The 143031-nt window shown below is 43.8% G+C and overlaps 6 protein-coding genes across 6 annotated transcripts; all 6 read right to left on the minus strand.

Annotated features, from left to right (window-relative positions):
• Nucleotides 1–4552: 4552 nt before the first annotated feature.
• LOC100562249 (four-domain proteases inhibitor) lies at nt 4553–16353 on the minus strand. The gene is made up of 6 exons (XM_062979794.1): nt 15394–16353; nt 13860–14023; nt 11456–11591; nt 7775–8106; nt 6325–6486; nt 4553–4664 (listed from the first exon to the last, which is right to left on the minus strand). Exons 2-6 carry the CDS (start codon nt 13933–13935, stop codon nt 4654–4656), a joined length of 717 nt encoding a protein of 238 aa, XP_062835864.1. The 5' UTR covers nt 13936–14023; nt 15394–16353; the 3' UTR covers nt 4553–4653.
• A 6193-nt stretch (nt 16354–22546) lies between these two features.
• Nucleotides 22547–28524, minus strand: LOC134298575 (omwaprin-a-like). The gene is made up of 3 exons (XM_062979218.1): nt 26634–28524; nt 25846–25996; nt 22547–22753 (listed from the first exon to the last, which is right to left on the minus strand). Exons 1-3 carry the CDS (start codon nt 26710–26712, stop codon nt 22720–22722), a joined length of 264 nt encoding a protein of 87 aa, XP_062835288.1. The 5' UTR covers nt 26713–28524; the 3' UTR covers nt 22547–22719.
• Nucleotides 28525–33886: 5362 nt separating this feature from the next.
• LOC134298572 (protein-glutamine gamma-glutamyltransferase 2-like) lies at nt 33887–38171 on the minus strand. The gene is made up of 3 exons (XM_062979214.1): nt 37810–38171; nt 36154–36290; nt 33887–34840 (listed from the first exon to the last, which is right to left on the minus strand). Exons 1-3 carry the CDS (start codon nt 37906–37908, stop codon nt 34672–34674), a joined length of 405 nt encoding a protein of 134 aa, XP_062835284.1. The 5' UTR covers nt 37909–38171; the 3' UTR covers nt 33887–34671.
• Nucleotides 38172–51271: 13100 nt separating this feature from the next.
• LOC134298574 (omwaprin-a-like) lies at nt 51272–57249 on the minus strand. Its single transcript, XM_062979217.1, has 3 exons — nt 55359–57249; nt 54571–54721; nt 51272–51478 (listed from the first exon to the last, which is right to left on the minus strand). The coding sequence occupies exons 1-3, from the start codon at nt 55435–55437 to the stop codon at nt 51445–51447; spliced, it is 264 nt and encodes an 87-aa protein (XP_062835287.1). The 5' UTR covers nt 55438–57249; the 3' UTR covers nt 51272–51444.
• Nucleotides 57250–62603: 5354 nt separating this feature from the next.
• LOC100562844 (protein-glutamine gamma-glutamyltransferase 2) lies at nt 62604–112702 on the minus strand. Its single transcript, XM_062979205.1, has 13 exons — nt 112584–112702; nt 108005–108184; nt 106328–106570; nt 102525–102643; nt 82656–82784; nt 81321–81498; nt 77783–77918; nt 72649–72752; nt 71553–71792; nt 70675–70944; nt 68140–68300; nt 66484–66620; nt 62604–63549 (listed from the first exon to the last, which is right to left on the minus strand). Exons 1-13 carry the CDS (start codon nt 112591–112593, stop codon nt 63381–63383), a joined length of 2076 nt encoding a protein of 691 aa, XP_062835275.1. The 5' UTR covers nt 112594–112702; the 3' UTR covers nt 62604–63380.
• A 16819-nt stretch (nt 112703–129521) lies between these two features.
• LOC103281860 (nawaprin) lies at nt 129522–134272 on the minus strand. The gene is made up of 3 exons (XM_008124152.3): nt 134160–134272; nt 132396–132542; nt 129522–129700 (listed from the first exon to the last, which is right to left on the minus strand). Exons 1-3 carry the CDS (start codon nt 134239–134241, stop codon nt 129696–129698), a joined length of 234 nt encoding a protein of 77 aa, XP_008122359.1. The 5' UTR covers nt 134242–134272; the 3' UTR covers nt 129522–129695.
• Between the last annotated feature and the right edge of the window lie 8759 nt (nt 134273–143031).

Below are 143031 nucleotides of genomic sequence, written 5' to 3' on the forward strand. Positions count from 1 at the left end.
ACCAACAGCAGCTACCATATTTACATCTGCCCATCAGGATTTTCCATATGCCTTTTCTGTATACTATCTATCTATTCCATCTATATATATAAAAGAGTGATGGCATCAGGGCAGCGGACAAAACAACAAAACTACAGGTCCCCCAACCTTGACATTTGACAACACAACCCATCATCCACGGCTCTAGGTTGATACAACAAAAAGAAAAGAAAAATAAAGTCCTAATTAGAGGAAGATGAATAATTGTTTTTATCCAATTGCTGCCAGTTAGAAGGCTAAGCTCCGCCCACTTGGTCTCCTAGCAACCGACTCAGGCCATGGGACAGGCAGAGTTAGGCTTCACTTAGGCCTCTTCCACAGATTATCTAATTTGCACTGGATTATATGGCAGTGTAGACTCTACTTCCCTCCAACAGACAAAAAAAAATCAGAAATACTGTATATTCACAAGCTTTACAAAATAATATCTCCTGAAGGTATACGGGAAGGTAACGGCGCTCCATGCAGTCATGCTGGCCACATGACCTTGGAGGAGTCTATGGACAACGCCGGCTCTTCGGCTTAGAAATGGAGATAAGCACCAACCCCCAGAGTCAGATACGACTGGACTTAATGTCAGGGGAAAACCTTTACCCTTGACCTTAACTACCACCAATTCCTCAATACTTTATTTCCCATACCACCATACTTCGCCACAGCAAAGCGTGGCCGGGCACAGCTAGTAGATTTATAAAATACTTTTTATTCTGCCTTATTCTTAAATGTAATACATAAACTATCTGAACTGCCAGAACTCAAGGCAAGGCCGACACTCAGGAATGTCTCTTAATGCCTCAGGCAAAGGTGTAACAAAAGACTATCAGTCTGTAGACAGTATTTCCCAACAGCTCAACTGCAGCCACCTCAATAGACATCCTGGACCCTTCCTTTGTTTACCTAACCCAAAGGACCCTTCCTTTGTTTACCTAACTACAGAGATCAGATCCATTGTTCTCAGAAGCCCAGGCTTCATAATCCCATCATCCCCACCCTGGACCCCTGCTGGCCTGGAATGCCCATGCTTCCTGAAGACTCTTCCTGCCTGTCTGGGAGGGGATCTCCAGCCACAACATCTGATCTCAGCCAATCGGGGACAGGGGAGGGAAAATTCATACTTGGACAATGTTATACAACTGGATGCACAACACCATATCTTTTATGCTTGTACCGTTTGGGCAGGAGCCCTACTTGCATCCGTTCATACTTATTTTTTTATTTATTTACAATATTTATATTTCGCCCTTCTCTCATAGAATCATAGAATCATAGAATAGTAGAGTTGGAAGAGACCTCATGGGCCATCCAGTCCAACCCCCTGCTAAGAAGCAGGAAATCACATTCAAAGCACCCCCGACAGATGGCCATCCAGCCTCTGTTTAAAAGCCTCCAAAGAAGGATCCTCCACCACAGTCCAGGGCAGAGAGTTCCACTGCCGAACAGCCCTTCTCACAGTGAGGAAGTTCTTCCTGATGTTCAGGTGGAATCTCCTTTCCTGTAGTTTGAAGCCATTGTTCCATGTCCTAGTCTGCAGGGCAGCAGAAAACAAGCTTGCTCCCTCCTCCCTATGACTTCCCTTCACATATTTGTACATGGCTCTCATCATGTCTCCTCTCAGCCTTCTCTTCTGCAGGCTAAACATGCCCAGCTCTTTAAGCCGCTCCTCATAGGGCTTGTTCTCCAGACCTTTGATCATTTTAGTTGCCCTCCTCTGGACGCTTTCCAGCTTGTCAACATCTCCCTTCAACTGTGGTGCCCAGAATTGGACACAGTGTGATTCCAGGTGTGGTCTGATCAAGGCAGAATAGAATAAGGGGGAGCAGGACTTCCCTGGATCTAGACGCTCTTCCCCTATTGATGCAGGCCAGAATCCCATTGGCTTTTTTAACTGCTGCATCACATTGTTGGCTCATGTTTAATTTGTTGTCCACGAGGACTCCAAGGTCTTTTTCGCACACACTGCTGTCAAGCCAGGCATCGTCCCCCATTCTGTATCTTTGATTTCCATTTTTTCTGCCGAAGTGAAGTATCTTGCATTTGTCCCTGTTGAACTTCATTTTGTTAGTTTCGGCCCATCTCTCTAGTCTGTCAAGATCGTTTTGAATTCTGCTCCTGTCTTCTGGAGTGTTAGCTATCCCTCCCAGTTTTGTGTCGTCTGCAAACTTGATGATCGTGCCTTCTAACCCTTCGTCTAAGTCGTTAATAAAGATGTTGAACAGAACCGGGCCCAGGACGGAGCCCTGCGGCACTCCACTTGTCACTTCTTTCCATGATGAGGACGACGCATTGGTGAGAATCACCCTTTGGGTTCGTTCGCTTAGCCAATTACAGATCCACCTAACCGTAGTTTTGTCTAGCCCACATTTTACTAGTTTGTTTGCCAGAAGGTCGTGGGGGACTTTGTCGAAGGCCTTACTGAAATCCACTGTCTCCCTGAAAGAGACTCAGGGTGGATCACAATGTACATATACATAGCAAACATTCAATGCCATTAGACATACAACATACAGAGACAAATGCACAGAGGCAATTTAACATTTTCCAGCTTCCAGCTTCATGAGGGTATACTAGATTCCGGTCACAGGGGGAAACTGTGACACTGTGACACTGAGTCTTTGATGGAGTACTTCCTCATTCTTCCACACTCACACTGCTGGAGTTTTTATGGTGACGTAAATTAGTTAAATAGCCTCCCTGCATAAAACGGTCCCTGAATTTTCCTACTTGACAGATGCAACTGTCTTTTGGGTTGCTTAGGTAAACAACGAGCTAGGCTATTTAATGGTCGGGCACTCAATCCGACCCGGGCTGGCTTCGAATTCATGACCTCTTGGTCAGTAGTGATTTATTGCAGCTGGCTACTAACCAGCTATGCCACAGCCCAGCCTTGGCCAGAATGCATTAAAGAAAGCCTCTATCCTTTGCCTTCATGTCTGATGAGTCTTTAATTTGGAACTTCGGTTATTAATTTTGGTTAGGAATGCTTGCCAGGCCAGGCCTTCATCTTATTGTGGTCTAAATTCCATATCACCCTAAGTACGGATTAGGCCCGACTGGTTGGCTCAGGCACTCCATTTCAAGCTGCATTTGGTTGGCTTCTTGGTCTGGTGGGGATTTTAATAAACTTTCATTGCTCGGTTTAAGTCTTGTGGATGTTTCTTGGTCCCCGTTTGGTGTGTGTAAAGAAGAAAGGAATGTGGGGGTAGAGTCTTGGGTAATGGATGCTAATAACTCCATTTCTATTCGCTTTGGGTAAGAAAGTGGTCTATGGCTGGCTAAACAATGGGTGGCAGAAGTTGTGGCATGGTGTGAAAATGGGTTCGCAGAAGGAAATCTGGCCAGGTGTTGGGTAATTTCCATGACATTTCAGATTGGATTTGTTGTTAAATACACAGAGCTACTGTGAAGGGATTATGAGATTTGTCCTGATGTTCGTGCATGGACTTTATGCAGATTGGTGGTTTCAGGCTGGAGATCACCAAAGAGTGGGTTTCTGGGGAAAAGGTCACACATGGGCTCCATGTCTCTTGGGGACATAGTTGTTGGGGTCCATTTTGGGATCCATTTTGGGATCCTGAGATTCTGAAAACAGCAATATCACCCAGCATCAACAAAAATCCTAAAGTTGGAAGAGACTACAGGAGCCATCCAGTCCAACTGCTTTCTTCCAGGCAGAAAAGGCACAATCAAAGCATCCCCATCAAAGCATCCCCATTCTGCTTAAAACACTCCAGAAAAGGAGCCTGCACTGAACTCCCAGGCAGCAGCATATTCCACTCTTACCATCAGGAATTTCTTCCTAATCTTTAGGTAGAATCTCTTTTCCTATATTTTGAAACCAGAGCTCCAGTGTGTCCCAAGACCAGCAGAAAACAACCTTGCCACTTCCTCAAATAGATATCTTTCCCAATATTTAGACATGGCTCCCACGTCCCCTCTTAACCTCCCTCTTCTCTAAGCTAAATATACCTTGCTTCCAAATTTTGATCATTGTGGTCGCCCTTCTCTGGACACCTTCCATCTTGTCCATCTCCTTCTTGAATTGTGGGGCCCAAAACTGTACACACAGGGTTATTCCAGGTGCGGTTTGGCTAAAGCAAAATAGAGTGGAATTAAACTTGCCCATGACAGATCAAAGCAGGCCCTTATACATCCCCATTGGCAGCATTTCTGTGCCCAGACCTGGTCTTCTCATTTCTCCTACAGTTATGGGGCAGAGAAAGTTCCCTTTAAAGTTCCCTCTAAAGACAGCACAGCTCTTGGCCTATCCCTATCCATCAAATGTGGTTTCCCATGCCTTATCAGGAAAGTCATTTAATAATTTCTTAGAGCAATGCATGTGTATATGGCTTTCCAAATCAATGGTGACGAGAACTTCCAAAAGAAAGAGACCTTGGAGACCATCAGGAAAAGAAGACACCCCACCCGCCCCCTGCTCCAAGCCAGAAAGTAGTTCCAACTCTTAGGGTATTATTGATGCATTTATTGTCAAGGATAGCATCTTAGCAAAGCAAAACTGGAACCCGCATCAACAGAGCAAGTGTAGATGGTGCAGAGTGGGATTTGGACTCTGGTCAGAGGTCTTGAGTGATTGCTGTCCATGGATCCCAGCCTCCTTTAAAGTGGTCCTGTGAAAACAAAATGGGGTCAGAAATTGGAGAAGGAAAGGTGAAGAGATACACAATGTTTGCTCTTTTTATCTCCCCCAAAATGATGGAAATCTGTAGTTTAGATGTCATAGACCTTTCCCCTAACCCAATCCAGCTCCTAACTCCACCCTCCGCTTCCTCCTTGGTCTTGATTGGTTCCTGTTTCCTTTTTCCTTGACTGAAACCCACAAAGAAAGAAAGATAGGGGGAAGCAATAGGTGTCTAAATAGCAAAGTGTAACTGAAAAGGGGTTCCTCCTCCAACCATTCTCCCTGCCAAACTAGTCCAAATGAGCCATAGGACCATCCCATTGCCTTCTGCCCCTCACTTTCACCTGAACCTCTTCTGGTCTTGGCTATGAACATATGAACAGGTCCAAGTGAGAAGCAACATCTGCATGAATGTCTATCTATAGTGGACTCAAAGTCTTCCTCCAACCCTGGTGAAGCCCTATCATCTTCTGAAGGTTCATGGCTTAAAGGTGTGGTGATTTCCCCCCATACTCTGCAGTTTAATCACATGGGGCACAAGGTTCATATTGATGTGGGAGCCCTCATTCTTGACTTTCAAAAGAGCAGGAGAAGATGTTCACCTAAGATACAATTCTTGGTTGGATCTGAAAAGGGCTCCTCTCTCCTGCCCTTCTCCTTGACAAACTAGTCCAAACAAGCTGTAGGACAACTCCATTGCCTCCTTCCTCTCAGTTCGACATGAACTTGTGTATCCTTTCAATGACCATTTGAATAAGAATCAAATGAGAAGCAACATCTGGATAAATGTCTACCTATGGATGCTTCTACATACACTGTAGAATTAATGCAGTTTGGCCCTACTTTGAGCCCTGTAGCTCAATGCTATGGGATCCTCTTGGGGAGAGAAGGTGGTCTATAAATAAAGTATTATTTATTTATTATCCTGGGAGCTGTAGTTTGATGAAATTGCAACACCCTTTGGCAGAAAAAGCTAAAGACCTTGTGAAACTACATCTCCCTGGATTCCACAGCATTGAGCCATGATAGTCAATGTGCTGGCAAACCACATTAATTCTAGAGCCTAGATGCACCCTATATTTGATTCAAACATTTCCTCCTGTGTCCAACAAATCCCATTCTCCACCCATCAAGCCCACACTGGACCATTATTATTTTTATTTACTTTATTTATTCCCTGGCCTTTCCGCCCGGGAGGACTCAAGACAGCTTACGGCCACACACTTCGGTCACCATTTAAAACAAAGTGAAGACAACAACAACAACAACAACAACAACAACAACAACAACATAGTACTATGTGGTTTAGGTTTAAAAAGGTTGAATTAGAATAAATACAATTAAAAATGCATCTTAAACACACACACCACAGTCTGGGAGCAGTTATCAAAAAGGCACTTTCTCTCTTGTTCTCACCAAATACACTTGAGCGGGACATTACGGGACAGAGAGAAGGCCCTTCCCAGTTGATCGTAGATGTCTACCAGGTTATTTATTCCTTTTATCTAGATTCAGTATGCAGAAGTAGAGCGGGAGATGTGTCCCAGGTTCATAGAAAGAGATATGGTCCTTCAAATAGCCTGGATCAGAACCAGATAGGGTTTTGTAGGTCAAGACCAGCACTTTGCCTTCTTCCCCTCACGACCTACCTGAGCAGGCCCGGAGACACTCCTTCTCGGTCTTGAAGTTGTTCTTATTTCCTCCACATCCACCATAAATGAATTTCTCACACTTCTTTGTGGTTGGATTAAAGAAGAACCGAGGAATGTACATTTTGCAGACTCCTGTTTCAGAGGGAAGGATGCAGAAATCTAGAAGGAAGGAAGGAGACAACATCTCTATAATTTTGCCACAGAACCTGTGCAGCCTGGATCAAATATGTTTGATCTGGAGACACAAATAAAAAGCCAAGTTTTAACTTGGTGCTGAAAATTTTCCGATGCCTTGCAATGATGAGGCAGACCTCTGTCACTTTTTTTGGACTAGAAGAGTGTTATTATTTGGGGAAAGAATGTAGCCATGGTTCTTTTTCATTTAATGGGTGTAGAAATTTGAGAGATGTAACCATCAGGCAACAACAACAACAACAACAACAACAACAACAACACTTTATTTATATACCTTTCTATCTCCCGTGTGGGACTCAAAGCGGTGTACACATAATGAAACATTCAGTATATATACATCATACAAGATACAGGCAGAGTATAAAACCCTTAGATTAGATAATGTAGACTGTATGTAGTTAATACTTTTTGATGTCTAGAATGTAGTAGTCATATGTTTTCTTTCATTCTAGAAAAAGTATTTTTTAACTTTGTTTTCGGTTTGTTTGTACATTTGTAAAAAGTTTTTGTATTAATTTGTCGAAAGAAAGAAAGAAAGAAAGAAGGAAGGAAGGAAGGAAGGAAGGAAGGAAGGAAGGAAGGAAGGAAGGAAGGAAGGAAGGAAGGAAGGAAATAAATAAATAAATAAATTATTCCAAGATGTCAAATAATACAAAAAGAGATGGTCCCTTTTGTTAGCTAGGGATCCAAAGAACAAGAGAGCCTTAAGGCAGATCTATAGCTCCAGAACACTTCCAGGCATCGGAAATTGTTTTCAGGACAGTCATTCCACACATGGGTCATGGAGAAATTCTAGCAGCTGTGAATGCTGGGCAATTGTTTAAAAACCACTTTCAACAATAAAATGGTCAATAAAAAGGAGAAGAGCTGCTCCAACCTCTGGTGGAGAGATTCCCAGAGCCTGGGAGCAGTGCTTAAAGGTAACACTTGGACCAGAGTCTCTCTTGGCTCCTGACAGAGAAGTCCTCAACCATCTCCTGGGTTAGATAAAAAAAAACTTCTTTTTTCTATTTCTCATCTCAGACTTTGGTTTCTCCCAAAGGAGAAGACTTTCATGCATTAACTGTCACAGCATGACATTCATCCTCAAAAGAAATGGTGAAGAGAAGCAGGCAAAAGCTAAGGGCAGAAGAAGAAGCAGAACAGCCTCTTGGTAGGATCCCATGCCCATGTCCATTTCTCCAGCCAAGTCCAGCTCACCAGATGGGTCCCTCCCTCCCTCCCTGGACCTTGGCCGAGTTCCCTGACTCACCTCTCTTCTCATTCTTGTTAGCATAAGACAAACCAGCCCAGAAGAAAAGAAGACACACAAGGACAAGTCTGGACCCCATGGTGCTCTTTTGGGAAGCAAGCATCGCCCTTGAGTCGGGCAGGGATCTTATAAACCCAGCAGAGAGAGAGGTTGGGCAGTGGTTGCTCAAGGTGGATTTCCCAATGGAAGATGCTTTCTCTTGACACAAGACTCTACGGTATCGGTTGGGCTCCAGGAAACTCAGTGCAAGCACCTTACCCAACTCTACTCCTGAAGTGCTCGGCTGGGGATTGTGCAGGTTAAGAAACATGTAAAGGAGGAAAACAAAGGAGCTACATCAGCAAGAGCATTCAAAAAGGTGTAGTATAAATACAGCTAAAATCCGGTGCAAGGATGGATGGAGTCTGCTAGAAGTTTATAAAAATACATCTAGGCACCTTGCCAGGGAAATTGGTCCTTCAAGATTTGCTCCTTTGTGGATTAAAGAGACGGCAAGAGAAATGGTTGTATTGGGAGCTCATCCTCTTTCTTCTCTATTATTTGAAGGGTTGGCATCCTTCAATTGCTCACTTGTCGAAATGGATGGGAAAGCATGTTCATACACATATTCAGCCACACTGACTGGAATCCAGTCCAGGGTAGCTCGACTGGGAATAGAAGGACAAGGTGTTCTCCCTCATCTTTCCCCAAACAATGAGGATGAGATTGTTGCTTCAGAGTGGAAGCTCCAGCTCTCAATGAGCCAAGAGCCGATCTTGCGTGTTGGAGGAGCCATTGCCAAACATGCTGCATAACTGCAAAGCAAGTGAGGAAACACCTGGAAACAGGGCTGCATTGGGTAATGCATGGAAGAAACAGCCCTCAAAAAGCATTTGGAATGGACCAGATGGGTGAGAATGAGGAATGGACGTTGAGGTTTCATCCAATAGATTCAACCTCAAATACGCATCACTTGCTGCTTCTCATTTTAATCAAAGTAGATATAAACCTGAAAACTGTCAAAATCGTTGGTATTATGTTTATAATGTGTTGTCGAAGGCTTTCATGGCCGGGATCACAGGGTTGTTGTATGTCTTTCCGTTTGTGTGGCCATGTTCCAGAAGTATTCTCTCCTGACGTTTCGCCCACATCTATGGCAGGCATCCTCAGAGGTTGTGGGGCATGGATAAACTAAGTAAGGAAAGGAAAGAATATATATCTGTGTAGAGTCCAGGGTGTGGCAAGAGTCCTTTGTCACTGGGAAGTCAGCATTATTGTTTCAGTTAATCACCCTAATTAGCATTGGAAAGGTTTTTGTCTCTTGCCTGGAGCATCCTTTGTTCAGTCTCTTGCCTGGGGGCATCCTTTGTTCAGGCTAATGCTAGCAGCAGGGATTTCTGGGACCTGAGGTCCAAAACAACTTCACAGCACAGGAGGACAATGGAGAGGAAGCCAAGCCTTTTTTTTTTCTTGTGAGGAGCAACTTGAGTTGCTTCTGGAGTGAGAGAATTGGCCATCTGCAAGGACGTTGCCCAGGGGACGCCTGGTGTTTTGATGTTTTACCATCCTTGTGGGAGGCTTCTCTCATGTCCCCGCATGGAGCTGGAGCTGATAGAGGGAGCTCATCCGCGCTCTCCCTGGGTGGGATTCGAACCTGGCAGCCTTCAGGTCACCAACCCAACCTTCAAGTCACAAAGCTTTTATCCCCTAGGCCACCGGAGGCCCCTGAGATTGGCTGAGGAAGAACATGCAATGCAGCATGTGTGGCTGCACTCAGCCCCATCGCCCCCATGGAGAGATTGCTTGCTTGAAAAAATGGCCAGGCTAAAATTATTATTATTATTATTATTATTATTATTATTATTATTATTATTATTATTATTGACACAACGACGTTGTATGACACAGCAAACAAGATAGATATGCTGGATTTCGTTTCACAAAACCACAAGTCGAACACTTCCCAAGTGTCTAGGACTGTGTGATGTATTTTCGGATGATGCGTGCAGATCCCAGAAGGGTGGCCTTTTGCAGTTGGCAGATCGTAATTTTGTCAATGTCTATTGTTTCCAAATGCCGGCTGAGGTCTCTTGGCACGGCACCCAGTGTGCCCATCACCACCGGGACCACCTGCACTGGTTTCTGCCAGAGTCTTTGAAGTTCAATCTTGAGGTCCTGATAGCGGCTGAGTTTTTCCTGTTATTATTATTATTATTAATATAAAAACATAGTTAGACATAGAAAACAAGATGTAAATGCTGGATTTCATATTACAAAATTACAAGTCGAACACTTCCCAAGCGTTTAGGACTCTGTGATGTATTTTTGGATGATGCGCGCAGATCCCAGTAAGGTGGCCTTTTGCAGTTGGCAGATCGTGATTTTGTCAATGTTTATTGTTTCCAAATGCCATCTGAGATCTTTTGGCACGGCAAGTTCCAATGAATCATTTGGGCCACATAGTTGTGCCTCTGTTTGTAGTCAGTCTGTGTGATTTTCTTACAGCAGCTGAGGATATGATCAATGGTTTCATCAGCTTCCTTGCACAGTCTGCATTTTGGGTTCTTATTGTATTATTATTATTATTATTATTATTATTATTATTATTATTATTATTATTATTATTATTACCTTTCTTCTTCTGATTGGCTAACAAGGGAAAAACCAGCATGCAGCTGCCCTTGTCAATCACGTCAACCTCCATGCGCCTCTCCTACCCCCTCTCACTCCTGGACGAGGGAGTATGTTACATTGGGGAAAAAAAAGTCTGATCAACAAATCTTTTCCGAAGTTCTCCAAAAGCTCCAGGCCTTATGTTTGTATTTGTTAATGCTTCGGAGGGGTCCTTCCTGTGTTTCATTTTGGCGCTTCCTATCTATAAATCACCGAATTTTTACAAATTCCAAAATTTCCCAAACCAGAGCCAAACCTGAAATCCCTACCATCTTTGTACCTATAAGGAAGCCATGTGAAGCCCCTCTCTAGCAGTGAGAAATGTATGAGCCAAATGGGAAAAGGCAGAGGGGAATTCAAGGAGGAAGCAGGGAATTCAGAGCAAAAAGAAGTCCAGGTTTGCTCCAATGAGCCACATTTAAAAGAGGACCACCAACCAAAAATGAGTGCGGACTCTTGAGGTGCAGGGGATTGGTGCTTTTATTGTCAAGGGATGGAGGGGTGCTAGGAAAGCAGAATTGTCAATGGGTCAAGTGGACTTTGAGCAGGATTTGGACTTTGATGGAGCACGAGAGATGGCCAGAAGAGACTTCTCTGGTGGGGTTGTTGTATGTCTTTCGGGCTGTGTGGCCATGTTCCAGAAGCATTCTCTCCTGACGTTTCACCCACATCTATGGCAGGCATCCTCAGAGGTACCTCACAACCTCTGAGGATGCCTGCCATAGATGTGGGCGAAACGTCAGGAGAGAATGCTTCTGGAACATGGCCACACAGACCGAAAGACATACAACAACCCTGTGATCCCGGCCATGAAAGCCTTCGACAACACATTGACTTCTCTGGTGGTTGCTATTCATGGATCCAGGCCTCCTTCAAGGTTAGACTGTGAAGAGAAAAAGGGATCAAAGGCAGGAGGAAGAAGGAAGGTGGAGAGACACACCATCTTTGCTATTTCTATCTTCCCAACCATGATGGAAACCATGTTGGCCATCCAGAGTCCCTGTCATAAGGGAAATGGACTCACCCTAGAGAAGCTTCACGCATTCCCTTATACATTTCCATCGGCAACACTTCTCAGTCTTGGGGCAGTCATCGTCTTTCGTGCACAAATCTATGTTTTCTTTACATTTGCCCGAAAGTGGAGTTGGGCATTGCCCAGGCTTTGCTGGAAGACATGACAAACACAAAAGTGATAGGATACCACACACACAAACACTCACATACGTACACAGCTGAAGCCCAGAAAGTCCAGCATTTCCAGTGTGGGCAGGAGCTTGCATTACCTCTTAGTGTTTGTCCCCTGCAAAGCATAACCCTTTGGCTTGGTCTCATTTCTCTTCCACACCCACTGGGACCCTGTCAAAATGGACTTTGGGTGTTCATCAGGCCAACGTTTAAAGTGGGCACACCGACTTTCTTGGTGTCTTCTGCCTCTTGCAAAATCCTGGGAAATGTAGTTTAGGGCAGGGCCTTTGCAATTCTCAGCTAGAGAAGTGCTCACCTTCCCAAACTACATTACCCATAATTCTGTAGGAAGATGCTAAGAAAGTGGGGGTGCCCACTTTAAAAGGCTTGGTCTCACAAGGCAGGCAAAGCATTGCTGCCCCAAAATGCTGAGTCCACCCCACTGCTGGTTGACCTCCTCCCCATCAATCGCTCCCCATCCACTATGTTTCCTTCATTTACCTAGATGCATTGGGCCCCTTCAGCTTCTGTGTCAGGATGCTGGCAGTAACATAACACCAGAGAACAGGATTGCTCTGGAAGAAAGCAGAGGGGCTACTACCCTTGCCCGGGAGATGGCCAGTGGGACTTCTTGACCTGGCCCTCTAAACACTCCTGGGTCAGCAATCTCCCACAATGACCTTTCGTTTCAACCATGCTCTGGTCTGATCTCTATACCTGAATGGATTTGACACTTTGGATTACAGAAGCCTGCTCAAGGCATACAACTACGAGGGTAGAATGAAAAGTAATGCCTCCACCTTCGTTACTTGGGTTTGGATGAGAGTATTTTAATAAATCAAATGCAGAAATAATCCTTAGAATGTGCTCTTTAACTACCACTATTCACTTTTCCACACAATCACCAGGCAATTGGATACATTTCTGCCAACAATGAACAAGTTTTCTGAAGCCGTCACGGAAGAGGTCGACACTCTGTTTCCACAACCAGCATCTCACAGGACCCATCGTGCACAGATCTTCCGATAGCCAAGCAAAGCAAGAATGTGACCCACATGTTCTTGTGAAATGCTGATTATGCTTGAATTTTCTCTCTGAGTGATACGACGATCATCCTGAATCAATCTGTCAACCTTTCGCTTGTGAAACTCGGTGGTTGCTGTCACAGGACGTCCAACTCTTTGTTTGTCACGCTAGTCAGATGTTTCCACCTCAGCACCTTTAAACTTACTCACCCAACGAAGCACAGGACTCACATCAACACAATCTCCATAAACAGCTTGCATTCTCTGAGGAATCTCCTTTGGGGTGACACCTTCTGCCGTCAAGAATTGAATGACTGCACGTTGCTTAAGTTGCATTTGTTGGGAATGGAAGAGCCGTTAAGCTCTAATCACCCTCTTTATGAGGTAAATTCTCATTAAAATAGCAGAGTAAAGAATTGCAGCAGCGTGAGACTTATACGAGTGTGAGTTTGGAAGGCCTCTGCATCATCAGGAAGGCAAAAGGGATGCAAAGTTAGCTTTAAAGTTTAAAAGCATTTATTGAGGTAAAAAGAAATCTATTGACTGATAGAAAAGGTTAGGACCTATCTAGCTAGTCTATCCTGATCTAATACACATAGACGGATTAAAATAACAAAGCTCTATAGATAACTACATCTTGACTAATAGAGGACAGAGGTGCGTCCTCTCTGGAACAAAGCAGGAAGCTGGAATGGCGGTCAGCTTCGTGGGTCACTTCTTCTCTAGGGTCATAAACATTCCAAAGGACCAAATTGGAGAAGTTATGTCAAAGCCCTAGGAAAGGTCACATTTCTAGGAACATCAAAGGGTGGGCTGACCTAGATAGGATGGGAAGCAGTAAACAATGGTGAATCCTATCTAAGCATGCTTTGGAAACAGGGAAAGGATTCCCTCAATCTAACTCTATCATCTATCTGACTACATTTAGACTTGAGTAGTCCAGGATGAATCCCAACAGCATTGACCGACCGTCTGCGCAGGGTTCCATACTTCGCACTTCAACAACACAACCGTTCAATGCTAAGGGTTCCCACCAAATGGAACTGTAGAGGAGAGTCTACTGAACAAGGCAATACCTGCCGCAGACCAGGACTGCCATCTGTTGAGGAGTTACGAAGGTGGAGGCATTACTTTTCATTCAGCCCTCGTATTTGAAAGAATGCCTTATCTGGAATGGAGTCAGATATGCTTCTGAGGGTCATCTCTGTCCAGGTACCACTCACCTTTCCTGGAAGCAGCAGGCATCAAGGCAGAGAGGGTCAGGAGAGCAAGAAGGACAAGGAGACCAGAAGACCTCATGGCGAGTCAGTTCCAAGTGAAGCTACAGCTCTGCCCACTTCTTTTATCTTCCCTTCTAGAGGAATTTGGGCAGCCCTAGCCCTGGACGCTGAGAAGAGAACAAAGCACAAAGACTGCCTTGTGTAATGACTTTCATGGCTGAGAAACACTGCTAAGACAACCAGTAGATGTCACCACTTATGGTGGGGCCTGTCCAGAGTAACAAATTCAGGGAAGGCTCCATGTTCCATGTTCTGAAAAGTTCTAGCGTTCAGCATTTGCAAAAAAGGGCCAAGGTCACCTCCTGTGTGTCAGGGCTTTTGGATTCCCTGTCAACTTATCAGCTTGAGGAAGGGGCTTCTGTTTGGACTGTCTGCTACCTGCTACTAACCAGGGCGAACTCTGCTTAGAACTTTCCCACAGTACTATTTTGTGATTTAACACATATCTCTGCATCGCTTGCCAGCCCATAAAGGCTTCTGCAGCAGTCAATGTCTATTAGGTCTGTATAATCAATGAAAAAAATATTTCAATACAGTAGAGTCTCACTTATCCAACATAAACGAGCCGGCAGAATGTTGGATAAGTGAAAATGTTGGATAATAAGGAGGAATTAAGGAAAAGCCTATTAAACGTCAAGTTACGTTGTGATTTTACAAATTAAGCACCAGAAACATCATGATTTACAACAAATAGAAAGAAAAAATAGTCCAAAAGACAGTAACGTTATGTTGTAATTACTGTATTTATGAATTTAGCACCAAAATATCGCAATGTATTGAAAACATTGTCTAAAAAAACATTGACTAACAAATTGACTACAAATAAAGATAGAATTGCATAAAATGAACTTACAGTAGCAACATTGTCAGAAATTAAATCCATAAAAAGTTCAATCCTTGCTGCCTAAAGAAACAGCTATGGATCAAGGCGGGGGGCAGGCTGCGTTGGATAATCCAGAATGTTGGGTAAGCGAATGTTGGATAAGTAAGACTCTACTGTATTCATTATGAAATTAGTGGATGGGGGGAAATCATTTCTAAAGTGTTTCTGAAATTGAACGGGGTCTATATCGTAACTCTAACGAGTTAACTACTTTTTTGTTACTTTTCATTAAGTAATTGTGCCAATGGGGAAGCCCCTTTCTCCTTCATAGTTAGAACTATTGGCATGAAATTTGCTACACTTATAGAACACATTTACCACTGTTAGCCCACCAAGTTTTAGAAAGTTTCACTTATCCACAGATTTTGGGGAATTTTCAAAGCATTTACAAATAACAAAGCTACAAGAGCTATCTCCTTGAATTTTCTATACAATGACACAAGATAACAGGGGAACATTCCCCCCAAGTTTCAGAAATATTCTACTGATTTGGGGGACTTTTTAAAAAAAATTGTCTCATTGAATGTCTTTAACCAACAGAACTTCAATTAAGGGATTTCTTCCCAGCACAGCACAGATTTACTTAATACTTACTAGTATTGAAGTATCAGTCAGTCCTCCTCTTTTCAGATTCAACAATGTATTGGAACTCTGGCTAGCTGCTGCTAGGAAAGAGGGACAAATCTCTTCCTTCTTCTGATTGGGGCTTTCTGATTCTGAGCAGAATTATGGGAAACGTAGTTTAGGACAGGGCCTTCTGAATTCTGTGCTCTCTCATGCTCTTTCCCAGCTCGCTCATCTCATCCCACCTGCTGCTTTCCTCTCCTCATGGTGAGATGAAACCTATCTCCTTAATTTAAAGAGGAATTGCAGCTTTTTGGCTTTGCCTTGCTTGTGCTGAAAACAAAACTAACTTCTGAGCATTACAGAATTCAAACAAAAAAGTATTGCGTAAGTTTTTATTCTTAAGTTTTTGTGTGGGCGCCCCCACCCCATGCCCCACACCTCTGTTTCTTAATATTTCTTCATATATACAAAACTTACAAATTAGATACGACTTACGATTTAAAAACGAAGATTTGCACACCCCTAATATCTATATCTATAACAAAAGTGAAAGTATGTATGTATGTATGTATGTATGTGACTGTTTGTTCTGTTTGAGTGGTTAACCTGGCATGAGTTATAGTCCACCCACATCTTTATGCATTTTCTTAATGAGGCCATTCATAAAATCTCAAAACAATGACTTTTTAACATAAATTGTGTTACAGATTACCAAATATTTAACTCAGGGATCACCAAGTACATAAACTAATAAGGATATAAAAACCAAACAAAATCATGCAAGCATAAAAAGGGAACGTTTCATTCCAGTTCATACCCATGCAAAAGTTCAGGCAGAAGGAAGAGATTTCCTCCTAGATTTCTCATGTACCAAATGCCCTGAAACACAGTGTTCCCTGATCATCCTTTGGCAGGTCATTCAAGACTGCATGCCATGAGTCAATGCCATGGAATCATTTGAGCTGATGGAAGTCCTGAGCCATTGTCCCCCCCCCCCCCCCCCCACACACACACACACACACACACAAATCCCAATATGAATTATATAAAATTCTAGTTATGCCCAGCCACACGTTGCTGTGGCTTATGGAAATCATTTGTTGACCAAGTGGAATAGCAGTGAATAGCCTTTCAGCCTCAAAGCCTGGCCATTTTCTTCTTATGCGAATCCTTGTTTGGTGAGCTAGAATACAATGGAATAGGCTTGCTGCTTGGAAGACTGGGCACTTGTGTTCTAGGGGAATAGTTTTTTGGCCAATTTGAATTGCACTGAATAGCGTCGCTGCTTCAAAGCCTGGACGCTTTCTATATAGGGGCATCCTTCCCTGGGCAGGTTGAATGGGACGGAGTAGCCTCGTGGCTTCAAAACCTGAGGGTTTTCTATCTAGGGGAAATCTTGGTTGGTCAGGTTGAACAGCACTGAATAGCCTTGCTGCTTGCAAGCCTGGACGCTTTCTATCTTGTGGAATCCTTGGTTGGCCAGGTTGAATGGCAATGAATAGTCTAAGCGCATCAAGTATGAATGCTGCAATTAGTCACCTTAATTAGCATGTAATGGCCTTGAGTTTCAAAGCCTGGCTGCTTCCTGCCTGGAGGATTCCTATGTTGGGAGCTGTTAGCTGGCCCTAATTGTTTGCTTTCTGGAATTTCCCTGTTTTCAGAGTGTTGCTCTTTATTTACTGTCCTGATTTTAGAGATTATATTGTTCTGTATTATTATACCACAGTAATTATTATATATTATATTTATAATCCGATATCATCTGCTTAGAACTGGATAATATGAGGCCCGTTCTACACAACTGTATAAGATCCACACTGAACTGGCAGTGTTGAATATGGCAGTGTTGAATCCAGATAATACAGTTCAAAGCAGATACTGTGGATTATGTGCCTTGGCATTCTGGGTTATATAGCTGTGTGGAAGGGCCTTGAGTCTACACTGCCCTATAATCCAGTTCAAATCAGATAATCTGTATTTTATAGGCAGTTTGGATGAGACCTAAGTGCATTCTGCCTGTGCCCTGGGTGCCATTTTGGCTGAGGGAGTTGCTAGGATATGAAGTGGCCGGGGCCTAAAGGGCCCTATCTTTCTGAGCCATTTACAATTTTACCATTTATATGTTTTAAATGCAATTTTTTATCCTGTATTTTTGTTTTAATTGATATATTGTATTACTGTTTTATCTTTTTATAGTGTGATTTGTATTATGTTGCCTATGTTTTGTCCTACATTGTTTGGGCCTCTGCCCCATGTAAGCTGCCCCGAGTCCCCGCAGGGAGATGGTGGCGGGGTATAAATAAAGTTATTATTATTATTATTATTATTATTATTATTATTATTATTATTGACACAACGACGTTGTATGACACAGCAAACAAGATAGACATGCCGGGTTTCGTCTCACAAAATCACAAGTCGAACACCTCCCAAGTGTCTAGGACTGTGTGATGTATTTTCGGATGATGCGTGCAGATCCCAGCAGGGTGGCCTTTTGCAGTTGGCCGATCGTAATTTTGTCAATGTCTATTGTTTCCAAATGCCGGCTGAGATCTTTCGGCACGGCACCCAGTGTGCCCATCACCACCGGGACCACCTGCACTGGTTTCTGCCAGAGTCTTTGAAGTTCAGTCTTGAGGTCCTGATAGCGGCTGAGTTTTTCCTGTTGTTTTTCGTCAATGCGACTGTCACCTGGGATGGCGACATCAATGATCCAAATCTTTTTCTTTTCCACAACTGTGATGTCTGGTGTGTTGTGTTCCAGAACTTTGTCAGTCTGGATTCGGAAGTCCCACAGTATCTTTGCGTGCTCATTTTCCAATACTTTTGCATGTTTGTGATCCCACCAGTTCTTTACTGTGGTACTTGAGGCATAAGTTCCAATGAATCATTTGGGCCACATAGTTGTGCCTCTGTTTGTAGTCTGTCTGTGCAATTTTCTTACAGCAGCTGAGGATATGATCAATGGTTTCATCGCTTTCCTTGCACAGTCTGCATTTTGGGTCATCAGCTGATTTTTTGATCTTGGCCTTAATTGCATTTGTCCTGATGGCTTGCTCCTGGGCTGCAAGGATCAGGTCTTCTGTCTCCTTCTTCAGGGTCCCATTTGTGAGACAGAGCCAGGTCTTCTCCTTATAAGCTTTTCCTTCAATTTTGTCAAGGAACTTTCCATGCAATGTTTTGTTGTGCCAGTTGTCAGCTCTAGTTTGTAGTGTGGTTTTCTTGTACTGGTTTTTTGTCTGCTGTGCTTTGAAGAGTTTCTGATTTTTGACTTCAATCAAAGCAGGTTCTTCACTTTGCTTTCCATATTCTGCCAGGGCATGTTCTTCTTCTTTGACTGCTTGCTTTACTTGTAAGAGTCCTCTGCCCGCTGATCTTCTAGGCAGATAGAGCCGGTCAACATCGCTGCGGGGGTGCAGGGAATGATGGATGGTCATGAGTTTTCTTGTTTTTCTGTCCAAATTGTCCAGTTCCATCTGTGTCCAGTTTATGATGCCAGAAGTATATCTTATGACAGTTATGGCCCAGGTGTTTATGGCCTTGATGGTGTTGCCTCCATTGAGCTTGCTTTTGAGAATTTTTCTGACCCTTTGTGTGTATTCTTTGCTGACCACAGTTTTCACATGTTCATGCTTGACGTTGTCCAGCTGTAATATGCCCAGATATTTATAGGCCTCTGGCTGGTGACACTTTATTGTTTGGCCATTAGGCATATTTATGCCCTCACTTTCAATTATTTTTCCCTTCTTCAATGCCACTGTCGAACATTTGTCCAAACCAAACTCCATGTTGATATCAGTGCTAAAAATTCAGACAGTGTTGGTCAGAGACTGAATTTCAGTTTCTGTTTTCCCATATAGCTTCAGGTCATCCATGTACATCAAATGTGAAATTTTGTGAGAATTCTAAGATGTTTGGTAGCCGAGATTTGTTTTTTGTATGATTGTTGACAGAGGGATCATGGCAATAATGAAAAGCAGAGGGGACAATGAATCTCCCTGGAAAATTCCTCTTCTGATGTTGACAAGTCCATAGCTTTCATTTCCAACAAACAGTTCAGTTTTCCAGTGCTCCATCATGTTTTCAATGAAGGTGCCAATGTTTTTACAAATCCCGATGGCGTCCAGGCACTTGATGATCCAGCTGTGTGGGAGTGAGTCAAAGGCCTTTTTGTAGTCAATCCACATCATGTGAAGATTAGCTTTTCGGCTCTTACAGTTCTCCAGAATCATTTTGTCAATCAATAACTGGTCTTTTGTGCCCCTGCTTTTCCGTTTGTTGCCTTTGTGTTCATCTGGCAAGATGTTTTTTTCTTCAAGATAGTCTTGAATTCTGTCAGCTATGATGCCAGTCAGTAGTTTAAACATAGTGGGCAGACACGTTATTGGCCTGTAGTTTCTTGGTGCTGCTCCTTTTGCTGGATCCTTTTGTGTCAGGTATGTTCTTCCAGTTGTTAGCCATTCACTGATACTTCCTTTCTGCAGCATCTCATTGAATTGTTGGGCCATTTTTCCATGTAAACTAATCAGATGTTTGAGCCAAAATCCATGAAGTTGATCACTACCAGGCGATGTCCAGTTCTTGACTTTTTGCACTCGTTTGCTGATCATTTCAGTTGTTATTTCCATCAGTTCCATTTTGTTCTGTGATAATTTTCCTTCAAACTCCTTTATCCACCCAGCGTTTTTGTTGTAGTTTTTATTGTTTTCCCAAAGTTCTTTCCAGAACTTCGTTGTTGCAGTTTTCTCTGGTTTTATGGTTACTGTGTCTGTTGTTTGGTTCAGACTCTGGTAGAACCGTCTTTGGTCTGATTGAAACAGTTGATTTTGTCTGTACTGGATGATTCTGGCTTCATACCTTTCAATTTTTCTGGCTGTTGCTGTAATTTGTTCTTTCACGATTTCCAAAACTTCTTCAATTTTTCTGGTGTTTAGCCAGTACTTTCGGATCAGGTATTGCTTGATTTTGTCATTCTTCAGTTTCTTCTCTTTCATATTTTTCAGGTTACTTGCATCTGATCTAAGTTTCTTGATTTTCAACTCTAGCCTGATCTTCCACTTTGGTTTTCCAGTCGATTTTCTTTGGGGCTGCCTTGGTTGTAGGAGCCCAAGCTCTTCTGTTACTATCACTGCTGCACTGTAGGCATACTGGTTTGTTTGTTCAATTGATGTTATCTGGACAGTGGAGAGTGCTGCATTCACATCTTTCATGAGAGGCGCCAGTTGTCTCTTGGGCACTGTTTTTAGAGTTGGGAGCCGCTTTCTTATCGCATTTGCTGCAGCATGAGCCACGATCTTATCCTTGAGCTCTTGTTGTCTTGCTGTCAAGGTTCCTGGTGGTTCAACGGGTGTTTCAAGTGCTGGTTCTTCAAATTCTTGCAAAAGCTCCACTCTTTCTTCTGGTTCAATCTGTTCCACCATTCCAAGTGTTGCTGGAGTCTCTGCTGCTGTCTGTGCTGTGGTCTGATAGTAATTTACTTTGCAAATTTTCTGGATTTCTTCGAGTTCAACTTCACTGAACACTTTGTTTCTGATTATGAATCTTCGTTGGTCAGCCAGTCGGGGTTCTGTTATCTGTGAGTCAGGGTACTCTTGTTTCCACAGTTGATGCATCCTTTTTTGGTAGCCACGCCTTTGAGGTTCAGATTTGTAGTAGCATTTCATAATTGTGCGGTTTTCTGGCATTGTGTATTTCTGCCGCTTCTGTGACTGTTCATTTGGGTTTTGATGATTCCGTAGCCCACTTGTCGATGGATGTCCAGAATCAGCAGCATCCACCGCGGTCCTTTTTATCCTGGGCGACGACCGAGCCAGTATAGACTTCATTTGGGTTTGATTCTCCATAATGCTAATGGGTTAGGTGCTCTTAGTTCTGCTCCTCAGCTGAGGCCTCTCTGGCTTGGTTGGACCTACCGGTAGTTACACTACCGCCAGCACAGCCCTCAGTCATTATTGGAGCAGGTAAGCCCCCCCACCACGTCAAGGTGGCATCTGTGGAGGGGATTATTATTATTATTATTATTATTATTATTATTATTATTATTATTATTATTATTTCTAAAGGGGGAAATGACTTCTTGTTCTCTAATTTGAGCTTTATTTTTCAAGGTTTTTTTGTTTGAAAGACAGACTGGATGTCTTTTGTGGCCAAATTTGGTGTGATTTGGTTCAGTGGTTTTGTTGTTTACTCCATAGTAAAACCACACATTACATTTATAGATAGATAGATAGATAGATAGATAGATAGATAGATAGATGATAAATGAGGCCCCGTTTCCCTCTCATTGAGATGAAGGTGGGACTGAGAGAAGACCCTCTCTTTTCATGGCAAAGTTAATTAAATTCTTCACCTGTTCTCCAATGCCTTTTTTTCAGGTTTCAATTATAAGATGGTATCTTCAGTCTTGCCAGGCCTTAACAGGTCCTTAGCCAGACCCCAATCAGTCAATCCATTCATCACAACAACACATTAGATAATGAAAACAATGACTATGGGGCAAAGTTTTTGGACCATGAAGAATGTTTTGCTATGTACATTTGTTTCATACGCACTCTTGGATGTATTCTCAAATTGTTTTCAACACCCCATGCATTTCATTTTACTCATGCACTTTATTCATCAGCTCCAAACTTTAGTGAACTGTGACAGTTACCTACTCATGCTTAGCTAGATTTTTTGATGTCTTTGCTGATGATTGATTAAGATTGTTTTATGTCTTATGGTTTTATAATTTTAAACTATTTTAAACCATAGTTGACTATTATGTTTTAATTATGATGTATATATGCTTTAAATGGTTTTTTATGATGTTCGATGGTTGGGCTTGTCCCTATGTGAGCCAGTCCGAGTCCACTCAGGGAGATGGAGGCGACATACAAAAATAAAGTTGTTATTATTATTATTATTATTATTATTATTATTATTATTATTATTAAAAATTACTCTTTCATCCCCTTCATGCCCTCCAAAGACAGCAATGCCAAGAGTGTGCTCATCCCTATTAGTCAAATGGGGCTTCCCATGCCATATCTGGAAAGAATTTCTCAGGGCACTGAACATGTGTGTGTGTCTCCAAGCCAATGTTGGGAAGACCTCTGCATGGTATTTCTTCCAAAAGAAGGAGACCTTGAAGACCATTAGGAAGAGAAGACAACCCACCCACCCCCCAACACGCACACTCTTGAGGGGAAGGGGATTGGTGCATTTATTGCCAAGGTAAGGAGGGATACTAACAGAGCAGAATTGGGACCATCATCAGTGGGGCAAGTAGGAATGGCGCAGAGCAGGATTTGGACTTTTATGGAACAGGAAGAGTTGAGCAGAGGAGCTCAGGTCCGATGTCTTAGCTGGTCGCTATCCATGGCTACAGGGCACTTTAGGCCATTCTCTGAAGAGGAAAGAGAATCAGAGGTAGGAGGTGCAAGTGGGAAGACGTACTGTACATCATGTTTGCTATGTCTATCTTTCTAAAATTGATAGAATACCATCAGTTTTAGGTGTCCTGGACCAGGGACTACGCAACATATGGCCCACTGACCAGATGTGGCCTGCAAAGAGCTTCCCTGCCTCCAGAGGCGGTTCAACCACTAGGCCAACTAGGCAGTTGCCTGTGGCACCAGCTTGTTGGGGGCGCCATCGAGGCAACTCCTGTCTCCTGGGGCCTGCCTCCGCAAGGTATTGAACTGCTTTTTCTGTTGATTTGTTGTAAAATATGATGTTTTAGTGCTTAATTTGAAAAACCTTAATGTAATTTGATGTTTAATAGACTTTTCCTTAATCCCTCCTTGTTATCAAACATTTTCGCTTATCCAACGCTTTTATTTTTCAGTGATTGGTTTGGGGAGGGGCACCAAAATTCTGTTCGCCTACACTTGAAAAATACCAAGGGCCGGCTCTGCCTGCATCCCTAGGAGGCTGTGGCAGGCATCCTAGGGCAGTTGCTTTAGAGAGCAGGAGTTTGGTTGAGCTTTGCTAGTTTATTTGTGGAGTATCAGCAGAGGAAGAGCTCCACCTGAAGACGGTGATGTCATCCTTACTCTACACAGCCCTTAACTCTACCCTGCCTGAATTTGCTGGTGGAGCAGGAGCCCTTTGCCACTCTCCCAATGCCAAGTAGTGGTGGTGGTGGTGGTGGTGGTGGTGGTGTGTTAAGAGAGCTGGGAGTTATAGCTCTGTCTCTAGGCTGTTATAGTGGCGTGTGTGTGTTCAGAGAGCTGGGAGTAATAGCTTCACTCCTAGGCTGCTACCCTGTTTTCCTGAAAATAAGACATCCCCTGAAAATAAGACCTAGTAGAGGTTTTGCTGAATTGCTAAATATAAGGCCTCCCCTGAAAATAAGACCTAGCAAAGATTTTGTTTGGAAGCAAGCCCACTGAACAAAACACCAGAGCATGCAGGATAAATAAATGAATGTACCATAGATTGTTGTACATGGAAATAATGGTAGTGACAATAAATTTTTGATAGGATCCACAGTTTGTCTGGTTATGCTGGTTTTTGATGACAACTACTGTACAGTATATAATAAATGTTCATTTTTTTTGTTCAACAATAAATCTGAACTCTTCTTCATGGAAAAATAAGACATCCCCTGAAAGTAAGTCCTAGCACATCTTTGGGAGCAAAAATTAATATAAGACACTGTCTTATTTTCGGGGAAACAGGGTATAATGAGGTGTATGTGTTAAAAGTGCTGGGAGTTATAGCTCTGTTTCTAGGCTGCTATAATGGTGTGTGTGTTAAGAGAGCTGGGAGTTACAGCTTTACTCCTAGGCTGCAATCATGAGATGTGTGTGTTAAATGTGCTGGGAGTTATAGCTTCACTCCTAGGCTGCTATAACAGTGTGTATATGTTAAGAGAGTTGGGAGTTATAGCTTCACTCCTAGGCTGCTATAATAAGGTGTGTGTGTTAAATGTGCTGGGAGTTATAGCTCTCCTTCTAGGTTGCTATTGTGGGGGACAGTGTTAAGAGAACTGGGAGGGCCCTGTAACCCTTACCAAATTCAACTCTTAACCATACCCTTCCCCAAAACCTGTGAAGCAATAAGAAAGGATTCTTACACTGTGCAGGGCACTTCACCCCATTCTACGACGGGACCAAGCCCCCTCATCCGGGAGACCATGGCCTTCAGGTCCCTGCTAATCATTAAAGGCATATTCTTTTGGAAGTTTGGTATACTTTGCAGCATAAAGGTGGGAAATGGCACCATATCCATGACAATCGCTCCCACTTCCCTCCACTTGCCCCCTGCATGACATCTCCAATGTAACCCCAAGGAGGGAGTTGCAATGAAATTCCAGCAGCCCAGAGGTCAAGAAGGATGTATTACGCCAAATTGCTATATGTGTGTGTGTGTAAAGAAATCCTTGCAAAGTTGCCTGCAAAGAGCTCAGCTCTTTACAGAGGCAGGCCACACCTCAAACAATGTATCGGTTTGCTGGCAGATGGCTGAGATTGTCAGTTGGAAATCTGGGCTTCCATAGAGAGCACAGATAAGGCAGGCTCTCTAGCTACGGTCAAGTAGCAGTTTGAATATGCTTTGCTGGATATATTGAATGCTGATTGATTAGTTATTGATCTTATGCAACTACATGGACATTGTACGATTGCTGAACTGTTTACTTAACTTCAACTCAACAAGTAAAGTTCCTTTGTTCTTTCAATTCCTCTGCCTGGTGTGGTTCTCTTTGCACATGGTGTTAACTGGACACTGCTGGTTCCGCTACATACTCTAACCTAACAGGACGCGCCATTGTTGGAGGGCAAGTGGTCTTGGAAGGGCAACAACACTTAGCACTATAGAGTCAAGGTTGCTTTTCAATGGACAGTAACTATAGGGTTACATAGTTGCAGTGACTCAAAAGTTTTCTCTCCTTGTTTCTACCTAAGCTGTCTCTGCTGTGACGGATACGGATTCCCAGTGGGATGTTTCTCTGCCTCTTCTGCTTCCCATCATTTTGCTTGGAATGGAGCTCATTAATTAACACGCTGAGCAAATTTCCTTGATATGGAGTTCCCATAATAAATAAAGTATATTGCTCCATGGCAGCCATTGTTGAGGGTTGTTGTATGTTTTCCGGGCTGTATGGCCATGTTCCAGAAGTATTCTCTCCTGACATTTCGCCCACATCTATGGCAGGCTTCCTCAGAGGTTGTGAGGATGCCTAACATAGATGTGGCACAACCTCTGAGGATGCCTGCCATAGATGTGGGTGAAACGTCAGGAGAGAATACTTCTGGAACATGGCCATACAGCCCGGAAAACATACAACAACCCTGTGATCCTGGCCATGAAAGCCTTCGACAACACACAGCCTTTGTTGACTTTGTTCCTCAATTCAAATCCCCAATGTCTGTGCAGTATGTAGTTTTGAGAATGTTTCTGAGAACAGGAGTGACACCAGGCCATCCAGCTCCTCCTCCTCTTCCACCCCTCGCTAACAATCCAGCGACCCCATCACAAGGGAAATAGACTCACTCTACTAGTCGGTAAGGTGTCATGCAGTCCTTTTTGCAATTCTGTTCACAACACTTCTCATAACCAGGGCAGTTATCATCAGTTTCGCACTTCACTATCACATTGTCACAGTCCATCACAGTCGATTGTTTTGGGCAAAACCCAACCTTTTCTGGAAGAGAGGACAAATGCAGAAGCTGTGAGACACCTCCCTGCCCCTCACACAGCTGCTGCCCAGAAAATCTAGCATTTCCAGAATGGTCAGGAGGTCACATCAACTCCTGGGGTTTGACCCCTGCAAGGTACAACCCTTTGACTTGATCTCATTTATCTTGCATACCCACCAAGACCCTGCCAAAAGGTCTTGCTATCCCACAATACTCTGAGCATCCCATTGCCAGTTGACCTCCTCATCCTCCTCAGTTGTTCCCCATCTATTATGTTCGCTTCACCTATTTTGGTGCAATGGGCTTCTTCCACCTCTGTCAGAATGCTGGCAGCAATCTAACATTAGAGAATAGGATTTCTTTGGTAGGCAGCAGAGGGGCTACTACTGATGCCAAGGAGACAACAGCAGGAAAGGCTTGTGGGGCCCTTTGACTGGGCCCTCTAAATATTCCTGGTTGGCCACCTCCCAGACCTCCACAATCCAGTCATTTCTACCATGTTGTGGTCTGATATCTACACCTGGATCTGAAGAGTTGGATGAAGGAGGCCACCTCAAGGCAGGCATAAGTTTGAAAGAATGCCTTATCTGGAATGGGGTCAGTAATTCTGTTGAGTGGCTTAGCCGTCCAGGTACCACTCACCTGTCCTGGAAGCAGCAGGCATCAAGGCACAGAGGGCCAGGAGAGCAAGAAGGGCAGGGAGACCACCAGAGGACTTCATGGTTTGTCAGGACCAAGTGAAGCTGCAGCTCTGCCCACTTCCTCCAGAAGACGTTGGGCAGTGCCCGTCCTGGAAACTGAGCAGAGGACAAAGCACAAAGACTGCCTTTGGGAATGACCTTTTTGGCAGAGAAACACTCATGAGATAACCAATCGTGCATATCTGAAGTGGTGAATTTCAGGAGTGCTCCATGTTCCATGAAGTTCTAGCCGTAAGCATTTGGGAGAAAGGGTCAGATCTTGGGTATTTGTGCCTTTTAAGTCCTGCTAAACGTTCTTAGGCAAGAAGTCCACAGAAACAATTTCACCAGTTGCTAATCAGGACAGAATCAAATCAGTCTTTTGACCAATACATGGAGTCGGTTTAGCTTTGAAAAGCGAACTGGTGAAGCATCTATCTGAAGCATCCATTTGTCTTAACAAACAACTCTCATCCCTCCAAATTAAGCTTGCCAAAACCATGAGGCAACTATCATAAGTGCCTACACACCAACTCTGATGAAGACATCAAGAAAAATTCTACTGTCAACTGGATAATTAATCATCCTATTTGAGATACCTAAGGAGGACCGGATTTCGACTTGTGATCAGGGACTATAGGGAAAGACGGTATTGAAAATAGTAACCTGAATAGCATTCTGTTTCTAATCAAATGCCCAGAATGCAACCTTGTCATCACCAACACACTCTTCTGCCAGAAAAATAAGTTTAGGACATAATGGAAGCTGCCCCGTAGAAGCATTGGGACCTCTTAAACAATATAATTATACATGCCAGAGGCTGCCTCAGTCTCCTTCTCTCAAGAGCTATGACAAGTGCTGATGACTGCTGTAGAGACCATCCATCATAGACTCCAAGGAAGATAAGAAAGATAAGGTTTAAAATGAACAGCCAAGTCCTTCAAGAGCCCTCCAAACAACAAGGATCATCAACTAATTGTACACCCTGAAAATGTTGAGGAACATTAGAATAAACTGACTCTTATCATAAGATCCTCTAAACAAACCATTGCATACCAAACAAATAAACATCAAGACTGGTTTGTTGGGAACAATATTGAGATCCAACATACAATTGATAATAAAATGAAAGCCTTCCAAAAAGGCAAAGAGACATCAACTAGGCTGCGAAGAAAAAGATCTATGCTAAGCCAAAGGTGAGGTCCTATGAAGGATGAGAGAACTTAAAAATATCTGGTGGAGAAAAGAGGTTCAAGAATCCCAACATTTTGCAGATGTCCGCAACGCACAGGGATTTTTTAAGACACAATGGTCATTTATGGCCCAGCAAATCATGGCGTACACCCTCTACGTTCAACAGATGGAACCTAACTTCTTAAGGACAAAAATCCATTGCACTATATTAGAAAGAGCATTATCCTGACCTTCTTAACCACAGCTCCAATGTGACTGAAGAGATTTGCTTGCAGATTTCTCAAAATAAATAAATAAATAAACAGGGATGAGCTAGTTCCTAGTTTGGAGGAAGCCAGCAAGGGCAACAACCAACTAAATTTAAAAAGCCAGTGGACCTGATGGGATCCCTGTTGAAATCTTTAAAGACATTGGGCCTGAGTGGACATAACAAGTCCACCAGCTCATTGAAAAAGTGTGGGTGACCTAGAAGATCCCAAGTGACTTCAAGTATGCCACCAACATCACCCTTTTCAAAAAGGGAGAAAGAAAGAATTGTGGAAACAATCAAGATTTCCCTCTTTTAACCCCTGCCAGAAAAATCTACACAAGATGGAAGAGTGAACATGATTTTCACTGCATGAAAGCACCAGGAATAATGCAGGAAACACAGTGAATTGTAATGCTTTCTGGACCATCCTCCTGAAAATCAGATGGATGCCCTGATAAATTTATGACCGTCCTGTGACTCCCCCATGAAGCCATCTTAAACACCTTTGCAGAAGCATATAAAGAGCTTGGTCTCTCACTGAACATTAAAAAAAAGCCCAAAATGCTTTACCAGCCAATACCAAACAATCTCTCCGCGAGGCCAGAAATAAAGCTTAATGGTGCAAAGCTAGAAAATGTTGACCATTTCTGTACCTAGACAGCCATCTCTCCACAAAAGCTGACCTTGACGCTGAAATAGAACACCATCTGAGCTCTGTGAGTGAAGCATTTTTTAAAAATGAAGCAGAGTGTTTGAGAATCGGGACACATGTAGTGATTAGACTTGTGCGTGGATTTCGTTTCCTCCATTTCCTTCGGTACCTTCGGTGCTTCAGGAGCTCGTAATGGTAAGAACGCTCCCAGTACAAAAACGCGCCTGAGACAAAAGCAAACAGGAGTGATCTCAGCTCCTTCTCCCCTATTCGGCATCACAGTTGAATCTTTTTTATTTTCCTTTATTTTCCTTATTCTTTTCATTTAGTGGGACTGGCTGGGAATTGGGGACCTGAGCATGTTTGGGGGCTTTCACCCTTTTAGCTTCTTTTTCTCCTTCCATTCCTTTCCTTCAGGAAATACTTCTAAAAGATTATTATTATTAATAATAGTAATCCCAGCAAGCAAAAAGGGAAGCCTACCTCTCATCTAGTGTAGAAAGTAGAAACAGCTTTATGGAAGCAAATCCCCAAGCAGAAAGTCTTGCAGGCTAATGAGGGGATTTTTAAGGTAGTCCAGGGAGGATAGCTCGATTGAGCTCCAGGTCATCATTCTTTCTTCCCTGCATCTCCTTAAAATGCCTAGGAAAGTTGCTGGTTCTGGGAGAGAAGAAAGTGCACACACCTGCCTCTCCTCTTGGGTAGAACAGCTTTAAGAAGCAGTAAACCCAATCTCATCCTCTACAAAAAGAAGGGAAAGGATCCAGAATCTTAAGAATAGTAACTCTAATGCTTTTAAAAATCCAGGTCTTAATGAAAGATATGGAAGGAGGATTTTATGCCCCAGGAGGATTTTATTTATTACGTATATATAAAAACAATATAGTACATTTCAAATCAATTAAAATTAAATTATGTTAGGCATTCATAAAAATACACATATAAATATACAATTGGCATGTTTCGAGTCCAAAAAACTGGGTCTGCTATTGAGTTCTAAAACACATAGTAGTAGTTGATGCTGCTATTATTGTTCGAAGGCCTGGTCCCACAACCAGGTTGTAACTCTTCTACAGAAAGATAAGAGGGAAGGAGCCTGCCTGACTTCACTGGGGAGGGTGTTCCACAGGCAGGGAGCCACTACTGAAAAGGCCCTGTCTCTCATCCCTGCCAGCCGCATCTGTGAGGCTGGCGGGACCGCTAGCAGGGCCTCACCTGAGGATCTTAAATTACGAGGTGGTTCGTAGCGGGAGACACATTTGGACAGGTAAGCTGGGCTGGAACCGTTTAGAGCAGGGGTCCCCAAACTTTTTAAACAGGGGGCCGGTTCATGATCCTTCGGACCGTTGGAGGGCCGGACTATAGTTGGCCACTGAGCAATAATAATAACAACAACAACAACAACAACAATAAAAAGAGGGTTGGAAGAGACCCTTTGGGCCATTGAGTCCAATCCCCTTCTGCCTTTGTGCACCGAAAGGACAAGCAAAGCACCCCTGACAGATGGCCACCCAGCCTCAATGTTTATTACTATTAATAATAATAATAATAATAATAATAATAATAATAATAATAATAATAAAGAGGGTTGGAAGAGACCCCTTGGGCCATTAAGTCCAACCCCCTTTTGCCTTTGTGCACCAAAAGCACAAGCAAAGTACCCCTGACAGATGGCCACCCAACCTCAATGTTAATAATAATAATAATAATAATAATAATAATAATAATAATAATAATAATAATAATAATGGTTGGAAGAGACCCTTTGGGCCATTGGGTCCAATCCCCTTCTGCCTTTGTGCATCAAAAGCACTAGCAAAGCACCCCTGACAGATGGCCACCCAGCCTCAATGTTAATAATAATAATAATAATAATAATAATAATAATAATAATAATAATAATGGTTGGAAGAGACCCTTTGGGCCATTGAGTTCAATCCCCTTCTGCCTTTGTGCATCAAAAGCACTAGCAAAGCACCCCTGACAGATAGCCACCCAGCCTCAATGTTAATAATAATAATAATAATAATAATAATAATAATAATAATAATAATGTGATTTTGTGATACGAAATCCAGCATATCTATCTTGTTTGCTGTGTCATACAATATAATAATAATAATAATAATAATAATAATAATAATAAGAAGAAGAAGAAGAAGAAGAAGAAGAAGAAGAAGAAGAAGGGTTGTGAGAGAAGAAGAGACCCCTTGGGTCATTTAGTCCAACCCCCTTCTGCCCTTGTGCCATGGGGGCTGGATAAGTAGCTTCGATGGGCCGCATCCGGGCCCCGGGCCTTAGTTTGGGGACCCCTGGTTTAGAGCTTTATAGGCTAAAGCCAGCACTTTGAATTGTGCTCGGTAGCTAATCGGCAGCCAATGGAGCTGGCATAGCAGAGGAGTAGTTGCCTTCCATAGATGTGGGTGAAACGTCAGGAGAGAATACTTCTAGAACATGGCCATACAGCCCAGAAAACATGCAACAACACTTGAAGACCTGTTAGTGTTTTCTTTCATCCACCTGACACCTGAGGATGCCCACACATCTATCAAAGCAACTGAATGTTTTTGAGGTCATGGCAAAAAAGAAAAAGCCAAATATTTGAAGACCAAGAAGGCAGCAGGTTGAGAACCATTGGAGCAGCTCCTGGTCTTTGTAGGGCCTGGACTCACTTCCTCCGGCTGCTCAGATCAGAAGTGGATGCTCAGAGGGGAAATTTCCACTAAACAATACATGACCCATAATAGAATAAAGCTAAAACCGGAGACTTTTCTACTTGGTCTGACTGATAAAAATAACCAGGATAGACTATGGCAATGTATGACCACAGCAGCCAGACTACTATATGAGCAGAAATGGAAGAGTGCAACAATATTAACAACAGAGGAATGGAAGATAAAAATGTCGGACTTGGCCAAAATGGAAAAATTAGCATGTCTACTAAAAGAAGGGACACTGAAAACTTTTTTAAAAGACTCGAAACCTTTTATTCACTTTTTGCACGAAGAAGAGAAGGGTTTGCTAATTCTGAGTTCTGAATAATAAATTAAAGATCTTTTTTTCATGTCAGGAGTGACTTGAGAAACTGCACGTTGCTTCTGGTGTGAGAGAATTGGCAGTCTGCAAGGACGTTGCCCAGGGGATGCCCAGATGTTTTTGATGGTTTTTTTTTTGTGGGAGGCTTCTCTCATGTCCCTGCATGGAACTGGAGCTGATAGAGGGAGCTCATCCGCACTCTCCCCGGATTGGATTCGAACCTGGCAGCCTTCAGGTCAGCAACCCAACCTTCAAGTCACAAGGCTTTGAACCCACTATGCCACCAGGGCTCCATTAAAGTTTTTTTTATTAATGTTGTAATATGAGAAAAGAGTTAATATAGAGAGGTCTAGAGGGTGAAGCATATGATATTAGCTTTATTTGGGATCAGATTGGGATAGACCGGAGGTCACCTATCTCACCCCTCCTTTTTCTTTCCCCCTATTTTTCTCCCCCCCCCCCCAAAAAAAAGGCAACCTAGGCTAGGATGTTTGCTTTCAGAGAATCATAAAATCAAGTTGAAAGAAATCACACAGAGCATCCAGTCCAACCCTTTGCCATGTGGGAAAAGCACAACCAAAGCACCAGCCTCTTTTTAAAAGTCCCCAAAGAAGGAACTTCTACCAGACTCTAAGGCAGAGAGTGCCACTGGATTTGTTTTGTCCTCCCATGAGTTCAGAAAAGGAGATTTCTGAAAATTAGGAAGAACTTCCTGACCATAAGATGAGTTGTTCAACAATGGAACTCTCTGCCTCAAAGTTTGGTGGAAGCTTTTAAACATAGACTGGATGCTCATCATTTGGGAGGACTGTGATTGTGCTTTTCCTGAATGGCAGTGGGTTGGACTAGATGGCCTCTGGGGTCTCTTCTAATTTTGTGATTCTATGATTCTATTATATTGTGCATTATGCTCCAACTGCTCAGAGCAAGAGAACTTGAAAAAGTACACAATTTCTGATACGACTTGAATTCCTTTATCCGAGACTGGTACGAACCGGCTTGAGATGATGCCAGGAGCTTAGAAAAAAGCAAAACTAGGTGAAAGACCCTCATTTTCATAGACATGTTCACACTTCATTTTATATGGATTTCTTGTTCTCCGGGAATTTATTTGATGGCTGGGGTTGTTCTATATGGTGTATTGCTGTTTTTAACCCAGCTTTTCCTTCCTTTTTGCCAAAAGTCAATTAAAAGCTGCACTTAGTTTCTTTTTTTAAAAGAATGTTTTTATTCAAAAATTCACAGCAACATAATCTGATTGGTAATCTGCTTTACAAAATGGGATTTTTGTTGAGGAAGAGATTAGAGAGATGGGCCGAAACTAACACAATGAGGTTCAACAGGGACAACAAATGCATGATACTCCACTTGGGCAGAAAAAAGGAAATGCAAAGATATAGGATGGGGGATGCCTGGCTCAACAGCAGGATGTGTGAAAAAGATCTTGGAGTCCTCATGGGAATGAAGGGTAACATGAGCCAACAGTGTGATGCGGCGGCTAAAAAAGCCAATGGGATTTTGGCCTGCATCAATAGGAATCTAGTGTCCAGATCCAGGGAAGTCATGCTACCCCTCTATTCTATTCCGCCTTAGTCAGACCATTCCTGGAATACTGTGTCCAATTCTGAGCACCGCAATTGAAGGAAAATGTTGACTCTAGGCTGGAAAATGACCAGAGTAGGGCCACTCAAAGGATCAAAGGTCTGGAGAACAAGCCCTATGAGGAGCGGCTTAAAGAGCTGGGTATGTTTAGCCTGCAGAAGAGAAGGCGGAGAGGAGACATAATGAGGGCCATGGAGCAAGATGTGAAGGGAAGTCATAGGGAGGAGGGAGGGAGCTTGTTTTCTGCTGCCCTGGAGACTAGGGCACAATGGAACAACGGCTTCAAACTACAGGAAAGGAGATTCCACCTGAACATCAGGAAGAACTTCCTCACTGTGAGAAGGGCTGTTCACAAGTGGAACTCTCTCCCCCGGACTGTGGTGGAGGCTCCTTCTTTGGAGGTTTTTAAACAGAGGCTGGATGGCCATCTGTCGGGGTGTTTGAGACTAGCCCGGAGGGGAAGTAAAGGAGAGAATTCCAGGAGAGCAATAAAACAAGCCTTTTATTGTTATCACAGCTGATGATAAGGCAAAACAGCCACTTTAGTGGGTCTGTACCATGCAAATGGCCGTCGCAACATGTGCGTAGCAAACAAAGATTATATACCTCTGGCTTATCTAAAATTGACCAATGGCTGAGGCTCTTCCTCACCTTCCACACCTACTTGGCACAAGTGATACCAATGACCTGACTTGTTTACTCTGAGCTTTCTTCTCTCTTTGGAACTTCCTGGAGAAAGACACCAGCTCACAGGAAGGGAAGGGCATATGCACAGGCAAAGCTACATAGGGAATAGTTTACTATTTTTTTGGCTTATGGTCCCTTCAAGGGGTGCTTTGAATGCAATATTCCTGCTTCTCGGCAGAATGGGGTTGGACTGGATGGCCTATGAGGTCTCTTCCAACTCTATAATTCTATGAGATGCTTGTGCGTCTTTGTTGACCTATTGTGTGTTTGGTGGCAAGAAGAGAGGGTTCCCCTCTCTAAAGTCAAGCAGGGCCTCCAGAAGCACTTTTTACGCTCAGACCACAATGGCAGCATCCATTCTAAGCTGTAGATGCATCTTATGAAAAACAAATTGAGCCAACAGTTTCCATATCTGGGTAATAAACATGGGGGAAAGAAGCATATTTGCAATGTTGGGTTGGATTTCAAGTGTCCACGTCTGGGTCTCCTTCGGTCCTGGGATTTTTGTCCCTCTTGCTAAACAGGAGACACATTGCAAAGGATCTTGGCAAGACAAACACAGAAGGCACCCTCTTCTTTTTATGGCCTGCTCCACTTGGGTGGTGGAGCGATGATGACGTCCTGGTAGCCCTTCACCCCTTTCAGCTTGTCGCTTTCGAAGTCCACCACCAATTTCCTCAAACCAGACCGTCGGGGAACAAAGTCCACCCTCACTTTGGCTTCTTCGCCCGGACCGATGGGAGACTCACTGGGGAAAGAAAGGAAAGTAAAGATCAATAAGCTAACTTCAACATATGGCAATGTTGAAAAAAGACTTTTCACCTGATGGTTTAATAATGTGCTTCTCTCTTTTTAGATCCAGACCATGGCCAAGTCATGCCAGACAAACCTTTGCTAGTATTTTCCCACCTGGTAGGAGTGGGTTGGACTGAAGGACCGAATAGTCCTTGGATTCTCTTCCAAAGTTACAATTCTACCGTGTTTCTTCGAAAATAAGACAGTGTCTTATATTATTTTTTGCGTCCAAAGTTGTGCTAGGTCTTATTTTCAGGAGCTGTCTTATTTTTCCATGAAGAAGAGCTCACATTTATTGTTGAACCAAAAAAATGAACATACAGTAGAGTCTCATTTATCCAACATAAACGGGCCAGCAGAACGTTGGATAAGCGAAAATGTTGGATAATAAGGAGGGATTAAGGAAAAGCCTATTAAATGTCAAATTATGTTATGATTTTACAAATTAAGCACCAAAAAATCATGTTTTACAACAAATCAAATAGCTCGATACATGGTAATGTTATATAGTAATTACTGTATTTACAAATTTACCACCAAAACATCACAATGTATTGACAAAATTGACTACAAAAACATTGACTACTAAAAGGCAGACTGCGTTGGATAATACAGAAAGTTGGATAAGCGAAGGTTGGATAAGCGAGACTCTACTGTATATCATATATTGTACAGTAGTTGTCATCACAAACCAGCATAACCAGACAAACTGTGAATCTTATCAAGAATTTCTTGTTATTACCATTATTTCCATGTACAAAAATCTATGGTATATACATTTACCAATCTTGCATGCTCTGGTGTTCTGTTCGGTGGGCATGCTTCCAAACAAAAACTTTGCTAGGTCTTACTTTCGGGGGAAGCCTTATATTTAGCAATTCAGCAAAACCTCTACTAGGTCTTATTTTCAGGGGATGTCTTATTTTTGGAGAAACAGGGTAGTAGAGTTCTATTTCTAACCCTCCCCATAATGACTTTGTCTTTCTTATTGACGTTGGGATGGCTTGAAATCGGAATAGAAATTTAGACAGAATGTGACCATTGACAACTGCAAGTCTTCCCAGTCATGATAACTGTAGTGTTGAACATTGTTTTAATTTTTGTTGAATATAGAACCATTTGACTCAAATCCGTGAATAATCAAATTCACAAAAGTCAAATTTGCAAATGTGGAGATCCAGCTGTAGCTTGGAAATCTGTGAATTCCACGATTGCGTGGCATGGAGCCCAACCTGAAAGTGGTGTTTAAGAAGAGAAGACACCTACATCTCCTGGACCTTCTGTCCATCCGTGAGTCCGGCCCCTTCCACGGTGAAGACGCAGCCGGTCAGAGGGGTGGGCAGTGGGTTGGTCAGCGTCAGTTCGGCCACCAGCTTCCGCTTCTGCATCGGCTCCCCCAGGACCTGCGTTTGCAAGGGAGAAGTTGCAATGGGGGCAAAACATGTGGGAGAACTTTGAGTGGGGAGGAAGTACAGTCATCCCTCCTTGTTCTCCGGGCTCAAAGGTTCATTCCCAAACGTTGGTCCTACAGAAATTCATGGGTCACCATAAGTTGACAGGTGACCTCAGAAAAACAAGAACCTTTCCCAAGCCCAGAAGGACTGCCATAGGTCTAAATGCCATGGGTTAGTGGTTCTCAACCTGGGATCCCCAGATATTTTTGGCCTACAACTCCCAGAAATCCCAGCCAGTTTACCAACTATTAGAATTTCTGGGAGTTGGAAGCCAAAAACATCTTGGGACCCCAGGTTGAGAACCACTGCCATAGATATTAATAATAGAATAGAATAACTTTACTGTCAATGTATATTGTACAATGAAATTAAATGCTTTCCCCAACATGCATCACAAAACAACACACTCATCCCTCATGCTCCCACCATCATCACACAGCCCCCAATGCCACATCAATGCAAAACCATGGAGTTCAATATAGTAACATTTCTCAGTCCTTATCTTTGTCAACCTGTACCATCTGCCAGGTGGTAATAATTCAAAAAAATATGCTGGGTAAGATTAATCCTTAAGTATGTTCTCAGCTTTCAGAGAAAGGAACTGTGCCTGTAATAGCAGCTGGCTACTAACTGGGCTGTGGCACAGCTGGTTAGTAGCCAGCTGCAATAAATCACTACTGACCGAGAGGTCATGAATTCGAAGCTCGGGTCGGATTAAGCCCCCAATCATTAAATAGCCCAGCTTGCTGTTTACCTAAGCAGCCCAAAAGACAGTTGCATCTGTCAACTAGGAAATTTAGGTATGCTTTATACGGGAGGCTAATTTAAAACACCATAAAACTGCCAGCAGCGCGTGGAAAGTAATGTTACTCGGTGTTACTCGTGGATGGTGAAGCAACAGCTCCCCCTGTGGCCGGAATCAAGCATACCCTAATGAAGCTGGAAATGTTAAATTGCCTCTGTGTGTGTCTATACTGTATGTTGTTTGTCTGATGGCATTGAATGTTTGCCATATATATGTTCATTGTAATCTGCCCTGAGTCCCCTTCGGGGTGAGAAAGAAGGGCGGAATATAAATACTGTAAATAAATAAATAAACTGTCAAAACCATCTCTGAGTCTTCCTGGCCTAAGAAAATCTTAAGAAATTCATGGGGTCCCCATAAGTCTACTTAAAGACCTTATGCAATAGTTCCCAAACTTTGGTCCTCCAGGTGTTTTTGGCCTACATCTGCTGGAATCCCTGACTTTTGGCCAAATCAGCTAAGGCTTCTAGGACCTAAAGTCCAAAGCTCCTGGAGAACCAAAGTTTAGGAATCATTGGCATTTTTCAATTCTTTCCAAGAATTGAACCAAGGTTGCCTTGTGCCACCTAAGTAGACAAATGTGCCATTCATCCTCCTGCTTTTCTTTCCACAGGTGGGACAAGATCACAACCTTCCATCCCAAAACTCTGCGGTGATCCTTACCCTGATTTTGATATCCGGGTTCTTGATGTAGATGCTCCGGATGCCGAGGACCACCTCCTGGGTGCCGAGGTCAGTGAGGAGAGCCGTCACCTTGATCATGTTGTCCTGAGTCAAGCAGTGTCCGTACTTCTCATAGAGGATGCGCAAAGGGACAGTCCGCTCTGGGAGGAAAGGGAAACCCAGTCAGGAGGGTGGATGGCAGCACCATCAAAGATGGCTTTGGCTTCCAAAGTCAGAGATACCAAACAGAATCACAGAACCCTAGAGATGGAAGAGGGCTCTACTAATGTTTTCTCCAGCTAAGGTCCTTAGTGATTAAATATTGCTTTGAACCCCTAATATTCTTGGAAAAGAGTGATAAAAGTGGCCTCCTGACCTTTAGTGGTTGAAGTTGATATTGTTTTAATACTTTTTATCTTGTTTTATGCATTTGTTAAAATTTGTGCCTGAATTCGTTTGTGTTTTATATTGCTTGTTACTTGTTTTTATTGTCTTGTTTTATATTTTATCTTGTTTACATTATGTCCTTTGAGAATTATTATTATTATTATATTATTATTATTATTATTATTATTGACACAACGACGTTGTATGACGCAGCAAACAAGATAGACATGCTGGATTTCGTTTCACAAAACCACAAGTCGAACACTTCCCAAGTGTCTAGGACTGTGTGATGTATTTTCGGATGATGCGTGCAGATCCCAGCAGGGTGGCCTTTTGCAGTTGGCAGATCGTAATTTTGTCAATGTCTATTGTTTCCAAATGCCGGCTGAGGTCTCTTGGCACGGCACCCAGTGTGCCCATCACCACCAGGACCACCTGCACTGGTTTCTGCCAGAGTCTTTGAAGTTCAATCTTGAGGTCCTGATAGCGGCTGAGTTTTTCCTGTTGTTATTATTATTATTAATATAAAAACATAGTTAGACATAGAAAACGAGATGTAAATGCTGGATTTCATATTACAAAATTACAAGTCGAACACTTCCCAAGCGTTTAGGACTCTGTGATGTATTTTCGGATGATGCGCGCAGATCCCAGTAAGGTGGCCTTTTGCAGTTGGCAGATTGTGATTTTGTCAATGTTTATTGTTTCCAAATGCCATCTGAGATCTTTTGGCACGGCAAGTTCCAATGAATCATTTGGGCCACATAGTTGTGCCTCTGTTTGTAGTCAGTCTGTGCGATTTTCTTACAGCAGCTGAGGATATGATCAATGGTTTCATCAGCTTCCTTGCACAGTCTGCATTTTGGGTTCTTATTGTATTATTATTATTATTATTATTATTATTATTATTATTATTATTATTATTATTACCTTTCTTCTTCTGATTGGCTAACAAGGGAAAAACCAGCATGCAGCTGCCCTTGTCAATCACGTCAACCTCCGTGCGCCTCTCCTACCCCCTCTCACTCCTGGACGAGGGAGTATGTTACATTGGGGAAAAAAAAGTCTGATCAACAAATCTTTTCCGAAGTTCTCCAAAAGCTCCAGGCCTTATGTTTGTATTTGTTAATGCTTCGGAGGGGTCCTTCCTGTGTTTCATTTTGGCGCTTCCTATCTATAAATCACCGAATTTTTACAAATTCCAAAATTTCCCAAACCAGAGCCAAACCTGAAATCCCTACCATCTTTGTACCTATAAGGAAGCCATGTGAAGCCCCTCTCTAGCAGTGAGAAATGTATGAGCCAAATGGGAAAAGGCAGAGGGGAATTCAAGGAGGAAGCAGGGAATTCAGAGCAAAAAGAAGTCCAGGTTTGCTCCAATGAGCCACATTTAAAAGAGGACCACCAGCCAAAAATGAGTCCGGACTCTTGAGGTGCAGGGGATTGGTGCTTTTATTGTCAAGGGATGGAGGGGTGCTAGGAAAGCAGAATTGTCAATGGGTCAAGTGGACTTTGAGCAGGATTTGGACTTTGATGGAGCACGAGAGATGGCCAGAAGAGACTTCTCTGGTGGGGTTGTTGTATGTCTTTCGGGCTGTGTGGCCATGTTCCAGAAGCATTCTCTCCTGACGTTTCGCCCACATCTATGGCAGGCATCCTCAGAGGTACCTCACAACCTCTGAGGATGCCTGCCATAGATGTGGGCGAAACGTCAGGAGAGAATGCTTCTGGAACATGGCCACACAGCCCGAAAGACATACAACAACCCTGTGATCCCGGCCATGAAAGCCTTCGACAACACATTGACTTCTCTGGTGGTTGCTATTCATGGATCCAGGCCTCCTTCAAGGTTAGACTATGAAGAGAAAAAGGGATCAAAGGCAGGAGGAAGAAGGAAGGTGGAGAGACACACCATCTTTGCTATTTCTATCTTCCCAACCATGATGGAAACCATGTTGGCCATCCAGAGTCCCTGTCATAAGGGAAATGGACTCACCCTAGAGAAGCTTCACGCATTCCCTTATACATTTCCATCGGCAACACTTCTCAGTCTTGGGGCAGTCATCGTCTTTCGTGCACAAATCTATGTTTTCTTTACATTTGCCCGAAAGTGGAGTTGGGCATTGCCCAGGCTTTGCTGGAAGACATGACAAACACAAAAGTGATAGGATACCACACACACAAACACTCACATACGTACACAGCTGAAGCCCAGAAAGTCCAGCATTTCCAGTGTGGGCAGGAGCTTGCATTACCTCTTAGTGTTTGTCCCCTGCAAAGCATAACCCTTTGGCTTGGTCTCATTTCTCTTCCACACCCACTGGGACCCTGTCAAAATGGACTTTGGGTGTTCATCAGGCCAACGTTTAAAGTGGGCACACCGACTTTCTTGGTGTCTTCTGCCTCTTGCAAAATCCTGGGAAATGTAGTTTAGGGCAGGGCCTTTGCAATTCTCAGCTAGAGAAGTGCTCACCTTCCCAAACTACATTACCCATAATTCTGTAGGAAGATGCTAAGAAAGTGGGGGTGCCCACTTTAAAAGGCTTGGTCTCACAAGGCAGGCAAAGCATTGCTGCCCCAAAATGCTGAGTCCACCCCACTGCTGGTTGACCTCCTCCCCATCAATCGCTCCCCATCCACTATGTTTCCTTCATTTACCTAGATGCATTGGGCCCCTTCAGCTTCTGTGTCAGGATGCTGGCAGTAACATAACACCAGAGAACAGGATTGCTCTGGAAGAAAGCAGAGGGGCTACTACCCTTGCCCGGGAGATGGCCAGTGGGACTTCTTGACCTGGCCCTCTAAACACTCCTGGGTCAGCAATCTCCCACAATGACCTTTCGTTTCAACCATGCTCTGGTCTGATCTCTATACCTGAATGGATTTGACACTTTGGATTACAGAAGCCTGCTCAAGGCATACAACTACGAGGGTAGAATGAAAAGTAATGCCTCCACCTTCGTTACTTGGGTTTGGATGAGAGTATTTTAATAAATCAAATGCAGAAATAATCCTTAGAATGTGCTCTTTAACTACCACTATTCACTTTTCCACACAATCACCAGGCAATTGGATACATTTCTGCCAACAATGAACAAGTTTTCTGAAGCCGTCACGGAAGAGGTCGACACTCTGTTTCCACAACCAGCATCTCACAGGACCCATCGTGCACAGATCTTCCGATAGCCAAGCAAAGCAAGAATGTGACCCACATGTTCTTGTGAAATGCTGATTATGCTTGAATTTTCTCTCTGAGTGATACGACGATCATCCTGAATCAATCTGTCAACCTTTCGCTTGTGAAACTCGGTGGTTGCTGTCACAGGACGTCCAACTCTTTGTTTGTCACGCTAGTCAGATGTTTCCACCTCAGCACCTTTAAACTTACTCACCCAACGAAGCACAGGACTCACATCAACACAATCTCCATAAACAGCTTGCATTCTCTGAGGAATCTCCTTTGGGGTGACACCTTCTGCCGTCAAGAATTGAATGACTGCACGTTGCTTAAGTTGCATTTGTTGGGAATGGAAGAGCCGTTAAGCTCTAATCACCCTCTTTATGAGGTAAATTCTCATTAAAATAGCAGAGTAAAGAATTGCAGCAGCGTGAGACTTATACGAGTGTGAGTTTGGAAGGCCTCTGCATCATCAGGAAGGCAAAAGGGATGCAAAGTTAGCTTTAAAGTTTAAAAGCATTTATTGAGGTAAAAAGAAATCTATTGACTGATAGAAAAGGTTAGGACCTATCTAGCTAGTCTATCCTGATCTAATACACATAGACGGATTAAAATAACAAAGCTCTATAGATAACTACATCTTGACTAATAGAGGACAGAGGTGCGTCCTCTCTGGAACAAAGCAGGAAGCTGGAATGGCGGTCAGCTTCGTGGGTCACTTCTTCTCTAGGGTCATAAACATTCCAAAGGACCAAATTGGAGAAGTTATGTCAAAGCCCTAGGAAAGGTCACATTTCTAGGAACATCAAAGGGTGGGCTGACCTAGATAGGATGGGAAGCAGTAAACAATGGTGAATCCTATCTAAGCATGCTTTGGAAACAGGGAAAGGATTCCCTCAATCTAACTCTATCATCTATCTGACTACATTTAGACTTGAGTAGTCCAGGATGAATCCCAACAGCATTGACCGACCGTCTGCGCAGGGTTCCATACTTCGCACTTCAACAACACAACCGTTCAATGCTAAGGGTTCCCACCAAATGGAACTGTAGAGGAGAGTCTACTGAACAAGGCAATACCTGCCGCAGACCAGGACTGCCATCTGTTGAGGAGTTACGAAGGTGGAGGCATTACTTTTCATTCAGCCCTCGTATTTGAAAGAATGCCTTATCTGGAATGGAGTCAGATATGCTTCTGAGGGTCATCTCTGTCCAGGTACCACTCACCTTTCCTGGAAGCAGCAGGCATCAAGGCAGAGAGGGTCAGGAGAGCAAGAAGGACAAGGAGACCAGAAGACCTCATGGCGAGTCAGTTCCAAGTGAAGCTACAGCTCTGCCCACTTCTTTTATCTTCCCTTCTAGAGGAATTTGGGCAGCCCTAGCCCTGGACGCTGAGAAGAGAACAAAGCACAAAGACTGCCTTGTGTAATGACTTTCATGGCTGAGAAACACTGCTAAGACAACCAGTAGATGTCACCACTTATGGTGGGGCCTGTCCAGAGTAACAAATTCAGGGAAGGCTCCATGTTCCATGTTCTGAAAAGTTCTAGCGTTCAGCATTTGCAAAAAAGGGCCAAGGTCACCTCCTGTGTGTCAGGGCTTTTGGATTCCCTGTCAACTTATCAGCTTGAGGAAGGGGCTTCTGTTTGGACTGTCTGCTACCTGCTACTAACCAGGGCGAACTCTGCTTAGAACTTTCCCACAGTACTATTTTATGATTTAACACATATCTCTGCATCGCTTGCCAGCCCATAAAGGCTTCTGCAGCAGTCAATGTCTATTAGGTCTGTATAATCAATGAAAAAAATATTTCAATACAGTAGAGTCTCACTTATCCAACATAAACGAGCCGGCAGAATGTTGGATAAGTGAAAATGTTGGATAATAAGGAGGAATTAAGGAAAAGCCTATTAAACGTCAAGTTACGTTGTGATTTTACAAATTAAGCACCAGAAACATCATGATTTACAACAAATAGAAAGAAAAAATAGTCCAAAAGACAGTAACGTTATGTTGTAATTACTGTATTTATGAATTTAGCACCAAAATATCGCAATGTATTGAAAACATTGTCTAAAAAAACATTGACTAACAAATTGACTACAAATAAAGATAGAATTGCATAAAATGAACTTACAGTAGCAACATTGTCAGAAATTAAATCCATAAAAAGTTCAATCCTTGCTGCCTAAAGAAACAGCTATGGATCAAGGCGGGGGGCAGGCTGCGTTGGATAATCCAGAATGTTGGGTAAGCGAATGTTGGATAAGTAAGACTCTACTGTATTCATTATGAAATTAGTGGATGGGGGGAAATCATTTCTAAAGTGTTTCTGAAATTGAACGGGGTCTATATCGTAACTCTAACGAGTTAACTACTTTTTTGTTACTTTTCATTAAGTAATTGTGCCAATGGGGAAGCCCCTTTCTCCTTCATAGTTAGAACTATTGGCATGAAATTTGCTACACTTATAGAACACATTTACCACTGTTAGCCCACCAAGTTTTAGAAAGTTTCACTTATCCACAGATTTTGGGGAATTTTCAAAGCATTTACAAATAACAAAGCTACAAGAGCTATCTCCTTGAATTTTCTATACAATGACACAAGATAACAGGGGAACATTCCCCCCAAGTTTCAGAAATATTCTACTGATTTGGGGGACTTTTTAAAAAAAATTGTCTCATTGAATGTCTTTAACCAACAGAACTTCAATTAAGGGATTTCTTCCCAGCACAGCACAGATTTACTTAATACTTACTAGTATTGAAGTATCAGTCAGTCCTCCTCTTTTCAGATTCAACAATGTATTGGAACTCTGGCTAGCTGCTGCTAGGAAAGAGGGACAAATCTCTTCCTTCTTCTGATTGGGGCTTTCTGATTCTGAGCAGAATTATGGGAAACGTAGTTTAGGACAGGGCCTTCTGAATTCTGTGCTCTCTCATGCTCTTTCCCAGCTCGCTCATCTCATCCCACCTGCTGCTTTCCTCTCCTCATGGTGAGATGAAACCTATCTCCTTAATTTAAAGAGGAATTGCAGCTTTTTGGCTTTGCCTTGCTTGTGCTGAAAACAAAACTAACTTCTGAGCATTACAGAATTCAAACAAAAAAGTATTGCGTAAGTTTTTATTCTTAAGTTTTTGTGTGGGCGCCCCCACCCCATGCCCCACACCTCTGTTTCTTAATATTTCTTCATATATACAAAACTTACAAATTAGATACGACTTACGATTTAAAAACGAAGATTTGCACACCCCTAATATCTATATCTATAACAAAAGTGAAAGTATGTATGTATGTATGTATGTATGTGACTGTTTGTTCTGTTTGAGTGGTTAACCTGGCATGAGTTATAGTCCACCCACATCTTTATGCATTTTCTTAATGAGGCCATTCATAAAATCTCAAAACAATGACTTTTTAACATAAATTGTGTTACAGATTACCAAATATTTAACTCAGGGATCACCAAGTACATAAACTAATAAGGATATAAAAACCAAACAAAATCATGCAAGCATAAAAAGGGAACGTTTCATTCCAGTTCATACCCATGCAAAAGTTCAGGCAGAAGGAAGAGATTTCCTCCTAGATTTCTCATGTACCAAATGCCCTGAAACACAGTGTTCCCTGATCATCCTTTGGCAGGTCATTCAAGACTGCATGCCATGAGTCAATGCCATGGAATCATTTGAGCTGATGGAAGTCCTGAGCCATTGTCCCCCCCCCCCCCACACACACACACACACACACAAATCCCAATATGAATTATATAAAATTCTAGTTATGCCCAGCCACACGTTGCTGTGGCTTATGGAAATCATTTGTTGACCAAGTGGAATAGCAGTGAATAGCCTTTCAGCCTCAAAGCCTGGCCATTTTCTTCTTATGCGAATCCTTGTTTGGTGAGCTAGAATACAATGGAATAGGCTTGCTGCTTGGAAGACTGGGCACTTGTGTTCTAGGGGAATAGTTTTTTGGCCAATTTGAATTGCACTGAATAGCGTCGCTGCTTCAAAGCCTGGACGCTTTCTATATAGGGGCATCCTTCCCTGGGCAGGTTGAATGGGACGGAGTAGCCTCGTGGCTTCAAAACCTGAGGGTTTTCTATCTAGGGGAAATCTTGGTTGGTCAGGTTGAACAGCACTGAATAGCCTTGCTGCTTGCAAGCCTGGACGCTTTCTATCTTGTGGAATCCTTGGTTGGCCAGGTTGAATGGCAATGAATAGTCTAAGCGCATCAAGTATGAATGCTGCAATTAGTCACCTTAATTAGCATGTAATGGCCTTGAGTTTCAAAGCCTGGCTGCTTCCTGCCTGGAGGATTCCTATGTTGGGAGCTGTTAGCTGGCCCTAATTGTTTGCTTTCTGGAATTTCCCTGTTTTCAGAGTGTTGCTCTTTATTTACTGTCCTGATTTTAGAGATTATATTGTTCTGTATTATTATACCACAGTAATTATTATATATTATATTTATAATCCGATATCATCTGCTTAGAACTGGATAATATGAGGCCCGTTCTACACAACTGTATAAGATCCACACTGAACTGGCAGTGTTGAATATGGCAGTGTTGAATCCAGATAATACAGTTCAAAGCAGATACTGTGGATTATGTGCCTTGGCATTCTGGGTTATATAGCTGTGTGGAAGGGCCTTGAGTCTACACTGCCCTATAATCCAGTTCAAATCAGATAATCTGTATTTTATAGGCAGTTTGGATGAGACCTAAGTGCATTCTGCCTGTGCCCTGGGTGCCATTTTGGCTGAGGGAGTTGCTAGGATATGAAGTGGCCGGGGCCTAAAGGGCCCTATCTTTCTGAGCCATTTACAATTTTACCATTTATATGTTTTAAATGCAATTTTTTATCCTGTATTTTTGTTTTAATTGATATATTGTATTACTGTTTTATCTTTTTATAGTGTGATTTGTATTATGTTGCCTATGTTTTGTCCTACATTGTTTGGGCCTCTGCCCCATGTAAGCTGCCCCGAGTCCCCGCAGGGAGATGGTGGCGGGGTATAAATAAAGTTATTATTATTATTATTATTATTATTATTATTATTATTATTGACACAACGACGTTGTATGACACAGCAAACAAGATAGACATGCCGGGTTTCGTCTCACAAAATCACAAGTCGAACACCTCCCAAGTGTCTAGGACTGTGTGATGTATTTTCGGATGATGCGTGCAGATCCCAGCAGGGTGGCCTTTTGCAGTTGGCCGATCGTAATTTTGTCAATGTCTATTGTTTCCAAATGCCGGCTGAGATCTTTCGGCACGGCACCCAGTGTGCCCATCACCACCGGGACCACCTGCACTGGTTTCTGCCAGAGTCTTTGAAGTTCAGTCTTGAGGTCCTGATAGCGGCTGAGTTTTTCCTGTTGTTTTTCGTCAATGCGACTGTCACCTGGGATGGCGACATCAATGATCCAAATCTTTTTCTTTTCCACAACTGTGATGTCTGGTGTGTTGTGTTCCAGAACTTTGTCAGTCTGGATTCGGAAGTCCCACAGTATCTTTGCGTGCTCATTTTCCAATACTTTTGCATGTTTGTGATCCCACCAGTTCTTTACTGTGGTACTTGAGGCATAAGTTCCAATGAATCATTTGGGCCACATAGTTGTGCCTCTGTTTGTAGTCTGTCTGTGCAATTTTCTTACAGCAGCTGAGGATATGATCAATGGTTTCATCGCTTTCCTTGCACAGTCTGCATTTTGGGTCATCAGCTGATTTTTTGATCTTGGCCTTAATTGCATTTGTCCTGATGGCTTGCTCCTGGGCTGCAAGGATCAGGTCTTCTGTCTCCTTCTTCAGGGTCCCATTTGTGAGACAGAGCCAGGTCTTCTCCTTATAAGCTTTTCCTTCAATTTTGTCAAGGAACTTTCCATGCAATGTTTTGTTGTGCCAGTTGTCAGCTCTAGTTTGTAGTGTGGTTTTCTTGTACTGGTTTTTTGTCTGCTGTGCTTTGAAGAGTTTCTGATTTTTGACTTCAATCAAAGCAGGTTCTTCACTTTGCTTTCCATATTCTGCCAGGGCATGTTCTTCTTCTTTGACTGCTTGCTTTACTTGTAAGAGTCCTCTGCCCGCTGATCTTCTAGGCAGATAGAGCCGGTCAACATCGCTGCGGGGGTGCAGGGAATGATGGATGGTCATGAGTTTTCTTGTTTTTCTGTCCAAATTGTCCAGTTCCATCTGTGTCCAGTTTATGATGCCAGAAGTATATCTTATGACAGTTATGGCCCAGGTGTTTATGGCCTTGATGGTGTTGCCTCCATTGAGCTTGCTTTTGAGAATTTTTCTGACCCTTTGTGTGTATTCTTTGCTGACCACAGTTTTCACATGTTCATGCTTGACGTTGTCCAGCTGTAATATGCCCAGATATTTATAGGCCTCTGGCTGGTGACACTTTATTGTTTGGCCATTAGGCATATTTATGCCCTCACTTTCAATTATTTTTCCCTTCTTCAATGCCACTGTCGAACATTTGTCCAAACCAAACTCCATGTTGATATCAGTGCTAAAAATTCAGACAGTGTTGGTCAGAGACTGAATTTCAGTTTCTGTTTTCCCATATAGCTTCAGGTCATCCATGTACATCAAATGTGAAATTTTGTGAGAATTCTAAGATGTTTGGTAGCCGAGATTTGTTTTTTGTATGATTGTTGACAGAGGGATCATGGCAATAATGAAAAGCAGAGGGGACAATGAATCTCCCTGGAAAATTCCTCTTCTGATGTTGACAAGTCCATAGCTTTCATTTCCAACAAACAGTTCAGTTTTCCAGTGCTCCATCATGTTTTCAATGAAGGTGCCAATGTTTTTACAAATCCCGATGGCGTCCAGGCACTTGATGATCCAGCTGTGTGGGAGTGAGTCAAAGGCCTTTTTGTAGTCAATCCACATCATGTGAAGATTAGCTTTTCGGCTCTTACAGTTCTCCAGAATCATTTTGTCAATCAATAACTGGTCTTTTGTGCCCCTGCTTTTCCGTTTGTTGCCTTTGTGTTCATCTGGCAAGATGTTTTTTTCTTCAAGATAGTCTTGAATTCTGTCAGCTATGATGCCAGTCAGTAGTTTAAACATAGTGGGCAGACACGTTATTGGCCTGTAGTTTCTTGGTGCTGCTCCTTTTGCTGGATCCTTTTGTGTCAGGTATGTTCTTCCAGTTGTTAGCCATTCACTGATACTTCCTTTCTGCAGCATCTCATTGAATTGTTGGGCCATTTTTCCATGTAAACTAATCAGATGTTTGAGCCAAAATCCATGAAGTTGATCACTACCAGGCGATGTCCAGTTCTTGACTTTTTGCACTCGTTTGCTGATCATTTCAGTTGTTATTTCCATCAGTTCCATTTTGTTCTGTGATAATTTTCCTTCAAACTCCTTTATCCACCCAGCGTTTTTGTTGTAGTTTTTATTGTTTTCCCAAAGTTCTTTCCAGAACTTCGTTGTTGCAGTTTTCTCTGGTTTTATGGTTACTGTGTCTGTTGTTTGGTTCAGACTCTGGTAGAACCGTCTTTGGTCTGATTGAAACAGTTGATTTTGTCTGTACTGGATGATTCTGGCTTCATACCTTTCAATTTTTCTGGCTGTTGCTGTAATTTGTTCTTTCACGATTTCCAAAGCTTCTTCAATTTTTCTGGTGTTCAGCCAGTACTTTCGGATCAGGTATTGCTTGATTTTGTCATTCTTCAGTTTCTTCTCTTTCATATTTTTCAGGTTACTTGCATCTGATCTAAGTTTCTTGATTTTCAACTCTAGCCTGATCTTCCACTTTGGTTTTCCAGTCGATTTTCTTTGGGGCTGCCTTGGTTGTAGGAGCCCAAGCTCTTCTGTTACTATCACTGCTGCACTGTAGGCATACTGGTTTGTTTGTTCAATTGATGTTATCTGGACAGTGGAGAGTGCTGCATTCACATCTTTCATGAGAGGCGCCAGTTGTCTCTTGGGCACTGTTTTTAGAGTTGGGAGCCGCTTTCTTATCGCATTTGCTGCAGCATGAGCCACGATCTTATCCTTGAGCTCTTGTTGTCTTGCTGTCAAGGTTCCTGGTGGTTCAACGGGTGTTTCAAGTGCTGGTTCTTCAAATTCTTGCAAAAGCTCCACTCTTTCTTCTGGTTCAATCTGTTCCACCATTCCAAGTGTTGCTGGAGTCTCTGCTGCTGTCTGTGCTGTGGTCTGATAGTAATTTACTTTGCAAATTTTCTGGATTTCTTCGAGTTCAACTTCACTGAACACTTTGTTTCTGATTATGAATCTTCGTTGGTCAGCCAGTCGGGGTTCTGTTATCTGTGAGTCAGGGTACTCTTGTTTCCACAGTTGATGCATCCTTTTTTGGTAGCCACGCCTTTGAGGTTCAGATTTGTAGTAGCATTTCATAATTGTGCGGTTTTCTGGCATTGTGTATTTCTGCCGCTTCTGTGACTGTTCATTTGGGTTTTGATGATTCCGTAGCCCACTTGTCGATGGATGTCCAGAATCAGCAGCATCCACCGCGGTCCTTTTTATCCTGGGCGACGACCGAGCCAGTATAGACTTCATTTGGGTTTGATTCTCCATAATGCTAATGGGTTAGGTGCTCTTAGTTCTGCTCCTCAGCTGAGGCCTCTCTGGCTTGGTTGGACCTACCGGTAGTTACACTACCGCCAGCACAGCCCTCAGTCATTATTGGAGCAGGTAAGCCCCCCCACCACGTCAAGGTGGCATCTGTGGAGGGGATTATTATTATTATTATTATTATTATTATTATTATTATTATTATTATTTCTAAAGGGGGAAATGACTTCTTGTTCTCTAATTTGAGCTTTATTTTTCAAGGTTTTTTTGTTTGAAAGACAGACTGGATGTCTTTTGTGGCCAAATTTGGTGTGATTTGGTTCAGTGGTTTTGTTGTTTACTCCATAGTAAAACCACACATTACATTTATAGATAGATAGATAGATAGATAGATAGATAGATAGATGATAAATGAGGCCCCGTTTCCCTCTCATTGAGATGAAGGTGGGACTGAGAGAAGACCCTCTCTTTTCATGGCAAAGTTAATTAAATTCTTCACCTGTTCTCCAATGCCTTTTTTTCAGGTTTCAATTATAAGATGGTATCTTCAGTCTTGCCAGGCCTTAACAGGTCCTTAGCCAGACCCCAATCAGTCAATCCATTCATCACAACAACACATTAGATAATGAAAACAATGACTATGGGGCAAAGTTTTTGGACCATGAAGAATGTTTTGCTATGTACATTTGTTTCATACGCACTCTTGGATGTATTCTCAAATTGTTTTCAACACCCCATGCATTTCATTTTACTCATGCACTTTATTCATCAGCTCCAAACTTTAGTGAACTGTGACAGTTACCTACTCATGCTTAGCTAGATTTTTTGATGTCTTTGCTGATGATTGATTAAGATTGTTTTATGTCTTATGGTTTTATAATTTTAAACTATTTTAAACCATAGTTGACTATTATGTTTTAATTATGATGTATATATGCTTTAAATGGTTTTTTATGATGTTCGATGGTTGGGCTTGTCCCTATGTGAGCCAGTCCGAGTCCACTCAGGGAGATGGAGGCGACATACAAAAATAAAGTTGTTATTATTATTATTATTATTATTATTATTATTATTATTATTATTATTAAAAATTACTCTTTCATCCCCTTCATGCCCTCCAAAGACAGCAATGCCAAGAGTGTGCTCATCCCTATTAGTCAAATGGGGCTTCCCATGCCATATCTGGAAAGAATTTCTCAGGGCACTGAACATGTGTGTGTGTCTCCAAGCCAATGTTGGGAAGACCTCTGCATGGTATTTCTTCCAAAAGAAGGAGACCTTGAAGACCATTAGGAAGAGAAGACAACCCACCCACCCCCCAACACGCACACTCTTGAGGGGAAGGGGATTGGTGCATTTATTGCCAAGGTAAGGAGGGATACTAACAGAGCAGAATTGGGACCATCATCAGTGGGGCAAGTAGGAATGGCGCAGAGCAGGATTTGGACTTTTATGGAACAGGAAGAGTTGAGCAGAGGAGCTCAGGTCCGATGTCTTAGCTGGTCGCTATCCATGGCTACAGGGCACTTTAGGCCATTCTCTGAAGAGGAAAGAGAATCAGAGGTAGGAGGTGCAAGTGGGAAGACGTACTGTACATCATGTTTGCTATGTCTATCTTTCTAAAATTGATAGAATACCATCAGTTTTAGGTGTCCTGGACCAGGGACTACGCAACATATGGCCCACTGACCAGATGTGGCCTGCAAAGAGCTTCCCTGCCTCCAGAGGCGGTTCAACCACTAGGCCAACTAGGCAGTTGCCTGTGGCACCAGCTTGTTGGGGGCGCCATCGAGGCAACTCCTGTCTCCTGGGGCCTGCCTCCGCAAGGTATTGAACTGCTTTTTCTGTTGATTTGTTGTAAAATATGATGTTTTAGTGCTTAATTTGAAAAACCTTAATGTAATTTGATGTTTAATAGACTTTTCCTTAATCCCTCCTTGTTATCAAACATTTTCGCTTATCCAACGCTTTTATTTTTCAGTGATTGGTTTGGGGAGGGGCACCAAAATTCTGTTCGCCTACACTTGAAAAATACCAAGGGCCGGCTCTGCCTGCATCCCTAGGAGGCTGTGGCAGGCATCCTAGGGCAGTTGCTTTAGAGAGCAGGAGTTTGGTTGAGCTTTGCTAGTTTATTTGTGGAGTATCAGCAGAGGAAGAGCTCCACCTGAAGACGGTGATGTCATCCTTACTCTACACAGCCCTTAACTCTACCCTGCCTGAATTTGCTGGTGGAGCAGGAGCCCTTTGCCACTCTCCCAATGCCAAGTAGTGGTGGTGGTGGTGGTGGTGGTGGTGGTGTGTTAAGAGAGCTGGGAGTTATAGCTCTGTCTCTAGGCTGTTATAGTGGCGTGTGTGTGTTCAGAGAGCTGGGAGTAATAGCTTCACTCCTAGGCTGCTACCCTGTTTTCCTGAAAATAAGACATCCCCTGAAAATAAGACCTAGTAGAGGTTTTGCTGAATTGCTAAATATAAGGCCTCCCCTGAAAATAAGACCTAGCAAAGATTTTGTTTGGAAGCAAGCCCACTGAACAAAACACCAGAGCATGCAGGATAAATAAATGAATGTACCATAGATTGTTGTACATGGAAATAATGGTAGTGACAATAAATTTTTGATAGGATCCACAGTTTGTCTGGTTATGCTGGTTTTTGATGACAACTACTGTACAGTATATAATAAATGTTCATTTTTTTTGTTCAACAATAAATCTGAACTCTTCTTCATGGAAAAATAAGACATCCCCTGAAAGTAAGTCCTAGCACATCTTTGGGAGCAAAAATTAATATAAGACACTGTCTTATTTTCGGGGAAACAGGGTATAATGAGGTGTATGTGTTAAAAGTGCTGGGAGTTATAGCTCTGTTTCTAGGCTGCTATAATGGTGTGTGTGTTAAGAGAGCTGGGAGTTACAGCTTTACTCCTAGGCTGCAATCATGAGATGTGTGTGTTAAATGTGCTGGGAGTTATAGCTTCACTCCTAGGCTGCTATAACAGTGTGTATATGTTAAGAGAGTTGGGAGTTATAGCTTCACTCCTAGGCTGCTATAATAAGGTGTGTGTGTTAAATGTGCTGGGAGTTATAGCTCTCCTTCTAGGTTGCTATTGTGGGGGACAGTGTTAAGAGAACTGGGAGGGCCCTGTAACCCTTACCAAATTCAACTCTTAACCATACCCTTCCCCAAAACCTGTGAAGCAATAAGAAAGGATTCTTACACTGTGCAGGGCACTTCACCCCATTCTACGACGGGACCAAGCCCCCTCATCCGGGAGACCATGGCCTTCAGGTCCCTGCTAATCATTAAAGGCATATTCTTTTGGAAGTTTGGTATACTTTGCAGCATAAAGGTGGGAAATGGCACCATATCCATGACAATCGCTCCCACTTCCCTCCACTTGCCCCCTGCATGACATCTCCAATGTAACCCCAAGGAGGGAGTTGCAATGAAATTCCAGCAGCCCAGAGGTCAAGAAGGATGTATTACGCCAAATTGCTATATGTGTGTGTGTGTAAAGAAATCCTTGCAAAGTTGCCTGCAAAGAGCTCAGCTCTTTACAGAGGCAGGCCACACCTCAAACAATGTATCGGTTTGCTGGCAGATGGCTGAGATTGTCAGTTGGAAATCTGGGCTTCCATAGAGAGCACAGATAAGGCAGGCTCTCTAGCTACGGTCAAGTAGCAGTTTGAATATGCTTTGCTGGATATATTGAATGCTGATTGATTAGTTATTGATCTTATGCAACTACATGGACATTGTACGATTGCTGAACTGTTTACTTAACTTCAACTCAACAAGTAAAGTTCCTTTGTTCTTTCAATTCCTCTGCCTGGTGTGGTTCTCTTTGCACATGGTGTTAACTGGACACTGCTGGTTCCGCTACATACTCTAACCTAACAGGACGCGCCATTGTTGGAGGGCAAGTGGTCTTGGAAGGGCAACAACACTTAGCACTATAGAGTCAAGGTTGCTTTTCAATGGACAGTAACTATAGGGTTACATAGTTGCAGTGACTCAAAAGTTTTCTCTCCTTGTTTCTACCTAAGCTGTCTCTGCTGTGACGGATACGGATTCCCAGTGGGATGTTTCTCTGCCTCTTCTGCTTCCCATCATTTTGCTTGGAATGGAGCTCATTAATTAACACGCTGAGCAAATTTCCTTGATATGGAGTTCCCATAATAAATAAAGTATATTGCTCCATGGCAGCCATTGTTGAGGGTTGTTGTATGTTTTCCGGGCTGTATGGCCATGTTCCAGAAGTATTCTCTCCTGACATTTCGCCCACATCTATGGCAGGCTTCCTCAGAGGTTGTGAGGATGCCTAACATAGATGTGGCACAACCTCTGAGGATGCCTGCCATAGATGTGGGTGAAACGTCAGGAGAGAATACTTCTGGAACATGGCCATACAGCCCGGAAAACATACAACAACCCTGTGATCCTGGCCATGAAAGCCTTCGACAACACACAGCCTTTGTTGACTTTGTTCCTCAATTCAAATCCCCAATGTCTGTGCAGTATGTAGTTTTGAGAATGTTTCTGAGAACAGGAGTGACACCAGGCCATCCAGCTCCTCCTCCTCTTCCACCCCTCGCTAACAATCCAGCGACCCCATCACAAGGGAAATAGACTCACTCTACTAGTCGGTAAGGTGTCATGCAGTCCTTTTTGCAATTCTGTTCACAACACTTCTCATAACCAGGGCAGTTATCATCAGTTTCGCACTTCACTATCACATTGTCACAGTCCATCACAGTCGATTGTTTTGGGCAAAACCCAACCTTTTCTGGAAGAGAGGACAAATGCAGAAGCTGTGAGACACCTCCCTGCCCCTCACACAGCTGCTGCCCAGAAAATCTAGCATTTCCAGAATGGTCAGGAGGTCACATCAACTCCTGGGGTTTGACCCCTGCAAGGTACAACCCTTTGACTTGATCTCATTTATCTTGCATACCCACCAAGACCCTGCCAAAAGGTCTTGCTATCCCACAATACTCTGAGCATCCCATTGCCAGTTGACCTCCTCATCCTCCTCAGTTGTTCCCCATCTATTATGTTCGCTTCACCTATTTTGGTGCAATGGGCTTCTTCCACCTCTGTCAGAATGCTGGCAGCAATCTAACATTAGAGAATAGGATTTCTTTGGTAGGCAGCAGAGGGGCTACTACTGATGCCAAGGAGACAACAGCAGGAAAGGCTTGTGGGGCCCTTTGACTGGGCCCTCTAAATATTCCTGGTTGGCCACCTCCCAGACCTCCACAATCCAGTCATTTCTACCATGTTGTGGTCTGATATCTACACCTGGATCTGAAGAGTTGGATGAAGGAGGCCACCTCAAGGCAGGCATAAGTTTGAAAGAATGCCTTATCTGGAATGGGGTCAGTAATTCTGTTGAGTGGCTTAGCCGTCCAGGTACCACTCACCTGTCCTGGAAGCAGCAGGCATCAAGGCACAGAGGGCCAGGAGAGCAAGAAGGGCAGGGAGACCACCAGAGGACTTCATGGTTTGTCAGGACCAAGTGAAGCTGCAGCTCTGCCCACTTCCTCCAGAAGACGTTGGGCAGTGCCCGTCCTGGAAACTGAGCAGAGGACAAAGCACAAAGACTGCCTTTGGGAATGACCTTTTTGGCAGAGAAACACTCATGAGATAACCAATCGTGCATATCTGAAGTGGTGAATTTCAGGAGTGCTCCATGTTCCATGAAGTTCTAGCCGTAAGCATTTGGGAGAAAGGGTCAGATCTTGGGTATTTGTGCCTTTTAAGTCCTGCTAAACGTTCTTAGGCAAGAAGTCCACAGAAACAATTTCACCAGTTGCTAATCAGGACAGAATCAAATCAGTCTTTTGACCAATACATGGAGTCGGTTTAGCTTTGAAAAGCGAACTGGTGAAGCATCTATCTGAAGCATCCATTTGTCTTAACAAACAACTCTCATCCCTCCAAATTAAGCTTGCCAAAACCATGAGGCAACTATCATAAGTGCCTACACACCAACTCTGATGAAGACATCAAGAAAAATTCTACTGTCAACTGGATAATTAATCATCCTATTTGAGATACCTAAGGAGGACCGGATTTCGACTTGTGATCAGGGACTATAGGGAAAGACGGTATTGAAAATAGTAACCTGAATAGCATTCTGTTTCTAATCAAATGCCCAGAATGCAACCTTGTCATCACCAACACACTCTTCTGCCAGAAAAATAAGTTTAGGACATAATGGAAGCTGCCCCGTAGAAGCATTGGGACCTCTTAAACAATATAATTATACATGCCAGAGGCTGCCTCAGTCTCCTTCTCTCAAGAGCTATGACAAGTGCTGATGACTGCTGTAGAGACCATCCATCATAGACTCCAAGGAAGATAAGAAAGATAAGGTTTAAAATGAACAGCCAAGTCCTTCAAGAGCCCTCCAAACAACAAGGATCATCAACTAATTGTACACCCTGAAAATGTTGAGGAACATTAGAATAAACTGACTCTTATCATAAGATCCTCTAAACAAACCATTGCATACCAAACAAATAAACATCAAGACTGGTTTGTTGGGAACAATATTGAGATCCAACATACAATTGATAATAAAATGAAAGCCTTCCAAAAAGGCAAAGAGACATCAACTAGGCTGCGAAGAAAAAGATCTATGCTAAGCCAAAGGTGAGGTCCTATGAAGGATGAGAGAACTTAAAAATATCTGGTGGAGAAAAGAGGTTCAAGAATCCCAACATTTTGCAGATGTCCGCAACGCACAGGGATTTTTTAAGACACAATGGTCATTTATGGCCCAGCAAATCATGGCGTACACCCTCTACGTTCAACAGATGGAACCTAACTTCTTAAGGACAAAAATCCATTGCACTATATTAGAAAGAGCATTATCCTGACCTTCTTAACCACAGCTCCAATGTGACTGAAGAGATTTGCTTGCAGATTTCTCAAAATAAATAAATAAATAAACAGGGATGAGCTAGTTCCTAGTTTGGAGGAAGCCAGCAAGGGCAACAACCAACTAAATTTAAAAAGCCAGTGGACCTGATGGGATCCCTGTTGAAATCTTTAAAGACATTGGGCCTGAGTGGACATAACAAGTCCACCAGCTCATTGAAAAAGTGTGGGTGACCTAGAAGATCCCAAGTGACTTCAAGTATGCCACCAACATCACCCTTTTCAAAAAGGGAGAAAGAAAGAATTGTGGAAACAATCAAGATTTCCCTCTTTTAACCCCTGCCAGAAAAATCTACACAAGATGGAAGAGTGAACATGATTTTCACTGCATGAAAGCACCAGGAATAATGCAGGAAACACAGTGAATTGTAATGCTTTCTGGACCATCCTCCTGAAAATCAGATGGATGCCCTGATAAATTTATGACCGTCCTGTGACTCCCCCATGAAGCCATCTTAAACACCTTTGCAGAAGCATATAAAGAGCTTGGTCTCTCACTGAACATTAAAAAAAAGCCCAAAATGCTTTACCAGCCAATACCAAACAATCTCTCCGCGAGGCCAGAAATAAAGCTTAATGGTGCAAAGCTAGAAAATGTTGACCATTTCTGTACCTAGACAGCCATCTCTCCACAAAAGCTGACCTTGACGCTGAAATAGAACACCATCTGAGCTCTGTGAGTGAAGCATTTTTTAAAAATGAAGCAGAGTGTTTGAGAATCGGGACACATGTAGTGATTAGACTTGTGCGTGGATTTCGTTTCCTCCATTTCCTTCGGTACCTTCGGTGCTTCAGGAGCTCGTAATGGTAAGAACGCTCCCAGTACAAAAACGCGCCTGAGACAAAAGCAAACAGGAGTGATCTCAGCTCCTTCTCCCCTATTCGGCATCACAGTTGAATCTTTTTTATTTTCCTTTATTTTCCTTATTCTTTTCATTTAGTGGGACTGGCTGGGAATTGGGGACCTGAGCATGTTTGGGGGCTTTCACCCTTTTAGCTTCTTTTTCTCCTTCCATTCCTTTCCTTCAGGAAATACTTCTAAAAGATTATTATTATTAATAATAGTAATCCCAGCAAGCAAAAAGGGAAGCCTACCTCTCATCTAGTGTAGAAAGTAGAAACAGCTTTATGGAAGCAAATCCCCAAGCAGAAAGTCTTGCAGGCTAATGAGGGGATTTTTAAGGTAGTCCAGGGAGGATAGCTCGATTGAGCTCCAGGTCATCATTCTTTCTTCCCTGCATCTCCTTAAAATGCCTAGGAAAGTTGCTGGTTCTGGGAGAGAAGAAAGTGCACACACCTGCCTCTCCTCTTGGGTAGAACAGCTTTAAGAAGCAGTAAACCCAATCTCATCCTCTACAAAAAGAAGGGAAAGGATCCAGAATCTTAAGAATAGTAACTCTAATGCTTTTAAAAATCCAGGTCTTAATGAAAGATATGGAAGGAGGATTTTATGCCCCAGGAGGATTTTATTTATTACGTATATATAAAAACAATATAGTACATTTCAAATCAATTAAAATTAAATTATGTTAGGCATTCATAAAAATACACATATAAATATACAATTGGCATGTTTCGAGTCCAAAAAACTGGGTCTGCTATTGAGTTCTAAAACACATAGTAGTAGTTGATGCTGCTATTATTGTTCGAAGGCCTGGTCCCACAACCAGGTTGTAACTCTTCTACAGAAAGATAAGAGGGAAGGAGCCTGCCTGACTTCACTGGGGAGGGTGTTCCACAGGCAGGGAGCCACTACTGAAAAGGCCCTGTCTCTCATCCCTGCCAGCCGCATCTGTGAGGCTGGCGGGACCGCTAGCAGGGCCTCACCTGAGGATCTTAAATTACGAGGTGGTTCGTAGCGGGAGACACATTTGGACAGGTAAGCTGGGCTGGAACCGTTTAGAGCAGGGGTCCCCAAACTTTTTAAACAGGGGGCCGGTTCATGATCCTTCGGACCGTTGGAGGGCCGGACTATAGTTGGCCACTGAGCAATAATAATAACAACAACAACAACAACAACAATAAAAAGAGGGTTGGAAGAGACCCTTTGGGCCATTGAGTCCAATCCCCTTCTGCCTTTGTGCACCGAAAGGACAAGCAAAGCACCCCTGACAGATGGCCACCCAGCCTCAATGTTTATTACTATTAATAATAATAATAATAATAATAATAATAATAATAATAATAATAATAATAAAGAGGGTTGGAAGAGACCCCTTGGGCCATTAAGTCCAACCCCCTTTTGCCTTTGTGCACCAAAAGCACAAGCAAAGTACCCCTGACAGATGGCCACCCAACCTCAATGTTAATAATAATAATAATAATAATAATAATAATAATAATAATAATAATAATAATGGTTGGAAGAGACCCTTTGGGCCATTGGGTCCAATCCCCTTCTGCCTTTGTGCATCAAAAGCACTAGCAAAGCACCCCTGACAGATGGCCACCCAGCCTCAATGTTAATAATAATAATAATAATAATAATAATAATAATAATAATAATAATGGTTGGAAGAGACCCTTTGGGCCATTGAGTTCAATCCCCTTCTGCCTTTGTGCATCAAAAGCACTAGCAAAGCACCCCTGACAGATAGCCACCCAGCCTCAATGTTAATAATAATAATAATAATAATAATAATAATAATAATAATAATGTGATTTTGTGATACGAAATCCAGCATATCTATCTTGTTTGCTGTGTCATACAATATAATAATAATAATAATAATAATAATAATAATAATAATAAGAAGAAGAAGAAGAAGAAGAAGAAGAAGAAGAAGGGTTGTGAGAGAAGAAGAGACCCCTTGGGTCATTTAGTCCAACCCCCTTCTGCCCTTGTGCCATGGGGGCTGGATAAGTAGCTTCGATGGGCCGCATCCGGGCCCCGGGCCTTAGTTTGGGGACCCCTGGTTTAGAGCTTTATAGGCTAAAGCCAGCACTTTGAATTGTGCTCGGTAGCTAATCGGCAGCCAATGGAGCTGGCATAGCAGAGGAGTAGTTGCCTTCCATAGATGTGGGTGAAACGTCAGGAGAGAATACTTCTAGAACATGGCCATACAGCCCAGAAAACATGCAACAACACTTGAAGACCTGTTAGTGTTTTCTTTCATCCACCTGACACCTGAGGATGCCCACACATCTATCAAAGCAACTGAATGTTTTTGAGGTCATGGCAAAAAAGAAAAAGCCAAATATTTGAAGACCAAGAAGGCAGCAGGTTGAGAACCATTGGAGCAGCTCCTGGTCTTTGTAGGGCCTGGACTCACTTCCTCCGGCTGCTCAGATCAGAAGTGGATGCTCAGAGGGGAAATTTCCACTAAACAATACATGACCCATAATAGAATAAAGCTAAAACCGGAGACTTTTCTACTTGGTCTGACTGATAAAAATAACCAGGATAGACTATGGCAATGTATGACCACAGCAGCCAGACTACTATATGAGCAGAAATGGAAGAGTGCAACAATATTAACAACAGAGGAATGGAAGATAAAAATGTCGGACTTGGCCAAAATGGAAAAATTAGCATGTCTACTAAAAGAAGGGACACTGAAAACTTTTTTAAAAGACTCGAAACCTTTTATTCACTTTTTGTACGAAGAAGAGAAGGGTTTGCTAATTCTGAGTTCTGAATAATAAATTAAAGATCTTTTTTTCATGTCAGGAGTGACTTGAGAAACTGCACGTTGCTTCTGGTGTGAGAGAATTGGCAGTCTGCAAGGACGTTGCCCAGGGGATGCCCAGATGTTTTTGATGGTTTTTTTTTTGTGGGAGGCTTCTCTCATGTCCCTGCATGGAGCTGGAGCTGATAGAGGGAGCTCATCCGCACTCTCCCCGGATTGGATTCGAACCTGGCAGCCTTCAGATCAGCAACCCAACCTTCAAGTCACAAGGCTTTGAACCCACTATGCCACCAGGGCTCCATTAAAGTTTTTTTTATTAATGTTGTAATATGAGAAAAGAGTTAATATAGAGAGGTCTAGAGGGTGAAGCATATGATATTAGCTTTATTTGGGATCAGATTGGGATAGACCGGAGGTCACCTATCTCACCCCTCCTTTTTCTTTCCCCCTATTTTTCTCCCCCCCCCCCCCAAAAAAAAGGCAACCTAGGCTAGGATGTTTGCTTTCAGAGAATCATAAAATCAAGTTGAAAGAAATCACACAGAGCATCCAGTCCAACCCTTTGCCATGTGGGAAAAGCACAACCAAAGCACCAGCCTCTTTTTAAAAGTCCCCAAAGAAGGAACTTCTACCAGACTCTAAGGCAGAGAGTGCCACTGGATTTGTTTTGTCCTCCCATGAGTTCAGAAAAGGAGATTTCTGAAAATTAGGAAGAACTTCCTGACCATAAGATGAGTTGTTCAACAATGGAACTCTCTGCCTCAAAGTTTGGTGGAAGCTTTTAAACATAGACTGGATGCTCATCATTTGGGAGGACTGTGATTGTGCTTTTCCTGAATGGCAGTGGGTTGGACTAGATGGCCTCTGGGGTCTCTTCTAATTTTGTGATTCTATGATTCTATTATATTGTGCATTATGCTCCAACTGCTCAGAGCAAGAGAACTTGAAAAAGTACACAATTTCTGATACGACTTGAATTCCTTTATCCGAGACTGGTACGAACCGGCTTGAGATGATGCCAGGAGCTTAGAAAAAAGCAAAACTAGGTGAAAGACCCTCATTTTCATAGACATGTTCACACTTCATTTTATATGGATTTCTTGTTCTCCGGGAATTTATTTGATGGCTGGGGTTGTTCTATATGGTGTATTGCTGTTTTTAACCCAGCTTTTCCTTCCTTTTTGCCAAAAGTCAATTAAAAGCTGCACTTAGTTTCTTTTTTTTAAAAGAATGTTTTTATTCAAAAATTCACAGCAACATAATCTGATTGGTAATCTGCTTTACAAAATGGGATTTTTGTTGAGGAAGAGATTAGAGAGATGGGCCGAAACTAACACAATGAGGTTCAACAGGGACAACAAATGCATGATACTCCACTTGGGCAGAAAAAAGGAAATGCAAAGATATAGGATGGGGGATGCCTGGCTCAACAGCAGGATGTGTGAAAAAGATCTTGGAGTCCTCATGGGAATGAAGGGTAACATGAGCCAACAGTGTGATGCGGCAGCTAAAAAAGCCAATGGGATTTTGGCCTGCATCAATAGGAATCTAGTGTCCAGATCCAGGGAAGTCATGCTACCCCTCTATTCTATTCCGCCTTAGTCAGACCATTCCTGGAATACTGTGTCCAATTCTGAGCACCGCAATTGAAGGAAAATGTTGACTCTAGGCTGGAAAATGACCAGAGTAGGGCCACTCAAAGGATCAAAGGTCTGGAGAACAAGCCCTATGAGGAGCGGCTTAAAGAGCTGGGTATGTTTAGCCTGCAGAAGAGAAGGCGGAGAGGAGACATAATGAGGGCCATGGAGCAAGATGTGAAGGGAAGTCATAGGGAGGAGGGAGGGAGCTTGTTTTCTGCTGCCCTGGAGACTAGGGCGCAATGGAACAATGGCTTCAAACTACAGGAAAGGAGATTCCACCTGAACATCAGGAAGAACTTCCTCACTGTGAGAAAGGCTGTTCGGCAGTGGAGCTCTCTCCCCCAGACTGTGGTGGAGGCTCCTTCTTTGGAGGTTTTTAAACAGAGGCTGGATGGCCATCTGTCAGGGTGTTTGAGACTAGCCCGGAGGGGAAGTAAAGGAGAGAATTCCAGGAGAGCAATAAAACAAGCCTTTTATTGTTATCACAGCTGATGATAAGGCAAAACAGCCACTTTAGTGGGTCTGTACCATGCAAATGGCCGTCACAACATGTGCGTAGCAAACAAAGATTATATACCTCTGGCTTATCTAAAATTGACCAATGGCTGAGGCTCTTCCTCACCTTCCACACCTACTTGGCACAAGTGATACCAATGACCTGACTTATTTACTCTGAGCTTTCTTCTCTCTTTGGAACTTCCTGGAGAAAGACACCAGCTCACAGGAAGGGAAGGGCATATGCACAGGCAAAGCTACATAGGAAATAGTTTACTATTTTTTTGGCTTATGGTCCCTTCAAGGGGTGCTTTGAATTCAATATTCCTGCTTCTCGGCAGAATGGGGTTGGACTGGATGGCCTATGAGGTCTCTTCCAACTCTATAATTCTATGAGATGCTTGTGTGTCTTTGTTGACCTATTGAGTGTTTGGTGGCAAGAAGAGAGGGTTCCTCTCTCTAAAGTCAAGCAGGGCCTCCAGAAGCACTTTTTACGCTCAGACCACAATGGCAGCATCCATTCTAAGCTGCATTTTATGAAAAACAAATTGAACCAACAGTTTCCATATCTGGGTAATAAACATGGGGGAAAGAAGCATATTTGCAATGTTGGGTTGGATTTCAAGTGTCCACGTCTGGGTCTCCTTCGGTCCTGGGATTTTTGTCCCTCTTGCTAAACAGGAGACACATTGCAAAGGATCTTGGCAAGACAAACACAGAAGGCACCCTCTTCTTTTTATGGCCTGCTCCACTTGGGTGGTGGAGCGATGATGACGTCCTGGTAGCCCTTCACCCCTTTCAGCTTGTCACTTTCGAAGTCCACCACCAATTTCCTCAAACCAGACCGTCGGGGAACAAAGTCCACCCTCACTTTGGCTTCTTCGCCCGGACCGATGGGAGACTCACTGGGGAAAGACAGGAAAGTAAAGATCAATAAGCTAACTTCAACATATGGCAATGTTGAAAAAAGACTTTTCACCTGATGGTTTAATAATGTGCTTCTCTCTTTTTAGATCCAGACCATGGCCAAGTCATGCCAGACAAACCTTTGCTAGTATTTTCCCACCTGGTAGGAGTGGGTTGGACTGAAGGACCGAATAGTCCTTGGGTTCTCTTCCAAAGTTACAATTCTACCGTGTTTCTTCGAAAATAAGACAGTGTCTTATATTATTTTTTGCGTCCAAAGTTGTGCTAGGTCTTATTTTCAGGAGATGTCTTATTTTTCCATGAAGAAGGATTGGGGGAAATCCAACCCCAAATAGGGAAACAAGTTGTCCAGGAACACCTGGCCACTCTAAACGAATTCAAGTCCCCAGGGCCAGATCAGCTACATCCAAGAGTATTGAAGGAACTAGCGGAAGTTATTTCAGAACCACTGGCAATCATCTTCGAGAGTTCTTGGAGAACAGGAGAAGTCCCAGCAGATTGGAGGAGGGCGAATGTGGTCCCTATCTTCAAGAAGGGAAAAAAGAACGACCCAAACAATTACCGTCCGGTCAGCCTCACATCAATACCAGGCAAGATTCTGGAAAAGATCATTAAGGAAGTGGTCTGCAAACACTTAGAAACAAATGCGGTCATTGCTAATAGTCAACACGGATTTACCAAAAACAAGTCATGCCAGACTAATCTGATCTCTTTTTTCGATAGAGTTACGAGTTGGGTCGATACAGGGAATGCCGTGGATGTAGCATATCTAGATTTCAGTAAGGCCTTCGACAAAGTCCCCCACGACCTTCTGGCAAACAAACTAGTAAAATGTGGGCTAGACAAAACTACGGTTAGGTGGATCTGTAATTGGCTAAGCGAACGAACCCAAAGGGTGCTCACCAATGCGTCGTCTTCATCATGGAAAGAAGTGACAAGTGGAGTGCCGCAGGGCTCCGTCCTGGGCCCGGTTCTGTTCAACATCTTTATTAACGACTTAGACGAAGGGTTAGAAGGCACGATCATCAAGTTTGCAGATGACACCAAACTCGGAGGGATAGCTAACACTCCAGAAGACAGGAGCAGAATTCAAAACGATCTTGACAGACTAGAGAGATGGGCCGAAACTAACAAAATGAAGTTCAACAGGGACAAATGCAAGATACTTCACTTCGGCAGAAAAAATGGAAATCAAAGATACAGAATGGGGGACGCCTGGCTTGACAGCAGTGTGTGCGAAAAAGATCTTGGAGTCCTCGTGGACAACAAGTTAAACATGAGCCTACAATGTGATGCGGCAGCTAAAAAAGCCAATGGGATTTTGGCCTGCATCAATAGGGGAATAACGTCTAGATCCAGGGAAGTCATGCTCCCCCTCTATTCTGCCTTGGTCAGACCACACCTGGAATACTGTGTCCAGTTTTGGGCACCGCAGATGAAGGGAGATGCTGACAAGCTGGAAAGCGTCCAGAGGAGGGCAACTAAAATGATTAAGGGTCTGGAGAACAAGCCCTATGAGGAGAGGCTTAAAGAGCTGGGCATGTTTAGCCTGCAGAAGAGAAGGCTGAGAGGAGACATGATAGCCATGTACAAATATGTGAGGGGAAGTCATAGGGAGGAGGGAGCAAGCTTATTTTCTGCTGCCCTGCAGACTAGGACACGGAACAATGGCTTCAAACTACAGGAAAGGAGATTCCACCTGAACATCAGGAAGAACTTCCTCACTGTGAGGGCTGTTCGGCAGTGGAACTCTCTCCCCCAGGCCGTGGTGGAGGCTCCTTCTTTGGAGGCTTTTAAGCAGAGGCTGGATGGCCATCTGTCGGGGGTGCTTTGAATGCGATTTCCTGCTTCTTAGCGGGGGGTTGGACTAGATGGCCCTTGAGGTCTCTTCCAACTCTACTATTCTATGATTCTATGATTCTAAGAAGAGCTCACATTTATTGTTGAACCAAAAAAATGAACATACAGTAGAGTCTCACTTATCCAACATAAATAGGCCGGCAGAACGTTGGATAAGCGAAAATGTTGGATAATAAAGGAGGGATTAATGAAAAGCCTATTAAATGTCAAATTATGTTATGATTTTACAAATTAAGCACCAAAAAATCATGTTTTACAACAAATCAAATAGCTCGATACATGGTAATGTTATATAGTAATTACTGTATTTACAAATTTACCACCAAAACATCACAATGTATTGACAAAATTGACTACAAAAACATTGACTACTAAAAGGCAGACTGCGTTGGATAATACAGAAAGTTGGATAAGCGAAGGTTGGATAAGCGAGACTCTACTGTATATCATATATTGTACAGTAGTTGTCATCACAAACCAGCATAACCAGACAAACTGTGAATCTTATCAAGAATTTCTTGTTATTACCATTATTTCCATGTACAAAAATCTATGGTATATACATTTACCAATCTTGCATGCTCTGGTGTTCTGTTCGGTGGGCATGCTTCCAAACAAAAACTTTGCTAGGTCTTACTTTCGGGGGAAGCCTTATATTTAGCAATTCAGCAAAACCTCTACTAGGTCTTATTTTCAGGGGATGTCTTATTTTTGGAGAAACAGGGTAGTAGAGTTCTAGTTCTAACCCTCCCCATAATGACTTTGTCTTTCTTATTGACGTTGGGATGGCTTGAAATCGGAATAGAAATTTAGACAGAATGTGACCATTGACAACTGCAAGTCTTCCCAGTCATGATAACTGTAGTGTTGAACATTGTTTTAATTTTTGTTGAATATAGAACCATTTGACTCAAATCCGTGAATAATCAAATTCACAAAAGTCAAATTTGCAAATGTGGAGATCCAGCTGTAGCTTGGAAATCTGTGAATTCCACGATTGCGTGGCATGGAGCCCAACCTGAAAGTGGTGTTTAAGAAGAGAAGACACCTACATCTCCTGGACCTTCTGTCCATCCGTGAGTCCGGCCCCTTCCACGGTGAAGACGCAGCCGGTCAGAGGGGTGGGCAGTGGGTTGGTCAGCGTCAGTTCGGCCACCAGCTTCCGCTTCTGCATCGGCTCCCCCAGGACCTGCGTTTGCAAGGGAGAAGTTGCAATGGGGGCAAAACATGTGGGAGAACTTTGAGTGGGGAGGAAGTACAGTCATCCCTCCTTGTTCTCCGGGCTCAAAGGTTCATTCCCAAACTTTGGTCCTACAGAAATTCATGGGTCACCATAAGTTGACAGGTGACCTCAGAAAAACAAGAACCTTTCCCAAGCCCAGAAGGGCTGCCATAGGTCTAAATGCCATGGGTCAGTGGTTCTCAACCTGGGATCCCCAGATATTTTTGGCCTACAACTCCCAGAAATCCCAGCCAGTTGACCAACTATTAGAATTTCTGGAAGTTGGAAGCCAAAAACATCTGGGGACCCCAGGTTGAGAACCACTGCCATAGATATTAATAATAGAATAGAATAACTTTACTGTCAATGTATATTGTACAATGAAATTAAATGCTTTCCCCAACACACATCACAAAACAACACACTCATCCCTCATGCTCCCACCATCACCACACAGCCCCCAATGCCACATCAATGCAAAACCATGGAGTTCAATATAGTAACATTTCTCAGTCCTTATCTTTGTCAACCTGTACCATCTGCCAGGTGGTAATAATTAAAAAAAATATGCTGGGTAAGATTAATCCTTAAGTATGTTCTCAGCTTTCAGAGAAAGGAACTGTGCCTGTAATAGCAGCTGGCTACTAACCGGGCTGTGGCACAGCTGGTTAGTAGCCAGCTGCAATAAATCACTACTGACCGAGAGGTCATGAATTCGAAGCTCGGGTCGGATTAAGCCCCCAATCATTAAATAGCCCAGCTTGCTGTTTACCTAAGCAGCCCAAAAGACAGTTGCATCTGTCAACTAGGAAATTTAGGTATGCTTTATACGGGAGGCTAATTTAAAACACCATAAAACTGCCAGCAGCACGTGGAAAGTAATGTTACTCGGTGTTACTCGTGGATGGTGAAGCAACAGCTCCCCCTGTGGCCGGAATCAAGCATACCCTAATGAAGCTGGAAATGTTAAATTGCCTCTGTGTGTGTCTATACTGTATGTTGTTTGTCTGATGGCATTGAATGTTTGCCATATATATGTTCATTGTAATCCGCCCTGAGTCCCCTTCGGGGTGAGAAAGAAGGGCGGAATATAAATACTGTAAATAAATAAATAAACTGTCAAAACCATCTCTGAGTCTTCCTGGCCTAAGAAAATCTTAAGAAATTCATGGGGTCCCCATAAGTCTACTTAAAGACCTTATGCAATAGTTCCCAAACTTTGGTCCTCCAGGTGTTTTTGGCCTACATCTGCTGGAATCCCTGACTTTTGGCCAAATCAGCTAAGGCTTCTAGGACCTAAAGTCCAAAGCTCCTGGAGAACCAAAGTTTAGGAATCATTGGCATTTTTCAATTCTTTCCAAGAATTGAACCAAAGTTGCCTTGTGCCACCTAAGTAGACAAATGTGCCATTCATCCTCCTGCTTTTCTTTCCACAGGTGGGACAAGATCACAACCTTCCATCCCAAAACTCTGCGGTGATCCTTACCCTGATTTTGATATCCGGGTTCTTGATGTAGATGCTCCGGATGCCGAGGACCACCTCCTGGGTGCCGAGGTCAGTGAGGAGAGCCGTCACCTTGATCATGTTGTCCTGAGTCAAGCAGTGTCCGTACTTCTCATAGAGGATGCGCAAAGGGACAGTCCGCTCTGGGAGGAAAGGGAAACCCAGTCAGGAGGGTGGATGGCAGCACCATCAAAGATGGCTTTGGCTTCCAAAGTCAGAGATACCAAACAGAATCACAGAACCCTAGAGATGGAAGAGGGCTCTACTAATGTTTTCTCCAGCTAAGGTCCTTAGTGATTAAATATTGCTTTGAACCCCTAATATTCTTGGAAAAGAGTGATAAAAGTGGCCTCCTGACCTTTAGTGGTTGAAGTTGATATTGTTTCAATACTTTTTATCTTGTTTTATGCATTTGTTAAAATTTGTGCCTGAATTCGTTTGTGTTTTATATTGCTTGTTACTTGTTTTTATTGTCTTGTTTTATATTTTATCTTGTTTACATTATGTCCTTTGAGCTTCGCCCCATGTTAGCCTCCCCGAGTCCCTTTGGGGAGATGGTGGCAGGATACAAAAATAAAGTATTATTATTATTATTACAGTAGAGTCTCACTTATCCAACACTCGCTTATCCAACGTTCTGGATTATCCAACGCATTTTTGTAGTCAATGTTTTCAATACATCATGATATTTTGGTGCTAAATTCGTAAATACAGTAATTACTACATAGCATTACTGCGTATTGAACTACTTTTTCTGTCAAATTTGTTGTATAACATGATGTTTTGATGCTTAATTTGTAAAACCATAACCCAATTTGATGTTTAATAGGCTTTTTCTTAATCCCTCCTTATTATCCAACATATTCACTTATCTAACGTTCTGCCGGCCGGTTTATGTTGGATAAGTGAGACTCTACTGTATTATTATTATTATTATTATTATTATTATTATTATTATTATTATTATTATTAAAGTCCCTACATTACTCCTTCCTGAATGCAGGATCAAAAACACCTAAAGATCTACATTCTTGCTCTTTTGGGGATCTGAATTTGGTGGTAAGTCTTTTGCAAATTTTGTTTATGGAGGGCAATTTCCCAAATAAAACACATTTCAAGAGAGTCAACCATTTCAAGTTTCTTTTGGTACCAAAAATTCTTGAGTGCAGTCAGAAATAGCTCTGGGGGGAATGAGAACTCTGGGACAAAGCACATTGGATTTTCCAGAAGAGGAAAAAAGTCTATGACAGGTCTATATGAGGAGATGTATGGCACAAGGGAAGGAAGGAAGGAAGGAAGGAAGGAAGGAAGGAAGGAAGGAAGGAAGGAAGGAAGGAAGGAAGGAAGGAAGGAAGGAAGGAAGGAAGGAAGGAAGGAAGGAAGGAAGGACGGAAGGAAGGAGGAAGAGAAAGAGGAAATGTCTTCATCTCTCTTGGGGTTCATCTACACTGAGTGTTTAGTGCAGTTTGACACCACTCCAACTGCCATGGCTCAATGCTATGGAAACCTGGGAGTTATAGTCTGGTGAGGCACCAACTCTGTGAGCCTGTACACCATTATATCCAATGGAACAGCCTGTTTCCTTGTACATAATGACAAAATCAGCATTTGCTTTGGGGAATTTTATATTTTTGGAATTTTTTCAAGTCATGAATGGTTGAGTCCTTAGATATAGAATCCATGAATGTGGAGGGCCAATTGTATTGCAACTTTCAACTGTGGACTGAACAATGGCACCAAATCATTGGCAAGTGCTGCACACTGATGCTCGTCTGCATGGGATCCTTGTTCAGACGTTCATGCTATGAGGCAGGGAGGCTGCATTGCAACTCAGGTCTTGAAGATCTCCAGGGCAAGAGCATTGGAGTCCAGTACCACAAACTCTCTTATTGTGAAGAGATCCAGTTGTGCCCAGGACATTTGAAGAGCCAGCTTTGATAAAGGACTGAAAGCTTTAATGAACACCAGATACTAACAGCACCAAACAGAAGAACAACAACTGAAAAACAGCTGGTAAAACAAACAAAAAGCCAAAGGAAAGCCTTGGAGGTACAAACCAGCAACAGCAGAGGCATAAAAGAGAGAAGAGCCAACAGTGAGAGGAGCCAAGAACTGCAAGGGTTCTGCAAGCAGTTTTCAGACATCATTGCACGAAGTCAAAGAACCATTCAAAACTAAAGTTGGAAGAGTATTCCAGAGGCCATCAAACTTCACCCCATTCTGCCATGAAAGAGGACCATGCGACCCTCCTACCATGCAGAAAGACACCATCTAAGCCCTCTGGACAGATAGACATCCAGATTATATTTTTAAAAACTCAGAAAAGGAGACACCACCAGTTATTCCAGCCACCTTCTTATTTTAGTAGACTGGAACTGGATTACTGAGTCGTGGCAGTTACAGTGGTGTCCAACTATTAGTTGAGTGTACGTGATCTCACAGCCATGCTCTTCTTCTGGGTCTTCACCTGATGAAATGACAAAAGGAGAGGAAATGACACAAAAACTCGATGCTCACTGGCATATGGCTCCAGCGTGATGTTACGCAGGTCTTTGAAACTGATTTCGGGACCCAGCGCCCCATTGTAGCTGATGACATGAGTGCCAAACCTCAGGCGGCACCGGTGCTCCTCTGCCGTGTTGTTGACGAGGACAGCGAAGACTTTGAAGTCACAGCCATTGTTGATGCCCTCGGAGGCTTTGATCCTGACCTTCAGTCCTCCCTTCGCTGGTGCTGGGTCTTTGCGGTGCAGGGCCTTTGCAAAGACGGCTCGCTCTTCCCTCGATCCTGCCAAAGGGAAGCATTTGTGCCTGAAGTCACTCGCCATCAGCACACGTCACATGCCCAGGAACCCAGAACATCACAGGGCTACTAGGCCAGGGCTTTATGAACCCAAATCTCTCAGTGAATGCTGGTCCTGGGGCAAACTGAATGATAGCTGGCCACCAGGTTGACTTGGATGGATTTGATTAAAATCATCTCTCTACGAATTTTGGATCTTCCAATGCAATTCTGTGGTCAACCTCCAGCAGAAGTTGACTGTAGAGTCATGCTACAGATGCCTAGAGAGAACTTCATCTCCAAGAAACCTCAAGGCCTCCAGTAAGATTCTATGGTCAACAGGCAGAAATGGACTATAGGTGACTTTTTGTTCCATCACACCCAGAATCCCTGGCCAGTTATGCTATGTTCTCTGAGGGATCCAGAGACAGGCAGTCCAAAAAGAAGAATTTTTCACAAGCCCAAAAGGACTGCTACTATAAGTTAACATGCTGCTTGAAGACACCTATTTACACAAACAAAACCTGGAGGTTCCTGAGATCTTCTCCCACCCTTTGCTGCCCATCACCAACACATACACACTCCATAGTACTTCTGTAAGAAGCTCTACACACCTTCGGGGTACTTGTAGTGATGGGTGATGTCCTCCCTGGTGTCACTGCCCACACTCTTGGTGCTGATCTTCATGCCCACCAGGCTGGTGTAGGTGGTCTTCTTCCAGGACATATCATCCTGGAGCACAAAATTCACCACATCAGCATTGACCTCAGCGAAGACAAAGGGGACGTCATACTTGACATGAAGGTCTCCCTCTTTGATGGCTTTGACGGGTGCTGGTCCGCAGCAGAAAACACCTGCCCAGCAGAAAAAGAGTGGTCAACAGGTGGAGAAACCAGTACAGTGAAGGAATGTGAGTGCTTTGGAGGCATTTAGCTAAAATTACAGCATGGAGGTCCAAAGTAACCCCATAGATATCTGACCATCCTGCCTCCACAGATGGTCATTTGTCAAAATGAGAACTTACAAAGATGTCCTCAAGCTGAGATGACCATCTTGTAGCGGTAAGAACTTCTTCCTTTCTACCTGGAGAATGGAACATTCCCCATGCAAAGAATGGAACAGTGGCAGTCTTGACCAAACTGGCACCCTAGAGATATACTGGCTTACAAGTCTATGCTAGCTGAAGATGATGGAGGTGAGGATTGCTATACTATCTCTCAGGTCAATGAAATGGAAGTTCTGAACCACTATCAAAGAAAGATGGGGAAAAATCTCCAGAAATGGATTTGGAAGCCCATGTTTTTCTGCGTGAGACCAACCAAGTTTCATAACAATTTTAGATGATAGAGGTAGATATTGTTATGCCACTTCACCGTCCAGTGCGATGGAGTTTTGGGGCATTTTTGAAATGTGATGGAGGGAAAGACCTCCAGAAATGGATCCAGCCGACTATATTTCCCTGTATAAGACTGCCCAAGCTTCATGTTAGCTGGTGATGATGGAGATAGATGTCATTACATCTCACAGTCCAATGGATATTGATCGCAGAGTTGCACTAAAGGACCTAGAGATTCCTAGAGAGAATATAATCAAATCTGCAAAAGGTAAATCCATAAATGTGAAGAGACCACTGTACAGATTCTGGTGAATTGTGTGTGAGGAGACCCCAAGGGAGTCTCAGTTTTCCTAGGCATATAAATGACCTGTTACCTTCGCTTTTCTCCTGGGGAGTTGGGTCCAAAGCCTGCCACCCATCATACCCTGCTGCAAGATCTGGACGTCCCATCCAAGATTCGACCCAGCAGTGATAATTCCTGTAGAAATCATGGGAAAGAAGAAGGCACAGATGACCAAGTGTCAGCATCATCATCATCATCATTATTCCCATTTATATCTTGCCTTTCTCCTGATAATGGAACTCAATACAGTAGAGTCTCACTTATCCAACACTCACTTATCCAACGTTCTGGATTATCTAACGCATTTTTGTAGTCAATGTTTTCAATACATCGTGATATTTTGGTGCTAAATTCGTAAATACAGTAATTACTACATAGCATTACTGCGTATTGAACTACTTTTTCTGTCAAATTTGTTGTATAACATGATGTTTTGGTGCTTAATTTGTAAAATCATAACCTAATTTGATATTTAATAGGCTTTTCCTTAATCCCTCCTTATTATCCAACATATTCGCTTATCCAACATTCTGCCGGCCCATTTATGTTGGATAAGTGAGACTCTACTGTATATCCAAAACATAAAACATTAATAAAAGTATAGACATTAGGTTGGCATAGCAGTAAATCCTGGCCTTAGTTGGTATCTCCCCAGACCACTACTCCCTGAATTCCATAGCATTGATTCATGGTAGCAAAAGTAGAGTTAAAGTGCATCCATTTTACAGCTCGGGCTGTGGCGCAGGCTGGAGAGCAGCTGCAATGAATCACTGCAATGAATCACTCTGACCAGGAGGTCATGAGTTCAAGGCCCGCTCTGAGCCTATGTTTGTTTGTCTTTGTTCTATGTTAAAAGGCATTGAATGTTTGCCTATATGTGTAATGTGATCCGCCCTGAGTCTCCTTTGGGGTGAGAAGGGCGGAATATAAATGCTGTAAATCTATATATATAATAAAAGTGAATGTTTGTATCGGAGTATGTATCAGCGTTTTGATTGGCCTGGCGGAATATGTGCTCGCGTTTTGATTGGCCTGGCGGAATATGGATCAGCTTTCTGATTGGCCGGTCGGAATATGGGCCAGTTCTGATTGGCCGCCACTTTCACAGGCCACTGGGATCGCTGAGGGAAAAACTACTACCAACTGGCTTCGTTCGGTCTACTTATCTCCTCAGAACGACGCTAGCTTTGGGACAGTTAACAGCCTCAACCTACACTTCTGTAATCCAAAACACCACTGGGACCATCAGGAAGGCCGGAGCTGGACCAAACTTGACACACATCACCCCTACAACCCATGAACCCACTGACAACGGATCTGGACCACATAGACCCAACATGCCCAACTGTCATATTGATAATAAAAAACTTTGGTTCTAAGAATTACAGTTCACTCACACATTCACAGCATTCTGAATCCAACTAATGATGGAAAATAATTATGTTTTAATGCTTCCTTTTCAACAATGGTTGCGGGTATGTTTATGAAAACTTCTACCCCCTCACCTCACCCCCCTTCAGCGATTCTACTGACAGGTCAAGGCCTTTGCAGGCTGCTAGGCCTGGCTAGGCCCAAAGGAGGGGGCCATTTTGCCTCCTCACGATTGCTCCATTTTTTCTGAAGAGAAAAAATGACTATCTTTTTAATCTTTGCTGTCATTATGAAAACTTTTATCCCCTCCCCCCCCCCCCACCTTACCCAACCACCACTGGGCTCCTCTGCTGACATGTTTAAGGCCTTCCAGGCTGGCCCCATGCTCCTAGGCCTAAAAGAAGGACGCCATCTTGCCTCAAAAGAAGGCAGCTTTCATCTTCTTTGTAAGGCCCTACTTTCTTCAAAAGAGAGCAGACAACATCGTTATTATCTTTTTAACGATGCCTTTTCATGCTTAATAGGTTGATCTTGGGCTTATCCAACATTCGCTTATCCAACGTTCTGGATTATCCAACGCATTTTTGTAGTCAATGTTTTCAATACATCGTGATATTTTGGTGCCAAATTTGTAAATACAGTAATTACTACATAGCATTACTGCGTATTGAACTACTTTTTCTGCCAAATGTGTTGTCTAACATGATGTTTGGGTGCTTCATTTGTAAAATCATTTTTTTTTATTGTTGTTTTGTCATCTTATCCCACTCCCACCCTCCCACCCTCCCCTCCTTGTACATACACTTTATACAACAAACTACAGAAGTTACATTTGAAATATCAATCTCAATCTTAATTTTTCCACTCCACATCTTAGTACATTCTCTAAATAGTTCTTAACTGGTTCCCACATCCCCTTGATTATTGCAATATTTTCAATTTTATCTATATTATTCCATTTGCAATTTGTGATTTCTACATTTAACATATCAATTATATACTTATACCAATTCGTCAGAGTCCATTTTGTTTTATCTTTCCAACCGCTCACTAAAACAATTTGTGCACATGCTATTAATTTGTCAATCATTTTTTCTTTTTGTATATTCTTCACTTCTGTTATCCTTGCATGTAGTACATTTCTATTAACTATTACTATTTGTAGATTTAGCATTCTATTGATTTCTCCTTCAATCATTCTCCAGTATTCTTGCACCCGATCGCACTCCCATATCATATGATTGAACACCCCTCTTTGTTCACAACCGTGCCAACACCTATCTTTCATCCCTGGTAAAAACCGTGAAAGTTGTGCAGGAGTTCTGTACCATTTTTGTAACATTTTCCTTCTTGCTTCCCTTAATACATTGTACTTTTCTTTTGCTATATTACTTATTTCCCTTTGTATATCTTCCCTCTCAATTTCCATGTCCATTCTCCATGTTTGGAAAATTTCCTCTACTATTTCTTCTTTTACCGTTATAATTTGTTCATACAGATCTCCTGCCACCTTCTTTTCCTCTCTCAAACATTTCCTAATCGCCTTCTCAAATGGACTGTCCTGTTCTCTAATTTTTTCTCTCAATCTAAAAATTTCCTGTCTTATAGCCCAGCTTTGAATCCAATTCCCTGATCCTATCCAATTCTGAATTTCTTTTTGTTCTACAGGGTCTCCATCTATTGTGTACAAATCCTCCACTAACCTTTTCCCTCTACTTTCAATTGATCTCAATGTTCTGCCTATAATTTCGTTGTTACTGTAATTAATTTGCCATATAGTTGCCATCTTATTCTCATTGCCTGGACTTAGCTTCTTCTTTCTTTTTTTCCACACTTTTATTGTTCCTTTAAAAGGTTCCTTAAATTCTGCTTCTTCTCTCCTACTCCATTCCCTAAATATTATTTCTTTTTCTTTAGTATTATTTATTATCTTCTCCATATTTGCCCATTTTTTTTTAGTATACTGTATTTCCAATAATCTTTGGATTTGAAACGCATCGTGATAGACTTCTAAACTTGGAATCCAACTTCATTTGTAAAATCATAACCTAATTTGATGTTTAATAGGCTTTTCCTTCATCCTTCCTTATTATCGAACATATTCGCTTATCCAACATTCTGCCGGCCCATTTATGTTGGATAAGTGAGACTCTACTGTAGCACCACATCAAGTAGGAAATAAGGTACCACTTATAAAGTGGGGAGGCAAATTTAACTAATTTACGACGTTGGAATGAGGAAGTGCTGTCACAGTGGATGATGAAGCAGCTGTTCCCCCCTGTGGCCAGAATCGAACATCCCCTCAGGAGAAGGTTAAATTGCCTCTGCGTCTGTCTCTGTCTCGGTTCTGTGTGTATATGGGCATTGAATGTTTGCCCTATAATGTGATCTGTTTATATATATATAAATGGTTCTGTTTATATGGTTATGCATTTTCTAATAGCTTTATTCTTAAAATCCAAAATCCAAAAATGCCTATAATATATATCCTTACCAAATGAACCCAGGCAACATCAGGTACTTAGGCAACATTATTTATTTATTTATTTATTTACGGTATTTATATTCCACCCTTCTCACCCTGAAGGGGACTCAGGGCGGATCACATTATATACATATAGGGCTAACATTCAATGCCCATATACACACAGAACCGAGACATCGTCCACTGTGACGGCACTTCCTCATTCCAACGTCATAAATTAGTTAAATTTGCCTCCCTACTTTATAAGTGGTACCTTATTTCCTACTTGATAGATGCAACTATCTTTCGGGTTGCTAGGTCAGCAATGAGCAGGGGCTATTATTTTTAATTGACGGTTCTCACCCCGCCACGGGATGGCCTCGAACTCATGACCTCATGGTCAAAGTGATTTATTGCAGCAGGCTGCTCACCAGCCTGCGCCACAGGATGTTGTGGATGTTGTCCATCTACAACCTTATGCATTTTATTAATGGGATAATTCATTAAAAAAAATTAAAATCCCTTTTCAAATAACCCGGGCATCGCCAGGTACCCAACCAGGTATATAGTAATAAAAGTCAGTGTTTGTGGGTATGTATGTTTGTATGTATGTATGTATGTATGTATGTATGTATGCGGCAGTGTATACTTTCGCCCTGGAATCTGACTACCACAGACCACTGCAACCCCCCATAAAAGATGCATCTGGAGCAGTTTGGACAAGGATGGACCACGGACGAAGGAATTTGCAGTACCATCACCTGATTTACAGACCACACAACCCCCACCAATGACAGACTAGGACCAAGCTTGGAAGACAAGTACCTTCACCCACATCCAGAGACTATTCCTAACCCCCTCAGTCATGTATCTGTACCAAAGATGGCACAGACCCCCATGACTCTTCATATATACTGCTGAGGTTTTTGGGAGGATTGACCACAGACGATGGGATTTCCAGTACCTTCAGCCCCATCCAGAAACTACTGCAAACCCCATCGGCCATAGATCTGCATCAATGGGCCCATTCATAATATCCAAAACAACTCAATGTCCGCTACTAATAACCCGGGCACCGCCGGGACCCCAAGCTAGTAAATAAATAAAATAGATGCACCCTATATGTCCATGGGGATATTTGCCAACTACATGGTGAGTTGGGGATAAGAGGATAGACATAGTATAGTTTCACCCTGTCAAATCGACTTTGACTTATGGCGACCTCACGAATGAAAGACCTTCTTAATGTGGTGTCAAACTGCACCCATTCTGCAGTATAGATGCACTTATGGTTGCCCAGGGGAGACCTTTGGGGTCAGAGTCCACTCACCAGATGGAGTCCCGGCTGCCCGGCTGCCTCTTCCCATTTTGGTCCATGTATCGCTCTATGATCAAGTTGCTGTTGGTGTCGTGGGCAGACTCGAAGTTGGTGACCACGCGGGTGGGGATGCCCAGGCACCGGAGCACTAGGAAGCAAAGAAAGAGCAAGAAAACATGGGATCAGAGGGTGCCGCCAGACCTTCTCACTATGCACTCTAGCCTGGATTCCCCTTTGCAGTCAACACCACACAGGAGTCCAATAATACTTACTAAACAGTTTATTCAGAAAAGAAAATATCAAAAGGCCAAAAGGCAAAAGGTAAGATAAAAAGGAATGTCCCCAAAAAAAAGCAATAGGAAAAAGGCATTCAAAAGCAATAGTCCAGGCAGCAATGTTCTGTTTGAAAAGGGCAAGGTATATCATAAAGCCAGGAATCAAACATAGACATAAATCCATAAGGAATATGGGAACTTCATTTAATCATGACTCCATAAACATAAGTTTCAAACTTTCCCAAAGATCTTAGATATTGATGTGAAACAAGATCCAAGATCCGCACAATAATGCAGCATTGCCTAGTCTGACCTTCAAGTAAACAGTCCCTTAATTGGGTTGCTGTGAGTTTTTCGGGCTGTATGGCTATGTTCCAGAAGCATTCTCTCCTAACATTTCACCCCCATCTGTGGTGGGCATCCTCAGAGGTTGTGAGGTATATTGGAAACTAGGCTAATGAGGTTTATATATCTGTAGAAGGTCCAGAGTGGGTCCCTTAATTTAAGGCCCCCACAAAGCCAGGAAGTCACACCTTTGGCATCTGCTCTGTTGTTTTGGTTTTCCACCCTATTGTTTCTCAAGAATTCTCTGTGACCTCCTTAATTTGGCTCCCTTCTCCTGGAGACCGAGTTTCCAACTTTTACTAACTTCAGGCGTGTTCCCAGGGGAAAGATCTCTCCCTTCCGGCTCCTTATCTGGCGTTGCTAAGGAACGACCTGGAAAAAGGTCCTCCCTATCAACTGATGCCAGATCAGAGCATCTCCCTGTCTGCTCTGCTCTGTAGCTGTTTCACTTTCATTAAGCACAGACCTGTTCTCCCAAGCAGAATCCTGATATAAAATCCTTTCATTTCCCTCACTGGAAGGCCCATCAGTCCTCACAACCTCAGATAACACAATCCCCTCATCTTCAGCCTCTGGTTGAACTACAACACTAATTTCTAGGACCACAAAAGGGATCTTGTAGCACATTTAAGGGTATATCTGCAGGGATTCGAACCCGGGTCTCCCAGAGTCTCAGCATCATGTTGGCTCAGTTGTTTCCAGCTTCTGGTGACCTGTCCAAGGGCTTTTATTTTCACTAAGAGTCATTGTGAGGTCTGCCCTTGCCATCCACTGAGGCCACGAGAGTGTTGCCAAATCAGTTTCCATGGCAGAGAAGCGAGAGATAGCTTTTATCCTAGAGCTGTAACTATATTGAACTCCATAGGTTAAAGGTAAAGGTTTCCCCTGACCTGAAGTCCAGTCGTGACCGACTCTGGGGGTTGGTGCTCATCTCCATTTCTAAGCCGAAGAGCCGGTGTTGTCCGTAGACACCTCCTAGGTCATGTGGTCACAGGCATGACTGCATGGAGCGCCATTACCTTCCTGCCGGAGCGGTACCTATTGATCTACTCACATTTGCATGTTTTTGAACTGCTAGGTTGGCAGGAGCTGGGGCTAAGAGCGGGCGCTCATTCCGCTCCTGGGATTTGAGCCTGGGACCTTTCACATTAATGTGGCATTGGGGGCTGTGCGGTGGTGGTTGAGGTGTGGAGGGATGGGTGTGTTGTTTTGTGGTGTGTGTGCAATAGCACAATGACAATCAAGTTTTTCAATCATTCATTCATTCAAACCCAACTCCTGCAGTGTGGCAATCTAAACATTCAAACCACTATACCTACCATGCTGGATTTCAGTATGGTGTAGTGATGATCTGAATCCTGGGAGTTGTAGTTTTATAAGGTCCTTATCCTTCTCTGCCAAAGAATGGGGTTGCCTCAACAAATTAGAACTCCCAGCATCCCATAGCAGTGAGTGTAGTATCAAACTGCATTATTTCTACAGTATAGATGCACCCTAAGCAGATCAACTTCCAAAGGCTACAAAACTACAACTCTCAGGATTCCACAGCCTTGAACCCTGGCAGTGATCGTGGCATCAAACTGCATTCACTCTACAGTGTAGATCAGGGGTCCCCAAACTAAGGCCCGGGGGCTGGATGACCTCCAAGGTCATTTACTTGGCCCCCAGCCTCAGTTTTAGACTTAGGCTTGTTTAAAGTCTGAAATGACATGAAGGCACAACAACAACAATCCTACATAACTTGATTATCTCATTGGGCAGAAGCAGGCCCACACTTCCCATTGAAATCCTGATAGGTTTATGTTGGTTAAAATTATTTTTATTTTGAAATATTGTATTGTTCATTCATTTACTAATATTGTTATACGGTAATAATATAATATATTGTATATACATATAATATTGATAATATTATAATGTAATACAATGTAATATTTATTTATTTATTTATTACAGTATTTCAGTACTTATAGCACCTTAACTTCCTTCATGTTTACAAATTTCACTCAGTGCACTTTGCCCAGTCCATTGTATGATTTTATTGCTGTGTTTTATCATGTGTTTTATAATGACTGTGATTTTATTTTATGCCTTTTAATCTTATTTGTGTGTTTTTTGTATTTGATACCATTGTATGCTTGTTTTATATCTGTGAGCCGCCCAAAGTCCCTCTGGGGAGATGGTGGTGGGGGTATAAAAATAAAATTGTTGTTGTTGTTGTTATTATTATTATTATTATTATTATTATTATTATTATTATTATTATTCTACCCCACCCTTCTCACCCAGTAGGGGACTCAGGGCGGCTAATAATAATAATACAATGTAATAATATTGTATAACATAATACTACTTATTATATATTATATATTAAATATTACTAAGAATAATATGGTATAGTACAATATAGTAATATATAATGCTAATATTGTGCTATGCTAATAACATAATATATTGTGTATACATATAATACTGATAGCAATGTTGCAATGTAATACAATATAATGCTAATAATAATACAATATAATATTTATTATATATTATATATTACAGTATAGTGGCATATTACAATAAGCTGCTCTGAGTCCCCTTTGGGGTAAGAGAGGGTAGAGTATAAATGTAGCAAATAAATAAATAAATAAATGATTGTTGTTGGGGGGTTTTTTTGCACTACAAATAAGACATGTGCAGTGTATATAGGAATTCGTTTGTTTTTTGTTTTTTGTTTTTCAAATGATAATTCGGCCCCTCAACAATCTGACGGACCATGAACTGGCCCTCCACTTTAAAAGTTTGAGGACCCCTGGTGTAGATACACCGGGAGTTTTAGTCCAGAAAGAGAAACTTCCTTAAACTTTGGGAGAGAACGACACAGGGAGTTCATGAAGATAATGTGCTGAACTGTGTCCCTCTTTTTCAAGGTTCCTCACCTGTGCAAGCCACAGCGGCAAAGACCCAGCACTGCCCATAACGGACCGGTTGGCACCCGAACTTCTCCCACCTCCGAAGGATGTCCACACTTCCATTCCAGGATAAGGGACTCATGCCATCCTCGTACTGGTTGTCCCATCGTCCATAGAGGATGCCATTGTCATCATTGCAATTCACCTTCAGATCAAGAAAGATGAGCGGATCAGAGCCACAGAGTTCTACTCAGGGTTTCCACCCAGTTTTGTGTGTGGAATTGTGTGGATTGAACAAAATTGTATGATTGGTGTACAACTGGAATCTGGCAAAGACTGAAGACACCACCCTAAGAAAATCAGAACCTGGAAGAATGGCATCAGGGAGAAACAAAAGGGAGAACAGAAAGTGAATCATTTGAAAGGATGCCACACTGAGGAGGAGAAAGGCTTATTTTCTGGGATTGTTGTGTATTTCTGGGCTGTATAGCCTTGTTCCAGAAGCATTCTCTCCTGACGTTTCACCCACATCTTATTTTCTGCTGTGCCAGAGACTAGGACACAATGGAACAATGGGTTCAAACTGCAGGACAAGAGATTCCACCAAAACATTAGGAAGAACTTCCTGAGGGTTAGAGCTGTTCAACTGTGGAAACCGCTGCTGCCTGGGAGTCCAGTGGATATCCTTCTCAGGAGGGTTTAAACTGAGACTAGATGGCCATCTGTTGGGAGGGCTTGGATTGTGTCTTCCTGCCTTGCAGAATGGCGTGGGACTAGATATTTTGAGGAACTCTTCCAACTGGGCTGTGGCGCAGCTGGTTAGTAGCCAGCTGCAATAAATCACTACTGACCGAGAGGTCATGAGTTCGAAGCCAGCCCGGGTCGGATTGAGCGCCTGACCATTAAATAGCCCAGCTTGTTGTTGACCTAAGCAACCCAAAAGATAGTTGCATCTATCAAGTAGGAAATTTAGGTACCACTTATGCAGGGAGGCTAATTTAACTAATTTACAACACCATAAAAAATCGTCCAGCAGCATGCAGATAGGAATGAGGAAGTACTACCATCAAGGACTCAGTGTCACAGTGGATGATGAAGCAGCAGCTCCCCCTGTGGCTGGAATTGAACATACCCTCATGAAGCAGGAAGCTGGAAAATATTAAATTGCCTCTGTCGTACGGCATTGAATGTTTGTCATGTATATGTGCATTGTGATCCACCCTGAGTCCCCTTCGGGGTGAAAAGAGCGGAATATGAATACGATAAATAAATAAATAGACTGCAAAGTTTGCTTCTTTAAAGTTCAGACTGAAATGCAATGGCCACAGCTATGATCCCATGACCTTTGGGCCACCTACTCACCATGGCGCTGACCACTCGGCTGACGTAGACGGGGCTGTTGCGGCGGGAGCAGTCCTTGTCCTGGTTGAGGAGGAATTTGGGGTTGGTGTCCAGCAGCTGCAGGCAGATGTCCACAATCCCTTCTTCAAACTGGGAGAAGATGGAAAACAGGATGAACAAACACCTTTGTATGGTCCTTGCCCTGCAAAAGGCACTGGGCATAAAGGACTAATAGAAAATAATCCTCCACACATACATGGAGTGTGCATCTCTGGGTACATCCACACTGTAAAAGGAATGCAGTTTGGCCTCACTTTAACTTCCATGGCTCAATGCGATGGAATTGTGGAAGTTGTAGCTTTACAATGCATATATGGCTGCCTAGAGCATCTCCTTCCAAGGATGAACACCAAAGCTAGCAAATAAGAAAAAAAAATATGTGGTTGAAAACTGAAATTTTCAAAATTTGCATTGAAGCAGTGGGGAGGCAGGCTTAGGGTGACTCAGAATAGGGAGAGAGGGAGGGAGAAAGAGAGGATTAATAGAAATATAAGATAGATAAATGATGGATAGCCCATAGAAAGATAGGCAGATAAAGAGAGAGAATATTTTTATTTATTTATTTATTTATTTATTTATTTATTTATTTACAGCATTTATATTCCGCCCTTCTCGCCCCGAAGGAGACTCAGGGCAGATCAAAGAACACACATATATGGCAAACATTCAATTTCGTTATACAGACAAGACAGACAACAGATAGAGGTATTTATAGGCATTTCCCTTCTTCGGCGCCTTGGAGGTTGTGCTCGATTCCGGCCACAGGGGGGTGCTGTTGCTCCATCCTCTCTGTCAAAGAGCCCATGATGACAGATTTCCTCCTTTCTTTGATCGCTGGCAATATCTAGTATTATAAAATACCTTTCCCCCTAAGCGGTACCTAATTTATCTACTCACGGCTGTTTTCTAACTTCTTAGGTGGGCCGTGAGCTGGGCTGAAGGTCAGGTGCTCACCCCGACCCAGGCTTCAAAATGCCAACCTTTCGACTGGTAAGGTTTATTGCAGCTGCTGATTAACTAGCTGTGCTAAAGCCCGGCCCAGGTGAATATAGATGGATAAAAGAGAAACAGATTGATAATAGATAGAATCATAGAATCATAGAATCATAGAATAGTAGAGTTGGAAGAGACCACATAGGGGAGATATATGATAGACAAGGCAGAAGATAGGTAAAAATAAAAGGAAATAGGAAATAGAAAGATAGAGGATAGATAGATAGATAGATAGATAGATAGATAGATAGATAGATAGATAGGAGAGAGAGATAATAGACATAGAAGGAAATAGAAAATAGAAAGATAGAGAACAGATAGATAGATAGATAGATGATAGACAGGTGATAGATAAAGAGGGTGAGTTAAGATAGAAAAGAGAGATAAGAGAGAGAGATGAGAGCATGCTAGAAGATGATAGCTGGTAGATAGATAGTGCACATAGCAGATAGCTAGGTAGGTAGATAGGTAGGTGGATAGTAGGCTTGCTCAAATAATTCGTTTTCCCCGTTTACCGTTATTGATTCGTTATTTTCGGATTTTTTGAAGCAATATTGAATCTTGGCTGTCCACACGCCTGGATATCGCGGTTTCGAACCGCGATTGGCCGTTTTCCGTAATGGCGCCTTTTTTTTCGTTTTTAAAAAATGCTTTGGCAAATCATCCAAACTTTTTTAAGTCCACTGGGGCAATCTAGTGTGTTGTTTGCACCTTGTAGCCAATCAGAGAGCACGTTTAACCAGGGGGAGGGGCTGGTAGGACGTGCTTAATGAAAACAGCGTGCACACGCCTCGTGGCTCAGTCGCACTGGGACTTTTGGAGAGGGTGGAAGGGTAGATTGGTGCAGGCAGGCAGGAAACATTGCTGCGTCACAGCATGGCTGTGTGAAGACCAGGAGAGGAGAAAAGGTGGGGTGGTCTGTGGCTGAGTTTGGTGGTATGGGTCTTAGGTCTTTCTATTTCTTTTGTTGTTGCAAACTTGCAAAGGGCTGTCCTGTGGGTGTTTTTCCTGTTCAAAATACAACTCCTTCGGGGAAAATAAAAGCTTGCCTTTGTGCCTTGCCTTCCCCTGGGCTACGGGTGTGTGTGTGTCTGCCAGGAACGCTTTGGGAAAGAGTTGCATATCCCATCCTGTTCAAAATACAACTCCTTTTGGGGAAAGAAAAGGTTCCCTTTGTGCCTTGCCTTGTGTGTGTGTCTGCCAGGAACGCTTTGGGAAAGAGTTGCATATCCCATCCTGTTCAAAATACAACTCCTTTTGGGGAAAGAAAAGGTTCCCTTTGTGCCTTGCCTTGTGTGTGTGTCTGCCAGGAACGCTTTGGGAAAGAGTTGCATATCCCATCCTGTTCAAAATACAACTCCTTTCGGGGAAAGAAAAGGTTCCCTTTGTGCCTTGCCTTGTGTGTGTGTCTGCCAGGAACGCTTTGGGAAAGAGTTGCATATCCCATCCTGTTCAAAATACAACTCCTTTCGGGGAAAATAAAAGCTTGCCTTTGTGCCTTGCCTGGTGTGTGTGTCTGCCAGGAACGCTTTGGGAAAGAGTTGCATATCCCATCCTGTTCAAAATACAACTCCTTTTGGGGAAAGAAAAGGTTCCCTTTGTGCCTTGCCTTGTGTGTGTGTCTGCAAGGAACGCTTTGGGAAAGAGTTGCATATCCCATCCTGTTCAAAATACAACTCCTTTTGGGGAAAGAAAAGGTTCCCTTTGTGCCTTGCCTTGTGTGTGTGTCTGCCAGGAACGCTTTGGGAAAGAGTTGCATATCCCATCCTGTTCAAAATACAACTCCTTTTGGGGAAAGAAAAGGTTCCCTTTGTGCCTTGCCTTGTGTGTGTGTCTGCCAGGAACGCTTTGGGAAAGAGTTGCATATCCCATCCTGTTCAAAATACAACTCCTTTTGGGGAAAAAAAAGGTTCCCTTTGTGCCTTGCCTTGTGTGTGTGTCTGCCAGGAACGCTTTGGGAAAGAGTTGCATATCCCATCCTGTTCAAAATACAACTCCTTTTGGGGAAAGAAAAGCTTGCCTTTGTGCCTTGCCTTGTGTGTGTGTCTGCCAGGAACGCTTTGGGAAAGAGTTGCATATCCCATCCTGTTCAAAATACAACTCCTTTCGGGGAAAGAAAAGCTTGCCTTTGTGCCTTGCCTGGTGTGTGTGTCTGCCAGGAACGCTTTGGGAAAGAGTTGCATATCCCATCCTGTTCAAAATACAACTCCTTTTGGGGAAAGAAAAGGTTCCCTTTGTGCCTTGCCTTGTGTGTGTGTCTGCCAGGAACGCTTTGGGAAAGAGTTGCATATCCCATCCTGTTCAAAATACAACTCCTTTTGGGGAAAGAAAAGGTTCCCTTTGTGCCTTGCCTTGTGTGTGTGTCTGCCAGGAACGCTTTGGGAAAGAGTTGCATATCCCATCCTGTTCAAAATACAACTCCTTTTGGGGAAAAAAAAGGTTCCCTTTGTGCCTTGCCTTGTGTGTGTGTCTGCCAGGAACGCTTTGGGAAAGAGTTGCATATCCCATCCTGTTCAAAATACAACTCCTTTTGGGGAAAAAAAAGGTTCCCTTTGTGCCTTGCCTTGTGTGTGTGTCTGCCAGGAACGCTTTGGGAAAGAGTTGCATATCCCATCCTGTTCAAAATACAACTCCTTTTGGGGAAAGAAAAGCTTGCCTTTGTGCCTTGCCTTGTGTGTGTGTCTGCCAGGAACGCTTTGGGAAAGAGTTGCATATCCCATCCTGTTCAAAATACAACTCCTTTTGGGGAAAGAAAAGGTTCCCTTTGTGCCTTGCCTTGTGTGTGTGTCTGCCAGGAACGCTTTGGGAAAGAGTTGCATATCCCATCCTGTTCAAAATACAACTCCTTTTGGGGAAAGAAAAGCTTGCCTTTGTGCCTTGCCTTGTGTGTGTGTCTGCCAGGAACGCTTTGGGAAAGAGTTGCATATCCCATCCTGTTCAAAATACAACTCCTTTCGGGGAAAGAAAAGCTTGCCTTTGTGCCTTGCCTGGTGTGTGTGTCTGCCAGGAACGCTTTGGGAAAGAGTTGCATATCCCATCCTGTTCAAAATACAACTCCTTTCGGGGAAAGAAAAGCTTGCCTTTGTGCCTTGCCTTGTGTGTGTGTCTGCCAGGAACGCTTTGGGAAAGAGTTGCATATCCCATCCTGTTCAAAATACAACTCCTTTCGGGGAAAGAAAAGCTTGCCTTTGTGCCTTGCCTGGTGTGTGTGTCTGCCAGGAACGCTTTGGGAAAGAGTTGCATATCCCATCCTGTTCAAAATACAACTCCTTTTGGGGAAAGAAAAGGTTCCCTTTGTGCCTTGCCTTGTGTGTGTGTCTGCCAGGAACGCTTTGGGAAAGAGTTGCATATCCCATCCTGTTCAAAATACAACTCCTTTCGGGGAAAATAAAAGCTTGCCTTTGTGCCTTGCCTGGTGTGTGTGTCTGCCAGGAACGCTTTGGGAAAGAGTTGCATATCCCATCCTGTTCAAAATACAACTCCTTTCGGGGAAAATAAAAGCTTGCCTTTGTGCCTTGCCTGGTGTGTGTGTGCCAGGAACGCTTTGGGAAAGAGTTGCATATCCCATCCTGTTCAAAATACAACTCCTTTTGGGGAAAGAAAAGGTTCCCTTTGTGCCTTGCCTTGTGTGTGTGTCTGCCAGGAACGCTTTGGGAAAGAGTTGCATATCCCATCCTGTTCAAAATACAACTCCTTTCGGGGAAAATAAAAGCTTGCCTTTGTGCCTTGCCTGGTGTGTGTGTCTGCCAGGAACGCTTTGGGAAAGAGTTGCATATCCCATCCTGTTCAAAATACAACTCCTTTCGGGGAAAGAAAAGGTTCCCTTTGTGCCTTGCCTTGTGTGTGTGTCTGCCAGGAACGCTTTGGGAAAGAGTTGCATATCCCATCCTGTTCAAAATACAACTCCTTTTGGGGAAAAAAAAGGTTCCCTTTGTGCCTTGCCTTGTGTGTGTGTCTGCCAGGAACGCTTTGGGAAAGAGTTGCATATCCCATCCTGTTCAAAATACAACTCCTTTTGGGGAAAGAAAAGCTTGCCTTTGTGCCTTGCCTTGTGTGTGTGTCTGCCAGGAACGCTTTGGGAAAGAGTTGCATATCCCATCCTGTTCAAAATACAACTCCTTTCGGGGAAAGAAAAGCTTGCCTTTGTGCCTTGCCTGGTGTGTGTGTCTGCCAGGAACGCTTTGGGAAAGAGTTGCATATCCCATCCTGTTCAAAATACAACTCCTTTTGGGGAAAGAAAAGGTTCCCTTTGTGCCTTGCCTTGTGTGTGTGTCTGCAAGGAACGCTTTGGGAAAGAGTTGCATATCCCATCCTGTTCAAAATACAACTCCTTTTGGGGAAAGAAAAGGTTCCCTTTGTGCCTTGCCTTGTGTGTGTGTCTGCCAGGAACGCTTTGGGAAAGAGTTGCATATCCCATCCTGTTCAAAATACAACTCCTTTCGGGAAAATAAAAGCTTGCCTTTGTGCCTTGCCTGGTGTGTGTGTCTGCCAGGAACGCTTTGGGAAAGAGTTGCATATCCCATCCTGTTCAAAATACAACTCCTTTTGGGGAAAGAAAAGGTTCCCTTTGTGCCTTGCCTTGTGTGTGTGTCTGCCAGGAACGCTTTGGGAAAGAGTTGCATATCCCATCCTGTTCAAAATACAACTCCTTTCGGGGAAAGAAAAGGTTCCCTTTGTGCCTTGCCTTGTGTGTGTGTCTGCAAGGAACGCTTTGGGAAAGAGTTGCATATCCCATCCTGTTCAAAATACAACTCCTTTTGGGGAAAAAAAAGGTTCCCTTTGTGCCTTGCCTTGTGTGTGTGTCTGCCAGGAACGCTTTGGGAAAGAGTTGCATATCCCATCCTGTTCAAAATACAACTCCTTTCGGGGAAAGAAAAGGTTCCCTTTGTGCCTTGCCTTGTGTGTGTGTCTGCAAGGAACGCTTTGGGAAAGAGTTGCATATCCCATCCTGTTCAAAATACAACTCCTTTCGGGGAAAGAAAAGGTTCCCTTTGTGCCTTGCCTTGTGTGTGTGTCTGCCAGGAACGCTTTGGGAAAGAGTTGCATATCCCATCCTGTTCAAAATACAACTCCTTTCGGGGAAAATAAAAGCTTGCCTTTGTGCCTTGCCTGGTGTGTGTGTCTGCCAGGAACGCTTTGGGAAAGAGTTGCATATCCCATCCTGTTCAAAATACAACTCCTTTTGGGGAAAGAAAAGGTTCCCTTTGTGCCTTGCCTTGTGTGTGTGTCTGCAAGGAACGCTTTGGGAAAGAGTTGCATATCCCATCCTGTTCAAAATACAACTCCTTTTGGGGAAAGAAAAGGTTCCCTTTGTGCCTTGCCTTGTGTGTGTGTCTGCCAGGAACGCTTTGGGAAAGAGTTGCATATCCCATCCTGTTCAAAATACAACTCCTTTCGGGAAAATAAAAGCTTGCCTTTGTGCCTTGCCTGGTGTGTGTGTCTGCCAGGAACGCTTTGGGAAAGAGTTGCATATCCCATCCTGTTCAAAATACAACTCCTTTGGGGAAAATAAAAGCTTGCCTTTGTGCCTTGCCTTTCCCAGTCTCAAACACCTCCAGGGCTGCGTGGGTGTGTGTCTGCCAGGGACGCTTCCTGATTTTCCCAAGCCAACTTTGGGAAAGAGTTGCATATCCCATACTTTCCTGTAGAACTGGAAAGTACAGGTATCCCCTTGTAAATAAATAAAACTAACTAAATGTTATAGACTACGCTTTTGCAACAGTAAATTGGCCAGAATATAACACGTTGCCAATCAAGATTCAACAAATATTTCCCACCAGTAACACAACACCTTACCATCATCCCTTCTGTTACCTGAAAACACTCCCCTTGTCATGAAGCGCTCAGCTGTACGCGGGTCTGGGGGAGCAAGTCCTGGTAGTGGTCAAGCCACGGCCAGGACACTGTGGGGGGCCAAAAAAGTTAAGGTGGGTCCCATACGTCTGGAACGCCGAACTATGGGAGTGGGTGGACTTGATGAAGAACCAGGCTGTTCTAATGCAGACAGTTCACAGGCATCCACCCGGAGCCGGCTGTCGCATGGAGCTGAGACAACTGGACGATCATTGGAACATACAGGTGTTGCCGTCCTGGAACTACAGGTGGTGGATAGTGAGGATATAGATAACCCCACCCCTCCCCCAGCTACTGACAGTGAGGAGGAGGTAGAGGAGGTACTACCATCAAAACGTAGACTTTCTCATGCTGCTGAAAGGGTGCCCACGACTCCCATCTCTGAGGGCGTCGCCACAGTGGCTGTGGGGAGGCCAAGGTCATTTATTTGGGACCATTTCCATGTCCACTCTCAGAGTTCTACTTTGGCAGTTTGTAGACACTGTGGGGCAAATATCAGCAGAGGCAGAGACACGAGACATCTTGCGACCTCGGGGTTGAGCTCTCACATGAAGCGACACCATCCCTCCATTTCACTGGGAGGGGGAACTGCAAGCCCTTCCAGTGGCAGCCTTAGCACGCAAAGTTCACCAGGTGAAGATAGTGGAAGGCGAACACAGTCCACCTTGGAGGATTGGGCCATTCCATTACACAGAAAGAAAACGGGGGAAACATTGCTCACACCCCAGCAGATAACCCAAACTGTGGGAGAGATGATTGCCCTAGATCACCATCCCTTCCGCCTGGTAGAACAAGAAGGCTTTGTACGCCTTATGAAACGACTGTGCCCCCGCTACAAAATCCCCTCCCGTCACACCTTTTCCAGAAAAGTAATCCCCGGCTTGTACGAGGGCTGTAAGGAACGCATTATCCAGATGTTGCGTACCGCCATGGGAGGACACATCCATTTTACCTCTGATATTTGGTCAAGCTTGGGAGGAGGCCACTCCTACCTCTCTCTCACGGCACATTGGTGGGAGAAGGAAGGCACTATGGATACATCCCATCGTTGGGCACTCCTCGCATTGGAGGTAGTTGATCGTGATCACAAGGCAGAGACCATCTGCAACTATCTGGAAAACATGATGGGGGAATGGATGCAGTGTAGGCCGGAAGAAATGAGGAGGGGCTTTATGGTGACGGACGCAGGGAAAAATATGATCAAAGCGGTTGAAAGTGCCGGGTTTCAGAATGTGTCCTGCATGGCCCACTTGCTTCACAATACCGTCAAGGAAGGTTTAAAGAGCCAGGAAGAGCAGTCGGGCAGCAACACAAACATCTCCCTGCTGATCGAGCGCTGTAGAAAGATCGCGGGCTACTTCCACCGGAGCATCAAGGCAGCCCGGCAGCTGAGAGACAGGCAGAGCCTTGAAGGCCTCCCGCAGCACAAGCTGCTCCAGGACGTCTCGACTCGGTGGAATTCAACCTTAAAAATGCTCGAACGCATGGTCGAGCAGCAGAAGGCGGTACACGGCATCTCCCTCACTTTGGTTGCGCCTGTTAGCAAGCTTGTTCCAACTAAGCAAGAGTGGGACACCATCTCCCAGCTAGTAGACGTACTAAAGCCATTCAAACATGCCACTGAGACACTTTCGGAATCAAAAGCTCTTCTGAGCCAGGCAGTGCCCATGGTCTTGAGGCTAAGGAGGCACCTAGAAAGGCTTGGGGCCGGTCGAACAATGGACTCCCTGGCTGGACCGCTGACACCGCCGGTCCAGGAGGTGGTGAGGAGGTTGTCCTTTGCTGTACGGAAACGGCTAGAGCCACTTCTTTCCAGCAAGGTCCATATGCTGGCGGCCTTGTGTGATCCACGGCTAAAGTACAACGTCTGCCCAAAAGACTTTACCATGTGGAAGGCCCAACTTGTTGACCTTGTGAGGGAGGTCTTTGCTGCCAGGGTGGAGGAAACGGGCACAGCGGCCCCTCTTCCAGAACTGCCTGTCACCCCAAGCACTAGCGCTAGTGGCGAGACGGAAAGTCCCGCGGAGCCGGTAGGGGGTTGCCGTAGGGATACGGATCTCCAGCCGCGAACAGGAAACGTTTTCTTTGCAGAGACGGTGGCCATACTTGCCTGCTCTGAAGAATCCTCTTTGCTGGCTTCTGCTCAAAAGGTAGACTCGGCCGAATGCTCGGTCAACAGGTACTTTGAGGAGCCTCCTGAGATAATTTCTTGTGATCCATTGTCCTATTGGGCTTCACGCGAACACATGTGGCCGGATCTGTCGCACGTAGCCCGCCAGTTCCTCAGCTGTCCTCCCACCAGCGTCCAGAGCGAAAGGGTCTTCAGCATAGCGGGAGATGTAGTCACGCCCCACCGCAGCTTGCTGGACCCTCAAACAGTTGAGAAACTTGTTTTCCTGAAGGCCAACCTTCCTGTGTTGAATTTCCCAGATTTGGATTTTGAGACCGACTGCTCCTAGAGCAACAGTTCTCCTCCTTTAACCAACTCTGCTTCAGAGTAACTTTGGCCAATTTTTTGGGCGTCCGGGCGGGGGGGTGGCCCCTTTGGACTCTGTCCAACAACTCTCTCCTCTATCCTACAATGCTTTCCTCTCTCTTTTCCCTTCCTTTCTCCTCTTTTTCATCACTCAACGTTGCCCCACTGACGTTTTTGGGTTCATCCATCTCAAGGGGCCGTTTCACGAATCATGTAATCATGGAATCATAGAAAAGTAGAGTTGGAATAGAACTCATGGGCCATCGAGTTCTCCCCCAAGAAAGACGCAGGAAGTATCATTCAAAGCATCCCCGACAGATGGCCATCGAGCCTATGCTTAAAAGCTTCAAAAGAAGGGGCCTCCAACACAGTCCGGGGGAGACAGTTCCACTCCCGAACAACCATCGCGGAGAGAAGTACTATCTTTCATTTGTCCCTGTTGAACTTAATATACTTTTGGCCCATCTCTGTATTCGGAAGTTACAAAACGTTTTCTCTCATGTAATACTGGCTCTGTAGAGGTTGAAGGATATTCTGTGGAAAATTAGACCATAAAAGCCAAGGTAGATAATGCTTCCTCTTTGTGTTCTGTTCGGATTTCATTCAATTCCCTTTTTATTTGGGGGGGGGGGGGGAAATATTACCATCACGAGCCAGGACTGTTTGGTCTTCTACAGATCCTCGCAGCTCCTGTACAGAAAGAGCACTGTTATATTTGATGTGGATACTTCAGATAATCATTTCAGGTGTAGGAAATGGAATACGCCAGACTCTCACTTTACAGAGGTATACTATCTGTCCATCTGAACCTTTGAGGATGTCTTTATCCACTGGAATTACTACACCTCGACTTGGGACAGAACTTCTCTAATTTGTCATCTTTCAGTGTCCCATTGTCTAGAGCGGGTGTGGTTGCCGCAGTGGTCATGGGACGGCCGCCTTTGGGTCCCCTAGCCCTCTGCCCGCTTACGCGGAGGGTGCCTTTATAACTCGGAGGGGGGAATCATCAAAGACAGTGGTACTCCTCCGCCTTTGCCAGCATTTCTCCAAATGGTTGTCTAGTGTCCCTTCTCCTTTATATGCCGTGGTCTACGCTGTGGTCGTTAAACGGCCGCTTTTGGGTCCCCTCCCCCTTTGACCTGGCACGCAGAGGGTGCCGTTCCCCCTTCAGGACGTGTGCCTTGCGGCTGCTTTAGATGTTTGGGCGCAGGTTACGCCGAGTGGGAATTGCCTTTTGCTGGCTTGTTGGGAAAACGATAGAAGAGGTACACGGCCTTCCCCTTGGGTGGTGGGGTGTTGCTGTGGGTTGAGGCTTAAGTCGCAAAAACAAAAAACTTTGTGGGAGGGCCGTGCCGAATTCTCCGGGATGCATGCTGGCCAACTGTGGCCGGCTGGCTCAGGGTGGGGTCTTTGCTGCCCTTTGTTTTTTTCCCTTACTTTTCTTTTCTTTTTGCTGCCTCTCGGACTACGTGACGCCAGACTCTAGAGGTATATGCCCTTCCCCCTTCAGGGCGTGTTCCTTTGCGGCTGCTTGCAATGTGTGGGCGCAGGTTACCCAGAGTGGGAACTGCCTTTTGCTGGCTTGTTGGCAGGACGATAGAAGAGGTACACGGCCTTCCCCTGGGGTGGTGGAGTGTTGCTGTGGGTAGAGGCTTAAGTCGCAAAAACAAAAAACTTTGTGGGAGGGCCGTGCCGAATTCTCCGGGATGCATGCCGGCCAACTGTGGCCGGCTGGCTCAGGGTGGGGTCTTTGTATATGCCCTTCCCCCTTCAGGGCGTGTTCCTTTGCGGCTGCTTGCAATGTGTGGGCGCAGGTTACCCAGAGTGGGAACTGCCTTTTGCTGGCTTGTTGGCAGGACGATAGAAGAGGTACACGGCCTTCCCCTGGGGTGGTGGAGTGTTGCTGTGGGTAGAGGCTTAAATCGCAAAAACAAAAAACTTTGTGGGAGGGCCGTGCCGAATTCTCCGGGATGCATGCCGGCCAACTGTGGCCGGCTGGCTCAGGGTGGGGTCTTTGCTGCCCTTTGTTTTTTTCCCTTACTTTTCTTTTCTTTTTGCTGCCTCTCGGACTACGTGACGCCAGACTCTAGAGGTATATGCCCTTCCCCCTTCAGGGCGTGTTCCTTTGCGGCTGCTTGCAATGTGTGGGCGCAGGTTACCCAGAGTGGGAACTGCCTTTTGCTGGCTTGTTGGCAGGACGATAGAAGAGGTACACGGCCTTCCCCTGGGGTGGTGGAGTGTTGCTGTGGGTAGAGGCTTAAGTCGCAAAAACAAAAAACTTTGTGGGAGGGCCGTGCCGAATTCTCCGGGATGCATGCCGGCCAACTGTGGCCGGCTGGCTCAGGGTGGGGTCTTTGTATATGCCCTTCCCCCTTCAGGGCGTGTTCCTTTGCGGCTGCTTGCAATGTGTGGGCGCAGGTTACCCAGAGTGGGAACTGCCTTTTGCTGGCCTTTGGGTAAAACGATAGAAGAGGGTGGAACGATCAAAGACAGTGGTACAGTCTCCCATCACCCTGAGAGGTTGTGATTGACGATGTTGCTGCGGAACGGCCGCCTTTGGTTCCCCTTGCCCACTGTCCGCGCACACGGACGTTGCCGATTGCCCGTCAGGGCGTGTGCCTTTGCGGCTGCTTTCAAGGAGTGGGCGCAAGTTCCGTCTCGTGGAAAATGTTTCTTGCTGGTCTGTTGGTAATAACGAGGGTGGAGTGATCACAGACTGTGGGACAGTGTCCCATTCACCTTAAAAGGAAGTGTACTCAACGATGTGGCGGCAGAACGGCCGCCTTTGGTTCCCCTCACCCTCTGGCCGCGCACGCAGAATCACTGAAAGAAGTGGGACACCTTGGCCTTTACCACTTCTCAAAATTGTCTTCTTTCACTGTACCATTGCCTTGTGCGGGTGTAGTCGAGAGCATGTGATGATAATCTTACGCAGAGTAAGAAGTAGAGAATCAATCCACTCAGAATCTCTTTTGCTATTAAAAACAATTACTTAATAATGGCTTCATGTTTCCTTTGGAATCAACATTTCTGCTTTGTTTCTACTTTGAATTACTTTCTACTACATTACACACTATATCTTTCATAATTGTACTTCCTCAAGTTTACTTAAACTTTATGTATACCAACTGAAGTCATTTCCCTCTATCCAGGTCATCTGCAGGAGAACTTTAATAACCCCTGAAGAACACACTAGTCTTACCTGCAGTGGAACTGCATGGAAACATGTGCCTAACATCAGAGCCTTTAAACCTTCCTCCTCCAAAAAGCATTATAGGTCTGTGTGGTCGTTTGTAGCCTATTTAAGAATAGCTTGACAGCCCAATAGTATTTCGCACTGTATAGTTTTTTAACTGTCAAACTACCTCCTCTTCAGTCCTCGGACTAGAGCCGTGTTTTTACACCACTGTTTTTTAAGCTGGTAATGCTGTATGCTGACTGTGACTTCAGTTATATCTTATGTCTTATTGACCCAACATGAACACAGAAGAGTCTCACTGATCAAAGCCGAACGGGCCAACCAGTGCTGAAATAAGCAAATTTCTTGGATTGGACTTGTTGAAGAAAAGCATATAACACATCATATCAGGTTATTATTTTCCAAATAAAGCACCATAAATGCATGTTATACAACCAAGGAGACATAAGAAGTCGTTCTATATGCTGAAATGATATGTTGCTATTGCTTACTTTATGAATTTAGCTGCAAAATATCACAATATAATGGAATCATTGACTACAGAAATGGCTAGATTTTTCCAGAGGCTAGACGGTTTGCTGTTATGGAGTGTATCTTTGTGTCATGGGTTGTGGTGTGTGGGCGTGGGGCCGGCCAACGGTGGCCGGCCCCCCGGGTCTGATGGGCTTGGGCCCACATTTTGAAAGCAGACGTGAAGAAAGCATGCCCTTCCCCCTCTGGGTTCAGCGGTGTGGGCGTGGGGCCGGCCAACGGTGGCCGGCCCCCCGGGTCTGAGGGGCTTGGGCCCACATTTTGAAAGCAGACGTGAAGAAAGCATGCCCTTCCCCCTCTGGGTTCAGCAGTGTGGTCGTGGGGCCGGCCAACGGTGGCCGGCCCCCCGGGTCTGAGGGGCTTGGGCCCACATTTTGCAAGCAGACGTGAAGAAAGCATGCCCTTCCCCCTGTGGGTTCAGCGGTGTGGGCGTGGGGCCGGCCAACGGTGGCCGGCCCCCCGGGTCTGAGGGGCTTGGGCCCACATTTTGCAAGCAGACGTGAAGAAAGCCTGCCCTTCCCCGTGGGTTGCGGCGTGTGGGCGTGGGGCCGGCCAACGGTGGCCGGCCCCCCGGGTCTGAGGGGCTTGGGCCCACATTTTGCAAGCAGACGTGAAGAAAGCCTGCCCTTCCCCGTGGGTTGCGGCGTGTGGGCGTGGGGCCGGCCAACGGTGGCCGGCCCCCCGGGTCTGAGGGGCTTGGGCCCACATTTCCTTTTTTTTGTTCTTCTCTCTCTTTCTCTGGGAAGGGTGCCGGCCAACGGTGGCCGGCCTAGTATTTTAAAGTGTGGGCCTTTTTGGCGGTGGCTTTTTCTGTCTTTTCTTTGGTCTTTGCTGCCTCTCGGCCTACGTGGCCGAGTTTCCCCCGATGCACCGCCTCTCTCTTCTCTCTCGGCTGTCGTTCTTTACCCCTTTATGCGAGTTTGCACCGAAGCCTCCTTTGGGGCGGCGTCCCCTCTTTCTTCCTGTCTGGGAATCGTGCCGGCCAACGGTGGCCGGCCTAGTATTTTATAGTGTGGGCCTTTTTGGCGGTGGCTTTTTCTGTCTTTTCTTTGGTCTTTGCTGCCTCTCGGCCTACGTGGCCGAGTTTCCCCGATGTACCGCCTCTCTCTTCTCTCGCCGGCTGTCGTTCTTTAGCCCTTTATGCTATTTTGCACAGAAGCCTCCTTTGGGGCGGTGTCCTCTGGTTTTTTTTCTCTCTCTCTCTCTCAGGGATGCGTGCCGGCAAACAGTGTCCGGCCCGGCTTAATGTATGGGCCTTGTTGCCTGTGGCTTTTTTCTTTCTTTTCTTTTCTTTTCTTTTCTTTTTGCTGCCTCTCGGCCTACGTGGTCGGGTTTCCCACGATGCACCGCCTCTCTCTTCTCTCGCCGGCTGTCGTTCTTTACCCCTTTATGCGATTTTGCACAGAAGCCTCCTTTGGGGCGGCGGCCCCTCTTTCTTCCTCACAGGGAAGCGTGCCGGCCAACGGTGGCACGCCTAGTATTTCAACGTGTGGGCCTTGTCGGCCTACGTGGTCGACGTGTTTCCCACGATGCACCGCCTCTGTCTTCTCTCGCGGCTGTCGTTCTTTACCCCTTGGTGCAATCTTGCACAGAACCCTTCTTTGGGGCGGCGGCCTCTATTTCTTCCAGTCAGGGAAGCTTGCCGGCCAACGATGGCCGGCCTAGTATTTCAGTGTGTGGGCCTTGCCGGATGTGGCTTATTCTTTCTTTTCTTTTATTTTCATGAAATCAGCGGGGGAGGATGGGCGGGTTGTGTTTCCACAGAACACCACTCAAAGAAACAGTTAGCGGTATCCTATACTGTTCTAAATTGCTCGACAACAAAATGATAGAATCATAGAAACATGGCACCAAACATCATATAATCATAAAGCTAGAAGAGACCATCCAGTCCAACGCCATTCTGCCATGCAAAAACAATATACAGTAGAGTCTCACTTATCCAACACTCGCTTATCCAATGTTCTGGATTATCCAACTTATTTTTGTAGTCAATGTTTTCAATATATTGTGATATTTTGTTGCTAAATTCGTAATTACTACGTAATATTACTGCGTATTGAACTACCTTTTCTGTCTAATTTGCTGTTAAACAAGATTTTTTGGGGCTTAATTTGTAAAATAACCTAATTTGCTGTTCAAAAGGCTTTTCCTTAATGTCTCCTTATCATCCAACATATTTGCTTATCCAACGTTCTGCTGGCCCGTTAATGTTGGATAAGCGAGACTCTACTGTATCCAGAAATATCTGATGCTGTAACCGATATATCATTTACCGTCCCGGAATACTAGCCAGATGGCCCATGAATGGTCACAAAAGTCATAGAAATATGGTCACAGAAGTCATTGAATAATAGAAACATGGTCCCTAAAGTCATAGACTCAAAGAACCAAGTAACAGAATCATCCCAAAAGTCCTAGAATCCTAAAATGATAGAATCATAGAGTCATGGCGCCAAACATCATAGAATCATAAAGGTAGAAGAGACCATCCAGTCCAATGCTATTCTGCCATGCAAAAGCAATATAACACTCTTGCAGGCTTCATCATTACTGGATCCGTCCTTCAGGACTTTGGCAAACGTTGGATGTGCAATGTTGCTATTTCATCCAAGGCAGAAATTCAACTCATTCTTGGATGGACAAACAGAACCACAACTGCTAACGTTCCCTTAAGGCAGTGTTTCTCAACCTGTGGATCTCCAGGTGTTTTTACCTACAAGTCCCAGAAATCCCAGCCATTTTACCAGCTGTTAGGATTTCTGGGAGTTGAAGGCCAAAACATCTGGGGACCCACAAGTCGAGAACCACTGCCTCAAGGGAGAAACTGTGGCATTACCTCCGAAGTTAAAAAATTGGAAAAACCAAACTCTTCCTTGAAAAGCTGTGATTGTCTAGACATGTGGGGGTTAAATCTAGGGCAAAGGAGGGTAAAAATAGATGGGAGGGTCCAATGTGAAAGGTTTGGAACCCCTCCCCTTATATATAAAACAAAGACTCCGCCTCCAATATGTGGCATTCAGTGTGTGTCCACACCAGGGTAGAATTGGCACCATGCTCTCCAGATCAGCCATGCACGTGCCACATTATGCCCCTTCCATGTTCAGGGAGTTTGACAGATGGAAGGGCTATCTGAGCCTTGCGAAAGTGGTTACGGAGATCATCGCGGAACGCAAGAAGGTCCCATTTCCATCTCAGAGTTGGGACACAATGGAGTACGACATGCAGCTAGTCCTCAACGAGGACAACTTTGAAACAGCATCACAATGGGTTAATGGAAGCAGTTCCAGCAGCAAGAGCTCCAAAGGTAGTGCCAATGGCCAGGCTTCCCAAAACAAGGAGATTTGCAATTTCTGCAAACACAACGGGGAATCCAAGCAGGTCTATTCGTCCCACCGGCTGAAGGGGATGGACGGCACCGTGGAGTGCCCCATCTTGCGCAAATACACCTGTCCGCTCTGCGGTGCCACGGGCGAAAAGGCCCATACTTTAAAATACTGCCCACTGAGCCAAGGGAAGAGGTCGCTGTATCGCAAGTGCGGACGTAACTCGGCTGGACGCAAGGTGAGGAGATAAGAAGATCAGGAGAAGACCGAAGCATTTATTCTTAGTTTTAGTTTGACTTTGTAAAAGAACAACATTTGATTTCGAGCATCATTAACACTCTTTACATTTCCTCCCACTTTGTTTCAGGTTTGGAGAATGGAAGCCCAATTCTCTTAGACTACATTTGTGAGTCCAGAAATGTTTTTTTATGTATATTGTTGCCTTCTTTCACATTTGTTGTACCTAGGTTAATTATATTGTGTTTCTTTTAGATGTGTCAGTTGCCTAGTGTGATGACTCATGGGCCCTGCAGTCCTATTCCTGACAGTATTGTGGCAGATGAGGAGGAAAATATGGAGTTTTCCCCAGATTTCCGGTCGGAGTCAGAGCCTTGGCAGCTGCCTGAAGTTCTAGTCCAAGAACCAATTAAACCTGACCTTGGTGGGAACTCTCCCCCTTATGGGAGAAAACAGGCTTACACGACTGATAGAGGATCGAGAGAAAAATTTAGAAGTAGTGCTCGCCTTGCTGCCAAATATGCCACTGATTAGAAGTATTTCCCCTGAGAAAATACGGGGAGTCTTGCACCTGCAAGCTGGTTTCCTTCGCTCCCTGTTCTCTAGGGAAAGTGATTGTTGTTTGGGGAAACGAGACCCAATATAGGGAAATTGCGCGAAGGATTCCTTGCGGAGTCAATTCGTCAGCTCCTGGAGAGAGGTCATGTGTGTGTGGACTTCGAATCCTGTTCCTTGCCTCCTGAATCTAGTTCCAAGCCTTGTCCTCGTCTCACGGATTTACCACAGATCTTGTTCCATGCTTCAAGTTGCTTTGCCTTTAGCCACAGCTCCAGCCACGTTCCAAGTAACTTTCAGCCTTGTGTCAAGCTTCATTGGATTCAAGACTTTTTCTGTTTTCCCAACGCTTTGCTTGGCAAAGCGTGTGTTGCGGTTATTGGATTATAATCTTTGGACTCTAATATTTCATATTGGACAATAATCTGCTGGACTATATTTGGCCTCATTTGAAAGGTCTGCTTCTGAACTTTATTCTACACTTGTTTTTATTGACTTTATATATTCCTTTAATAAAGATATTAGATAGAATCTGGCCTCAGTGTATGGTTATTGGTGCCCAGCAGCCTAGATCCTGACACCTTGTATCATGCTTTTTTATACATATAATCATATTTTTTACATATGTAATATCACGTTCCTTTGACATCTGTAATTGCCTTATATCATATTTTATATTGTGTTTTATATATGCAGTTACTTTACATGTTTCTTTTATGTATGGATGTATAATTTTTACATGTTTAATTATATTATTTGCAACTATAATTGCCTAATATCATGCTTCTTTTATATATGCAATGACATCATGTTTATTTAACGTATATAAGTGCCTTATATCATGTCCGGGTTATCATGTGTGTCTCCAGAGGGATGCAGCCCTATCCTTTGCAGGGAAAATATAGAAATATCTTCTAAATGGCTACTGTCTAGAATTTTGTTTTGTAAAGAAAGGAAAAGTTTATATGCTATTGGAAAGAAAGATACTATTTTATGTTTAAATTTTGGAAAGGAATAGAATTGGTTATTATTACTGTGGTCTAACCTTCAATTGTTTGCAAGTTGTTCTAAAGTTTGGATCGTAGAGTTTAATAAACAGAGTTTATGGTTTTGGCATCAAAACTGTTCATGTTGTGCTTAAATGGGATTGAATTTTCTTTAATTTGTGGCCCATAATAGGCTGGTTATAAGCCTGATCTGGAAGGCAGCCAAGGCAAAGACCATTGAGCTGCTGAACTTGCAGACTGAAAGGTCCCAGGTTCAAATCCCGGGAGCAGAGTGAGCGCCCGCTGTTAGCTCCAGCTTCTGCCAACCTAGCAGCTTGAAAACATGCCAATGTGAGTAGATGAATAGGTACCGCTGTGGCGGGAAGGTAATGGCACTCCATGTAGTCATGCCGACCACATGACCTTGGAGGTGTCTATGGACAACACTGGCTCTTGGGCTTAGAAATGGAGGTGAGCACAACCCCCAGAGTCAGACATGACTGAACTTAACGTCAAGGGATACCTTTACACACACACATATGCAGGGACTACACCAATTTAACAAAGTTTCAGCCACAAAAACAAAGTTTCTAAAGTAGAGCAATGACTTTCACAGTAAAGACAACCCAATTTAACAGGAAATAAGACTTTCAAACCAGGAACAGATTTCTGCAATTATTAAAAAATGGTTTATTATAAAAGCTATGAAAATTTGCCAAAAATCAGAGGATAAGGGAAACGTTCCACATTTTGGTGAGCTATCAGTGTTAAATGTGTTCTACCACTGTACCAAGTTTGAAGAAGATCACTCAAAAAATGAGGGCGGGAGAGCCCCCTAAGTCCCCCCCCTTCGGGCTGTTTTTGGGCCACCGCGCATGCGCGTCCGCCATTAACGAATTAATTTAGAAAATAACGAATTTTCGTTAATTTCGAAAAATTTTGGGGGCCAAATTCGTTATTAGCAACAAAAACGAAAAACTGCCCCCTCTAGTTTTGAAACGAGTTTAGAATCAAATTTTTCATGGATCGATCAAGCCTAGTGGATAGATACTTAGGTAGGTAGATAGGTAGGTAGATACTTAGGTAGATAGATAGATACTTAGGTAGGTAGGTAGATAGATACTTAGGTAGGTAGGTAGGTAGGTAGGTGGATAGATAGATAGGTAGGTAGGTAGATAGATAGGTGGATAGATAGATACTTAGGTAGGTAGGTAGATACTTAGCTAGGTAGGTAGGTAGATACTTAGGTAGGTAGATAGATAGACACTTAGGTAGGTAGATAGATAGATAGATAGATAGATAGATAGATAGATAGATACTTTGGTTGGTAGGTAGATACTTAGGTTGGTAGATAGATAGGTTGGTAGGTAGATAGATAGATACTTAGGTAGGTAGGTAGGTAGATACTTAGGTAAGTAGGTAGATAGTTGGATGGATGGATGGATGATAGCTAGATAGATAGATAGACAGACAGACAGACAGACAGACAGATAATTGATAGTGAGTAAATGTATCCCCAGAGTAGATGCAGTTCCAGTTGCAAGGACACTCATTTCACTTTAACCTCATGACTCCATATTATAAAACATTGGAATTTGTCTACACCTTAGGAATATATTTACACTTTATAGTACTTTAATCCCACTTTAAATGTTACACATGAGAGAAACCCACCTGCCCGAAGATCCAAGGGATGCCAAGGAAAAAGTCCTTGGATCCTTGGTAGATCTGTCCATGTTGGGTCAGGACATATTCAACGCGAGCCTCTTCGCTTTCCATGTAGACCGTGTCATCTGAGCAAAGAAGAGAAAGACGCAGATGAAAAAGCAGAAGGGATAAAGGAGAGAGGACGGAACAGTCAAGGATCAAAGTTGAAGAAATTTTACTTTTGATGGATGTGCCTGTTTGGGGGCTCAGCAATTACAGAAATTAATGTGGCAACTGAAGAAAGCAGACCCTGTGAATTTGTGGGACAAACGCTAAGGAGGAGGAGGAGGAGGAGGAGGAGGTAAATGAAGAGAAAAGGAAGGGAATGAAGATAGAAGAGGAAGAAAATGAAGATGATAATGAAGAGGAGGAGGAGGAGGAGAGCAAAGAGACAAGAAGAATGAAGATGAGGATGATGAAGAAGGAAGAGGAGGAGGAGGAAGAGGAGATGGGAGGAAGATGGGAGGCGGAAGAAGACGAGGAGGAAGAGGAGGCAAAAGGGAACAAGGAGAAGTAGGAAGGAAAGGTGAAGACAATGAAGAAGAAGAAGAAGAAGAAGAAGAAGAAGAAGAAGAAGAAGAAGAAGAGGAGGAGGAGGAGGAGGAGGAGGAGAAATAGGATTATGAAGAAGAAGATGTGGAGGAAGAGGAAAAGAACAAGGAAGAGGAGGAAAAATGAAAGTAAAGAACAAGGAGAAGTAGGAAGGAAAGGTGAAGACAATGAAGAAGAAGAAGAAGAAGAAGAAGAAGAAGAAGAAGAAGAAGAAGAAGAAGAAGAAGAAGAAGAAGAGGAGGAGGAGGAGGAAGAAGAAGAAGAGGCGGCGGCGGCGGCGGCGGCGGAGGAGGAGGAGGAGGAGGAGGAGGAGAAAGAGGAGAATTATGATTATGAAGAAGAAGATGTGGAGGAAGAGGAAGAAAAGAGGAAGAGGAAAAGAACAAGGAAGAGGAGGAAAAATGAAAGTAAAGATAAAGAAGAAGAAAGAGAAGGAAACAGAAATAAGAGTGGAGAAGGAAGAAGAGGAGGAGGAGGAGAAAGAAGAGAACAAGGAGAAAGAAAAAAATAACTGTAAAACTGTCAGTTGTTCCCATGAAAGAACTTCATTTCCAATTGTTGTGTGATTTTTGACCTGTCCTTTCAAAGAAGCCACCCAAGTTCAAGCAGCTATTTTGCTCCTGGCCCCTAAACAGCTCCTTTAATGTTTGGACTAAAACCCAGAGCAGATTTCTCATCTTCTCCCTCCACTCCTTTTTCCTTTGCCATTTTGTGCCCCTCCTTCTTTGCTTTCTGTAGCCTGACCGGCCGCCCTCGGATATGTTGGACAGCAATGCTCATGTGCAGCCCACTGCCTGGGAAACAGGGGACTTGCAGTCCAGATATACAGAAGGAGAGGTTGAGGCTGAGGTCGGCCTTCTCTCTCCAGCACCAAATCTGACCTTTTTTGCAGGACGGATTTCAGTTCCCTGTCATGGGAGCCAAATCAAAGTTCAATAACCGGAGTGGCTAACCCGTTCTGCAAATGGGGAAAACCCATTTAATTTTGCAAACCATGGCAAAACCTAAAATGCTTTGTCACCTCAAGAAGTGGCTTTGCACAGACTGAATCTTATGCAATATTCAAGGGAAGGAATGAGCAGACGGCCAGAGAGCCACATGTTCACCAATATGACAAGAATGCAAAGGTCATGAACATTTTCTCCCCACATCAGCTTCTCTATTCCCCCTTCAGCTCACTTTTGCTTTTGCTTCCCTTGGGCCAGTTTCGTTTTAGTATTATAGTCTTTGTAAAGGGGAATAAGAAACCATTTTTGCAAGCAGTTTGCTGAGAAGGAAAGTAATTTTCTCCCAGCAAACTGTAGCCACAGTGCAAGACTTTGTCTGAATTTCCCACAGTAATAACCGAGGAATGCTCTGTCCTGATAAAATTGCAAAGACAAGCATCCAGACAGGCTAAACTCCACTTCTGGATGGACCCTGAGTGCATTTACACTGTAGAAGTAATGCAATTGGACACCACTTTAACTGCCATGGCTGTAGAATTCTGAGATTTGTTGTTTGCGAAGGCACCAACACACTTGGGCAGAGAAGGCTAAATACCTTGCAAAACTGATGAAGGTGTATTGGAAAAATATAATACTTGTATTGGAAACTATATATTAAATGTAATCATATTAGAAATGGGAATAGAAAATATATATAATCACAAGCAGAATGTGTGCATATAGCTCCAAAATACACTCTGTCTAGCAAATACCCAGCAGAGACCAAAGTTCACCCTAAGTGCCAGAGACATATGTCAACAAGAATAGATAAAGCTCCATGCTATTGGACAAAATACAAAATAAGGCTTTTGGGTTGTCAAAATAAGCGTAAAGTAACCTGGCGCCATGTAGGAGTGCTAATGACTCCCTGAAAAGCTAAGATAGGGGAAAATTCCTCAATTAATGGGATCTCAGAAAGCCTAGATAGGAATTCCTTAGATAAGGCCTAATGGAGGGTCAGAGGTCTTGAAAGTAGCCTATATTTTAGGAAAATGCAAAAGTAGCTTTTACTAAAGTGCAAAGTAAGACTTTTTTGACACTAATTGGTGATGGATAATGCCTAAATGACATAGGTAGATGAAGGCAAAAATTGTATAAAAAGGCCTGTGTTTCTTTGTTCTGTTTTTTCCTGGAGACAGAAGGGTCCTTCCTATTGCTTATTTTCTCTGGCCACTGAGAATAAACGTCTTTTCTACAGCAACCAGAACTCTCTTTGTCTCATTACCTCAAATCTTTGTCTGCCATTTCAAAACCACAACTCCCAGGATTCCATAGCATGGAGCCAAGGCCTTTCATGTGATGTCAAACTGCATTCATTCTACAGTGGAGATGCATCCTCAAATTCCTTTCTCAGGAGGTTGTAGCGCTGTAGTTCAGGGATTGTTGCACAGGATGAAACCAAGGCATTTCAAGGGGGATCAAACTGCTACAATGGCCTATTGGTTAGTCCCACCTGGAGCCAACTCCATTAAGCCAATTGTGGAAGGGTGAGTCAATTGACATGGGGAATACATCTGATTCAATGGCTCTACTCTGGCTAAAACTAGAAAATGTCTTTCCCATCCTGGATGCCATGGAGTTTCTAGTACTGGGTTGGCCAACAGTGGAATCTGAGACCTTCTGGAGACCAAATACATGCCTTATCAAGGGAAAGGTAGACAGTCCTGAGTTCAAGACCAAGGCATCCCCAGGTTGAGGGAGGAGAAAGACTATTTGACCCACCCTACAATGTGGGAATTGAATGACATTATATGCAAGGTGCCAAGTTGGGGCCCATATAGCCTGAAAATACCACCCTAAGAAGGATAAATTATGGAAAACCGTAAAAGGCTGATGAAGGAAAAGCTACTAAACTGCTGGACTGCTGACAATGATTAACCGTTGAATTGTGGTGGAAACAACACGTTTACATGGAGTGTATTTCCGACACTCCATGTTTCAATCTGATCTTTAAGGGGAGCAAACCCTTTCCCCAAAGTAGGGAAACACCTTGAATTTTAAGACCTTTGAAGCTTTAAACCCAGAAGAGATTGAAGCTGGCACCTGCCACACTCGTGGGTCCCCAGATATTTTGTCCTTCAGCTTCTAGAAATCCTAAAAACTGGTCAACTGGCTGGGATTTCTGTGAGTTTTAGACCAAAACACCTGGGAAGGAACCCACAAGGTGAAAAGCACAAGGTGGACCTGAAGGATGCAATACAGCTTCCTACTGGCCAATCTGAGGAGACCTACCTTTGGACCATGGATTGAAGAACAGGATGAACTCTCCCAGGTCGCAGCTGGACCCTTGCCCTTCAGTGGAGACCTCCAGGGTCAGGCGGTAGCGTCCAATCCTGGCATCCGGAGGAGGGAAGATTAATATGGTCATGGAGGACCCATCCTGGCCTTCCACAGCGGAGCTCCATTTGGCCTTTTTCAGAGAGGAGGAGAGAGGGAAGGAAGAACTGGTCCCAGATGTCTGAATGGGGCGAGGACCTGGAAGAGGGAGGAGGAGAAAAAGAAGAGGAGAAGAAGAAAAGAAAGATGGAGGAAGAGGAAGAGAAAGAGGAGGAATGAAGAAGAGAGCAAGGAGTAGCAAAGGAGAAGCAGAGAGAGGAAGATGAGGAGTAGAGGAGGAGGAGGAGAAAGAGGAAAAAAGAGGAAAGGAGGATGAAGAAGAGAGCAAGGAGGAGAGGGAGAATGAAAGGAAGAGAAGGAGAGGTAGAAAGAAGGTGGAGGATGAAGAAGGAGAAGAAAACAGGTGGAGGAAGAAGAAGAGGAACAGGAGGAGAAAAGGAGAAGAGGAGGAAAATAAAGGAAAAAATAAAGATGTTATTAAGCAAATTACGGACATCAACTTTCCCCATTGGAATTTAATGGGGCCACTCTACAGCAGGCGCTGTAGAGGAGCAGCTTGGGGGAGGACTGTTTTTTGAAGAAAGAATCTGTTAAGGATTCCTCTTTTTCAGAAGAGGAAGGGGAGCAGGAAATCTGAGGGTGAGTTGGAATCTGAGGAGGAGATTTGCAAGTACCCACATTTCAGGAGAGGTGAAAAGAAAGAGAGCAGAGACGTCATTCAGCTGGAATAGCTTCCAGAAATGCAGCTGAGTAATTGGGAACTGCCCTAGCAGCTGGGAGGGGACTCAGGGCTATAAAGCAGAAGCAGGTGCAGCCAGCTCTTGCTAGTAACAAACTGACTCTAATGCCTTCGCTCTCCCTGTGCCTGCTTCGAGTCTGCATCTGGATTTATTGCTGTTTCTTTGTCTGAAGTAAGACTGCTATTTGATTTGGGAGTTTACCAGAAACTAAGAACTGTGTTTGCCCTATGACTTCCTTACTTCTTTTTGTATTATTCCACTGAGTGTGCTGTACTTTATGTTTTGCTGAAGTAAAGCAGTTTCCATTTACTTACCACAGTGTTTTAAGGCTGTTCTTGAAAGGCAAAACAGGACAGGACCAAACAAGGAACCATACTGTAAACAAATTGAGATCCCCAGACTCCCCATAGGTGCACCTCAAGCACAATGTGTTTCACCCTTTCCTTTGCAATCTTGGAAGTAGTTTTGAGAACTGTCACCAGAGTCTAAGCTTATAAGTAGTTGCTATCCAAGATCCCCCAGCTGTCAGGGGATGTTCTCCTGCTTATGAGCCCCATTCTGGCCTTATGTTTGTGTGAGTGTGGGGTGGGACTGATACGTCTAATAAAGGGGAAGACTTTATGGGTAGGATTTGCCTGCAACCTTGAGCAGAACAAAGGCTTTGCTCTGATTACAATCCCAAGGACTGAGTATTTCTAATGCGCAGCTGTTTTGTGCCATTGATATGATGTGACGAGAGGTTCCTCCTCCCATAGTGGAGAATGATTTGTGGTTTCTCTGTCTCCCTGAAGTGGAAGGAGATCTTTGTAATGTTCAGTTGAGCGGGCCTCACCTGTCTTAACGTGGAAGGTGAGCTTGTCCACCTCTTTCTTGAAGGTCCTCCCGGAGAAGTGCAGCGTCACAAGGAAGGACTGGCCCCGGCGCACAAGGAGACGCTGGGAACCAGTATCAGAGGTCCTGTGGTCCTTGTTGTTGCGCTTACATTGCAGGTCCCACTTCTCCAAGAGCAGTGCTGCCAAGGTAAGAGAGAAAGTGGAGAGAAGGACGTCAACATCAGGACAAGAACGGGTGTGTCCACAATGCAGAACGAATGCAGTTTGACCCCACTTTGTCTGCCCTGACTCCATGCTATGTCATCCTGGGAGATGTAGTTTTTCAAGGTCTTGGGTCCTCTCTGCCGAAGAGGGCTGGTGCCTTGGCAAACTACAACTTCCATGATCCCATAGCACTCAGCCATGGCAGATGAAGTGATATCAAACCAAACAACAACTCCGATGATTTATTAGACAGTGGAAATGGACCCTTTATTTGTTGTACTTCTTTGGGTAAGTCCAGTTTTCCCTTAATACATTTTCTTTCTCCTTTCTGCCTCTCTGCTGATTGGTTTAAGACAGCTAAAAACAACTTGTGGGATAAAGTATTATTCACGGAAGGTAGGGTAATATCAAAGATCTACAAGATTTTATTAGAGTGGAACACCGAAACTGAATTAGTTAAAAATTGCATGGTTAAATGGTCTAAAGATATAGGAAGATCAATTCAAATGGATGAATGGGAAGCTTGTTGGGGTAGAAGGCTTAAATTTAAATATGCATACCAGTTAAAAGAAAATTGGATGAAAGTATTCTATAGATGGTACATAACACCTAAAAAATTGGGAATTATTTTTAAAAAAACAGGAATTTAAAATGTTGGAAATGTGGTGAAGAGGAGGGCTCCTACCACAATATTTGGTGGAAGTGTAAAAAGGCAAAAGAATTTTGGTCCATGTTACATGAAAACACTCAGAAAATTATAGATCTCAAATTCATAAAACTTCCGGAAATACAGTAGAGTCTCACTTATCCAACATAAATGGGTCGGCAGAACGTTGGATAAGCAAATATGTTGGATGATAAGGAGAGATTAAGGAGAAGCCTATTAAACACCAAATTAGGTTATGATTTTACAAATTAAGCACCAAAACATCATGCTATACAACAAATTTGACAGGAAAAAATAGTTCAATACACAGTAATGCTACGTAGAAATTATTGTATTTACGAATTTAGAATCAAACTATCACGATGTATTGAAAACATTGACTACAAAAATGCATTGGATAATCCAGAATGTTGGATAAGCATAATGTTGGATAGGCCCGGGCTGTGGCACAGGTGGGAGAGCAAGCCAGCTGCAATTAACTGCAATGAATCACTCTGACCAGGAGGTCATGAGTTCGAGGCCCGCTCGGAGCCTATGTTTGTTTGTCTTTGTTCTATGTTAAAAGGCACTGAATGTTTGCCTATATGTGTAGTGTGATCCGCCCTGAGTCCCCTTCGGGGTGAGAAAGAAGGGCGGAATATAAATGCTGTAAATAAATAAGCGAATGTTGGGTAAGTGAGACTCTACTGTATATCTATTGGGAATTTTAAAAAATATCAGGGACACAAATGAAGAAAAAAATATGACCTATCTTACAACAGCAGCCAGAATTACCTATGCTAGGTACTGGAGACAAAAAGAAATCCCCACTAAGGAGGAATGGATAATTAAAATAGTAGAAATAAAGAATATGGATAGGCTAATATATTTAACAGCAAAACACCAGGGAAAACCAAGAAAGGAAACTGATTGGAAACAAGTAGAGAGATTCTTAACAGAAGAAAGAATGAAAAAAATAAGAAGAAGGGGAAAAAAAGAGAGATAAATCAAGAAGGAAGATACCAGCATCTTCACCCAACAATAAGAAGGCAGAATTGGAAACTATATTTGAAGAAACGAATAAAGACAAAAAGAAGAGGATTCTGAATACAAAGATATTTTCTCCCCCTCTCCGGAAGAGAAGTGGAAGTCTGATACTGATTAAAAAAATAATAATTTATTTTACTTTTTTTTAATTTTCCCCCCATAACCCCCCTCCATTCCTTTATCCCTTCCATACTCCCCCTTAATCCTTCCCCACTTTACCCATTCTATACACACTTGTCCCCCCCTTTTTTTCCCACTTTCCTAAACCTTACCTTTACTACCCCCTCTTCCAACTCCTTTTTTTTAATGTGTATGTAAAGTAATAAACTTCAATAAAAATTATTATTTTTTTAAAAAAAAGACAGCTAAAAATATGCATGTAAACGTTGGAAAAAATAATTAAAATCTCATTGGTGCAAATTGGTCCTCCAAAGACGTGAATGAAATCTTGGAATTAGAAGGGACCCCCAAAGAATATCTAGTCCAGCCCCCAGCTCAAAGCACTATTACAGTGGTCCCAAAAGAAGTCCATCGATGCCCATCACCAATATCTCTTATGGTCAAAAGGTTCTTCCTAATTTTGTAGAAGTCACATGCTTGACCCCGTTTTGATACTTCCTGCCTCTTGAATAAAATTGTAATTATTACTGTCATTCTTATTTTTTGGTGAACCCTCATGTGGATCATAATATATTAATATATTGAAGAAGATGCACACTTGACCCCATTCAGTTCTTCCTAATCCTTGAAAGATATTATTATTATTGTTGTTGTTGTTATTATTGATCTTTGTTGAACCTTTAATACATTGCAGAAAGCCCACACTTGACTCCATTCCTTTCCCTTCTTGGTGCCACATTTTTTCACAAAAAATCTTTTACAGGCAAAGGTACTACAGTATGTTTTTGCCTCTCCTCCTCAATCAGAAGAGTTTGTTCTCCTTTTAAAAATGCCTTCTCTGTGGTAGAATTAACGTGGTTTTACACCACTTGAACTATTATGGCTCAATTTTATAGAATCCTGGGATTTGTAGTTTGGTAAGGCACCAGCACTCTTTGGCAAAGAAGGCTCAAGACTGGGTTGCTGTGAGTTTTCTGGGCTGTATGGCCATGTTCCAGTAGCATTCTCTCCTGACGTTTCACCCATATCTGTGGCAGGCATCCTCAGAGGTCTGTTGGAAATGAGGCAAGTGGGGTGTATATATACCGGTTGAATGATGTCCGGGTGGGAGAAACAACCCTTGTCTGTTTGAAGCAAGTGTGGATGTTGCAATGAGCAAGCTTGATTAGCATTGAATAGCCTTGCAGCTGCAAAGTCAATCACTGAGAGTATTTGCATAGAAATAGCCTGGCTGTTGTTGCCTGAGGGCATCCTTTTTTTGGGAGGTGTTCATTGGCTCTTTCTCCCACCCTGGACATTCCATAGATACATGATAGATACAGTAGAGTCTCACTTATCCAAGCTTCGCTTATCCAATGTTCTGGATTATCCAACGCATTTTTGTAGTCAATGTTTTCAATATAACGTGATATTTTGGTGCTAATTTCGTAAATACAGTAATTACAACATAACATTACTGCGTATTGAACTACTTTTTCTGTCAAATTTGTTGTATAACATGATGTTTTGGTGCTTAATTTGTAAAATCATAACCTATTTTGATGTTTAATAGGCTTTTTCTTAATCTCTCCTTATTATCTAACATATTCGCTTATCCAACATTCTGCCGGCCCGTTTATGTTGGATAAGTGAGACTCTACTGTAGATAGATAGATGATAGATAGATAGATAGATACACACACTCCACTTGCTTCATTTCCAACAGACCTCTCAACAAACCTCTGAGGATGCCAGCCACAGATGCATGTGAAATGTCAGGAGAGAATGCTACTGGAACATGGCCATACAGCCCGAAATACTCACAGCAACCCAGTGATTTTGGCCATGGCTCGAGACATTGACACACTACAATCCCAGGATTCTATTGCATTGAGCTCTGGCTGTTAATGTGAGTCAAACTGCATTTGTTATACAGTGTAGATATGAGTCCCTGAGTCCCTTAAGAAGGGTGGGATACAAATGTTGGAAATAAATAGATGGCTGCATCTCCAGGCAATGTCTTTCTGAAATACTGAAATATTGTGCAAGAATTGCGAAAAATATATGGATAATCCATTTGTGCTATACACACTAACTTTGGACTTCTTCCGACTGCTCCAATAGCTCCAAGCTTTCCTCATTCTTGTCACATTTTCCCTATTTTTGGAAGTAAAAAAGGATGATGGGATACAAACCAAAGACCCCATACATACAGTTTTGCCTTTCCTACTAAATTGGAAGATATGCTCCTCCTTAAAAAATAATTACCTTTCTGATCTGCTTGGGTGAGAGTGCTTATTTCAAATGTTTCAGAGGGAATATTTGCCATTCGTGCCGAAAAATAAATAAGTGAATGGTAGATGCTCATCCCAGCCTTGAGTGTCATGTGGACAGAGCAATGGACACATGCATAATGTAGATAAATCAAAATATGTTACAATATTACCCCTGCTGCTGGATCTCCACATGTTGCAGAGATCAGATTGCAATAACTGTATTACAAAATCTAGAAAAACTAATAGAGCAAAGTCCGTGTGCCAAACGGCCCCTGCGAAGTTTCCTTCCCTTTGTGCATTTATTACCTGTAGACATCCTGTTGTTCAACGGGTTGATCCAAGTCCTTTCTGTTCTGCTTGGCCTTCTTTGGCTTCTGCTGACAGCCCAATGCTACCAAACTTACTTCCAAACACACACATATATATAGCAACCCAAAGCATACACCCCTCTGCCGGGTGAGTGTCAGGGGTCAAAAGAGGAACCAAAGGATTTCCAGGGAAAGGCAAATGACACTTACAAAATTCAGATGACGGAGCCAGGAGGTGAATGACACACCGCTATGCAAGGCGAGAGAAGTTTTGAGTGGCATAAGAGTCCCGTACAGTTGGCTCCTTGGCATCTCAGCAGAGACCCCCATCTCCCACTCTAGCTCCCACTCTGACCTCATTCTGAAAAGAGTTGAAAACCTGTTTTTTTTTTCAAGCCACTTTCAATTAAAATGAACATTTGATTGAGTCCACACCCCATCGATATCCTTATCTGCCCATGTCATTAGTGCTCCTGATATATTGCAAAATTATAATTATATTCCTCTCCTTAAGACTGAAGATTGAAGTGCCATTATGTTGCCCCTGGACACTGGCCACGCTTTTATTGTTGTGATGTTGTGTTTTATAATTTTGATGTATACATTTGTTGTGATTGGATTGCATTTTATATTGTTGTATTTTATTGTATATTCCTGGGCTTGGTCCACATGTGAGCTGCCCAGGATCCCCTTGGGGCGATGGGGTGGGGTACAAGATTATTATTATTATTATTATTATTATTATTATTATTATTATTATTATTATTGACACAACGACATTGTATGACACAGCAAACAAGATAGATATGCTGGATTTCATATCACAAAATCACAAGACGAACACTTCCCAAGTGTCTAGGACTGTGTGATGTATTTTCGGATGATGCGTGCAGATCCCAGTAAGGTGGCCTTTTGCAGTTGGCAGATCGTAATTTTGTCAATGTCTATTGTCTCCAAATGCCGGCTGAGATCTTTTGGCACGGCACCCAGTGTGCCCATCACCACTGGGACCACCTGCACTGGTTTCTGCCAGAGTCTTTGAAGTTCAATCTTGAGGTCCTGATAGCAGCTGAGTTTTTCCTGTTGTTTTTCTTCAATGCGACTGTCACCTGGGATGGCAACATCAATGATCCAAACCTTGTTCTTTTCCACAACTGTGATGTCTGGTGTGTTGTGTTCCAGAACTTTGTCAGTCTGGATCCAGAAGTCCCACAGTATCTTTGCGTGTTCATTTTCCACAACCTTTGCAGGTTTGTGATCCCACCAGTTCTTAACTGCAGGGAGGTGATACTTGAGGCATAGGTTCCAATGAATCATTTGGGCCACATAGTTGTGCCTCTGTTTGTAGTCTGTCTGTGCAATTTTCTTACAGCAGCTGAGGATATGATCAATGGTTTCGTCGGTTTCCTTGCACAGTCTGCACTTTGGGTCATCAGCTGATTTTTTGATCTTGGCCTTGATTGCATTTGTTCTGATGGCTTGCTCCTGGGCTGCAAGGATCAGGCCTTCTGTCTCCTTCTTCAGGGTCCCATCCGTGAGCCAGAGTCAGGTCTTCTCTTTATCAGCTTTTCCTTCAATTTTGTCAAGGAACTTTCCATGCAGTGTTTTGTTGTGCCAGCTGTCAGCTCTAGTTTGTAGTGCGGTTTTCTTGTACTGGTTTTTTGTCTGCTGTGCTTTGAGGAGTTTCTGATTTTTGACTTCAATCAAAGCAGGTTCTTCACTTTGCTTTACATATTCTGCCAGGGCATGTTCTTCTTCTTTGACTGCTTGTTTTACTTGCAAGAGTCCTCTGCCCCCTGATCTTCTAGGCAGATACAGCCGGTCAACATCACTGCGAGGGTGCAGTGAATGATGAATGGTCATGAGTTTTCTTGTTTTTCTCTCCAAATTGTCCAGTTCCATCTGTGTCCAGTTTATGATGCCAGCAGTATATCTTATGACAGGTATGGCCCAGGTGTTTATGGCCTTGATGGTGTTGCCTCCATTGAGCTTGCTTTTGAGAATTTTTCTGACCCTTTGTGTGTATTCTTTACTGACCACAGTTTTCACATGTTCATGCTTGATGTTGTCCAGCTGTAATATGCCCAGATATTTATAGGCCTCTGGCTGGTGACACCTTATTGTTTGGCCATTGGGCATATTGATGCCCTCACTTTCAATTATTTTACCCTTCTTCAATGCCACTGTCGAACATTTGTCCAAACCAAACTCCATGTTGATATCAGTGCTAAAAATTTGGACAGTGTTGGTCAGAGATTGGATTTCAGTTTCCGTTTTCCCATATAGCTTCAGGTCATCCATGTACATCAAATGTGAAATTTTGTGAGAATTCTTAGATGTTTGGTAGCCGAGATTTGTTTTTTGTAAGATTGTTGACAGAGGGATCATGGCAATAATGAAAAGCAGAGGGGACAATGAATCTCCCTGGAAAATTCCTCTCCTGATGTTGACAAGTCCATAGCTTTCATTTCCAACAAACAGTTCAGTTTTCCAGTGCTCCATCATGTTTTCAATGAAGGTGCCAACGTTTTTACTAATCCCGATGGCGTCCAGGCACTTGATGATCCAGCTGTGTGGGAGTGAGTCAAAGGCCTTTTTGTAGTCAATCCACATCATGTGAAGATTAGCTTTTCGGCTCTTACAGTTCTCTAGAATCATTTTGTCAATCAATAGCTGGTCTTTTGTGCCCCTGCTTTTCCGTTTGTTGCCTTTCTGTTCATCTGGCAAGATGTTTTTTTCTTCAAGATAGTCTTGAATTCTGTCAGCTATGATGCCAGTCAGTAGTTTAAACATAGTGGGCAGACACGTTATTGGCCTGTAGTTTCCTGGTGCTGCTCCTTTTGCTGGATCCTTTTGTGTCAGGTATGTTCTTCCAGTTGTTAGCCATTCACTGATACTTCCTTTCTGCAGCATCTCATTGAATTGTTGGGCCATTTTTCCATGTAAACTAATCAGATGTTTGATCCAAAATCCATGAAGTTGATCACTACCAGGCGATGTCCAGTTCTTGACTTTTTGCACTCGTTTGCTGATCATTTCAGTTGTTATTTCCATCAGTTCCATTTTGTTCTGTGAGAATTTTCCTTCAAACTCCTTTATCCACCCAGCGTTTTTGTTGTAGTTTTTATTATTTTCCCAAAGTTCTTTCCAGAACTTTGTTGTTGCAGTTTTCTCTGGCTTTATCGTTACTGTGTCTGTTGTTTGGTTCAGACTCTGGTAGAACCGTCTTTGGTCTGATTGAAACAGTTGATTTTGTCTGTACTGGATGATTCTGGCTTCATACCTTTCAATTTTTCTGGCTGTTGCTGTAATTTGTTCTTTCACGATTTCCAAAGCTTCTTCAATTTTTCTGGTGTTCAGCCAGTACTTTCGGATCAGGTATTGCTTGATTTTGTCATTCTTCAGTTTCCTCTCTTTCATATTTTTCAGGTTACTTGCATCTGATCTAAGTTTCTTGATTTTCAACTCTAGCCTGACCTTCCACTTTGGTTTTCCAGTCGATTTTCTTTGGGGCTGCCTTGGTTGTAGGAGCCCAAGCTCTTCTGTTACTATCACTGCTGCACTGTAGGCAAACTGGTTTGTTTGTTCAATTGATGTTATTTGGACAGTGGAGAGTGCTGCATTCACATCTTTCATGAGAGGTGCCAGGTGTCTCTTGGGCACTGTTTTTAGAGTTGGGAGCCGCTGTCTTATTGCATTTGCTGCAGCATGAGCCATGATCTTATCCTTGAGCTCTTGTTGTCTTGCTGTCAAGGTTCCTGGTGGTTCAACAGATGTTTCAAGTGCTGGTTCCTCAAATTCTTGCAAAAGCTCCACCCTTTCTTCTGGTTCAATCTGTTCCACCATTCCAAGTGTTGCTGGAGTCTCTGCTGCTGTCTGTGCTGTGGTCTGATGGTAATCTACTTTGCAAATTTTCTGGATTTCTTCGAGTTCAACTTCACTGAACACTTTGTTTCTGATTATGAATCTCCGTTGGTCAGCCAGTCGGGGTTCTGTTATCTGTGAGTCAGGGTACTCTTGTTTCCATAGCTGATGCATCCTTTTTTGGTAGCCACGCCTTTGAGGTTCAGATTTGTAGTAGCATTTCATAATTGTGTGGTTTTCTGGCATTGTATATTTCTGCCGCTTCTGTGACTGTTCATTTGGGGTTTGATGATTCCGTAGCCCACTTGTCGATGGATGTCCAGAATCAGCAGCATCCACCGCGGTCCTTTTTATCCTGGGCGACGACCGAGCCAGTATAGACTTCGTTTGGGTTTGATTCTCCATAATGCTAATGGGTTAGGTGCTCTTGGTTGTGCTCCTCAGCTGAGGCCTCTCTGGCTTGGTTGGACCTGCCGGTAGTTACACTTCCGCCAGCACAGCCCTCAGTCATCATTGGAGCAGCTAAGCCCCCCCACCACGTCAAGGTGGCACCTGCGGGGGGGTTATTATTATTATTATTATTATTATTATTATTATTATTATTATTATTATTATTATTATCTCATGCATAGTACCACCAGGCCAGTAGCTGGGGGGAGGGGGAGGGGTTAGGGGTTCAAAGTAAGTACTCTGTGGTATTTGGAGGAGATGTTGGGGGGTAAAGGTCATCATCAGGGGCCGGGATGTGGTGCAGGCTGGTGAGCAGCCTGCTGCAATAAATCACTCTGACCAGGAGGTCATGAGTTCGAGGCCCGCTCGGAGCCTATGTTTGTCTTGTCTTTGTTCTATGTTAAAAGGCATTGGATGTTTGCCTATATGTGTAATGTGATCCACCCTGAGTCCCCTTCGGGGTGAGAAGGGCGGAATATAAATGCTGTAAATAAATAAATAAATAAATAAATAAATAAATAAATAGCCCCTGCTCGTTGTTGACCTAGCAACCCGAAAGATAGTTGCATCTATCAAGTAGGAAATAAGGTACCACTTATAAAAGTGGGGAGGCAAGTTTAACTAATTTACGACGTTGGAATGAGGAAGTGCCGTCAGAGTGGATGATGAAGCAGCTGCTCCCCCCGTAGCCAGAATTGAACATCCCCTCAGGAGAAGGTTAAATTGCCTCTGCGTCTGTCTGTCTCTGTCTCGGTTCGATGTGTTTATGGGCATTGAATGTTTGCCCTATGTTTGTATACTGTGATCCGCCCTGAGTCCCCTTCGGGGTGAGAAGGGCGGAATATAAATACTGTAAATAAAATAAATAAATAAATAAAATAAAATCAGAAGCTTGATGCATTGGTTGCGAAACCATTTGTGCAATGCAAAAATGCAATAGAAGTCTTCAAAAAAACAGAGTGCCAACAGAACAACTGGCTGAAAACGTCTTGCTAATTCACAGTGGAAAATGTCCTGATGTAACCTGTCATCATGATAAAAGAAAGCAGAAGGAAACTGAAAGAAACTTCTGCTAATTGTGGGAACGATGGTCCTTTTTGGGCAACAAGAACTGGCTTTTAGAGGGAACAATGATTCAAGAGATATTACCTGTGAAGAACCTTTGCACAATGATGGTCATGTCAGGGTCTTGATGAAATCTTGTGCCAGATCAAGACACACTGTCCTGAAAAGTCATCTTGAAACTGCAGCTACGATTGCCCAATATACTAGTCCTCAAATGCAGAATGAACTAATAGACTTTTGTGGTGACAAGATAGATAAAACAATTGTTAAAAGATGCAATGCATCACAGTTTTATCTGTTTTGGCAGATGAAACTTTGGATGTGAATACCTTAGAACTGTCATCGCTCTTGGTAAAGTACGTTGATGTCGAAGTTGCAGAAATAAGAGAAGTCTTCATCGGCTTTGTGAAGATAAGTGATACAACAGGTGGAGGGCATGCAGGCATTGTTTTGAAAACAATGAAAATATTTGGGCTGAACCTGCAATATTTGTGTGGACACTGGACATGGTTATGATGGAGATGCTAAAATGAGTGATTATATTAGTGGAGGAAGGTAAGTATTTTATTCATTTTATATGTTGGTTTTATCAATTGTGTTCTGATTTGATATACTGATGTATTGTTTTGTGTATGTTATGACACTATTGTATGTTATTTTGTAAGCCGCCCTGAATCCCTATGGGAGATGGAGGTTATAAATAAAAGATTATTATTATTATTATTATTATTATTATTATTATTATTATTATTGACACAAAAACATAGTATGACACAGCAAACAAGATATATATGCTGGTTTTCGTATCACAAAATCACAAGCCGAACACTTCCCAAACGTTTAGGACTGTGTGATGTATTTTCAGATAATGCACGCAGATCCCAGTCAGATGACTTTTTGCAGTTGGCAGATCGTAATTTTGTCAATGTCTATTATTTCCAAATACCAGCTGAGATCTTTTGGCACGGCACCCAGTGTGCTGATCACCACCAGGACCACCTGTGCTGGTTTCTGCCAGAGTCTTTGAAGTTCGATCTTGAGATCCTGATAGTGGCTGAGTTTTTCCTGTTGTTTTTCATCAATTCGACTGCCACCTGGTTTGGCGACATCAATAATCCAAACTTTTTTCTTTTCCACAACTGTGAGGTCTGGTGTGTTGTGTTCCAGAACTTTGTCAGTCTGGATTCGAAAGTCCCACAGTACCTTTGCTGTTCATTTTCCATTATCTGTGCAGGTTTGTGATCCCACCAGTTCTTTGCTGCTGGGAGGTGGTACTTGAGGCATAAGTTCCAATGAATCCTTTGGGCCACATAGTTGTGCCTCTGTTTGTAGTCTGTCTGTGCAATTTTCTTACAGCAGCCGAGGAGATGATCAATGCTTTCATCGGTTTCCTTGCACAGTCTGCATTTTGGGTCATTAGCTGATTTTTCTATCTTGGCTTTGATTGCCTTTGTTCTGATGTCTTGCTCCTGGGCTGCAAGGATCAGGCCTTCTGTCTCCTTCTTCAGGGTCCCATTCGTGAGCCAGAGCCAGGTCTTCTCCTTATCAGCTTTTCCTTCAATTTTGTCAAGGAACTTTCCATGCAATGTTTTGTTGTACCAGCTGTCAGCTCTAGTTTGTAGTGCGGTTTTCTTGTACTGATTTTTTGTCTGCTGTGCTTTGAGGAGTTTCTGATTTTTGACTTATTATTATTATTATTATTATTATTATTATTATTAATAGCACAGAAATATCCAATGGCTGTCTACATCCACTGCAGTGCTCACTCGCTAAATACCCTTAGCAAAGACTTGCAGCATTTCACCTGTCAGAAACTGCCAAGGAACAATATCACCTGCGTGCAATTTCTTCAGAGCATCATCCATCAGACTGGTACTGTTGAAGAAAAATATAAAATTCTGTTTCCCTGAATCAAAAGCAAACAGCCTGCTGCCGCTTTGTGAAATCCTTTGGGTTGCGTCATTATGCAGTTTTGCATTTTGTTGAACTGTACAATGTGGTGAGAACTCTTGAAAAACTAAAAGAGGGTCTTCTATACAATAGAGAGAACCTTTTTTATAACTCTTCTGAATGCTGAAGTTGTAGTAACCGTACACATCCTAAGAAAGTTTCCGTCATCACCCCTTCAGCTTAAGAAAACATTACAAAGAATTGGGTACTTACTGGAAGTGAGCAGCAGGCATGGCCACCTGGGCCTGAGCCAGAAGCTAGAGATCACTGGGAGGGCAAACCTCGGTTATTTTCAGGAGAGCAGAAAACACTCGAAGGGCTGTGCTCAAGTAACCCTCCATGGTATGCTTTTGTTGCTTGTGTTACCTTTGGAAGGAAGGGAAACTTACCTGTTTGCCTGTTTTTATACATTCCAATGTAACCCCTTCGACCTTGATAAGGTCCTAAGATATATCATGAAACACCGATGTCAGAATCAATCTGGACAGTTTCTATGTACATTATGGATGTTAGACAAGAAAGGAAGAAAGGGAAAGGGAAGACAAAACCAATTCTTTCAAAATGTGGTGCTGGAGGAGATGGAGGACTTACAAAAAGAGAAATAAATGGACCTGAGTGTAAATCAAGCTTGACCTCTCCCTGGTACCCAAAATGACTAAACTGAAAGTTGTTCTGTTGTAATTTGACATGACTCACTGGAAAGGATGAATAATAGTAGAGTGGGAGACAAGAGGAAAAGGAGGAAGTGCATCTAGATTGACTCCATGACGAAAACCGCAGGCCTCTTGAGTCTGCAGATTTGGAGCAACGCAAACATGGAAGCAATTTCTGTTCAGGTCCTGAACCGGTGCTTGGCCGCTGTGTCGGACTGGATGAGGGCCAACAAATTGAAATTGAATCCAGACAAGACAGAGGTCCTCCTGGTCAGTCGGAAGGCCGAACAGGGAATAGGGTTACAGCCTGTGCTGGATGGGGTCACACTCCCCCTGAAGACGCAGGTGCGCAGTCTGGGGGTGATCCTGGACTCATCGTTGAGCCTGGAGCCCCAAGTCTCGGCGGTGGCCAGGGGAGCCTTCGCACAGCTAAAACTTGTGCACCAGCTGCAACCGTACCTTGGGAAGCCAGACTTGGCCACGGTGGTCCACACTCTCATTACATCCCATTTAGACTACTGCAATGCACTCTATGTGGGGCTGCCTTTGAAGACTGTTCGGAAGCTTCAATTAGTCCAATGGGAGGGAGGCTGCCGGGTTAATAACTGGAGTGGCGTTCAGGGAGCGTACTACTCCTCTGTTACGCCAGCTCCACTGGCTGCCGATTAACTACCGAGCATGATTCAAGGTGCTGGCTTTAGCCTATAAAGCTCTAAATGGGTCCCGCTACGACCCAACTCAATGCTTAAGATCATCAGATGAGGCCCTGCTCACGGTCACGTCAGCCTCATAGGTGCGTCTGGCGGGGACAAGAGACAGGGCCTTTTCAATAGTGGCTCCTGCCTATGGAACGCCCTCCCCATTGAAGTCAGGCAGGCTCCCTCCCTCCTATCCTTCCGTAGGAAGGTTAAAACTTGGTTATGGGGCCAGGCTTTTGAATAATAATTGGCAGCGTTAATTATTATCATGTACGCTGAACTCAATCGACAGACCCAGTTTTTTGAACTGAACACGCCTACCTGTATTTTATAATGTGTTTTATGAACACTGATGTAAGTTAATAATTTTTTAACTGATTTATATTGCACTGTATAGTTTTTATATATGTGTTTTATTGTAAGCCGCCCTGAGTCCCCTGTTGGGTGAGAAGGGCGGGATATAAATATTGGAATAATAAATAAATAAATAAATTTCTCTACTATATAGAATCCTGCTCCCTCCTCCCTATGACTTCCTCCCCCTCGCATATTTATCCATGGCCCTCATCAGGTCTCCTCTCCGCCTTCTCTTCTGCAGGTTAAACACGCCCAGCTCTTTCAGCCGCTCCTCACAGGGCTTGTTGTCCAGACATTTGATCATTTGAGTCACCCTCCTCTGGACACATTCCAGCTTAGAGTCAACATCTCCCTTCAATTGCGGTGCCCAGAATTGGACACAGGATGATTCCAGGTAAAGTGATCTGACCAAGACAGAATACAGGGGTAGCATGACTTCCCTAGATCTAGGCACTAGACTTCTCTTGATGCAGGCCAAAATCGCATTGGCTTTTTTCGCCGCCGCATCACGTTCCTGGCTCATCTTCCCCTTCCTCCCCACGAGGACTCCAAGATCTTTTCCACACGTCCTGCTGCCGAGCCAGGCATCGTCCCCCATTCTGTCTGTTTGCATTCCATTTTTTCTGCCTAAGTGGAGTCTCTTGCATTTGTCCCTGTTGAACAGCATTTTGTTTGTTTTGGCTTATTTATGACTGCCTGTGAATTTAATAGGATTTTCTAATGCAAGGAAGACAGAGATGGTTCTATCTGATCTTTTCTCCGAAATATTAGTTATACGAGGGTTGAATGAAAAGTAATGCCTCCACCTTCTTCCTTGGGTTTGGATGGGAATATTTTAATAAATTAAACACATAAATAATCCTTAGAATGTGCTCTAACTACCACTATTCACTTTTCCACATAATCACCAGACATTTCTGCCAACGATGAACAAGTTTTCTGAAGCCGTCACGGAAGAAGTCGACACTGTTTCTGCAACCAGCGTCTCACAGGACCCATCGTGCACAGATCTTCCGATAGCCAAGCAAAGCAATATTGTGACCCACACGTTCTTGTGAAATGCGATGATGCTTGAAATTTCTCTCTGAGTGATACAACGATTGTCCTGAATCAATCTGTCAACCTTTTGCTTTTGAAACTCGGTGGTTGCTGTCACAGGATGTTCAAGTCTTTGTTTGTTATGCAAGTCAGATGTTCCCACCTCAACATCCTTAAACTTACTCGCCCAACGACGCACAGGACTCACATCAACACAATCACCATAAACAGCTTGCATTCTCTGATGGGGTGACACCTTCTGTTGTCAAGAATTCAATGACTGAACTTTGCTTAAGTTGCATTGATCAATCATCTGCGCAGGGTTCCATACTTTGCACTTTAACAACACAACCGTTCAATGCTAAGGCTTCCTGCCAAATGGAACCATAGAGGAGAGTCTACTGTACAAGCCAGGACCTGCCGCAAACCAGGACTGCCATCTGTTGAGGAGTTACGAAGGTGGAGGCATTACTTTTCATTCAACCCTCGTACCACCTGGGATTTGTTAGTGGTTCCCCATCCAAGTCCTAACCAGGGCTGACCCTGCTTAGCTTCCAAGATCATGTGGGATTTGACGTCTTACTTTAGGACGTCTTACTTTTCCTGCTTCTTGGCAGAATGGGGTTGGACTGGATAGCCCGTGAGGTCTCTTCCAACTTTATGATTCTATGAAGAACTAATAGAGAAGAATGCAGAAGAATATCTATCTAACAAATAGTGTGTCCTTCTGGTAGATGAGGAAATTATTTGGATTCCTAAGTATTCCACTTTAGTGGATTTTGACTCGGGTTTTGGGTTTATCTTCACATGAATTAATACAGGCCCTTCCACACAGCTGAATAAAATCCTACATTATATGTTTTGAACTGGGATATATGACAGTGTGGACTCAGATAACACTAAAAAACACGGAAATCTATAAATATGTGTAGAGATACAGTTGTCCTATTACTAGCTCTTATACAGAATAGAACAATGGTAACAGGCAAAATATAATCATTACAGGCGCATGAGTAATGCACAAATGAAAACTCTTTACAACATTACATCAAACATTATATTCATGCTTGTATGTTTTTTCAGTAACAGATAAGTATGTTCAGTGACTGAGTTCAACACTTTGAATTTCAGTATTGTCCCACACAGATAAAAGTCTTAGGAATGCAGAGTCAATGCAATAAACAACTGATAGTTCCTTCTGTAAATTGTGGTTCACACTTTAGATAAATTCATCATTGTCCCATGCAAGTTAATGTCTCGGAGATGCGTATAAAGGAATGTGAAAAATAAAGGAGTGTAGAACAACAAGGATTCCCAGGTATTTTGTAATCCTCGTTTCTGGATCAAAATCCCTTCTTCAGGTAGCTTCTGAGGGTTCTTTCATGCGTTTGTGGTAGAATCTCCTGAAGCTTTTGTAAACTATATTTTAAAAAGACAACATAATAGATTTGCTGTTACCAGCACCCAGTAACATTAAACAATTTCTCATTAGGAACACCACTTGGTTGTCATAGGTCTATGCTGTGGAATCCTGGATGTTATAATTTTACAAAGTCTTTGGCTTTCTCTGCCAACGAGAGACATTAGCTTACCAAACTTCATCTCCCAGCATCCCACAGTACTGAGTCATGACAGTTGAAATGGGGTCAAACTGCATTAATTCTACAATGTGGAGGCACCCTATAAGGATGCTCAACAAGCATGCCATTTAAGACAAATTCACAAAGATGGGAATTCAGCATAGCCCCAGGTTTGGCATCCAAGAAATCATCAAGGTAGCCAATCGCAAAAGGACATCTTCTCTTGTCTCACCTTAGATCGAACACTAACATATAGGAAACATTGCATGAACACCAAGCACAAAGTAGCTGCACGCAACAACATCCTGCGGAAACTGACTGGCAGCACATGAGGTGCAGACCCACAAGTAATAAGAACATCATCCCTGGCCTTGTCTTTCTCAACTGCAGAGTATGCCTGTCCTGTCCGGCAAAAGTCTGCCCATGCAAAGCAGGTGGACATAGCACTGAATGAAACATGCAGAATCATCACAGGATGCCTTAAACCTACACCTGTTGATAAACTCTATAACCTAGCTGGCATTGCCCCTCCTGATGTGCGACGGGAAGTTGCTGCTAACGGTGAGAGAAAAAAGGTTGAACACTGTGAAAGCCATCCAGTGCATGACTATCAGCCTCCTCCCACCAGACTCAAATCAAGGAAGGGCTTCATGAGAACCACCACTCCTCTTGATGTCCCCCCAGCAACAGCAAGGGTGTCTCTATGGGCAGCTAAACCTGGCAATTCTAACTGGATGCCCCCCCCCCCCACGAGGGTCTCCCTCCAGGGCCAAACCAAGAATGGGCAACTTGGAAGTCCCTGAACAGACTCAGAAGCGGAGTGGGCAGATCAAAAGACAACTTGGCAAGGTGGCACTACCTAGAGGAATCCTCCACCTTGTGTGACTGTGGAGCTGAACAAACAACTCCACATATGTATGCTTGCCCACAATGCCCTGCCTCATGCACGGAGGAGGAGTTGTTTAAAGCTACAGACAATGCAGTTGCTGTTGCCCGTTTTTGGTCCAAAACTATTTAGTTGCTTGTGATTTTCTTTTTTTCACCATTATTTTGAAATGTATTTGTCGTGAAATGCTTTTGACACGAAATAAATAAATCTTGTCTCAAAGGCCAAGGTGGGCTAACTTTCTGAGCTGATTAAAAGGCAACACAGGAGCCAAATATTTAAACTGCTGTCATGTCTCTTCCTGAGAGCAAGTGGAGGCCTTGTTATCTGAAATGAATCAACGACTCGCCCATTCATCATTTGTTTAAGAGGTCAAAATGTTAAAGTAAAAGACAACGTAATGGAGAAATTCAGCTGAGCTTCCTCTTTGCTCCTCTGATGTTGACACTGGGCAAAGTTCATGACTTTTCTGTAGAATTTGCCACCAGTCTGCCACCATTGCCATTGCTGTCACTTCTTGTTCCTTCCTGTCGAGGGAACAAGTTGACGTAGGGTTCAACTACCGGTATATTATAGAATCAATCCAGTTTTATACCACTTGAACTGCCGTGGCTCAATGTTATGGACTCCTAGGAGTTGTAGTTTTTCAAGGTGATTCGCGTTCTCTGCCTAGAGAGCTAGGGCCTCACTAAACCTCCACTCGCCTTTATAGATCCCCAACACTCCAATTTTAAAACATTTCTGCTTGAGTTTTGGGGTGACTGTCCCAAAAGATCCAGGTTGTGATTGTCTTGGGGAATCTCACCCCCACAATTCATCCTCATGGAAGGAAAATGGCTGAAAACCAGCTGAAATGGTGATGGAAGGTCATAGAATCATGGGCTCCTAGAGTTGGAGAAGATCCCTTTTTTTCCTTTTTTTTAAAATATATTTTTATTGTAAATACCAGTGGAACAACATTAAAATCCATCAACATACACATCTAATCACATATTCTCGGTACATTACACTTGCTAATTCCACTTTTATCTCCCATTTATGTCAAGTAGTTTTTCACCCCTCCCCCCTCTCTCTGGGAACAGTACTTTCTTTCATTCAGATATTATTTTAATTGATCAATCGTAAGTAGAGAATGATTCAGTGCTTTATATTTTCTTTGTCCTTTGACTTTATCTATCAATCTTCCCCATTTCAGATCCCAATTCTTTTTGATTCGGCCTGATCTATATTTAGTTCTCCTTTCAAGGATATAATCCTGAAGCATAAAATCACCTAGGTATTCATACCATTTTTTAACTTCCCACTTTGTTTGCTCTTTCCAACCCAAGGCAACTGTTGCTTGAGCGGCAACTATCATGTATTTTATAATTTTCCCCCAGTCCTTAGTAATTTTGTTCTTACCTAATTTCTGGATGAAGAATTCCTTATTTTTCAAAATCAATTTATGTCCTGTTAAATCTTCAATTTCCTTCTTTACCTTGTTATAAAATATTTGTACTTTATCACATTCCCAGAGTTGGAGAAGATCCCAAGAGGTCATCTAGTCCAACTCCCTGTCACTCAGGAAGACACAATCGATTTGGCCTTTTTAGGTGACGCCTCACACTGTTTGAACCACCCTTACCACCTTATCACATTGAGACATTTCCCCATTGTAGGACACTTCAGCCTCTTTCCAAGCATGGAGAAGCACGGAACTCATTACATGTTCCGGGGTTGAAAAGAGACAGAAATATCCTGAAAGGAGGGAATGCTGAACAATGGCCAGCAATCCTGTTCAGAACTTTACTGCCCTGGTTTTTATTGCTTTTTCCAAATTTTGGATTGTAATGTATGTTATTATTTATTGTACTGTTAAATTGTGTTATGATATGTTGTTTTATATTTTGTCATATTGTATGGTTTTGGGCATGGCCCCATGTAAGCTGCCCCAAGTCCCCGTTGGGGAGATGGTGGCGGGGTATAAATAAAGTATTATTATTATTATTATTATTATTATTATTATTATTATTATTATTATTACCATCTTTACAATTGAAAAACAGGTGAGATGGAAACCATCAAAATTTCCCATCCTGTTTCATCCTGTGAGGTTTGATGCAGAACAGTTTTATCCCATGGAAAGCAATGGTTTTGAGGGTTGTTGTATGTTTTCCAGGCTGTATGGCCATGTTCCAGAAGTATTCTCTCCTGATGTTTCGCCCACATCTATGGCAGGCATCCTCAGAGGTTGTGAGGTATGGTCAATGGTTTTGACCTGGATCACTGTCTCTTGTATCATATGGGATTTGGAGCAGAACAATATTATCCCATGGATACAAGTGATTTTAACCAGGTACCAGTCTCCTTGAATGAAAGGGGCTTTGGGCAGGGCAAAGGGTCTCTTAGTTGGGTTGTTGTATGTCTTTCGGGCTGTGTGGCCATGTTCCAAAAGTATTCTCTCCTGATGTTTCGCCCACATCTATGGCAGGCATCCTCAGAGATTGTGAGGTATGGATAAACTAATTAAGGAAAGGAAAGAATATATATCTGTGTAGAGTCCAGGGTGTGGCAAGAGTCCTTTGTCTTGCCCCCAGGCAAGAGACAAAACCTTTCCAATGCTAATTAGGGTGAGTAACTGAAACATTAATGCTGGCTCCCAGTGACAAAGGACTCTTGCCACACCCTGGACTCTACACAGATATATATTCTTTCCTTTCCTTACTTAGTTTATCCATACCTCACAACCTCTGAAGATGCCTGCCATAGATGTGGACGAAACGTCTGGAGAGAATACTTCTGGAACATGGCCACACAGCCCGAAAGACATACAACAACCCTGTGATCCCGACCATTAAAGCCTTCGACAACACGGTCTCTTAGTTTTTGGATATTGGTGTTTCTCATGATCAAGAAATCCGCCCTACTTGGGGTTAGAGCCCAATAAATGAATAATGTGTAATTATGTTTGCAGTGCTCAGATGCTACAACAAAAGGGCAGTATATAGGCAGAGAAGCCACCTCAGAAAGAGAGATGGCTATTGGAAGAGAGCTAAGGTATCAACAAAGGGCTTCTATGGAAATGTTCAAAAGGAAAGCTTCTCAGAGGGCCAGGCAAGGATTGAAGTGAGCCATGGAAGGGAGAAAGAAGTCCTTGAAGATGATAAAACTTGAGTGATAATTAAATTCTTAACTCTAGGAGTTCCTCTCAGAAGGCCAGAGCATTGCCATGGAGACTAACATAGGTACGAGAGTTGAATGAAAATTAATGCCTCCACCTTCGTTACTTGGGTTTGGATGGGAATATTTTAATAAATCAAATGCATAAATGATCCTTAGAATGTGCTCTTTAACTACCGCTATTCACTTTTCCACATAGTCACAGACAATTGGATACATTTCTGCCAAATATGAACAAGTTTTCTGAAGCCGTCACAGAAGAAGTCGACACTCTGTTTCCGCAACCGGCGTCTCACAGGACCCATTGTGCACAGATCTTCTGATACCCAAGCAAAGCAAAAATGTGACCCACACGTTCTTGTGAAATGCCGATTGTGCTTGAAATTTCTCTCTGAGTGATACGACAATCGTCCTGAATCAATCTGTCAACCTTTTGCTTGTAAAACTCAGTAGTTGTTGTCAAGGATGTCCAACTCTTTGGTTGTCACGCAAGTCAGATGTTCCTACCTCAACATATTTAAACTTACTAGCCCAACAATGCACAGGACTCACATCCACACAATCAGCATCAACAGCTTGCATTCTCTGAGGAATCTCCTTTGGGGTGGCACTTTCTGTTGTCAAGAATTCAGTGATTGCACATTGCTTAAGTCGCATTGACCGACCGTCTGCACATGGTTCTATACTTCGCACTTTAACAACACAACCGTTCAATGCTAAGGCTTCCCGCCAAATGGAACTGTAGAGGAGAGTCTACTGAACAAGCCAGGACCTGCTGCAGACCAGGACTGCCATCTGTTGAGGAGTTATGAAGGTGGAGGCATTACTTTTCATTCAACCCGCATACTTGGTATTGCACAGGTATGCATTCCTCCTGATGCAGTGTTTCTCAACCTTCCTAATGCCGTGAAAGGAGATTCCACTTGAACATCAGGAAGAACTTCCTCACTGTGAGAGCTGTTCGACAGTGGAACTCTCTCCCCGGGGCCGTGGTGGAGGCTCCTTACTTGGAGGCTTTTAAGCAGAGGCTGGATGGCCATCTGTCGGGGGTGCTTTGAATGCGATTTCCTGCTTCTTAGCAGGGGGTTGGACTAGATGGCCCATGTGGTCTCTTCCAACTCTACTATTCTATGATTGTATGATTCTATGTGACCCCTTAATACAGTTCTTCCTGTTATGGTGACCTCTAACCATAAAATTATCTTAGCAAATAAAAACGAGTCCAGACTTTTGGGGTGCAGGGGAATGGTGCATTTATTGGCAAGGGAAAGAGCGTTAGAGGGACCATCAAAGGGGCAAGTGGGTCTGGTGCGGGATTTGGACTCTTCTTGGAGCAGGAGGGATGGGCAGAGGATCTCCGGTCTGACATCTGGGATGTCCACGATACATGGATCCAGACCTCCTTCAAGGTCAGGCTGTGAAAAGAAGAGAGAGTCAGAGGCAGGAGGAGGAAGCGGGGTCCACAGAAGCAAAAGAAATCTCAGCCATTATCCAGTCAATCTTAAAACTGTGCAGATGCCACATTTGCTATTTCCGTCTTCCCCAAAGTGATGAAATTACGTCAGTAGACTTTCCCCTGAACATATATGGCATCAGAGCTTTTGGATGATTCACTTCAAGCTGTCCCATAACATTCCCTTTCAAAGGTTTTCTGAGGACCTATCAGATCCACTGGAGGAAAACAGGTAGGGATTCAACTGACGATAAAAGATTCCTGGCTGGGGGCTCTGGAGGCCACTCCATCTCTGTTCCCCCTGGGCCAAAAAGACATCTCTTCCTGCAGGGAGATTGGGGTCAGGGCCGGCCCCACTCATGCGGCAGCTGACGCCGCCGCCTCGGGCGCAGGCCCGGGGGGGCGCCGTCAGGCTGGGCGGGAGGCGGGGCACCGCCCTGACGGTGCCCCGCCTCCCGCCCAGTGCGCCCTGGCCCGTCTGGCCTGCTTGAAAAGGCCAGACGGGCGAGCGGGAGTAGCGTGGGAGGCGGGGCCAGCTCTGACGCCGCTCCCCCCCCCCGCCCAGCGTGCCTTGGCCCCGCCTCCCACGCTGCGTGGGAGGCAGGGCCAAGGCACGCTGGGCGGGGGGGGAGCGGCGTCAGAGCTGGCTCCGCCTCCCACGCTACTCCCGCTCGCCCGTCTGGCCTTCCTAGAAGGCCAGAAAGCAGCGGAGGTCCCTCCAGGCCGCGATTGCGGCCTGGAGGGACCTCCGCTGCTTTCTGGCCTGGTAGGAAAGGCCAGACGGGCGAGCGGGAGTAGCGGAGGCGGAGCCAGCTCTGACGCCGCTCCCCCCCCGCCCAGCGTGCCTTGGCCCCGCCTCCCACGCTGCGTGGGAGGCAGGGCCAAGGCACGCTGGGCGGGGGGGGAGCGGCGTCAGAGCTGGCTCCGCCTCCCACGCTACTCCCGCTCGCCCGTCTGGCCTTCCTAGAAGGCCAGAAAGCAGCGGAGGTCCCTCCAGGCCGCGATTGCGGCCTGGAGGGACCTCCGCTGCTTTCTGGCCTGGTAGGAAAGGCCAGACGGGCGAGCGGGAGTAGCGGAGGCGGAGCCAGCTCTGACGCCGCTCCCCCCCGCCCAGCGTGCCTTGGCCCTGCCTCGGGAGGCGGGGCCAAGGCACGCTGGGCGGGGGGGAGCGGCGTCAGAGCTGGCTCCGCCTCCGCTACTCCCGCTCGCCCGTCTGGCCTTTCCTACCAGGCCAGAAAGCAGCGGAGGTCCCTCCAGGCCGCAATCGCGGCCTGGAGGGACCTCCGCTGCTTTCTGGCCTTCTAGGAAGGCCAGACGGGCGAGCGGGAGTAGCGTGGGAGGCGGAGCCAGCTCTGACGCCGCTCCCCCCCCGCCCAGCGTGCCTTGGCCCTGCCTCCCACGCAGCGTGGGAGGCGGGGCCAAGGCACGCTGGGCGGGGGGGGAGCGGCGTCAGAGCTGGCTCCGCCTCCGCTACTCCCGCTCGCCCGTCTGGCCTTTCCTACCAGGCCAGAAAGCAGCGGAGGTCCCTCCAGGCCGCAATCGCGGCCTGGAGGGACCTCCGCTGCTTTCTGGCCTGCTAGGAAGGCCAGACGGGCGAGTGGGAGTAGCGTGGGAGGCGGGGCCAACTCTGGCCCCGCCCCCCCGCCCAGCGTGCCCTGGCCCCGCCTCCCACGCAGCGTGGGAGGCGGGGCCAGGGCACGCTGGGCGGGGGCGGGGCCAACTGTGGCCCCGCCCCCTCACTAATCGCCATGGCCCCGCCTCCCACGCAGCGTGGGAGGCGGGGCCAGGGCGCGGGAGGCGGGGCCGGTGGCGGGGGCGCTTTTCAGCACCCCCGCTTCCCATTAAAAATTATCTCCGGCCGGCCCTGATTGGGGTTCACATCCTTGACATAAAGAAGGGGGGATTTGGAACCCCATCCTTGGCTGTTGCTCCCACACTCCCCACTTGCCCCCTGCACCACCCTCACCCTGTTGTAGATGACGGGAGAGATAACACCAAGAGAGATCTTTTTGTTGAGGCTGGAAAGGATTTTATTTTATTCAGCTGAAGACTCTGGAAGTGGAATCTCTTCCGAAAGAAAAACCAGAGTCCCGATCAAGGCGTTGACTTGCCTTTTATACATTTTCAGACAAAGAACATGCTTCTACATACATCTCGTCATCAGTACGTCACTTCACATGTTTACATGCATGGGCATAAATATGCACAATCAGCATTTTTCTATCTAAGCACTCTAAAAAGCCTGTAGCAAGTCACAGATCCCAAGAGAGATCCATCAAGAGGACACTCTTGGCCTGTCAAGCTGTACTAGGAACCAATTCACACTGGAATGTATAGAAAACAGGCCCCCTTCTCCCAGCTTGTCCTGTCAGCTTGTGCATCCCTAAAATCTAACACAGAGAGAGTCTGATTTTTCTACATTTCACTGCTTCTAATGTGCATACAATATATGACTAAAAATCCATATTTTTCAGTTCCTCATCAACCCAACATGACCCCAGGAAGGAGGCTGCAAAGGAAACCCAGCTGCCCAAGGGGAGGGGGAGCTGGGAGTGAAAGAAGGGTGGCCTGCTATTTCGTGGGAAGGTAGCTTCCCTGGTTCTAAAGCAGATCCATGTGGCCTTGCAGAGACTCCAGAGCAAAGGAAAGGGACTCACCCCTGAGAGGATTAGTGCAGGATGCTGAACACCCATATCTGCAACACTTCTGGATCCCAGGGCAGTTATAGTCTGAGGAGCACAACAAGCCACAATGTGTTACCCTGCCTGGAGGTGGATGAGGTGATGGGCATCTCCCAGGCTTTTCTGTAAAGGAGGACAAATACAAAAGTTGTAGGACATCCTTCCTCAAAGGGCCAGGCAGCCGCTCTTCTGCCTCACAACATTTCTAGGGTGAGAACAACTGCATGACGCAAGACACTCTTTCCCTTCCAAGTCAAATGAGCTTTTGAGCACCGATCCTGGCAAACCACAACTCTTTTTCTTGGTCTCCGTTCTTCCACATCCCTATTAGGACAAGTTAGGGTCTTTTCACAGGTGGCAAGCAAACTGACATGGACCTTTGCTATCACATGATGCTGTGTGGACACCATTTCAAACAGCCTCCTCCCCATTATCCTCCTCTCCCTCACTTTTGACAGGCAAAACCCATCCATAGCTCCCCACACCACTACTACTGCTTCTGTGCCAGGAGTAATATGCCATCAGCAGAAGGGATTCTTCTGCAAGGAACCAGAACAGCTACTACTGATGCCCAGGAGACAGTAATAAGAATGGCAAGTGGTTCACCTGGAACTTATTGACTAGGCGCTCTACAACACTCCTGGGTCAACCACCTCTCACACCACCATGACCCTACTGATGCCCAGGAAACAATAATAGGAATGACAAGTGGTTCACCTGGAACTTATTGACTAGGCCCTCTACAAGACTCCTAGGTCAACCACCTCTCAGATCTCCATGACTCTACTGATACCCAGGAAACAATAATAGGAATGGCCTGTGGGCCACCTGGAGCTTATTGACTAGGCCCTCTACAACACTCCTAGGTCAATCACCTCTCAAACCTCCATGACTCTACTGATACCCAGGAAACAATAATAGGAATGGCCTGTGGGCCACCTGGAACTTATTGACTAGGCGCTCTACAACACTCCTGGGTCAACCACCTCTCACACCACCATGACCCTACTGATGCCCAGGAAACAATAATAGGAATGACAAGTGGTTCACCTGGAACTTATTGACTAGGCCCTCTACAAGACTCCTAGGTCAACCACCTCTCAGATCTCCATGACTCTACTGATACCCAGGAAACAATAATAGGAATGGCAAATGGGCCACCTGGAGCTTATTGACTAGGCCCTCTACAACACTCCTAGGTCAATCACCTCTCAAACCTCCATGACTCTACTGATACCCAGGAAACAATAATAGGAATGGCCTGTGGGCCACCTGGAACTTATTGACTAGGCCCTCTACAACACTCCTAGGTCAATCACCTCTCAGACCTACATAACCCTACTGATGCCCAGGAAACAATAATAGGAATGGCCTGTGGGCCACCTGGAACTTATTGACTAGGTCCTCTAAAACACTCCTAGGTTAACCACCTCTCAGACCTCCATGACCCTACTGATGCCCAGGAAACAATAATAGAAATGGCCAGTGGGCCACCTGGAATTTATTGACCAGGCCCTCTACAACACTCCTAGGTCAACCACCTCTCAGACCTCCATGGCCCTTCTTTTCTATCGTATTTGGTCTGATCTCTACACTTAGATGGTTCTGAAGACTTGGAGGAGGGAGGTCCGCCCAGTGCATGCAAATATTTGAACCAAGGTCTTATCTAGAGAGCCTTGCCCATCCAGGATTGAGGGACAGAAATCTTTGGAGGGGCATCTCTATGCAGGTATCACTCACCTTTCTTGGAGGCAGAAGGCATCGAGGCACAGGTGGCCAGGAGACCAAGGAAGAGGAGGAGGAGGCCAGTTGAGGACTTCATGGCTAGGCAGGACTGAGTGAAGCTCCCGTTCTACCAACCTCTTTCCTTTATATCCACTTCCAGAACAGATTGGGCAACTTCATCTCTTGAAACTGAACAGGAAACAAAGCACAGAGCCTATCTTAGGAAATTACCTTGTTGCATGATATCAGGAGAGCCATGAGGTTTTGCCCAATGAGAGGCACAAGGAAGTAGGTCTCTTGCCCAAGAATTAATGAGGACACCTCGGACAAGTAAAGGTCCACCCAGCCTTTCCCAGAAGCTTCTTGCACCAAATTCATTCCAGGTAAAGACTTACCAATTCAGACATGAGTGAGATTATGATTTACCTGTACTAAGACACTATAAACAGCTCTTTTTTTTCGTGTCAGGAGCAACCGGAGTTGCTTCTGGAGTGAGAGAATTGGCCGTCTGCAAGGACGTTGCCCAAGGGACGCCCAGATGTTTTGATGTTTTACCATCCTTGTGGGAGGCTTCTCTCATGTCCCCGCATGGAGCTAGAGCTGATAGAGGGAGCTCATCCGCACTCTCCCCGGGTGGGATTTGAACCTGGCAGTCTTCAGGTCAGCAACCCAACCTTCAAGTCACAAGGCTTTTATCCCCTAGGCCACCTAGACTCCTAGATCCCTTTCACATGGACTGCTTTCAGGTGTCTCCCATTCTATATCTGTGCATTTCATTTTTATTGCCAAAGTGTAGTACAGTAGAGTCTCACTTATCCAAGCCTCACTTATCCAAGCTTCTGGATAATCCAAGCCATTTTTGTAGTCAATGTTTTCAATATATCGTGATATTTTGGTGCTAAATTCGTAAATACAGTAATTACTACATGACATTACTGCGTATTGAACTACTTTTTTGTCAAATTTGTTGTATAACATGATGTTTTGGTGCTTAATTTGTGAAATCATAACCTAATTTGATGTTTAATAGGCTTTTCCTTAATCCCTCCTTATTATCCAAGATATTCGCTTATCCAAGCTTCTGCCGGCCCGTTTAGCTTGGATAAGTGAGATTCTACTGTACCTTCTATTTCTCCCTGTTGACACTGATTTTTTCAGTTTTGGCCTAGCAGTCCTATCTCTTCCTGCCATTTTGTGTCCTGATCCTTTCTCTGGGATATTAGCTGTTCCTCCCAGTTTGGTCCCATCTGTAAATTTGATCAGCCTGCCTTCTATTCTGTCATCCTCATCATTGATACAGATGTTGAATAGCACTGGGCCTAGGACTGAACCCTGTGGCTCTCCACTGGCCACTTCTCTCCAGGAGGAACCATTGGGCAGACACACCCTTTGTATTCAGCCACTCAACCAGTTTCCAATTTGCCTATATTGAAGACTGACTGTATTTCTGCTTGTATTTCTTTCATTAACAGCTTTGGAGGTTGCCTGCAATAGCAGCTATGCAACAAGATAAGGAGTGCCACTACTATTTCTTCATTTAATAAAAGTTGAGCTAAACCTGGAAATGGTCCAAAAGGTTCTTATCATGTATCGATAAATGTCAAGGAAGCTGGTGAATTTCACATGAACCGAGGAAGAAACCTCCGGAAGAGAAGGTCCTCCCAGCCTTTCCCAGAAGCCTCCTCTGCTGAAACCAAGGCTGGGACATGCCTGGAATTGAAGACATGGAAAGAAGAGCAGGATGGAGGGTAATCAGAACCAGAGCTGACAACCCAAAATAGTTCTGAACCCAAAAGAAGGCCATAGGAAGTCCCACCAGCACTAGGACATTGCCATTCAGGAGAGATTTCAGGAGACCCAAATCCATAGCTGTGCACAAATCTACTAATGGCATGGAATTCATTCCAACAAACCCAGAAGGATCACTTCCTAATCTCTGAAAGATGGTGGAAAGGCAAGAGAGTGAATTTGGAAAAGAGAAGAAAGAAATCATGGTATGCAAGGCAGTTCATGAGTCCAGTAAAGTCTGGCTAAGAAGATGAGAGGGCATCTGGACAGCAACTCAAGGGGGGAGTGCCATACTGGTATCTCACAGCTTCTTTTCACTAGAACAAATGGAGAAATATCAGCAACCTCCACAGCAACCTGAGGAAGAGAAGGACAAAACCCCTTTGAGCAAGTCTTGCTAAGAAAACCCTCCAAGACGTTCGTCTTACAGTGGCCAGAGATCAGAAATGACCTGAAAAAACAAACATTGACAAACAACATGGGAAGAATTCACAAATATGTTTACCTTCCCATCAAAGTGTTGAACCCATTTAAGGGCTGCCTGTCAGCACATTGGAGAACTCCTTTGACCTCCACAGTATTTATTTACAAAGTGATTGAATTAGGTTTGGTTCTGCTCCTGCCTTTCTCTTGATTTGGGAGTCTGACTCGCCACCAAGAAGAAATCATAGGGCAATGTAACAAAATATTTGGAAAGGTTTTAAAGCATCACAGTGAGGTGGAAAATCCACCATGACCTTTCAGCAGTTGTTGGTCAATGGGAAATCAATCAAAGGATCTCCTGTCTCTCTAGGGAGGAGGAACACTGAGAAAAGGTCAGCCCAAGCTCCAGTGGGAGACAGTTCCATAGGCTGGGAGCTGCTCCCAATGCTTAAACCTGAACCAGACTCAGTCATGGTGCCCCACGGAAAAAGAAGCCCTCCAAGTGTTCAGCTATCCTCTGGGGAACCTTGCAGGACAGCCTCTTTTTCCAATATTTCATCTCAATGAAGAAAAACACTTTCCCAGCATGACATTCATCCCCAGAAGGAATTGTGCCGAGAAGCAGGAAAAGACCAAGAGTGGAAGAGGAAGCGAGGCAAACCCTATGGCCACATCCATTTCTGCAGCAAGGCCCAGCTGGTCAGCAAGAAGGGCTCGCTCCTGCCCTGGATGTTGGCCGAGTTCCCTTGCTCACCCTTTTTCTGCCCATGCTGGCCCTCATTGACAGCAGAAGACCATTCAGCCCAGAGGAAGAGGAGGCCCACAAAGACCAGTCTGGACCACATCTTGTTCTTTTGGGAAGCAGGTGTTGTGGTTCAGTCTGATGATGAAGGGGGGTTTGGGTTTATGCAGGTTGACCAAAGAAATGTTGAAGGCTCTGAATTGTCTGAAATGCATGCTGACCAAGAAAATGTTAAAGGCTCTGAATTGTCAGAGAGGCCGCAGGCTAGCAGGGAAGCTGAAGTTAGTGATAAGGGTGATCTTTCACAAGATTTTGAACATCAACATAGTCCAGGTGGCTCTGGCAGCGAGTCAGAGGAGTCTTCCTTAGATAGAGACACAAGGTTAAGGTTAAGGGTTCATCCCAGGTGTTCTGTGAGAATCACTAGTAAAAGGATGGGAACCTGAGGTCAGAGGAATCCTTACTTAGCTTGTAAGCATGCTTAAATAGGATAAAACAGGGAAGGATTTCAGACGAAGCAACTTGGTTTTGGGAAGCTTAACTCCTGCCTTGTCGCTGATCATGGCCTAGATTCTGTGTTTGGATTATATTTTGAAGTTCATGCTACCTTGTTTTTCAGGGCTGATTTGCTATATTAGAAACTTTGAAATATTTTCTACAGAGACTTTGAACTATATTCTGCAGATTGCCTTGGCAATTGGATTACTGCTTTCTTTACTGCTTTTTATTACGATTTTGCTATCTTTTATCAATAAACTGAAAAAACCAAGTCTGCTGTGGTGGAGTGTGTGTTAAGAGCAAGGTGAACCAGTGCTGAGGTGCAACAGCAGGCATCTCCCTTGAGCTGGACAGGGATCTTATAAAAATGAAGGAAAGGAAGAGTCTGGCTGGCAGTTGAGCCACAAGTTGCCCAAGGAGGAGGTTTCCTCTTGGCACAAGACCTGAGGTTCAATGTCAGTTGGGCTCCAGGAAACTCATTGCAACCACCTGATACACATTTGCCTGCAGGTTTCTAAAGTGTGGACACTTTGGAAGAAGAGCTGCTCAACAGGGATTTGGCAATGGCTAGAATTTCTAGGAAATGTGTAAGTGAAGGAAACCAAGAGACTTTGTTTCCAAGAGCCACCAAGAAGGTAGAGCAATAAAATACAACATTTCTTAATTTCGTTTCTAAAGTAATCCTGAGTGAGGATGGATAGAGTCTGTCCTAGAAGCCCAGAATAATACTCCCAGAGAAATTGGCCTTTCAAGATTTGCCACTTTGCTGGCTAAAAGTGAGGGAAAGGGGTCAGAAAGACCCCTGGGTTAGGAGCCCATGTCTTTCTCTGATGAACTCACAATGGGCTGAGATTGTTGTTTCAGAGGGGAACCTTCCAAATGTCCATGAGCCAAGACCGAATCTTGTGTGTAGAGTAGGTTGGACTGAAAAGAGCACTAGACTTGGTGGAGCCTTTGAGCAAAGTTATGGTTGTCCCCAGTTTGCCTTCCTGCTCAGTTTCAGGGCTCATCCCAGCTCCGTGTTTCATTTGGGAGGATATTGTAGGGTTTACATTTCATTCCTGTCCAAAACTTTGACTCCCTAGATTCTTTCTGAGATATCTTTTGGAAGTACATTAACAATTGTCTTAAGGCACAGAGAAGGGCCAGTATGGTGTAGTGGTTTGTTGGGTTTTGAGTCTAGAGACCTGGGTTTCAATCCCCATTCAGCCATGGAAACCTACTGTGGGCAAGAAACATTCTTTCAGCCTTGGCAGTAGGTAATATTAAATCTTATCTGGACAAATCTCACCAAGAAAAACCCATATAGGGTCACCTTAGAGTTCACCATAACTTCTCAATTTATGATGAACCTAAGGTGAACCTATATATGTACCTACAACTTGACTTTAAGTCGCCAGCAGACTGTCAAAGTCTATCTATTGAAATACTTATACTGTAAAAATAAGTGATGTTTTGTCAATGTTATGCAGCTTTCAAAGACCCTAGACTGGTGGTGGGAGTGTAGAGACCTATTCTGGATTCACATGGTCTTTCTTTCACAATGAGGACGTACATTTCCAGGTGGAAGGTGGTCCCAACAAGAGTTTGCTTGCTGCGTCTTCTTCCTCTTGACACATTTCTCCCTTTCACCTTCTATCTGTGCCTCTTCAAAATTCATAGCACTGTTGGTCACAGCTGGTTTCTAGTTAGACCGGGGTGTCCAAACCCTTTTGCAAAGATTTGGTGAGGTGAAAATGGGCCGACCATTCAGCCTGACATTTTTATACCATTAAAATTAAATGCAAATGAACTCTTTTATGAATTTTTATTGCAAATGGTATTCTTTTCAGTTCTTCACACAGAACACAAATACAGTGGAGTCTCGCTTATCCAACCTTCGCTCATCCAATATTCTGTATTATCCAACGCAATCTACCTTCCACCCAGATCCACAGCTGTTTCTCTATGCAGTGGGTCAACAACAACACAAGTGCAGCCATGCTCCCAAACAAGTGACAGACTTGTTGTAAAACATGATGTTTCGTGGTTATTTGTTAATTTGTAAAATCATAACATGATTTGCTGTTTAATGGGCTTTTCTTTAATCCCTCCTTATTATCCAACATTTTCACTTATCCAACATTCTGCCAGCCCATTTATGTTAGATAAGCAAATCTCTACTGTAAATATAAACATTGTAAGTCTTTTTTAAGAGAGGAAAATTTATTTATTTATTTACAGTATATCCCGCCCTTCTTTCTCACCCCGAAGGGGACTCAGGGCAGATTACAATGAACACATATATGGCAAACATTCAATGCCAACAGACAAACAACATTCAGTTTAGACAGACACAGAGGCATTTTTAACATCTTTCCAGCTTCACGATTCCGGCCACAGGGGAGCTGTTGCTTCACCGTCCACTAGTGGCTGTTCTTCCTCATTCTTTTCCTCGTGTTTTGCTGGCAGTTTTATGGTGTTGTAAATTAGTTAAATTAGCCTCCCGCATAAAGCGTACCTAAATTTTCCCTACTTGACAGATGCAACTGTCTTTCGGGGCTGCATAGGTCAACAGCAAGCCGGGGCTATTTTTTTTTTTAATGGTTGGAGGCTTAACCCGACCCGGGCTTCGAACTCATGACCTCTCGGTCAGTAGTGATTTATAGCAGCTGGTTACTAGCCAGCTGCGCCACAGCCCAGCCCCGAAAAATCAGGATATAAATAATATCATCTATAACTTTTCTGTGTAAGTGCAAGTGCATGTCAGAAGTGAATTGAGGATGCAGTTATAATGTATTTAAAAGCACAAACAAAGTTAAAAACTTGACATTATACTAATTTCCTTTGACCAGTGCCTCTGGTGTTGCTGTGAGAAGGTCCCCCTTTGTGCATGTGGCAAGATCCAGACTGCATTGTAATAGATGGTCTGAGGTTTGTTCTTCTCCACATTCGCATGTCGTTGACTCCACTTTGTGGCCCCATTTCCTAAGATTGGCTCTGTATCTCGTGACACCAGAGCACAGTCTGTTCAGAGTCTTCCAAATCGCCCAGTCTTCTGTGAGCCCAGGAGGGAGTTTCCCATCCTGTATCACCCAATGATTGAGGTTCTGGGTTTTAGCCTGCCACTTTTGGGCTCTCGCTTGCTGGGGGGTTTCTGCAAGTATCTCCGTTGATTTCAGGAAGCTATTTCTAGATTTAAGGCGTTGGCGTGCTGGCTGATATCCGAACAGGGGATGGGCCGGAGATGTCAATGCCTTGGTCCTTTCATTACTGGCTGCTACTTCCCGATGGATGTCAGGTAGTATAATACCAGCTAAGCAGTATAATTTCTCCGGTAGTGTTGGGTGTAGACATCCTGCGATAATGTGGCATGTCTCATTAAGAAACACATCCACTGTTTTAACGTGGTGAAATGTATTCTACACTGGACATGCCTATTCAGCATCAGAGTAGCAAAGCGCAGGGGCAGATCTCTTCACTATGTTAGGTTGTGATCCCCAGATTGTGCCAGTCTGCTTTTGTATGATATTATTTCTAGCACCCACTTTTTGCTTGATAGATAGATAGATAGATAGATAGTCAGACAGACAGACATAGGTATAGATACAGAAACACATACATATATGTGTGAATTTTTAATTGTATTTTTAAACAGGAAGAATAGGAATAAAGCACCACCTGTGAGACTCATTCATTTAAGCATGTGCTTTTGTGGATTTCAATCCAATCCTTGGACGTATAAAGCACCATGTGGGATAGGAGCATAATAGCATACTGAAAGACACAAACTGTTATCATGCTAAAAACTTCAAATATTTTTATGAAACACAGATCTGTTGAGCTTTTAGGAATCTCAAAATTTGAAAATTCCTAACAAATCTGCATACCTAGAGAGACGTCCCTGAAAGACTAATTTTGGGGGGAAGAATCCATTTGTTGGACCTGAGGGTCTGCTGGAGTTGGAGCAAGAAAGAGAACGAGGAGAGTTCGGAAAGTGAGAGGTGCGGGCCAGCTTGTGCCATCTTCTGGTGAAATATAAAATAGCTTGTTTGTACACACTTATTTTATACTGTGGTCAACAGTGCTAGGGAGCCGCATGTTATTGATTTTATGACAGGGACTGGGGACCAATGGACATTTGAATGAGAGCCACAATTGGCCCGTGGGCCGGACTTTGACCATGCCTGAGTCAGACGCTCGAGGGCCAGGGCTTCGCAGTTCTCTCTCAGTGTTTTATGCCACAATTTTTAAAAGTTGGCTTTAAGCCCATCTTTCAATCTCTTTTCATGTCTACCAACATTTCTTTTTCTGTTCTTGAGCTGAGAATAAAGCAATTGCTTTGGGAGACAGGGATCTTTGGGCCTTCGGACAATGGGGCATCTAGTCCAGCGGAGCTGATGGTGGAGGATCATGGCTTCGATGTTGGTTGTCCTTGTTTCTTCTTCCAGATGCTGACATTTCTCTGCCTGTCTTCTTCCCAAGAGATTTGTAGAATTTTGTGCATATTGACAAGAGATATTGACAAGCTGGAAGGTGCCCAGAGGAGGACAACTCAAAGGATCAAAGGTCTGGAGACCATGAATCCCTCTGAGGAGCATCTTAACGAACTGGGTCTGTTGAGCCTGCAGAAGAGAAGGTGGAGAGGAGACATGAGAGCCATGTAGAAATATGTGAAAGGATGTCATAAGGAAGAGGGAGCAGGCTTGTCTGCCCTGGAAACTAAAACTCGGAGCCATGGGTTCAAATTACAGGAAAGGAGATTCCACCTGAACATGAGGAAGAACTTCCTGACCGTACTAACTGTTCAACAGTGGAACTCTCTGGTGGAAGCTCCTTCCTTGGAAACTTTTAAACAGAGGCTGGATGGCCATCTGTCAGGAATACTTTGATTGTGCTTTTCCTGCATGGCTAGGGGTTGGACTAGATGGCTCATGTGGTCTTTTCCAACTCTATGATTCTATGACTTAGACTGGGTGAGCACTAAGGTCTCCTCTGACCATTTTGTGGTTCTATGGTTCTAGCTGATTAAATTGCATTTCTTGTTCTACTGTGGCTCGGGCTGTGGTGCAGGCTGGAGAGCAGCTGCAATGAATCACTGCAATGAATCACTCTGACCAGGAGGTCATGAGTTCGAGGCCCGCTCGGAGCCATGTTTGTCTTGTCTTTGTTCTATGTTAAAAAGCATTGAATGTTTGCCTATATGTGTAATGTGATCCGCCCTGAGTCCCCTTCGGGGTGAGAAGGGCGGAATATAAATGCTGTAAATAAATCTATATATATAAATGAGTGATGGCATCACGGCAACCCACAAAACAACAAAACTACAGACCCCCCAACCTCGAAATTTGACAACACAACCCATCATCCACGCCACTAGGTTGAGACAACAAAAAGAAAAGAAAAATGAAGTCCTAATTAGAGGGAGAGCAATAATTGTAACTACCACCAATTCCT

This window comes from Anolis carolinensis, chromosome 4 (assembly GCF_035594765.1).
Source record: "Anolis carolinensis isolate JA03-04 chromosome 4, rAnoCar3.1.pri, whole genome shotgun sequence".
NCBI lineage: Eukaryota > Metazoa > Chordata > Lepidosauria > Squamata > Dactyloidae > Anolis > Anolis carolinensis.

Excerpts from the sequence above, each read along its gene's own strand:
- LOC134298572 (XM_062979214.1), bottom strand. The coding sequence starts at position 37,908 with ATGATCAAGGTGACGGCTCTCCTCACTGACCTCGGCACCCAGGAGGTG. Across the intron at positions 36,291-37,809 it reads ACCCGGATATCAAAATCAGG|GTCCTGGGGGAGCCGATGCA; the intron begins GTAAGGATCACC and ends TTGCAAACGCAG. Across the intron at positions 34,841-36,153 it reads GGACAGAAGGTCCAGGAGAT|TGAGTCTCCCATCGGTCCGG; the intron begins GTAGGTGTCTTC and ends TTCTTTCCCCAG.
- LOC134298574 (XM_062979217.1), bottom strand. The coding sequence starts at position 55,437 with ATGAAGTCCTCTGGTGGTCTCCCTGCCCTTCTTGCTCTCCTGGCCCTC. Across the intron at positions 54,722-55,358 it reads GCCTGCTGCTTCCAGGACAG|AAAAGGTTGGGTTTTGCCCA; the intron begins GTGAGTGGTACC and ends CCTCTCTTCCAG. Across the intron at positions 51,479-54,570 it reads ACACCTTACCGACTAGTAGA|AGAATGGCCTAAAGTGCCCT; the intron begins GTGAGTCTATTT and ends TTTCCTCTTCAG.
- LOC100562844 (XM_062979205.1), bottom strand. Across the intron at positions 81,499-82,655 it reads GCCGAGTGGTCAGCGCCATG|GTGAATTGCAATGATGACAA; the intron begins GTGAGTAGGTGG and ends CTTGATCTGAAG. Across the intron at positions 70,945-71,552 it reads TCACTACAAGTACCCCGAAG|GATCGAGGGAAGAGCGAGCC; the intron begins GTGTGTAGAGCT and ends TCCCTTTGGCAG.
- LOC103281860 (XM_008124152.3), bottom strand. The coding sequence starts at position 134,241 with ATGAAGTCCTCAACTGGCCTCCTCCTCCTCTTCCTTGGTCTCCTGGCC. Across the intron at positions 132,543-134,159 it reads GCCTTCTGCCTCCAAGAAAG|AAAAGCCTGGGAGATGCCCA; the intron begins GTGAGTGATACC and ends CCTCCTTTACAG.
- LOC134298575 (XM_062979218.1), bottom strand. The coding sequence starts at position 26,712 with ATGAAGTCCTCTGGTGGTCTCCCTGCCCTTCTTGCTCTCCTGGCCCTC. Across the intron at positions 25,997-26,633 it reads GCCTGCTGCTTCCAGGACAG|AAAAGGTTGGGTTTTGCCCA; the intron begins GTGAGTGGTACC and ends CCTCTCTTCCAG. Across the intron at positions 22,754-25,845 it reads ACACCTTACCGACTAGTAGA|AGAATGGCCTAAAGTGCCCT; the intron begins GTGAGTCTATTT and ends TTTCCTCTTCAG.
- LOC100562249 (XM_062979794.1), bottom strand. The coding sequence starts at position 13,935 with ATGAGGTCTTCTGGTCTCCTTGTCCTTCTTGCTCTCCTGACCCTCTCT. Across the intron at positions 11,592-13,859 it reads GCCTGCTGCTTCCAGGAAAG|CAAAGCCTGGGCAATGCCCA; the intron begins GTGAGTGGTACC and ends CATGTCTTCCAG. Across the intron at positions 8,107-11,455 it reads AGGGAATGCGTGAAGCTTCT|CTCCTTTGTTTTCCTCCTTT; the intron begins CTAGGGTGAGTC and ends TTGCTGATGTAG.